This window comes from Oncorhynchus masou, chromosome 18, assembly GCF_036934945.1.
Source record: "Oncorhynchus masou masou isolate Uvic2021 chromosome 18, UVic_Omas_1.1, whole genome shotgun sequence".
NCBI classification, from domain to species: Eukaryota; Metazoa; Chordata; class Actinopteri; order Salmoniformes; family Salmonidae; genus Oncorhynchus; species Oncorhynchus masou.
This window is the reverse complement of record NC_088229.1, coordinates 58,922,819-59,027,457: the sequence shown is the minus strand read 5'-3', so window position 1 is coordinate 59,027,457 and position 104,639 is coordinate 58,922,819. Positions and strand designations below refer to the sequence as shown.

The window sequence follows — 104,639 nt, the reverse complement described above, 5'->3', positions numbered from 1 at the left end:
CATTACACAATGTTTTCTTTTGTCAAATTTCTTTACAAAACAAGATTGACACCTATCTAGTGTTTATAATTCACTGCAGTATATGTTACAGGAATAAATCAGACATGATGCAATATGCTTCAATATGTTTTATGTCGTTCATTGGCATTGAGTGAAAATACATTCATTTGTTTATACACCGTCTGCCGATACAGATACAGTAGCAATGCTAGTAAATCCTGGGTTCTGCATTTGGCCACAGGTTCTCCTCCACATCACATCTTATGTCATCTTGGGCAATACACCTAGGAAATAATCTTTTGGCGCACCTGATCCATCCCTGGCAATCTTCAAGATATGTCCAGGCATCCAGCATTCATTGCGTCTAGGAGGGACATTTGATCATGTGGATGGTGGTCATAAACCTTCCACCACCATGAGGAAAATGATTCCTCTATGGGGTTGAGGAATAGAGAGTAAGGTGGGAGGAAAAGAGCCACCATCCTGGGATGGGCTGCACACCACTCTGTGACTGCACAGGAGTGGTGAAATGCCACATTGTCCCATACAATTGCAAACGTTGGCCGATTTCACCTCGCTGCAACCCTTTCCTCACCTGGCATAACCCTTCCATAGAGGTCACCCAGGAATGAAAGGAGACGCTCGGTGTTGTATGGCCCAATTAGCGGTTTGTGTAACAGCAATCCATCAGAGGATATTGCTGCACACATTGTGATGTTGGCACCCCTCTGGCCCGGGACGTCCACTGTGGCTCATTTCCCAGTCACATTCCTTCCTCGTTGAAACCAGACTCATCCACAAAGATGAATATGTGGGGTGTTCGCCTGGCTTCAATCTCCATGACTCTCTAAAATAAATCCACAAGGCAACATAAGAGTTAGGCTATTACGGTAGTTTGCATTATACGTAAAAATATGCCATTGTGTGCTTCTGCCCTGTTTGGTTTTGTTCAAAACGAGTTCTGTATTTTATAGTCATCTTACCTAGACATATTGATTCCTGAGTTGCTTGACTCGTTCAGAGTTCCTCTCAAAGGGGACAGTGTACACCTGCTTCATCCTGACTTGATGTTATTTCAGGACTCTGGAAATAGTTGTTTACATTGTGAATATTTCCAAATGTAATGTTGTCTGCCATCACTATGTCCCAAACCTCTGTGAGTTTTATGGCATTGTTTCTGATGACCATATCAACGATTGCAGTTTCCTGCACAGCAGTGAAAATCCTACCTCTCCCGCCTGTGGGAGGTAACCGTTGGGTCCTAAGCAGAAATACAAAAACAATCACACACAAGTGGGTTTGAAGGCTTTGCTCAATTTACTTCTGTAATGTGCAGTTCAGTCAGATGCTCTTGCAGAATGCACATCTTACCTGTTGTTTTGCCGGAAATGTCTCACAATAGATGCCAGTGTTGAGCAGTGCAGATTTGGCTGCACTCTCAGACCAGCCTCTCTCATTGATAGACCATGATTTATTACATGATCAATTATAGTAGCCTGCTGAAGGAGTCAAATACCTAATGGGAGCCAGATGTTGTGACAGAATGCATGAACGTGTGCACACACACGCACGCACGCACACACACACACACACGCACGCACGCACACACGCACGCACACACGCATGCACGCACATACACGCACGCACGCACACACGCACGCACGCAGGTACGCACACACGCACACACGCACACACGCACGCACACACACACACACACACACACACACACACACACACACACACACACACACACACACACACACACACACACACACACACACACACACACACACACACACACACACACACACACACACACACACACACACACACACACACACAGTAGACTAAAATATGCAAGCATGACCGCACACACAGTGTACACCAGGGATCATCAACTAGATTCAGCCGCAGGCCGATTTGTTCTTGAGCGGATGGTCGGGGTACCGGAACACAATTACAAATAATTTGTAGACTGCAAATTGACCGCAAGAAGCCAAAACAAATACAGTATGATGATTGACTGAAACAATCATTTAAAACCTTGCTTATATTTGCATATGATCACTTTTCTCTCTTGTGCGGGAATACTTGGGAACATATTTCTTAAATTCAAATATCTTGGAGATGATTTCCTGGTGTTGTGCTGTCTTTTATGTCCTACAATGGAATAAATGAATAAATAAATAAATAAATGTATTACATTTTTTTGCCGTGAAAACTTGGGGGGGGGGGGGGGGCAAATAAAGCCTGGTCCGTGGGCTGCCAGTTGGGGAAGCGTGGTGTACAACTTGCAGTGGATACTGTCTAAAAGTCCCCCTGATCCCAGTGGTACCACCCCCACATGTATAAATCACCAGAGTCAAAGGCCCACTCGTATTGACCATCTGCTGACAGTCCTCTTTCTGTAAGCGTTTTCAAGACTTTCAACACACTTCCGCTCCCAATGTTCCCACACAGTCCAGCCCATTTAAGATGACCCTTGGAGTGTGTGTGTGTGGAAGCGCATACACCGTCTTAGAGGCAGGTGCATGCAACTCTCCATGACATCACATCCCCACAGCCCTGTGCTTTGAAAGAGGTTGTGACTAGCTTCAGAGGAGATCGAGAGAACCTATTGGATTTCAATCAAGGAATATGAATGGGCACTTTCAGCAGATTAATCCAAATATATCTGATCATTACATGAGAGATAAACTGAGTGGGTGTAGTTGATGATAAAGGAAATATTAGCTAGTCTATTCATGACTCACTAGAGGGTACTCAACCCTGGGGGTATAAACTATAAACAGTGGACCTCTCTGACCCCTACAGCATTCCATGCTAATCAACATTGTAACTGTAATTGTAATTGACTAAACCTTTTACTGCAGTGGGCTACTTCAGGGTCACACGAGTGTTTCTTGGTAGTCTTAAACAAATCTACATTGAAACAAAGCCAAAGTATACACCTCACACACATGGTTATGGGCTTAAAAAAAAGAGAAGACACTGGTGTGCTTTGGGTTGATGTCCTGTTGGAAGGTATACCTTCGCCCCCGTCTGAGGTCCTGAGAGCTCTGGAGCAGGTTTTCATCAAGGATCTCTCTGTACTTTGCTCCGTTCATATTTCCCTTAATCCTGACTAGTCTCCCAATCCCTGCCGCTGAAACAGCCCCACAGCATGATGCTGCCACCACCATGCTTCACCATAGGCATGGTGCCAGGTTTCCTCCAGACATGACGCTTGGCATTCAGGTCAAAGTGTTCAATCTTGGTCCATCAGACCTGAGAATCTTGTTTCACATGGTCAGAGTCTTTAACGTGTCTTCTGGCAAACTCCAAGCAGGCTGCCATGTGCCTTTTACTGATGCGTGGCGTCCATCTGACCACATCAAGGCCTGATTGGTGGAGTGCTGCAGAGATGGTTGTCCTTCTGGAAGGTTTTCCCATCTCCACAGAGTAACTCTGGAGCTCTGTCAGAGTGACCATCAGGTTCTTGGTCACCTCCCTGACCAAGGCCCTTCACCCCGATTGCTAAGTTTGGCCAGGCGGCCAGCTCTAGGAAGAGTCTTGTTGGTTCCAATCTTCTTCGATTTAGGAATGGAAGGGAAAAGGGAGATACCTCTGAATCAGAGAGGTGCGGGGGGCTGTCATAATCGACATCCACGTCTTCGAGAATGATGGAGGCCGCTGTGTTCTTGGGGACCTTTAATGCTGCAGAAATGTTTTGGTACCCTTCCCCAGATCTGTGCCTCGACACAATCCTGCCTCGGGGCTCTACGGACAATTGCTTCAACGTCATGGTTTGGATTTTGCTCTGACATGCACTGTCAACTGTGAGACCTTTTATAGACAGGTGTGTGTCTTTCCAATCATGTCCAATCAATTGAATTTACCACAGGTGGACTACAATCAAGTTGTAGAAACATCTCAAAGATGATCAATGGAAACAGGAGGTACCTGAGTTAAATTTCAAGTCTCATCGCAAAGGGTCTGAATAATTATGTAAATAAGGTATTTCTGTTGGTAATTTGTAATAAATTTGCACCAAAAAAATAAAACCTGTTTTTGTTTGTCATTATGGGGTATTGTGTGCAGATTGATGAGGGAAAAACATATTTAATACATTTTAGAATAAGGCTGTAATGTAACAAAATGTGGAAAAAGTCAAGAAGTCTGAATACTTTCGGAATGCACTGTATGCCAATTTGCTGTGAGAAGTGCCAACCCAGCATGCTGGACAATGTCACTGTCTCCCAGTGAAGCATTTCTTCTTGAAAGACCAATAATGTCTGGGCTGTCTGTCTGTGCCCAGGCTGTGCCCATGCTGCCAGACTGCATCTTTTCCCTTTGGTTGTCCAACTTGTCCCTTCAGTAAGAATAGTCCCTGTTGTTCCCCCTTTGGCGGAATGAGCCTCTCTCCATCTTTTCTGTCTATCTAATCCCCTTTCTTTCTTTCTTCCTTTCTTTCTTTCTTTCTTTCTTTCTTCCTTTCTTTCTTTCTTTCTTTCTTCCTTTCTTTCTTTCTTTCTTTCTTTCTTTCTTTCTTTCTTTCTTCCTTTCTTTCTTTCTTTCTTCCTTTCTTTCTTTCTTTCTTTCTTTCTTCCTTTCTTTCTTCCATTCTTTCTTTCTTCCTTTCTTTCTTTCTTTCTTTCTTTCTTCTTTTCTCTCTTTCTTTCTTTCTTTCTTCCTCTTTCTTTCTTTCTTTCTTTCTTTCTTTCTTTCTTTCTTTCTTTCTTTCTTTCTTTCTTTCTTTCTTCCTTTCTTTCTTTCTTTCTTTCTTTTTTTCTTTTTCTGTCTCTCTTCATGACTCAAACACATACACACTTACTTGTGTGCACACCTAAGCTTGCACAAACACACACACGCACACATATAGAGGCATCAAACCCTCCAACATCCTGGCAACTCCGGCCCAGTCCGCAAGAATGCATAATCTATTCTAACTGGAGCCCTACTGATCCCAGAATGGCTGGAAACAGCTGTTGAGGAAGTGATCAAAAGAAAGAGAGAGAGAGAGAAAGGGAGTCTCCACTTCTTTACATACTCGTTGTTCCCTCAGCCCCTCCAACTCCTCTTATTCACAATTGCCTCTTTCTGAGTGGGAGTTTGGTTTGTAAGGGAGGGCCGTGGAAGGCAATAAGATGACTCAGCACTGGCTGTCTCTAGAGTGGTGCATTGATTTCTGAGTGATCGCTGGGCTTCTCCAAACTTAATGGCATTCCAAAATTCTCTAACAGCAGTTAAGGAAGATCTTCAGAGGTTATAAAGATACAACCTCTGACTACAAATCCCCAGACCAACCCAGCACTCCACGGTTTGAACTTTGAACCCCTACTGGTTTTTATAGGCTTTGACCTCTCACCCTTAACGGTCATCCACCACTCCTATTGGTTACTGGAGAATTGTGAGCATGTAGCCTCGGTTACTATGTGGTGTGTTCTCTCCTTGAGGGTCTGTGCACAGTCGAGATGCCCTCCCAGTGAAGGGCTAGGAAGCCGCACCCTGGCTGATCAGTCTCTGTTTGTTTTGGCTGGGGTTAAGACACTGAGGGGGACTAGATGAAACAGTACCCTCTGCTTATCTCCATGACATCAGCACCCGGTTTATCTCCTCACAACACATCTCTGGATGGGAGTTAGGCCTCACGCTTTCCCACGACAAGACGCCTGTTTACACTAGAGCCCTGCACAGGCATGACATTTAATTTGGACTGTGTTTAATTCAGTGTTCAGCGAGGCCCACACACTTGACTGCGCCTCAATGACAGAGGTAGACAGGAAATAATGACAGGGAACCATGACAACGTGTTCAATCTGGAGGTGTCTTTGTGTAGGTTTGTGTCAGTCTTAGTTAGTTAGTCACCCAACCATATTTAAAAAGCTCTTTGACTGAGTTCTGTGCAAGGGAGGAAAATTACAGCACGGTTTTTGTGAAAGGTTTTCCTTGACACGCACCTTGTTATTTTGTACGTTTTTGCAAGTTAACACTGACTGTGTGGAGACTAGAGGTGTCATTTCTCTGGGAATGTCTCAGCACAGAGGGGTTGAGGGAATTACCATTCCTCCCCTTTTCCACCTCAACCGCCTACACAAAACTCAGCCAAACTGACTCCACGATAGACCACGGCAGGTCAGTGTTTCTCAACGTTTGGTTTGTGGACCGTCCGGCCCCAGTCCTTCAGATGGGTCAGCTGACAGAATTGAGTCAATTTCAAAAGATAGTTACGTTTTAATCTAAGTGGTCCTCTCCGTGAGGAATCAGCATAGCTTGGGCCCTAGCACAAAAAAAGGTTGAGGAACACTGCAGTATATGACCATCCAAATTAGGGAACACATCTAGTGAGGTTTATAAGCAGCACTCATCGGTGTCAGCCAACAATACCGCTGAGCTTTGCTGTGATAAAGCTGCATAAATACACTATAGCCTGAGCCCTCCTCTCCTTTCTTGCCCAGTCACATACTGTGTTAAGCATTCCCAATGGGGTGATTGACATTCTGGAAGCCTCCCCGGAGTCCACACTGAGTAGGACCAATAGACATACCATAGATACAGTATGTATGTGTATCTCTAGGCAACACCTTTTTTTATTTATATGTTATACTTAATAAATACACAGACAGGAAGTACAGTATGAGGGATGACTTGTGGGTTGACTGAGATCTCATCCTATATTTACAGTAGGGCTTACATCCTTAATATAATTCCATTGTGCTTGTGAAATTTGAGATAGCTAATGCTCCTGCTGACTGTAAGAAGTACTGTGTCACCCGGTTGAATAGATATGCAATATTACTCTTAAGCACCTTTAAAGAAACATGTTCTCAGTCACTGAAAGGATTTCAAACTATAATACAGACAACAAATTGGAACTAAATTTGATTTATTTGCCTGTAATTCCATAAATATTACATGTGGTCTTTGCATAAATAGAATGACCATTGTCTACAGTATAAACTGTAAATAAACCGTAAATTGAACCATAAATAGACCACTGTCTACGCTGCCTAAACTGAAGTATCTAAACCGCTACCTACCACATACTGCAGTATATTGTTATCGGGCCAGATAGCCGGTGAGAGACAGTGCCACCCAGTCGGGCCTCCATGTGTTTGTCTTGCTCAGTGTCCCCAAGGCCCCCCAGCACTAATGAATGGATATTTAATGATCTGAGAGAGCCATTCAATTGAGTGGAAAATGTGCAGTTCTGTGGAGCGCGGCTCCCCCTGTCACAGGAAAACAAAGGCCTCACTCTGCATTCACACACACCCAGGAGAGAGAGTGTACTCAGACAGTGGGGAAAAGAGGCTGAACATACACATAGTCACACACATACAGTGAGTGGAGTAGAGAGGATCCAGTTGCTATGATTGCAACACTTCACATTCCAGATCCTGTTAGCCTAATCCTACTCAACCTTCTGGAATAAGGAGGGCATTCATAAAACAATGCGGCCATATTGGATTTAGGACTGAATAGGGATTTATAACACATGATTTTCAGAAGTGCTTATTTTTTAAGGTGAGACACGGTAATATCGATATAATAAGCAGATCATACTTTACAAGAAACATACTTTGCATGCTGATCAATAATGATATTTAGCACTATCTTACAAGTTACAACAGAACTTAATGAGTGACTTCCTATTTTTGATTTAGGATCAGATATCTTGTGCTACAGTCAAATCTACCCACACTAACTCAAATACTTCCCTTTTCTTTATTTGCTTTGAAATATCAGTTTTAAATAATACAATACCCAAATCATGCAGAGAATAATATTTTTGGGATTCACTTAAGTTTATGAATATTAGGAAAATACAGCAGATCCAATCTGAAACATCTGCCCACCCCATCTTGCAATTAACATGGACCCAAACCAAAGGTTCAACCAACCAGTTAAGGCTAGAAGGTATCCAGCTTTTGCCAAATTAGCGTCAAAGGTAGATTTTTTGGGGCATTTTAGCTAACCCTATCCCTAACCCTTTTCCTAACCTTAACCTAATTATCCTAACCTGCTACATTAATTATCCTAACCTGCTGCGTAAGTTCTCCTAACCTGCTACATAATGTAAAATATGATGTTAAATTGACAAAAGTTGGATCCCTTCTAGCAAATGACCCAGCCAACTAAGTCAGTTATTGAAAGACAACACGAGAGAAGATGTGTTCAATAAAAACCCACCCTTTTATGCCTGTGTTTTTATTTATGGGTCACAAACTCCCTCTATGGGCCCCCTGTGGTCACTGAGGAGCCTTACGACACACTCTATCAAAGCAAGACAGGAAACAAGTGTGATTGGAAGTGCTCTGTGTGTTTATGAGAGGACCAAGGAGCTTGACCATGTAACCATGTTTAACTGTGCAGGGGGCCAGGGTCAGCAGCAACAGACATCTCACAGACGTCTAACGGTGAACAGACAGGAGGGGGGGTTTAAAGGAAGTAGATCCTGTGAATCCAGGGGGTGCTCCAGCACTGTTCTAGCTGGCTGGATTCACTTCCACCCCCCCTCTATTTGTGTCATTATTCACTGGCCCATCTGCTAGATTACATTAAGCCTCATCGCAGTGACTATACATCACCTTTACTGCACTATAACTCTATCCAATAGCCAGGTGGATTAGAAGAATGGACACGGTAAATAGGATAAAATGGGGGTGGATACGAAAATAATTACCTGGCGAAACATTGGTAATATCTCAATGTGACAACTTGAGTTATGGGGACGATTGTGGAGAACCACATAGTAGACCTCCTTTCACAATATCATTAGCTTGGAGAGGAAAATGCCATGTGTGAGCTACTATAAACAACAGACCTATCTGTATTTCCTCTACAGTCTTGTCCTTCCTGTGGGTTACCATAAAGGGTTTCCACGAATCAAAATGGTCTGTCTCGTAAAACATTCATGAAAACAAACATTTGCTTTTTGGTCTTAATTTAAAGTTAGGGTTAGGAATAAGGTTAGCAATGTGGTTACGAAGGTTAGGGTTAGGTTTAAAATCACATTTTAAGACAATACATTGTAGAAATATAAGGGGGTTTATGACTTTGTGGCTGAGGTAACTAGTGACAACCACCATAAAGGTAACGCAGAACTTGCCCTGTCCAAAGAGGTCTAAGCCCCTAAAGGAGAATGTTTAGGTTTACTCTTACAAAGAGCTCTCCTTTGGTAAACATAACAGGCAAGTGTCAGTGTGTAGAGACAGCAAAGTCGTTAAGTGTGAAGTTACGAGTAACACGTCCCAAGGGATGAATAAAACCAATGAGTGCCATTTAAGAAACCTTGACCAAACCATTACTACAGGTTCTAATGTCTTGAGTGGACTTTTTGTTGGCTGGTTCTATTTTCTTAAGTGGAGTATTTTTCTTTTTTTTTTAGCTAGTAGTTATCTGCCCAATGCATATCTATGGGAACAAGCCACCTCAGAACTGTTATTGTGTCTCAGGGCACTGTGAATGGGGGATCGCCTCTCTAACACCTAAACAGAGTGGTGTTGTGACTGGCCTTTGGCTGAAGGTCAAGCAGATGTCAAGCTGGAGAGAGAGTGAGATAGCCTGTTACCCTGTCCACTCTCTCTCTCTCTCTCTCTCTCTCTCCCTCTCTCTCTCTCCCTCCCTCTATCTCTTTCTCTCTCTCTCTAAAAGTAAATACACAGCACAGTTAGGGCTCTATTCAATCTATATTGCTGAAGCGTTACAGATTCCACGATAGAAATGTAAAGATCATTTCTGATTGAGACGACATATGCAGCGGTTACCATGAACGCTGTCTCCGTGGGGAAGATTGCCTTTAAAGGGGCAATCAGCAGTTGCTACATGTATTTTGGGACTTATAAATGAATGGTATATAGCCAATGATTCTTGAAGAACATAACTTATAAATGCTTTGTGCGCTTAGTTCAAATGTCACACACCACCATAAACCCAAAATACAAGCTTGTTTTACTTCCGATGTTTGTAAACAAAGTAAACATAAACAAACACGATATAGCCTCAAAACATGGTTAAAACTATCATGTTGATATCATGGATGGTCAGTCCTTGCACCCATAGCTCTGTTTTATGAATTTGAGAGTGTTTACAATTCTCCAGCACCATCCCTCAGCTTTTTGTCGAAAACAGGGGCAAATGGACTTCAGCAATCCAGATTAAGATGAGCCCTTAACGTGCACATTGCTAAATTTAGCTTGAAGAATTACTCTTCGTGGTAATGTATGTGTATTTGACCATTTCTTCAACATTTCCTACATTCTTGTAATTATTTCCAGCATTTCTCCAGCTCTGAAATTGAACCCTACGCACTATGTTATCACACTTCTGGGAAATCGGCCAGTTCAAACTCAGCCTCCCTAGAGACTGTATTTTCATCTTTATCACTCCTCCAAAGGAACTAATACATTCACTGGACCCGCTGCCTTTCAGCAATGTTGTTTCGACGGTTAAAGGAATGTTCGCTGGGACACCCTCCCCGATTTGCTGATTCGAATTCAGTGCTGTTGCAAAGCGTCTGCAGCACACATTTGAGATGTTTCCCTCCCAGGAATATGTACTGTAACACTCCACAACATTACTACACTCTACAACATGATTTGCAACGTCATCAGAAATATCTTAGTATTGGAAGAAGGTCTTTAAATAGGACTACCAATGATGAATTACAGTTCCCCCTGCTGCCAATAGCCTACTCTATGTTGTTAAATTGACAGAGGATGGAGACTGAATGAATCAGTGCTGAGTGAATTCTTTGAAAATTATAAATTCCAGTCGGAAGTCTGCTTCCTCTTGCATATTGAGCAGTTGTACTACATTAAATTTGTCAATGACTTAATGGCATGCTGCCCTTTGGCTCCAATTCCATGACATTGGTAAACCAGGAAGTTTCAAATACTGTCAGATTATACATTTGTCTTTCATGGATTATGGCTATATAGATTCCATATGGGTTGGAGTAACAGATGTTTTGTTTCCAAAGCCCAGTACTGTAGATGTGCCCTCCCGCCACATGTCTCTCGGTCTATCACTGAAAGCTCCAAAGCAGGTGCCCTTGGATAGTGGGAGACTATGCACTACCCCACCCTCCACCTCAGGGCAAACATTCCTATAGCTAGTCATTCAGCTCATGTAAAACTTGAGGAATATCCTGTTGTATGGGTCCCAAACCTTTGCCGCACTTCAGTCCCACCACAGACAGACATACGAATGCTCATGCATGTATGCGCAGACACATGCGTGCACACACACACACACACACACACACACACACACACACACACACACACACACACACACACACACACACACACACACACACACACACACACACACACACACACACACACACACACACACACACACGCACGCACACAAACACACGCACGCACGCACTCACACACACACACCATATTCTGCAGATTTAACAAGAGATTAGAGAGGGAGAAGAAAACCTCAGGAACCATGAGAACCTATAAAATGTGATTTCATCATTCAACCAATGGGACTAGTATCATATAACAATAGCTTACTATTGAATGTATATAACACATGTGATATGTAGATGGCTATTCAAACATATCAAACCCAACAAATGATCACCAGTTTTTATCATGAACCAACATTGATTACACACAAAATCTTTTCATGTCACATGATTTGAAACCTCTCACTCAAAGTGCTAAACTACACACCAAGTATCCAAAACCATAAGCTATTTCTCAGCCTTTGACTCAGTTGTCAATAGCATAAAACACTTTTTTCAAAACACTACACACAATTATCTACATAAAACACAAAAATCTAACAGGAAGTGACTTGCTTTCCTTTTCCAAACACAACAAATCAAAATGCTACACTTATTCACCAGGTCACACACACACTCCTCACATGTGCAAACACTAATAGATTAACTGATCACTAACCAATCACTGCTTTACTGTAGTATAGGCCTATAAATAGGTCAAAGGTCAGATTACCTGTTTTGAACAATGGATGCCAACAATGGACAGAGAGCATGAGGAGTAGGAGGGAGAGGACGAGGGCAAAGAAGAGAAGGAAGGACAGCCATCTCTGATGAGATTAGGGCATCACTTGTTGATCATGTGATCAACCACGGTTTGACCATGAGAGATGCTGGACTGAGAGTCCAGCCCAATTTGAGTCGATTTACAGTGGCGTCCATAATTCGAACCTTCAGAAATGAGAACAGGTATGCAACTATCTAATGACTATTTTAGCATTACAGTAATGTACTGTAAAATACATTTTACTGCATAGTATTGCATAAACATTTGTAACTCTAAGCCATCCATTTACTGCACTGCATTGTGAATGTGTTTGGTTATCATGCTGTACTACATTGAATGAATGAGATTGGTTATCATGCTGTACTACATTGAATGAATGAGATTGGTTATCATGCTGTACTACATTGTTTTGTACATTGTTCACAGTTCCTATGCTGAACACATACTGTGTTTGAATTCTGTACAGAGTGGAAAGGCAAAGACATCATGGAGGACGAGGACGCTTGTGTACAGATATACAAGAGACTGCAATTATAAATATGGTTTTGGCCAACAATGCAAATAGGATTTGAGAGATAAGAGAGCATATCTTGAATAATGACATCATATTTAACAACATCAATGATGTAAGCCTGTCGACCATACAACGCATCCTCCAACGGCACCGGGTGACGATGAAACAACTTTACAAGGTGCCATTTCAGAGAAACTCTGACAGAGTCAAGAATATGCGGCATGACTTTGTAGAGGTATGTATGCAACATTACTTCCAGTACTTCAGACATACCATATTTACTCATCTGTATATCCTTTTGTCTGTTACAGAGAGTATTGGAGCTGGATGCCCATGTAATTCACCATTAATTTATTTATGTGGATGAGGTTGCCTTCAACCTCACCAAAACGAGGCGCAGAAGAAGAAATGTAATAGGACAGAGGGCAATTACCAATGTCCCTGGACATCGTGGGGGTAATATAACTATGTGTGCTGCCATCACTCAAAACGGGGTCCTCCATCACAATGCCACACTGGGTCCGTACAACACCGGCCATATGCTCACTTTTCTGGATGCGATTTACACAATGCTTGTCCCTGATCCAGATCAGGAGCCTGCTAGATTTGTGGTTTTATGGGACAATGTTAGTTTTCACCGGGCTGTTCTGATCCAAAACTGGTTTGCCACCCATCCACAATTTGTAGTTTTGTACCTACCCCCATATTCACCTTTTCTAAATCCCATAGAGGAATTCTTCTCAGCCTGGCGCTGGAAAGTGTATGATCGCCAACCCTATGCACGCATGCCGCTTCTTCAGGCAATGGAGGACGCATGTGGGGACATAGAGGTTGCCTCTGTCCAAGGTTGGATACGCCATGCTATGAGATACTTCCCTCCATGTGGGGACATAGAGGTTGCCTCTGTCCAAGGTTGGATACGCCATGCTAGGAGATACTTCCCTCGATGTTTGGCAAGAGAAAACGTATCTTGTGATGTGGACGAAGTATTGTGGCCAGACCCAGGCCAGAGAAGAGATGAAGCGTAGCTTAGCACTGGAGATATTAGCACAGCACTGGTGATATTTTTAAGGACTACTATCCCCTTCATGCCAAGGAATTGGTATATAAGGCTGCATAATGTCTTTCCCACTGTTGTGAATGTGAACATTTGTTAGGGAGGAATTGAACACACTCCAAACAGCAGTGTGTTTGGACAGTATGTAATGCCTATCTGTCAGCAATGGGCAAACGGAGTGAGGATTCTTGCATCTTGTTCAGGCGACTGCTCAGTGCAATAGGGTACAAGGCATTGCTTGGTCTGACCAATCTGGTTGGTCTGACCAATCTGAATCTATGCTTCAAGATTGTTTTGATCTTGTGGACTGGGAAATGTTCTGGATCGCCTCTGAGAATAGTATTGACATATACACTGACTCAGTGACTTGGTTCATCAGGAAGTGGAGAGAGGATGTTGTCCCCACTGTGACAGTTACAAATTATCCAACCCATAAACTGTGGATAGATGGCAGCAATTGGGCAAAACTGGAAGAGCGAATAACCACATTTAACCATGGCAATGTGACTGGGAACATAGACGCTGTACAAACGCCGACGCAGGCCCCCTCCGCTCACATGGACTGTGTGCTCTCGTTCTCCGTGGCCGATGTACAGTTGAAGTTGTAAGTTTACATATACTTAGGTTGGAGTCATTAAAACTTGATTTTCAACCACTCCACAAATTTCTTGTTAACAAACTATAGTTTTGGCATGTCGGTGAGGACATCTACTTTGTGCATGACACAAGTCATTTTTCCAAGAATTGTTTACAGACAGATTATTTCATTATATATCATAATTCCGGTCAGAAGTTTACATACACTAAGTTGACTGTGCCTTTAAACAGCTTGGAAAATTCCAGAGAATTCTGTCATGGCTTTAGAAGCTTCTGATAGGATAATTGACATAACTTGAGTCAATTGGAGGTGTACCTGTGGATGTATTTTAAGGCCTACCTTCAGACTCAGTGCTTCTTTGATTGACATCATGTGAAAATCAAATACATCAACCAAGACTTCAGAAAACAAATTGTAGACCTCCACAAGTCTGGTTCATCCTTGGGAGCAATTTCCAAATGCCTGAAGGTACCACGTTCATCTGTACAAACAATAGTAGGCAAGTATATGAATGTACTTTGGTGCGAAAAGTGCAAATCAATCCCAGAACAGCAGCAAAGGACATTGTGAAGATGCTGGAGGAAACTGATACAAATGTATCGATATTCACAGTAAAACAAGTCCTATATCGACATAACCCAAAAGGCCGCTCAGTAAGGAAGAAGCCACTGCTCCAAAACCGACATAAAAAAGCCAGACTACGGTTTGCAACTGCACATGGGGACAAAGATTGTACTTTTTGGGGAAATGACCTCTGATCTGATGAAACAAGAATAGAACTGTTTGGCCATAATGACCATCGTTATGTTTGGAGGAAAAAGGGGGAGGCTTGCAAGCCGAAGAACACCACCCCAAATGTGAAGCACAGGGGTGGCAGCATCATGTTGACTCAGTTACACCAGCTCTGTCAGGAGGAATGGGCCAAAATTCACCCAACTTATTGTGGGAAGCTTGTGGAAGGCTACCCAAAACGTTTGACCCAAGTTAAACAATTTAAAGGCAATGCTACCAAATACTTTTTTTGGTATTGAGTGTATGTAAACTTCTGACCCACTGGGAATGTGGAAAAATAAACAAAAGCTTAAATAAATAATCCTCTGTACTATTATTCTGACATTTCACATTCTTAAAATGAAGTAGTGATCCTAACTGACCTAAGACAGGGAATTTTAACTCGGAATAAATATCAGGAATTGTGAAAAACTGAGTTTAAATATATTTGGCTAAAGTGTATGTAAACTTCCGACTTCAACTGTAAGTCATTTTACACTTGTTAACCATTGCAAGGCTGCCAACCCAGATGACATCCCAAGCCGAGTCCTCAGAGCATGTGCAGTCTGCCTTACATGCTCTGCTTCAATATTTCCACCATTGTTCCTGTACCCAAGAAAGCGAAGGTAACTGAACAATCACCCCGTAGCACACTTCTGTCATCATGAAGTGCTCTGAGATAGTAGTTAAGGACCATATCACCTCCACTTTACCCGACAACTTAGACCTACTAGAATATGCATGCAACGGACAACACAAATGCCATTGCACTGCACACTGCCCTATCCCACCTGGACAAGAAAAATACTTATGTAAGAATGCTGTTCATCAACTACAGCTCAGACTTCAACACCATAATACCTCCCAAGCTCATCACTAAACTCAGGGCACTGGGCCTGAACCCTTCCCTGTACAACTGGGTCCTGGACTTCCTAACGGGCCAACCTCAAGTGGTGAAGGTAGGCAACAACACCTCCACCACGCTGATCATCAATACTAGGGCCCCACATGGGTGCGTGCTGAGCCCTGTACTACCTGTTCACACATGACTGCATTGCCACACACGTCTCCAACTCAGTCATCATGTTGGCTGACGATACAACAGGGGTAGGCCTGATTACCAACAATTAGGAGACAGCCTACAGGGAGGAGGTGAGAGCCGTGGCGGAGAGGTGCCAGGAAAAAGAATCCTCCCCTTCAAAGTAAACAAAAAGGGGATGATCGTGGACTAAAGGAGACTACAGAGAGAGCACCCTCCCATCCACATCTACAGGGCCACAGTGCAGTGGGTCAAAAGCTTCAAGTTCCTCGGCATGCACATCACTGATGACCTTAAATTGTCCTTTCACACAGTGTGGTGAAGAAGGCGCAATATCGCCTCTTCAACCTCAACCCATTAAACAGTCACCACTAGCCGGCCTCCGCCCAGTACCCTGCCCTGAACCTTAGTCACTGCTACTAGCCGGCTACCACCCGGTACTCTACCCTGCACCTGTCTAGACTTGACAGTTCATACAGCTTCAGTATTCTGATCATAGAGTTCTGATCATGGAATTCTGAATGCGTCATGCGTCTGCGCCTACATTTAAATGTGTCTACCGTGTCCACAGTGTGTCCGGATTCCATTTTCCTGCTCTATATTGAAATGCCAGTATGCATTCTAAAAAGGGTTGAATACGCTAAATATGATAATAACACAACAACTGATGCAAGTAGCTAACCACTGTCGCTAACTAGCCAGCTAACCTCTATCACTTGGCACAAGCATTTCGCTACACTTGCAATAACATCAGCTAAATACAGTGGGGCAAAAAAGTATTTAGTCAGCCACCAATTGTGCACGTTCTCCCACTTATCAAGATTAGAGAGGCCTGTAATTTTCATCATAGGTACACTTCAACTATGACAGACAAAATGAGAAGAAAATAAATCCAGAAAATCACATTGTAGTATTTTTAATGAATTTATTTGCAAATTATGGTGGAAAATAAGTATTTGGTCAATAACAAAAGTTTATCTCAATACTTTGTTATATACCCTTTGTTGGCAATGACAGAGGTCAAACATTTTCTGTAAGTCTTCACGAGGTTTTCACACACTGTTGCTGGTATTTTGGCCCATTCCTCCATGCAGATCTCCTCTAGAGCAGTGATGTTTTGGGGTGTTGCTGGGCAACACAGACTTTCAACTCCCTCCAAAGATTTTCTATGGGGTTGAGATCTGGAGACTGGCTAGGCCACTCCAGGACCTTGAAATTCTTCTTACGAAGCCACTCCTTTGTTGCCCGGGCGGTGTGTTTGGAATCATTGTCATGCTGAAAGACCCAGCCACGTTTCATCTTCAATGCCCTTGCTGATGGAAGGAGATTTTCACTCAAAATCTCACAATACATGGCCCCATCCATTCTTTCCTTTACACGTATCAGTTGTCCTGGTCCCTTTGCAGAAAAACAGCCCCAAAGCATGATGTTTCCACCCCCATGCTTCACAGTAGGTATGGTGTTCTTTGGCTGCAACTCAGCATTCTTTGTCCTCCAAACACGACGAGTTGAGTTTTTACCGAAAAGTTCTATTTTGGTTTCATCTGACCATATGACATTCTCCCAATCTTCTTCTGGATCATCCAAATGCTCTCTAGCAAACTTCAGACTGGCCTGGACATGTACTGGCTTAAGCAGGGGGACACGTCTGGTACAGCATGATTTGAGTCCCTGGCGGCGTAGTGTGTTACTGATGGTAGGCTTTGTTACTTTTGTCCCAGCTCTCTGCAGGTTATTCACTAGGTCTGGGATTTTTGCTCACTGTTCATGTGATCATTTTGATCCCACGGGGTGAGATCTTGCGTGGAGCCCCAGATCGAGGGAGATTATCAGTGGTCTTGTATGTCTTCCATTTCCTAATAATTGCTCCCACAGTTGATTTCTTCAAACCAAGCTTACCTATTGCAGATTCAGTCTTCCCAGCCTGGTGCAGGTCTACAATTTTGTTTCTGGTGTCCTTTGACAGCTCTTTGGTCTTGGCCATAGTGGAGTTTGGAGTGTGACTGTTTGATGTTGTGGACAGGTGTCTTTTATACTGATAACAAGTTCAAACAGGTGCCATTAATATACAGGTAACAAGTGGAGGACAGAGGAGCCTCTTGAAGAAGAAGTTACAGGTCTGTGAGCGCCAGAAATCTTGCTTGTTTGTAGGTGACCAAATACTTATTTTCTACCATAATTTGCAAATAAATTCATTAAAAATCCTACAATGTGATTTTCTGGATTTTTTTTCTTCTCATTTTGTCTGTCATAGTTGAAGTGTACCTATGATGAAAATTACAGGCCTCTCTCATCTTTTTAAGTAGGAGAACTTGCACAATTGGTGGCTGACTAAATACTTTTTTGCCCCACTGTATGTGTACGCGACCAATGAAAATGTAATTTGATTTAGCTAGCCAGCAAGCTAGCATGCAATACTAAAGGGATTGCAAACATGTTAGCATAACTGTAGCCAAACCAACTTGTTTTACTTTAAATATTAGCTAGCTGGCAAGCAGTTCTGAGACTTGTAAGTGTCAAGTGTAGACACAACCTTAGAGACTGCTTTGCCTTAAGTACACAGTCATTGAACACTGGTCACAGGATTTTTTTTTCTATGTATACAGTATACTGTATTCTAGTCATGGCTCATCCTATATAACTACTGCTGTACACACATTTTCTATTCATATAATGTCTATACACACCATTTTATATATACAGTATATATATACAGTACCGGTCTAAAGTTTGGACACACCTCCTCATTCACGTTGCCAAGAGCGTGCAAAGCTGTCACCAAGGCAAAGGGTAGCTACTTTCAAGAATGTCAAATATAAAAAATGTTTAGATTTGTTTAACACTTTTTAGGTTAATACATGATTCCATATGTGATATTTCATAGTTTTGATGTCTTAACAATTATTCTACAATGTGGAAAATTGTAAAACTTTAATTAGTAGGTGTGCCCAAACTTTTGACTGGTACTGTATATATACATTTTTTAAATGTTTAAATGTTTAATTTTGGGATTATGTGCACATTGTTTTGTATTGCTAGGTATTATTATTGAACTGTTGGAGCTAGGAACACAGTCATTTCGCTGCACCTGCGATACCATCTGCAAATCTGTATACGCGATCAATAAACTTTGATTTCTTTGGATTTTAAGAGTAATAAGCTCTCCAGATGCGCTGTACTGTACATTACCACCTTTCAATTTCTCTAAATTTTTTCTAAGGAAATTGTTTTGCTGTTCTAAAAATAAAATTAATTTGGACCAATTGTGTCAGATTTCTGCTGAAAAAATTGTTGTTTAAAAAAAGCATCTCCTTGGTGTAGAATGAGTTGTTATTTAAAACTTAATATTATGAACTCTAGTCAAGTACTTAAGTACTTGATGCCAAATCTCATGGACTAATTACATAAACTGAATAGCATGCAAACACAGCTAGACCTAGCCGTAAATCTTAGTTATAATGCAAATAATAAATGTTTTTTGATATGACTTCCTATGGCGATTCGTGCCTGTTTGTGTGCATATTGAGGCCTGGTGCAGGGCCAGTGTCTGGACAAATCTCAGAATATAAGATACTGTATTTCATATCAGCACAGTGAGAGACTTGGGTGGAGTTTAAATAGACGGCAGTGTCTTCCTCCCTATGCAGCCGCTGCAAGCAACATACTGGCCACATAGCAACTGAGAGCTCCATGGCAACGGCTGGCTCTCTCGCTGAGGTGCTGAGAGAACTTGGCTGGCGAACATGCTGTGTTTCCTATTCCACTAATGACCATCGACCACTGCGTTCGTGCTTCAAGTCGGTCTGAATTCATACTTACAGTATAACGTACGATGTAACCAAAGGCTTTATTATTTTTCTCCATCTCATTACTGTTATTGTCTGAGGTAGCCATTTTGTAGGCTTCTGTCTATTGTAAACTTTTTTCTAGGTGGATGTTTTCTTTTCTTTTTTTCTCTTCATTAATGAGGTGTCCTCTCACTTCCGAGGCCATTTGGTTGATCTGTTTGCTTCCATTTACATGGTCTCCAGTCTATTTACAATTGACCCAGGCATGACGTAACTGAAGGGAAGGGCAGGAGCCAAGGGAGGGAGGAGGAGTATATGGAACAGGCCTTCCCTCTTTCCTTAGTGCACTTCTCTGCACTAGACCCAGCCCAACCACTACCAGATAATGCAGGTCACCCCTGATACAAGTCATTATTCAACGTCCATCCATGTCTGAAGACGTCAGGAGAGGATGTAAACACCGGCCACTAGGGGCAACAGTGACCGCTGTTAGCGTCAAGTAGGCTTTAGTTTTGCTGGGGCATTGTGGATGGGGATGGCAGACGGGCATAAGCATCTGGTTCCAAAGGTAGCATGTTTGCATCCAGTGATAGAAAGTTGTTTTTGATATTTATCTTTTAATTCTATCCCAAACCTTAATCCTTACCTTAACCATTCTGAGTTAATGCCTAACCTTAAGAATTCAGAGTTAATGCCTAAACTTAACCTTACAGAGAAGTAACCAAACACTTCAAAATTTGACATTTGGAACAACGTCCAACTTTGACCTTTGAGAAACGTGGATGAACTTCTAATTCTGTTGTGAGACTGTGAGATCTTGTTGCACAGATACACTTGCTATATTCATTCCAGCTATCACATGTTCACAATCAGGAAGTCCTGATACCATACCCTCCCCCCACCCGTGTCCACCCCCCTGTCCACCCTCTACTCCCTTTGAAAGTGTCTCCTAGAGAAGACTTTATGTCGTCATTTGGGACTGAGTAAACCACAAAGCAAATTCCAAACGAAAGCGGGAAAACATATAGAAGTATTACAACCAAGAGGTAAAATAGAGAAATAATGAGATGGAGGAGTAATTATTGTTTTTCCCGAAATATGGGAATGGAGGGGAAACTGGGAGATCATGTGCTGTTTGTGATATGGGGCAGGGGGTCTCTAGGTGTCATGGCAGTTGCAGTAAGCCCTTTGTACTGAAGTTCAGAGAAAGTGGTGTTGGCTTCCATTTGGGTCTGGGGAGCACACATTTAAATCAAATCAAATACATTTTTATTTGTCACACACAGTTCACAGCAGGTATAACAGGTGCAGTGAAATGCTTATGTGCTAGCTCCCTCAACAATGCAGTACATTAGTCAATAACAGTAATAACAATAAAAAAAGTCAAGTCAAAAATAACAAGTAATAAAAGTAATAAGAGGGGTAGTATGCATAGTGAAAATGTACTGTATTATACTGTATTTACAGTTATGCCATGGAATAAATAGTATATAAAATGAACTGCAGTGTTGACTGTGTGTGTGCGTATGTGTGTGTGAGTTCTGAGTGCGTGTGGGTGCGTGTGTGTGTGTGTTTGTTTATGGGGACGTGTTTAACTATACTTGTGGAGTAAACAAACAAAATTTCAAACAACTGGGGACATTTTGTTAGGTTAAATGCTATTTCTAGGGGGGTTAGGATTAAGGTTAGAATTAGTGTTAGAATTAAGTTTAGGGTAAAGGTTAGGAGCTAGGGTTAGGTTTAGGGTTAAGGTTAAGGTTAGGTTTTCAGGTTAGGGTTAAAGTTAAGGTTAGGGTTAGGGTACGGGTTAAGGAAAATAGGATTTTGAATGGGACTGAATTGTGTGTCCCCACAAGGTTAGTTATACAAAACTGTGTGTTTGTGTGTGTGTGTGTTTGTGATATTCACGGCATGGCAACTCCAGGAGAAGCGCCGTGAACAACATCAGGACCTTTTCCTGGCCTTCGACACTGAGCAGGGAACTACTATGGGGCATTCTTCTTAAATTTGGCTGTCCAGACATATTTGCCAACATCCTTTGCCAGTTCCATGATGGGATGATGCCTCGGGTGGCCATAGGAGGGCAGGAGTCAGTGCCCTTTGAAATATGTGTTGGAGTGAGGCAGGGGTGTGTGCTGGCACCTGTACTCTTTAACATGTCTTACCCAGCTTCTCCACAAGGAGCTTGAGGCCAGCAGTGGAGTTGCGGTGGACTTGGAAACCTATTCAACATCAGGAGGCTCCAAGCAAGCCCCAAGGTTTCGACAGAGCAGGTTCTTATTAAGCTGAAGTATGCTGATGACTGTGCTCTCGTGGCCCACACTCAGGAAGATCTTCAGTCTATCCTTGTAATGGCTATGAACATCTATAGCAGGATGGGACTGTCTATCAACACCACCAAGACAGAGGAGGTCTGCCAATGGAGATCCATCCCTCCAACCACCATGCCTGTCTTCACCATTGAACACAAATCACTGAAAATAGTCTCGTCATTCAAATACCTGGGCAGCATTGACTTTGAAATCCAAAACAGGATCAAGAAAGCCTCAGCTGTCTTTGGGAAACTCAGATGCAAGGTCTTCCAAAACAGGGATTGCCACCTTTACAGTCACCATAAATCAATGTCACGCCATGATGTGTCTTTGTGATTGTCTCCACCCACCTCCAGGTGTCACCCGTTTTCCCCATTAGTCCCTAGGTATTTATTCTGGTGTTCCCTGTTTGTCTGTTGCCAGTTTGTCTTGTCAAGTCAACCAGCGTGGTTTTCCATGCTCCTGCTTTTTCTTATCTCTCTTTTGCTAGTCCTCCCGGTTTTGACCCTTGCCTGCCTTGACTCTGAACCCATCTGCCTGACCATACTGCCTGCTCTGACCTCAAGCCTGCCTGCCACTCTGTACCTCCTGGACTCTGACCTTGTTCATGATCTTTTGCCTGTCCACAACCATTCTCTTGCCTGCCCCTTGGACTATAATTTATATCAGAGACTCAAATCATCTGCCTTGCGTGTTTGCATCTGGGTCAGGCCCTGTGCCCTTATAATCAAGCCGTCTGTATCAGCACACTTCTTTACAGCTGTGAAGCCTGGGTCACTTACAGGCCTGACCCTGCAGGCCTGACACTGCAGTCGCCACAACAAGCAGCTTGAGGGATTCCACATAATATGCCTGCAGCGCATCCTGGGAATCACCTGGCATGACTGTTTGCCCCATACATAAATACTTGCTAAGACCAACTCTAAGACTATGCAGGCCATGGTGACCCAACACCAACTGCACTAGCTCGGACATGTCATTAGAATGTCTCAGGAGCACTTTACGTGGAAGATCCTGTTTGGCCAGCTACACCTTGGCCGTCGGTCTGCAAGGGGGCAGATGAAGCAATTCATGGACCAGCTGAAAACATTGCTGAAGAAGTGCAGCATCAAACCCAAAGACCTGGAGGAACGCAGCTTCCGACTGTTCCACCTTCTGGCAGTTCTGCCAGAGCGGTGTACAGAGGTCAGAGGAGGAGCACAAAGACACAGCCCCGCCAACACAGACAGCATACTGCAATAAAGTTTGTGGACCTTGGATTGGTCTCTACAGCAACCAAAGAATTCACCATTAACTCTGAAGTGGAAGTCATCATCGGATACAATGGACTAGCATAAGCAAGTAAGTGTGTGTGTTTGTGTGTAAGTTTGTATGTGAGGGTTGGATGTGTGTGTAGTCAATGCAAATAAGGTGCAATAGTCTCTAAGGTGCAGGTCTGCGCAGGGAGACAGCTAGGGTTAGCTATTCAGTAGCCTGATGGCCTGTTGGTAGTAGCTGTCTCAGAGCTTGTTGGTCTCAGACAAAATGCTCCAATATCGCTTGCCTGATGGTAACAGAGTGAACAGTCCATGGCTCTGGTGGCTGAACTTCCTTGAGGATCTTTCGGGCCTTCCTCAGACACCGCCTGGAGTAGATGTCCTGGAGGGATAGGAAGCTCGCACCCAGTGATCTATTGGGCTGTCCACAACACCCTCTGTAGAGCCTTCCAGTTGATACAGCCTTCCGGTTGATACCAGCCTTCCGGTAATACAGCGGGTCAAGATGCTCTCGATTACTCAGCTGTAGAACTTCTTGAGGATCCAAGGGCCCATGCCAAATTTCTTCAGTCGCCTGAGGTTGCTTGTCAGGTCATGTCATCTGTTATGTGCACGACAAGGAATTTGAAGCTTTTGACTCTCTCCACTGCAGCACCATCGATGACAATAGGGGTGTTCTTCCGCCCTCTTTCCTGTAGTCCACAATCAGCAACTTGGTTTTGCTGACGTTGAGGGAGAGGCTGTTTTCCTGGCACCACTCTGCCAGGGCTTTAACCTCCTCCCGGTAGGCTGTCTCATTGCCGTCGCAAACTTAAGGATGGTGCTGGAGTCGTTCATGGAAACACAGTCATGGGTTTATAGTAGAGATCTTCACTGGTCCGAAAAGTTGGACCTGGAACTCGAACGGACAGGAAAACAATCATACCTGGACCCAAACTGCCAACTCAACCTAGACCCGACCAGTACACTAACGGGTCTGGATCTAGACCAGACCCGATTGGACCCAAGTGACAAAAAATGATGTTTAGCCACAATGTTGCTCTTTTGGTTATCAAATATGTCTTTATATATTGGCTAGGCCTTCCATAATGCAACAAATTCACCTTATTAGCAGCAGGTAGTCTAGTGGTCAAGAACATTGAGCCAGTAACCGAAAGGTCACTGGTTTGAATCCCCTAGCCAATTAGGTTTAAAATCTGTCGATGTACCCTTGAGCAAGGCACTTAACCCTATTTGCTCCTGTAAGTTGCTCTGGATAAGAGCATCTGCTAAATGACTAAAATGTTTAAATATGCTATAGCTTATGCTGAGCCGTGGTCGGGTTAATTTGGGTCCACTTGGTCTATCAGCTGTAGTTACATAGACCCAAGGCCTGATGACAATCAAACAGGACCTGACGCAACAGCGCCTCTTCAACTTCATGAGGCTGAAGAATTTCGCCTTGGCCCCTAAGACTCTCACGAACTTCTACAGATGCACCATTGAAAGCATCCTGCCGGTCTGTATCAACACCTGGTACGGCAATTGCATTGTCCGCGACTCAGGACTCTCCAGAGGGTGGTGCGGTCAACCCATCGCATCATCGGGGACACACTGCCTTCTCTCCAGGAAATCTACAGCACCCAGTGTCACAGGAAGCCCAAGAAGATCACCAAGGACCTCAGCCACCTGAGCCACAGCCTGTCCACCCCGCTACCATCTAGAAGGAGAAGACAGTGCAGGTGCATCAAAGCTGGGACCGAGAAACTGATAAACATCAAAAGTAACAGTCAGTATCTGGTGTGGCCACCAGCTGCATTAAGTACTGCAGTGCATCTCCTCCTCATGGACTGCACCCGATTTGCCAGTTCTTGCTGTGATATGTTACCCCACTCTTCCACCTAGGCACCTGCAAGTTCCCAGACATTTCTGTGAGGAATGGCCCTAGCCCTCACCCTCTGATCCAACAGGTCCCAGACGTGCACAATGGGATTGAGATCCGGGCTGTTTGCTGGTCATGGCAGAACACTGACATTCCTGTCTTGCAGGAAATCACGCACAGAACGAGCAGTATAGCTGGTGGCATTGTCATGCTGGAGGGTCAGGTCAGGATGAGCCTGCAGGAAGGGTACAACATGAAGGAGGAGGATGTCTTCCCTGTAATGCACAGCGTTGAGATTTCCTGCAATGACAACAAGCTCAGTCTGATGATGCTGTGACACACCACCCAGACCATGACGGACCCTCCACATCCAAATCGATCCCGCTTCAGTGTACAGGCCTCTGTGTAATACTCATTCCTTCGACGATAAACGTAAATCCGACAATCACCCCGGTGAGACAAAACCGCGACTCTTCAGTGAAGAGCACTTTTTGCCAGTCCTGTCTGGTCCAGCGACAGTGTGTTTGTGCCCATAGTCAACGATGTTGCCGGTGATGTCTGTTTGTACAGTGGCTTGCGAAATATTCAGCCCCTTTGGCATTTTTCCTATTTGTTTTGCCTTACAACCTGGAATTAAAATAGATTTTTGGGGTGTTTGTATAATTTCATTTACACAACATGCTTACCACTTTGAAGATGCAAAATATTTTTTTTGTGAAACAAACAAGAAATAAGACAAAAAAATGAACTTGAGCTTGCATAACTATTCACCCCCCCCCCTAAGTCAATACTTTGTAAAACCACCTTTTGCAGCAATTACAGCTGCAAGTCCCCTGGGGTATGTCTCTTAAAGCTTGGCACGTCTAGCCACTGGGATTTTTGCCCAATCTTCAAGGCAAAACTGCTCCAGCTCCATCAAGTTGGATGGGTTTCGCTGGTGTACAGCAATCTTTAAGTCATACCACAGATTCTAAATTGGATTGAGGTCTGGGTTTTGACTAGACCATTCGAAGACATTTAAATGTTTCCCCTTAAACCACTTGAGTGTTTCTTTAGCAGTATGCTTAGGGTCATTGTCCTGCTGGGAGGTGAACCTCTGTCTCAGTCTCAATTCTCTGGAAGAGTGAAACAGGTTTCCCTCAAGAATGTCCCTGTATTTAGCACCATCCATCATTCCTTCAATTCTGACCAGTATCCCAGTCTCTGACGATGAAAAACATCCCCACAGCATGATGCTGCCACCACCATGCTTCACTGTGTGGATGTTGTTCTCGGGGTGATGAGAGGTGTTGGTTTTGCGCCAGACATAGCATTTTCCTTGATGGCTAAAAAGCTCAATTTTAGTCTCATCTGACCAGAATACCTTCTTCCATGTGCTTGGGGAGTCTCGCACATGCCTTTTGGCAAACACCAAACGTGTTTGGTTATTTTGTTCTATAAGCAATGGCTTTTTTTCTGGCCAAACTTCTGTGAAGCCCAGGTCTGTGGAGTGTACAGCTTAAAGTGGTCCTATGGACAGATACTCCTTCAGGGTTATCTTTGGTCTCTTTGTTGCCTCTCTGATTAATGCCCTCCTTGCCTGGTCTGTGAGTTTTGGTGGGCGGTCCTCTCTTGGCAGGTTTGTTGTGGTGCCATATTCTTTCCATTTTTTAAATAATAGATTTAATGGTGCTCTGTGAGATATTCAAAGTTTGCGGCATGATGGATGCATGTACTCATGTGGTTTTCTCCATACCCTAGTTGTAACGGTTTTCTTTTGGTGAAGGAGAGGTGGACCAAAACGCAGCGTGGTGATTATTCATGGGACTTTAATAAAGACACTATACATGAATAAACTAGCAAAACAAGAAATGTAAAAAAAAACAGCACTATCTGGTGCAAACACAGAGACAGGAACAATCACCCACAAACACACAGTGAAACCCAGGCTACCTAAGTATGATTCTCAATCAGAGACAACTAATGACACCTGCCTCTGATTGAGAACCATACTAGGCCGAAACATAGAAATACCCAAATGATAGAAAAACAAACATAGACTGCCCACCCCAACTCACGCCCTGACCATACTAAATAATGACAAAACAAAGGAAATAAAGGTCAGAACGTGACAGTACCCCCCCCCCCCCCAAAGGTGTGGACTCCGGCCGCAAAACCTTAACCTATAGGGGAGGGTCTGCGTGGGCGTCTGTCCGCGGTGGCGGCTCTGGCGCAGGACGTGGACCCCACTTCACCAACGTCTTAGTCCGCCTTCTTGTCCGCTTCTGTGGCCTCCTAACCACGGTGACCCTACTAAATGACCCCACTGGACTGAGGGGCAGCTCGGGACAGAGGGGCAGCTCAGGACAGAGGGGCAGCTCGGGACAGAGGGGCGGCAGCTTGGGACAGAGGGGCGGCAGCTCTGGACAGAGGGGCGGAAGCTCTGGACAGAGGGGCGGAAGCTCTGGGCTGAGGGGCTCTGGCGCCTCTGGGCTGAGGGGCTCTGGGGCCTCTGGGCTGAGGGGCTCTGGCGCCTCTGGGCTGACGGGCGGCACTGGCGGCCCCTGGCTGACTGGCAGCACTGGCGGTCCCTGGCTGACTGGCGGCACTGGCGGCTCCTGGCTGACTGGTGGCTCCTTGCAGACTGGCGGCACTGGCGGCTCCTTGCAGACTGGCGGCACTGGCGGCGCTGGGCAGACGGGTGGCTCAGGCGGCGCTGGGCAGACGGGTGGCTCAGAAGGCGCTGGGCAGACTGGCGACTCTGATGGCGCTGGGCAGACGGGAAGCTCCGGCAACGCTGGAGAGGAAGGCTCTGGCAGCGCTGGACTGAGTAGCTCTGGCGCCTCTGGAATGAGGGGCTCTGGCGCCTCTGGAATGAGGGGCTCTAGCACCTCTGGACTGAGGGGCGGGAGCTCTGGCAGCGCCGAACAGGCGGGAGACTCCAGCAGTGCTGGAGAGGCGGGAGACTCCGGCAGCGCTGGAGAGGAAGGCTCCGGCAGCACTGGACAGGCGGGAGCATGTGTACGGATGAGACGGAGAGACAGCCTGGCTCGGGGGGCTGCCACCGGAGGGCTGGTGCGTGGAAGTGGTACCGGATAAACCGGACCGTGCAGGTGCACTGGAGCTCTTGAGCACCGAGCCTGCCCAACCTTACCCGGTTGAATGCTCCCGGTCGCCCTGCCAGTGTGGCGAGGTGGAATAGCCCGCACTGGGCTATGCAGGCGAACCGGGGACACCGTGCGCAAGGCTGGTGCCATGTAAGCCGGCCCAAGGAGACGCACTGGGGACCAGATGCGTAGAGCCGGCTTCATGGCAATTGGCTCGATGCTCACTCTAGCCCGGCCGATACACGGAGCTGGTATGTACCACACCGGGCTATGCACCCGCACTGGGGACACCGTGCGCTCCACCGCATAACACGGTGCCTGCCCGGTCTCTCTCGCCCCCCGGTAAGCACAGGAAGTTGGCGCAGGTCTCCTACCTGGCTTCGCCACACTTCCTGTGTGCCTCCCCCAATAATTTTTGGGGCTGACTCTCGGGCTTCCATCCACGCCGCCGTGCTGCCTCCTCATACCAGCGCCTCTCCGCCTTTCTCCGCCTCCAGCTCTTCTTTGGGGTGGCGATATTCTCCAGGCTGTGCCCAGGGTCCTTTACCATCTAACTCATCCTCCCATGTCCATTCCTCCTCGCGCTGCTCCTGCTGCCGCTTCTCCTGCTGCACCTTGGGACGGCGACACTCCCCTGGTTTTGCCCAGGGTCCTCTCCCGTCGAGGATTTCTTCCCAAGTCCAGAAGTTTTTATAGCGCTGCTCCTGCTGCTGCCCGTTACCACTCCGATTGGTCCTGTTGTGGTGGGTGATTCTGTAACGGTTTTCTTTTGGTGAAGGAGAGGTGGACCAAAACGCAGCGTGGTGGTTATTCATGGTACTTTAATAAAGACACTGTACATGAATAAACTAACAAAACAAGAAATGTAAAAAAAAAACAGCCCTATCTGGTGCAAACACAGAGACAGGAACAATCACCCACAAACACACAGTGAAACCCAGGCTACCTAAGTATGATTCTCAATCAGAGACAACTAATGACACCTGCCTCTGATTGAGAACCATACTAGGCCGAAACATAGAAATACCCAAATGATAGAAAAACAAACATAGACTGCCCACCCCAACTCACGCCCTGACCATACTAAATAATGACAAAACAAAGGAAATAAAGGTCAGAACGTGACACTAGTCCTCCCTCAGCGTGAAACAGAAGGAACCAGGATTCATCAGACCAGGCAATGCTTTTCCAATTCTCTGGTGTCCAGTGTTGTTGATCCTTAGCCCAGGACAACGACAGTTTCTTGCTTTTTGCTGAAAGAAGTGGAACTCCGTAAGGTTGTCGGCTGCCATACCCCATTTGTGTCAAGGTATGACTTGACACAAATGTTGTGCATTCAAAAGTTGTGCATTCTATTATGCAACTTTGGGCACCAATGCTGTACTGGACTGTCGGTTGACTAACTGTAGCCCGTAAGTTGCTCTGCAAAATTCGTGTCAGCCTCTTTTGTTCTCTTTGATCAATGACTCATTTTTGACCACTGGCTCTCCAGATGCATTGAACTGTACATTACCACCTTTCCCTTCCACTATGTTTTTCCTCAAGTAATTGTTTTGCTCTTCTAAAAATAGATTTTGTTTGGGCCATTCATGTCAAATTTCTGCTGAAGAAAATGTACCTGAAAAAAGGGTCTCCTCAGTATAGAAATAGTTGTTATTTAATACTTAATATTACGAACTCTAGCCAAGTGCTTAAGTGCCTGATGCCAAATCTCATTAACTAATTGCACAGACTGAATAGCATGCAAACACATCTAGGCCTATGCGTAAATCTTTTTAATAATGCAAGTAATCAATGCTTTTTGTTACATGATATGGATTCCTATGGCGATTCACGCATGTTTGTGTGCATATTGAGGCCTGGTGCAGGGGTGGTGTCTGGACACATCTCAGAATATGAGATACTGTATTTCATATCAGCACAGTGAGAGACTTGGCTGGAGTTTAAATAGACGGCAGTGTCTTCCTCCCCATGCAGCTGCTGCACAAAACATACTGGCCACATAGCAACTGAGAGCTCCATGGCAACGGCTACTCTCTCGCAGAGGTGCTGAGAGAGCATGCTGTGTTTCCTATTCCACTAATGACCATCAACCACTGTGTTCATACTTACAGTATAACGTACAATGTAGCCAAAGGCTTTATTATTGTTCTCAAGCTCATTACTGTTATTGTCTGAGGTAGCCATTTACTGCAATAAAGTAAGCTAAAGTCTATCATAACTGTGTGTTTCAGGAGGTTGTTTTGTTGGTTTTTCTCTTTATGAGGTTTCCTCTCATTTCCGTGGCCATTTGGTTGATCTGTTTGCTTCCATTTACATGGTCTCCAATCTATTTACAATTGACCCAGGCATGACGTAACTGAAGGGAAGGGCAGGAGCCAAGGAAGTGAGGAGGAGTATATATAGAACAGGCCTTCCTTCTATCCTAAGTGCACTTCTCTGCATTAGACGCAGCCCAACCACTAACAGATACACTTTTTTACGGGGTAGATCAGCTTTAATATTGCAGAAAGATTGTAGCTTCCATCAACATAATTGTCCGCATCATTTCCAATCCAAATATATATATTTTTGTAAATAGATACAGTACCAGTTAAATGTTTGGACAGGGTTTTTCTTTATTTGTACTATTTTCTACATTATAGAATAGCTAAGACATCAAAACTATGAAATAACACATATGGGATCATGTAGTAACCAAAAAAGTATTAAATCAAAATATATTTAATATTTGAGAATCTTCAAAGTAGTCACCCTTTGCCCTGATGACAGCGTTGCACACTCTTGGCATTCTCTCAACCAGCTTCATGAGGTAGTCCCATGAAATGCATTTCAATTAACAGGTGTGCCTTTTTAAAAGTTAACTTGTAGAATTTCTGTCCTTCTTAATGTGTTTGAGCCAATCAGTTGTGTTGTGACAAGGTAGTAGTGGTATACAATAGATAGCCCTAATTGGTAAAAGATCAAGTCCATATTATGGCAAAAAGCAAAGAGAAACGACAGTTCATCATTACTTTAAGACATGAATGTCAGTCAATATGGAACATTTCAAGAACTTGTAGCAGAAGCAAAAACCATCAAGTGCTATGATGAAATTAGCCTGTCATGGGGACCGCCACAGTAAAGGAAGACCCAGAGTTACCTCTGCTGCAGAGGATAAGTTCATTAGAGTAACCCGCCTCAGAAATTGCAGACCAAATAAATATTTCAGAGTTCAAGTAACAGACACATCTCAACTTCAACTGTTCAGAGGAGACTGCATGAATCAGACCTTTATGGTCGAATTGCTGCAAAGAAACCACAACCAAAGGACACCAATAATAAGAGAAAAGTTTCTCCTTCCAAGAAACACTAACAATGTACATTAGACCTGAGAAAATCTGTCCTTTGGTCTGATGAGTCCAAATTTGAGATTTTTGGTTCCAACCGCCGTGTCTTTGTGAGACGCAGAGTAGGTGAACGGATGATCACTGCATGTGTGGTTCCCATCGTGACACATGGAAGAGGAGGTGTGATGGTGTAGGGGTGCTTTTCTGGTGACAGTCAGTGATTTATGACACAAGGCGAGACCCAGATGCAGACACAGGAGGCAGATGGTTGGAGTTTAAGATGTTTAATAATCCAAAAGGAGTAGGCAATAGACTGGTAGTGGACAGGCAAAAGGTCAAAACCAGTTCAGAGTCCAGGAGGTACAGAGTGGCAGGCAGGCTCAAGGTCAAGGCAGGCAGAATACACAGGCAGGCGGGTACAGAGTCCAGCAACAGGAAAGGGTCGAAACCAGGAGGACTAGAAAAAGGAGAATAGTAAAAGCAGGAGAACAGGAAAAAATGGAAACATACAAGACGAACTGGCACAGAGAGACAGGAAACACAGGGATAAATACACTGGGGAAAACAAGCGAGGCAGGATATAACCCCACCCACTTTGCCAAAGCACAACCCCCACACCACTAGAGGGATATCAACAGACCACCAACTTACTACCCTGAGACAAGGCTGATGATAGCCCACGAAGATCTCCTCCACTGCATGAGCCTGAGGGGGTGCAAAACCAGACATGAAGATCACCTCTGTGACTCACCCCACTCAAGTGACGCACCCTCCTAGGAACGGCATGAAAGAGCACTACTAAGCCAGGTTATCTTAGTGCCCAAGAACACTAAGGTAACCTGCCTAAATGACTACCAATCCGTAGCACTCAGGTCTGTAGCCATGAAGTGCTTTGAAAGTCTGGTCATGGCTCTCATCAACACCATTATCCCAGAAACCCTAGACCCACTCCAATTTGCATACCAGCCTAACAGATCCACAGATGATGCAATCTCTATTGCACTCCACACTGTCCTTTCCCACCTGGACAAAAGGAACACCTATGTGAGAATGCTATTCATTGACTACAGCTCGGCGTTCAACACCATAGTGCCCTCAAAGCTCATCAACAAGCTAAGGACCCTGGGACTAAACAGCCACATCTGCAACTGGATCCCGGGCCCCAGGTGGTAAGGGTAGGTAACAACACATCCGCCACGCTGATCCTCAACACAGTGGCCCCTCAGGGGTGCGTGCTCAGTCCCCTCCTGTACTCCCTGTTCACTCATGACTGCACTGCCGGGCACGACTCCAACACCATCATTAAGTTTGCCGAAGACAAAACAGTGCCTGATCACCGACAACGACACGAGACAGCCTATAGGGAGGAGGTCAGAGACCTGGCCATGTGGTGCCAGGACAACAACCTCTCGCTCAACATGATCAAGACAAAGGAGATGAATGTGGACTACAGGAAAAAGTGAGCCGAGAACGTCTCCATTCTCATCGACGGGGCTGTATTGGAGCAGGTTGAGAGCTTCAAGTTCCTTGGTGTCCACGTCACCAACAAACTAACATGGTCCAAGCACACCAAGACAGTTGTGAAGAGGGCATGACAAAACCTATTCCCCCTCAGGAGACTGAAAAGATTTGGCATGGGTCGACAGATCCTCAAAAGGTTCTACAGCTGCACCATCACTACCTGGTATGGCAACTGCCTGGCCTCCGGACCGCAAGGCACTACAGTGGGTAGTGTGTACGGCCCAGTACATCACTGTGGCCAAGCTTCCTGCCATCTAGGACCTCTATACCAGGCGGTCAGAGGAAGGCCAAGCCACAGTCATAGACTGTCTAATCTAGAAGTGACAAAAGCACAAATGATCTTTTCTGCATTATTTTTTGACCACATGTTTCTGATTTTTGCAATGTTACGAAGATGAAAAAAAAACTGTCCTGAAAATATTATTGATATATTCGTCAAAAGAGTGATCAGGGTCCAGAGTGACACCTTTCCTTTTATTTGAGACGACTGCACAACCATCAAAATTAATTGTCAGATCCAACAGCAGATCTCTTTGTTTCTTGGGACCTAGAACTAGCATTTCTATTTTGTTCGAGTTTAAAAGTTAAACATTTGCCGTCATCCACTTCCTTATGTCTGAAACACAGGCTTCCAGGTAGGCAATTTTGGGGTTTCTCCATGAAATGTACAGCTGTGTCGTCGGCATAGCAGTGAAAGTTGACATTGTGTTGACATTGACATTGTGTTTCCGAATGACATCACCAAGAGGTGGAATATATAGAATATATAGTCCTAAAACGGAACTTTGAGGAACGCCAAAACTTACAATTGATTTGTCAGAGGACAAACCATCCACAGAGACGAACTGATATCTTTCCGACAGATAAGATCTAAAGCAGGCAAGAACTTGTAGACCAATTAGTGTGTCTAATCTCTCCAAAAGAATGTGGTGATAATTTAGGTAATTTACCACCTTCACAAGTGCAGTCTCAGTACTATGATGGGGTCTAAAACCAGACTGATGCATTTTGTATACATTATTTGTCTTCAGGAAGGCAGTGAGTTGCTGGGCAACAGCTTTTTCATTTTTTTCCGAGAGGAATTGTAAGGACCGAAGCTGGAGATGAGAAGAAAGTACAGGGAGTGAATATTTAATGAAATACGGACATGGAACAGGACAGGACAGTGTCTGGACATGAACACATAACAACATTAATGCTGACTCAGGGAACAAACGGGGGAGCAGACAGTTATAGACGGGGCAATCAACCAAGGGTAAAGAGTCCAGGTGAGTCCACTGAGTGCTTCTGCGCGTAATGTTGGTGACAGGTTTGCGTAATGAAGGGCAGCCTGGCGCCCTTGAGCACCATAGAGGGAGAGTAGGAGCAGGCGTGACAGGAATGGGAAATTCGATATAGGCCAATAGTTGTTTTAAATTTTCTGGGTCAAGGTTTGGCTTTTTCAAGAGAGGCTTTATTACTGCCACTTTTAGTGAGTTTGGTACACATCCGGTGGATAGGGAGTCATTTATTATGTTCAACATAGGAGGGCCAAGCACAGGGAGTAACTCTTTCAGTAGTTTAGTTTGAATAGGGTCCAGTATTCAGTTTGACAGTTTAGAGGCCATGACTATTTTCTTGAGCGTGTCAAGAGATACAGGATTAAAAAACGTGATTGTCTCCATTGATCCTAAGTCCTGGTAGTTCTGAGCAGACTCAGGACAACTGAGCTTTGGAGAAATATGCAGATTCAAAGTGGAGTCCATAATTTGCTTTCTAATGATCATAATCTTTTCATCAAAGAAGTTCATGAATTTATCACTGCTGAAGTGAAAGCTATCCTCTCTTGTTGAAGGCTGCTTTTTAGTTAGCTTTGCGACAGTATCAAAAATAAATGTTCTTATTCTCCTCAATTAGGTTGGAAAAATAGGATGATCGAGCAGCAGTGAGGGCTCTTCGATATTGCACAGTACTGTCTTTCCAAGCTAGTCGGAAGACTTCCAGTTTGGTGGCACACCATTTCCGTTCCAATATTCTGGAAGCTTGTTTCAAGGCTTAGGGGTATTTTCTGTGTACCAGGAAGAACATTTCTTGTGACAAATGTTTTTTGTTTTTAGGAGTGCGACTACATCTAGGGTATCACACAAGGTTAAATGAAGATCTTCAGTTAGGTGGTTAACCGGTTTTTGTACTCCGATGTCCATGGGTAGGTGGAGGGAGTCTGGAAGGGCATCTAGGAATCTTTGGGTTGTTTGAGAATTTATAGCACAGCTTTTGATGATCCTTGGTTGGGGTCTGAGCAGATTGTTTGTTGTGATTGCAAACGTAATATAATGGTGGTCCGATATGATTATGAGGAAAAACATTTAGATCCACAATATATTTAATCCACGGGACAAAACTAGATCCAGGGTATGACTGTGGCAATGAGTAGGTCCGGAGACATGTTAGACAAAACCAGCTGAGTTGACGGTGGCTCCGAAAGCCTTTTGGAGTGGGACTGTGGACTTTTCCATGTGAATATTAAAGTCACCAAAAATGTGAATATTATCTGCTATGACTACACAGTCAGGGAACTCAATGAGGAACGCTGTGTACTGCCCAGGAGTCCTGTAAACAGTAGCTATAAAAAGTGATTGATTAGGCTGCATAGATTTCATGACTAAAAGCTCAAAATACAAAAACACAGTCATTTTTAAATGTATTTTTATTTAAATGTGCTGTAATAAATGTTAGCAACACCTCCGCCTTTGCGGGATTTGTGAAGAATATGGTCACTAGTGTAACCAGGAGGAGAGGCCTCATTTAACACAGTAAATTCATCAGGCTTGAGCCATGTTTCAGTCAAGCCAATCACATCAAGATTATGATCAGTGATTAGTTCATTGACTATGACTGCCTTGGAAGTGAGGGATCTAACATTAAGTAACCCTATTTTGAGATGTGAGATATCACAATCTCTTTCAATAAGGACAGGAATGGAAGAGGTCATTATTCCAGTGAGATTGCTAAGGCGAACACCGCCATGTTTTGTTTTGCTCAACTTAGATCGAGGCACAGACATGGTCTTAATGGGGACAGCTGAGCTGACTAAACTGACTGTACTAGTTGCAGACCCCACTAAGCTGGCAGGCTGGCTAACAGCCTGCTTTCTGGCCTGCACCCAATCTCATTGTGGAGCTTGAGGAATTAGAGCCCTGTCTATGTTCATAGATGAGATGAGAGCACCCCTCCAGCATGGATGGAGTCCGTCACTCCTCAGCAGGCCAGGCTTGGTCCTGTTTGTGGGTGAGTCCCAAAAAGAGGGCCAATTATCATCAAATGCTATCTTTTGGGAGGGGCAGAAAACAGTTTTCAACCAGGGATTGAGTTGTGAGTCTGCTGTAGAGCTCATCACTAATTGGTAGAGGGCCATAGACTCGCTTCAGACACATCTTTCTAGCTGATTTACACGCTGTAGATATGTTGCGCTTTGTGAGCTCTGACGGTTTCATCCCTACTTCGTTGGTGCCGACGTGGATAACAATATCCCGACACTCTCTACACTCGCCAATTTTAGCCTTAGCCATCAACATCTTCAGATTAGCCTTTGCGGCGGTAGCCCTGCCCCCTGGTAAACAGTGTATGATCGCTGGATGATTCTTTATCAGTCTAATGTTGCGTGGGTAATTGAGTCGCCAATGACTAGGGTTTTCAATTTGTCAGAGCTAATGGTGGAAAGCTTTGGTGGCTCAGAAGCCTTGAGATAATTGTCTTGCTGCGGTGACTGTGGTGGGGATTTATACTACTATCTGTACTTACTGGTGGCACAGACGCTGTTTCATCCTTTCCTACACTTAAATTGCTCTTGCCTAACGATTGCATCTGGAGCTGTGCTTCCAACACGGCTATCCTCACCATAAGGCGATAGTTCTCCTGTATTTGATGAATACAGTGACTGCAATTAGATGGCATAGTGTTACTGTTACTACTTAGCTTCGGCTGGTGGAGGTCCTGTAGAGCCATGTCCAGATAAAGCATCTGGGCTGAAAAAGTTGAATGAAAAAAGTTGAGTGAGAAAAAAACTAAGACATTGGTAAATGTTTTAAAAGTAAAACCCGAAGAGTTTGGCAGATAGCCAGGTAGTAATAAACAGCACAATAGCACTGAGACAAGTCCGGAAGTTGAGGGCAGGGCAAAAAGGTGAATCTGGCTCCGAGAGGATGACGTCTGTTTCCAGATCTGTCGGGGAAGCAGAGTTGACTAAAGCACTACAGTCTCAATGAGTGGGCTGGACAGATACGCTTACTATATTAATTCCTGCTATCGCATGTTCACAATCAGGAAGTCCTGATACCATCCCACCCACCCATCCACCCTCCACTCCCTTTGAAAGTACTGTATGTCTCCCAGAGAAGACTTTGTGCAGACATTTGGGACTGGAACTAAGACAACCACAAACTAAATTTGAAACAAAAGTGGAAAACATATAGATTTAACCTATTCAATTAGAACGATATTACAACAAAGAGGTAAACAGAGAAATAATGTGATGGAAGACGAGTTCTTGTTTTTCCGGAATATGGGTATGGAGGGAAAACAGAAAAACTGGGAGATAAATGTGTTAGTTGTGGTCTGGGGTAGAGGGTATCTAGGGGTAGTGGCAGTTGAGTTAGGCCCTTTGTCCGGAAGTTCACAGAAACTGGTGTTGGCTTTCATTTGGGTCTGGGGAGCACACATGTAAATCAAATCAAATAAAAATGTATTTGTCACAGTTTACAGCAGGTATAAAAGGTGCAGCCAAATGCTTATGCGCTTGCTCCCTCAACAATGCAGTACATTAGTCAATAACAATAATAACAATAAAAAGAGTCAAGTAAAAAGTAACAAGTAATAGAAGTAATAAGAAAGGTAGTATGCATAGTGATAATGGACTGTATTATACTGTATTTACAAATATAAAGTGGGTAGTGACTTGGTTACGCAGTGGAAGTAATACTATATACAAGAACAGCAGCGTTGTGTGTGTGTGTGTGTGTGTGTGTGTGTGTGTGTGTGTGTGTGTGTGTGTGTGTGTGTGTGTGTGTGTGTGTGTGTGTGTGTGTGTGTGTGTGTGTGTGTGTGTGTGTGTGTGTGTGTGTGTGTGTGTATGAGAGAGTTATAACTGCATGTGGGTGCTTGGGTGTATTTATGGGTGGTTTGTGTATGTTTGTGTATGTTTGTGTGTAAGGGTTGGATGTCTGGGTAGTCAGTGCAAATACAGTGCAGATAGTCTCTTAGGTACAATAATCTCTAAGGTGCAGGTCTGTGCAGAGAGTTAGCCAGGGTTAGCTGTTCAGCAGTCTTAGTACCCTAACTGGTCTGTGACTAGACCAGACCCGATTGGACCTGAGTGACAAAAAAAGTAAATATTCTATAAGCTATGCAGAGCCGTGGTCAGGTTTATCAGCTGGGTTTATCAGCTGTAGTTACATAGGCCCGATGACAATCAAACAGGACCCGACCCGGACCCGAGGGACAAGTTAGCATTTCAGACCTGAACCCGATAGGGCCTGGATCAGATCTCGGGTATATTGAGTTGACCTGTGAAGGTATCTAGTGTACAGGAGGGGTCTGAGCACACACCTCTGGGGAGACCCCGTGTTGAGGTCAGCATGGTGGAGGAGTGGGTCCAGGGGGTCAGGTGAGGTGGAGCTGCTGTGGTCCTTGACCAGCCTCTTGAAGCACTACAGGGCAATAGTCATTTAAGCCAGTTACCTTAGTTTGTTTGGGTACAGGGACAATGTTGAATACTCGCAAAGCCGGCTGCTTTGCAAGTATTCACGTTGGCCACAGAGATCGAGAGCTCACAGTCCTCTAGAGCAGAGGAGGCCCTCGTAGGAGGATCGGTGTTGATTACCTCGAAGCGAGCATAGAAAGTGTTTCGCTCGTCTGGGAGAGAGGCATCAGTTTTTGCTGCACAGCTGGTTTTCCCTTTGTAGTCCGTTATGGTTTGTAGTCCTTGCCACGTGTCTCGAAATGGAGCCGTTGAAATGCGATTCCACTTTGTACCCGTACTGTATTTTTGTGTCTTTTATTGATTTCTGGAGGTCGTAGCTGATCTTTTTGTATTCCTCCATATCCCCAGAAATCTCACCGGATTTAAATGCATTGGTCCACATGCTCAGTTTTAATGTGGATGTTGCTATTTACACGCGGTTGGGATCTTACTGAAAAGATCTTACTGTGGGTACTTCCTGCTTTAATTTCTGCATGGAAGCTGGTAGAAGCAGGATGGAGGCGTGGTCTGATTTATCAAGGGGGGGGCTTCGTATCTGTCTCGGAATGGAGAATATTTTTCCCGCGAGTGAGGCAGGAGATGTGTTGGTGGAATTTCGGGAGCATTTTTCTCATATATCCCCATATGTCCCTAGCCATATCAGATGCAGCATCAGGATATGTGGTCTCCAGTTTGTATAATGTCCTGAGCAACTCCTTGAGTGGCAGCGTGGTGTTGGACTGGGGGGATGTACACAGCTGAGATTCCAAAGTGATGTAAATTCTCTCTGGAAATAATGGGGTCGGCATTCATCGTGATGTATTCATGTAGCTTGTCTATTCTCGTTTAGTTATCTTAAATTCCTTTTAAGAGATCAACTCAGGTCTCACACGGACGTCTGTCTTGAAGCGAGTCAGAGAGGTCAAGAGTTGTAGTCTTTGTTTACATTATTGCATGGATCTGTTCAACATCACTGCTGTACAAGATGCATTCGTGATAATGCAGCATCAGGTTGTTGACACTTTATACACAGGCGTGTTATGCACTCACCTTTGGGTTAAATGCTATTTACTGGACCTTGTGAGATAACTTGAGAACAAGTAGAGAGATCACTATGAATAAAGCTATCTATGTCTATTTTTACTCAAATACATTTTAGACAGATGTTAAAGAAAAGAATGCATGTGACAATGTTTTAACCATGTTAACCATGTTATATATATCCAGGCTGTATCTCAACCGGCTGTGATTGGGAGTCCCGTAGGGCTGCTCACAATTGGCCCAGGGTCGTGCGGGTTTGGCCGGTGTAGGTCGTCATTGTAAATAATTATTTGTTCTTAACTGACTTGCCTAGTTAAATAAAGGTTAAATAAATAAAATAAAATAAATATGCCACTGTCAACCAAATGGCATGTCCATTTATGGACCTACAGTACAAGTTATATGAGAGATCCATAATATCAGCACCTCTGAACAGAAGTATAAACGCAACATGTAAAGTGTTTGTCCCATGTTTCATGAGCTGAAATAAAAGATCCCAGAAATGTGCCATATGCTCAAAAGGCTTATTTCTCTCAAATTTTGTGTCCACATTCCTTTACATCCCTGTGAGCATTTCTCCTTTGCCAAGATAATCCATCCAGTTTTGTCACACAATGCCACAGATGTCTCAAGTTTTGAGAGAGCGTGCAATTGGCATGCTGACTGCAGGAATGTCCACCAGAGCTGTTGACAGAGAATTAAATATTCATTTCTCTAGCAAAAGCTGCTTCCAACGTTGTTTTAGAGAGCAGTATGTCCAACCGTCCATTTGTTATTCTTATCTCTTACTTTTTTAGGGATTTTCTTAAAACTGCATTGTTGATTAAGGGCTTGTAAGTAAGCATTTCAGTGTTGTATTCGGTGCATGTGACAAATAATTTTTGATTGATTTGATTTGACAGCCGCAGATCATGTGTATGGCGTTGTGTGGGCTAGCGGTTTGCTGAAGTCAACGTTTTGAACAGAGTGCCCCATGGTGGCAGTGGGGTTATGGTATGAGCAGGCATAAGCTACAGACAATGAACGCAATTGCATTTTATCGATGGCACTTTGAATGCACAGAGATACCGTGACGCGATCCGGAGGCCCATAGTCGTGTCATTCATCTGCCGCATCACCTCATGTTTCAGCACGATAATGCATGGCCCCATGTCGCAAGGATCTGTACACAATTCCTGGAAGCTGAAAATGTCCCAGTTCTTCCATGGCCTGCATACTCATCAGACATGTCACCCATTGAGCATGTGTGGGATGCTCTGGATCGACTTGTACGACAGCGTATTCCAGTTCCCGCCAATATCCTGAATTTTGCACAGCCATTGAAGAGGAGTGAGACAACAATCCACAGGCCACAATTAACAGCCCGATCAACTCTTTGAGAAGGAAATGTGTCGCGCTGCATGAGGCAAATGGTTGTCACACCAGATACTGACTGGTTTTCTGACCATTTTTTTAAGGTATCTGTGACCAACAAATGCCTATCTGTATTCCCAGCCATGTGAAATCCATAGATTAGGGCCTAATGAATTTATTTAAATTGACTGATTTCCTTATATGAACGGGTGACAACAATTTATTAGTTCACATTGGAATGTAAACTGAAGTGTTATCTCCAAAGTCATTATTTATTTGAGGAGGAAAGAGGGGTTTCACCAAGAGCTACAAAACTGCCAGAAAGCAGAAATAGAATTCAGCAGTTAAGTGGGTCAGTGATACAGGATCTGAACCAGGAGTCATCCTACAAAACGGCAGATATCTTGAGGGATCACATATTGCCTTGCAGTCACAATGTCACAATCGTCAGGGAGAGTTGATGGAGTATGGTCTCAGGTCAGGGTGGTCTCCCGGACTCCCTCCAGTACTCTTTGGCTCCAAGAAGAGAGTCAAAAGAAGAAGAATTGGGGGGGCTGGGGGAAACAAGTTGCAGGCTGGGGAGTGAATGTGGAGGGTGGCTCTTATCAGGGCCTTTATGTGAGGTCAGGCGATGCCAATCAGTTGGCCTGGAAGAGGAGAGTCAGGAGCGAGGCCCGGCTCTTATGAGGCTGGCTCCCACAAACATTCATTAGAGACCAGTTGAGAGCTCTCTCAGTTCAGAATGACCTCCAGTTAGATAAGGCTACTCCAGCACAACAATGAGCAATGAGTCATGGGAAATAGACTGGCCAAACTCTTCTGGGATTATGCTGCACGTGTTTGTTTATCACATGGAATAAATCTAATTCAACCCGTGTAGAGAAATAAAAAGGGCGCTGTTTGTGTGTGGCATCTAATTACCAAACATTAGAGAAATATCAATAGCATATTTACTGATATGTCCAGAGCTCGGTATGTTTGAAAGTTTGGCAAATGCATATGGTAAAGTCAAGTATTGTGTGTGTGTGCGCGCTCGCGTGGGCGTGTGTGCGATAGAAAGAGAGTCCCTGTTGTGAATTTACACAACTAATTGCATAAAGTGCATTGTCATTATCAAACTGCTGTGCACTGGCAGTACCAACATATTCTATCAAGCCAATAATTAATTCCACTGACCACTCACTGTATGTTTCCAACCTACCGGAAAGACCTGGTGAAAGTGCTTAGGCGACAGGTTTGAATTCTGTCCGTGTAGGCTACTTGTTCAAATGGGTGTGGAGGAGCGGACAAGCGGGAGGGGTGGGAGGAGAGGCAGACATCGACACCTAGGCAGTGGCAGTTATATCCACAAGACGAGAGGGGATAGACGTTTCTCAATGGAGTGCGTATTTTGAACCACAGCCTGTACAGGGACCTCAGAGTGGAAAAAAATATTTTTCAATCCGGTGTTGATCGTGCAGCTGCGGGAAGGGAAAATTGCGCGCAGGGAATAAACATGGCCCCAAATCTATATCTCCACGGGGCCTTGGCTGTGTTTTGTGTGACTCTAACCTGCAATGGATTTAATATAGACTCACGGTTTCCAGTTATCAAAGAAGGGAAAACCAAGGGCAGTTTCTTTGGATTTGCTGTTGCCTTACACAAACAGACGGAAGGGTCCACGAAATACCTGTGAGTATCCGCGGTGTACCTCCTATGCAACTGTTCTATCCTCTTCAGGCGCCATAAATTGTGGCGTTCCACTGATAATTCGATTTGGATAGGTACACTTTGTTAAGAAACGACATAAAAGGAAAACGAGCTACTTAGAAGTTCCATCTGTTCTTGCTCTTTAAAACACCTTTCTTCCTTTCATGTGCACCTCTTTAATGTCGGAAAGGTTCCAAGTTATTTGAAACTTCAATAGTTTTTGATGTAGCCTGTTTAGATTAGCCCACTTTATGAAGTTCACTAGAACACCTGTCCAAAATAAGCGGGTATTGGCCCCGTTTATTTTGTTTTATATTCTGCTGGCCGCAATCTCATAATTCAGTGCAATTTCAACATGTCAGACACCTGTCCGAACTCGGGAACCAGCGATCCTATACTTTCATTCAAGAGCTTCTTATTTGGTCAATCGTACAAAATGCTTAATTGATATAAACATACATAGCATATAATCTAAAATAACAGGGTTAAAAGAAACATAGGCTATAACATATACTTCAGTGACCATAGCCTACTGTAGGCTGTCCTTGCTTGCGTGTACGCAATTCATGAAATATGGTCCGCCAATATCGCTACACCTTTTTGTACGGATAAAGTATAGCCAACACCTGTATCCAGAAAATATTTAGGCAACCCCCCGAGAAGAAGCATACATTTATAGTGCAGGCCGACATTACGATCACTCACATTATTTTCCACGTTTCCTCAACTTTCTTTAATTTCAGTTAAATTGTTCTCTCTAGTTAGTAAGTGTGAGAGAATCAATGGGTTCGGTGCCTGTGGTTAAAAACAGAACATGCTGCTCAACGAATAAGGCTTTGTCCCATTATAAAAATATGAATGGTCTTAAATTGATGATGATGTCCCTCGTTGGCTGTCATGACAATCCATACCAGTCATTCTACACAATGGTTATTACAACGCTGTAAAATGTTAATAATAATAAACAGGGCACTGATTCGTGTACCCTGATCTCAACAAGAGATTATAAACGATAAACAACTGCAGAGCTGTTGAATAAGATCAGTACTTAAATGCGTGTTACTTATTGAGTGGGCTGTGTTTTATAGCTGCAGGCAGATACTTCACGCTCATAGGGGGCACAGGGGCACGTGCCCCCTCGGATTTGTCATGTTAAAAATAATAATACTTGGGTTGTTTCTCTGTAATTCTACTAGCCACCTAGCAATTCTATGAAGTTGGCTTTAGCTAGCCCAGATAGGTTCCCAATCTCCCAACCTCATAACTAGCTACCAAGAAGCCATTTCAGGCTATCAATCAAGTTACAGTAGCTAGCTTGTCTAACTATCTTAGCTTGTAGGTCTGCTGCCAAGGTTGGCAGACTTGAAAAGCAAGAAATAACTAAATGTACTGAAAAAGACTCACATTCCTTTCAATTTTTGACCCAGTTTCATAAAAAAATAAATAACCACCAGTCAGGAGGATACAGACAGCTCAAGAGGTATGCTTAGATATGCAGAAACAAATACATATATATATATATATATTTGTTAACCAAGAAATTCAGCACAGTGATTATGGCTGTTTCAGATGTTTAAAAAATGCTTCATTCTCCAATTTACGGACAAGGTATTAGCTACTCTTCCTGCCCTCAGGCCCCTACTCCACCACTATCGCATATCTTCAGTACAAAATCCATGTGCACGTGTGTGTATGGTGAGTATGTTATCGTGTGTGTGTGTGCATGTGTTTGTTCATATGTTTGTGGTGCATTTTTATCTGTTTTTTTATATCTAATTTTACTGCTTGCATCAGTTACTTGATGTGGAATAGAGTTCCATGTAGTCATGGCTCTATGGAGTACTGTGCGCCTTCCATAGTCTGTTCTGGACTTGAGGACTGTGAAGAGACCTCTTGCAGCATGTCTTGTGGGGTATGCATTGGTGTCCGAGCTGTGTGCCAGTAGTTCAAACAGACAGCTCAGTGCATTCAACGCGTCAATACCTCTCATAAAGTAGTGATGAAAATCTCTCCTCCACTTTGAGCCAGGAGAGATTGACATGGATATTATTAATATTAGGTCTCTGTGAACATGTAAGGGCCAGTCGGGCTGTCCTGTTCGGAGCCAATTGCAATTTTGCTAAGTCCTTTTTTGTGGCACCTGACCACACGACCGAACAGTAGTCCAGGTGCGACAAAACTAGGGCCTGTAAGACCTGCCCTGTTGATAGTGCTGTTAAGAAGGTCGAGCAGCGCTTTATTATGGATACACTTCTCCCCATCTTAGCTACTGTTGTATCAATATGTTTTGACCATGACAGTTTACAATCCACGGTTACTCCAAGTAGTTTAGTCACATCAACTTGCTCAATTTGCATATTATTTCAAATCAAATTGTATTGGTTACATACACGTGTTTAGCAGATGTTATTGCAGGTGTAGCGAAATTATTGTTTTTCTAGCTCCGACAGTGCAGTAATATCTAACAACGAATATCTAGCAATTTCACAACATATAGCAAATACGCACAAATCTAAGTAAAGGAATGGAATTAAGAATATATAAATATATGGACGAGCAATGTCAGAGCGGCATAGACTAAAGATACAGTAGAATAGCATAGAATACAGTATATACATATGAAATCAGTAATGCAAGATATGTAAACATTATTAAAGTGACTAGTGTTCCATTTATTAAAGTGGCCAGTGACTTCAACTCTATGTATATAGGCAGCAGCCTCTAATGTGCTAGTGATGGCTATTTAACAGTCTAAGGGCCTTGAGATAGAAGCTGTTTTTCAGTCTCTCGGTTCCAGCTTTGATGCACCTGTACTGACCTCACCTCTGGATGATAGCGGGGTGAACAGGCAGTGGCTCGGGTGGTTGTTGTCCTTGGTAATCTTTTTGGCCTTCCTGTGACATCGGGTGCTGTAGGTGTCCAGGAGGGCACGTTGTTTGCCCCCGGTGATGCGTTGAGCAGACCACACTACCCTCTGGAGAGCCCTGCAGTTGGGGGTGGTGCAGTTCCAGTACCAGGCGGTGATACAGCCCGACAGGATGTTCTCAATTGTGCATCTGTAAAAGATTGTGAAGGTTTTAGGTGCCAAGCCAAATTTCATCAGCCACATGAGGTTGAAGAGGCGCTGTTGCTGTCTGTGTGGGTGGACCTTTTCAGTTTGTCAGTGATGTATTATCCGAGGAACTTGAAGCTTTCCACCTTCTCCACTGCAGTCCCATCGATGTGAATGGGGGGTGCTCCCTCTGCTGTTTCCTGAAGTCCACAATCATCTCTTTTGTTTTGTTGACGTTGAGTGAGAGGTTATTTTCCTAGCACCACACTCCCAGAGCCCTCACCTCCTCCCTGTAGGCTGTCTCATCATTGTTGGTAATCAAGCCTACTACTGTTGTGTCTTCTGCAAACTTGATGATTGCATTGGAGGCGTGCTTGGTTTCTCCTCCACTTTGAGCCAGTCATGGGTGAACAGGGAGTACAGGAGAGGGCTGAGCATGTACCCTTGTGGGGCCCCAGTGTTGAGGATCAATGAAGTGGAGATTGTTACCTACCTTCACCAAACGTGGAGCTGCCCGTTATGAAGTCCAGGATCCAGTTGCACAGGGCGGGATACAGACCCAGGTCCTCGAGCTTAATGATGAGCTTGGAGGGTACTATCGTGTTGAATGCTGAGCTATAGGCAATGAACAGCATTCTTACATAGGTATTCCTCTTGTCCAGATGGGATAGGGCAGTGTGCAGTGTGATGGCGATTGCATCGTCTGTGGATCTATTGGGGTGGTAAGAAAATTGTAGTGGGTCTAGGGTGACAGGTAAGGTAGAGGTGATATGATCCTTGACTAGTCTCTCAAAGCACTTCATGATGACAGAAGTGAATGCTACAGGGCAATAGTCATTCAGTTCAGTTATCTTTGCTTTCTTAGGTACAGGAACAATGGTGGCCATTTTGAAGCATGTGGGGACAGCAGACTGGGATAGGGAGAGATTGAATATATCTGTAAACACACCAGCCAGCTGGTCGGCGCATGCTCTGAGGACGCAGCTAGGGATACCTTCTGGGCCGGCAGCCTTGCGAGGGTTAACACGCTTAAATGTCTTACTCACGTTGGCCACGGAGAAGGAGAGCCCACAGTTCTTGGTATCGGGCCTCGTCGGTCGTTGGCACTGTGTTATCCTCAAAGCTGATGGAGAAGGTGTTTAGCTTGTCCGGAAGCAAGACGTTAGTGTCTGCGACATGGCTGGTTTTCCCTTTGCAGTCAATTTATTACAAGGTTTAGTTGAGGTTTAGGGTTTAGTAAATGATTTGTCCAAATAAAATGGTTTTAGTTTTAGAAATATTTAGAACTAACTTATTCCTTGCCACTCACTCTGAAACTAACTGCAGCTCTTTGTTAACTTCTTTGATATAGTGGGCACTCTTTTAATTTTTGGAGAAAAAAAAACGTTCCCATTTTAAACAAGATATTTTGTCACGAAAAGATGCTCGACTATGCATATAATTGACAGCTTTGGAAAGAAAACACTCTGACGTTTCCAAAACTGCAAAGATATTATCTGTGAGTGCCACAAAACTGATGCTACAGGCGAAACCAAGATGAAATTTCAAACAGGAAATGGCCCAGATTTTGAAGGCCCTGTGTTCCAATGTCTCCTTAAATGGCTGTGAATGCGCCACTTTCTGTCGTTTCCCCAAGGTGTCTGCAGCATTGTGACATATTTGTAGGCATATCATTGGAAGATTGACCATAAGAGACTACATTTACCAGGTGCCCGCTTGGTGTCCTCCGTCAAAATTATTGCGTAATCTCCAGCTGCGCGCATTTTTCCATTTTCTTCAGAGGAGAAACCCATCTGCCACGAATGATTATTCATCGAATAGATATGTGAAAAACACCTTGAGGATTGATTCTAAACAACGTTTGCCATGTTTCTGTCGATATTATGGAGTTAATTTGGAAAAAAGTTTGGCATTGTAATGACTGAATTTTCGGGGTTTTTTCTTAGCCAAACGTGATGAACAAAACGGAGCGATTTCTCCTACACAAATAATCTTTTTGGAAAAACTGAACATTTGCTATCTAACTGAGTCTCCTCATTGAAAACATCCGAAGTTCTTCAAAGGTAAATTATTTTATTTGAATGCTTTTCTTGTTTTTGTGAAAATGTTGCCTGCTGAATGCTAGGCTTAATGCTATGCTAGCTATCAATACTCTTACACAAATGCTTGTGTAGCTATGGTTGAAAAGCATATTTTGAAAATCTGAGATGACAGTGTTGTTAACAAAAGGCTAAGCTTGTGAGTGAATATATTTCTTTCACTTCATTTGCGATTTTCATGAATAGTTAACGTTGCGTTATGCTAATGAGCTTGAGGCTATGATTACGCTCCCGGATACGGGATTGCTCGACGCAAGAAGTTAAGTGTTGCAGTCATTTCAGTCGCTATAGTAGCTGACATGTATAGTGCTGAGTCATCTGCGTACATAGACACACTGGCTTTCCTCATGTCATTAGTAAAGATTGAAAAATGTAAGGGGCCTAGACAGCTGCCCTGGGGAATTCCTGATTTTACCTGGATTATGTTGGAGAGGCTTCCGTTAAAGAACAGACTCTGTGTTCTGTTAGACAGGTAACTCTTTATCCACAATATAGCAGGGGGGTGTAACATCATAACACAAATACGTTTTTCCAGCAAACACACAGTTTTCCAAAGGTTTACTAAGGGTTGATAACAGGCTGATTGGTCGGCTATTTGAGCCAGTAAAGGGGGCTTTACTATTCTTAGGTAGGGGTATGACTTTTGCTTCCCTCCGAGCCTGGGGGCACATACTTCCTAATAGGCTTAAATTGAACATTTGGCAAATAGGAATGGCAATATCGTCTGCTATTATCCTCAGTAATTTTCTATCTAAGTTGTCAGACCCCGGTGGCTTGTCATTGTTGATAGACAACAACGTTTTTTTCACCTCTTCCACACTCACTTTACAGAATTCAAAATTACAATGCTTGTCTTTCATAATTTGGTCATATATACTTGGATGCGTAGTGTTAGCGTTTGTTGTTGGCATGTTATGCCTAAGTTTGCACTTCAGCCACGCTCAAGGTACTAAACGATATCATAACCGCCATCGATAAAAGACAGTACTGTGCAGCCGTCTTCATCGACCTGGCCAAGGCTTTTGACTCTGTCAATCACCATATTCTTATCGGCAGACTCAGTAGCCTCGGTTTTTCGAATGACTGCCTTGCCTCGTTCACCAACTACTTTGCAGACAGAGTTCAGTGTGTCAAATCGGAGGGCATGTTGTCCGGTCCCCTGGCAGTCTCTATGGGGGTGCCACAGGGTTCAATTCTCGGGCCGACTCTTTTCTCTGTATATATCAATGATGTTGCTCTTGCTGCGGGCGATTCCCTGATCCACCTCTACGCAGATGACACCATTCTGTATACTTCTGGCCCTTCCTTGGACACTGTGCTATCTAACCCCCAAACGAGCTTCAATGCCATACAACACTCCCATCACGCCTCCAACTGCTCTTAAACGCTAGTAAAACCAAATTCATGCTTTTCAAGTGTTCGCTGCCTGCACCCGTACGCCCGACTAGCATCACCACCCTGGATGGTTCCAACCTAGAATATGTGGACATCTATAAGTACCTAGGTGTCTGGCTAGACTGTAAACTCTCCTTCCAGACTCATATCAAACATCTTCAATCCAAAATCAAATCTAGAATCAGCTTTCTATTTCGCAACAAAGCCTCCTTCACTCACGCCGCCAAACTTACTCTAGTAAAACTGACTATCCTACCGATCCTCGACTTCGGCGATGTCATCTAAAAAATGGCTTCCAATAATCTACTCAACAAACTGGATGCAGTTTATCGCAGTGCCATCCGCTTTGTTACTAAAGCACCTTATACCACCCACCACTGCGACCTGTATGCTCTAGTCGGCTGGCCCTCGCCACATATTCGTCACAATACCCACTGGCTCCAGGTCATCTACAAGTCCATGCTAGGTAAAGCTCCGCCTTATCTCAGTTCACTGGTCACGATGGCAACACCCACCAGTAGCACGCTCTCCAGCAGGTGTATCTCACTGATCATCCCTAAAGCCAACACCTCATTTGGCCGCCTTTCCTTCCAGTTCTCTGCTGCCTGTGACTGGAACGAATTGCAAAAATCGTTGAAGTTGGAGACTTTTATCTCCCTCACCAACTTCAAACATCTGCTATCTGAGCAGCTAACCGATCGCTGCAGCTGTACATAGTCCATCTGTAAATAGCACACCCAATTTACCTACCTCATCCCATACTGTTTTTATTTATTTACTTTTCTGCTCTTTTGCACACCAGTATCTCTACCTGCACATGACCATCTGATCATTTATCACTCCAGTGTTAATCTGCTAAATTGTAATTATTCACCTACCTCCTCATGCCTTTTGCACACAATGTATATAGACTCTTTTTTCTTTTTTTCTACTGTGTTATTGACTTGTTTGTTGTTTACTCCATGTGTAACTCTGTGTTGCTGTCTGTTCACACTGCTATGCTTTGCCTTGGCCAGGTCGCAGTTGTAAATGAGAACTTGTTCTCAACTAGCCTACCTGGTTAAATAAAGGTGAAAAAATAAAAAAAATAAAATCTTGCCAATTAAAAAATCATTCAATTAGTTGGCAAAATCAGTTGGTTTTGTGATGAATGAACCATCTGATTCAATGAATGACGGAGCTGAGTTTGCCTTTTTCCTCAAAATGTTATTTAAGGTGCTCCAACGCTTTTCACTATCATTTTTTTATGTAATTTATCTTTGTTTTATAGTGTAGTTTCTTCTTCTTTTTATTCAGTTTATTGACATAATTTCTCAATTTGCAGTACGTTTGCCAATCGGTTGTGCAGCCAGACTTATATGTCATCCCCTTTGCCTCATCCCTCTCAACCATACAATTATTAAATTCCTCACCAATCCGCAGGGATTGAACAGTTTTTACAGTCATTTCCTGAATGGGTGCATGCTTATTAGTAACTGGAATAAGCAATTTCATAAATGTGTCAAGTACACCATCTGTTTGCTCCTCATTACACACCATTACTTTGTGCCCCTTCAGATTTGTTTGTGGTGCATGAAGCCCCGGCTACAGGTGAAACAGGTGTGGCCAGGTGATCTGTGTTACAGCCTGCAGCATGTCTGTGTGGTGAGTGCACTGAAGGTCCTAAAAGGCATCCATGCCGAAGAAAATGTATCCTCAAGGGTTTCACTTATTATGGCACACGGAAAAGCAACTATTGATTTTCAGTTGGAAAACCATACCATTTTTCTCACACACAAACAAGTTTTCCTTTGCTTATGTTCTCTTAACCTCTTGAAACTCTGGGGGCGCAATTTCATTTTTGGATGAAAAACGTTCCCGTTTTAAACAAGATATTCTGTCACCAAAAGATGCTCGACTATGCATATAATTGATAGCTTTGGAAAGAAAACACTGAATTTTCCAGAACTGCGAAGATATTGTCTGTGGGTGCCCTAGAACGGGAGCTACAGGCAAAACCAAGATGAAACGGCAACCAGGAAACCAGCAGGATTTTTGAGGCTCCGTTTTCCATTGTCTCCTTATATGGCTGTGAATGCGAGAGGAATGAGCCTGCCCTTTCTGTCGTTTCCCCAAGGTGTCTGCAGCATTGTGACGTATTTGTAGGCATATCAATGGAAGATTGACCATAAGAGACTACATTTTCCAGGTGTCCGCCCGGTGTCCTCCGTCAAAATTGGTGCGTCTTTTTCAGCTGCTGGTATTTTTCCATGCGATTCTGAGGGGAAAGCAGGCTTCCACGAACTGCATATCAATGAAGAGATATGTGAAAAACACCTTGAGGATTATTTCCAAACAACATTTGCCATGTTTTGGTCGATATTATGGAGTTAATTCGTAAAAAGTTTGACGTTTTGGTGACTGAATTTTCGGTTCGTTTCGGTAGCCAAATGTGATGTACAAAACGGAGCGATTTCTCCTACACAAAGATTCTTTCAGGAAAAACTGAACATTTGCTATGTAACTGAGAGTCTCCTCATTGAAAACATCCGAAGCTCTTCAAAGGTAAATTATTTTATTTATTTGGTTATCTGGTTTTTGTGAAAATGTTGCGTGATAAATGCTACTCAAAATGCTAAGCTAGCTAATACAAATTAGTGATTTGATATGGTTCAAAAGCATATTTTGAAAATCTGAGATGACAGTGTTGTTAAGAAAAGGCTAAGCTTGAGAGCAGGCGCATTATTTTCATTTTATTTGCGATTTTCAGAAATCGTTAACGTTGCGTTATGCTAATGAGCCTGAGGCTTTATTCACGATCCCGGATCCGGGATGGGGAGTATCAAGAGGTTTTAAGTATGCTTTATATGCATTGGAGTTTCTCGGTCTTGAACATGTACATTGCCTTCAGAAAGTATTCACGCCCCGCTACTTTTTTGACATTTTGTTGTACTACAGCCGGACTTAAAAATGTAGATTTTTTTGTTGTCACTGGCCTACACACAATTACCCATAATGTCAAAGTGTTCTAGAAATGTCTTGCCTACAAATCTTTACAAATTCATTGAAAATGAAAAGCTGAAATGTCTTGAGTCAATAAGTATTCAACCTCTTTGCTAAGGGAAGCCTAAAAAAGTTCAGGATTTGCTTAACAAGTCACATAATAAGTTGCATGGACTCACTCTGTGTGCAATAATAGTGTTTAACATGATTTCTGAATGACTACCTCATCTCTGTATGTCAGACATACACTTATATGTGAGGTCCTTCAGTCAAGCAGTGCATTGCAAACACAGATTCAACCACAAAGACCAGGGAGGTTTTCCAATGCCTTGCAAAGAATGACACCTATTGGTAGATGTGTACAAATAAAACAAGAAGACATTGAATATCCCTTTGATCATGGTGAAGTTGTTAATAACACTTTGGATGGAATATCAATACACCCAGTCACTACAAAGATACAGGTGTCCTTCCTAACTCAGTTGCCGTAGGGGAAGGAAACCACTCAGGGATTTCACCATGAGGCCAATGATGACTTTAACAGTTAAATGGCTGAGATAGGAGAAAATGGAGGATGAATCAACAACATTGTAGTTAAAAGAAGGAAGCCTGTACAGAATGAAAATGTTCCAAAACATGCATCCTGTTTGCAAACAAGGAACTAACGTAATACTGCAAAAAATGTGGCAAAGCAATTAGTGTTATGTGTTTGGAGAAAATCCAATACAACACATTACTGAGTATCACTCTCCATATTTTCAAGCATCGTGGTGGCTGCATCATGTTATGGGTATGCTTGTAATTGTTAAGGACTGGGGAGTTTTTCTGGAGAAAAAATAAATGTAATGGAGCTAAGGGAAACCTTGTTCAGTCTGCTTTCCATCACACACGGTGAGATGAATTCACCTTTCAGTAGGAAACCTAAAACACAAGTCCAAATCAACATTGGAGTACAATGTTGACAATTTTGACTTAATTCTACTTGAAAATCCCTGGCAAGACCTGAAAATGGTTGTCTAGCATTGATCCACAACCAATTTGACAAAGCTTGAATAATTTTGAAAAGAATAATGGAGAAATGTTGCACAATCCAGGTGTGGAAAGCTCTTAGAGACTTACCCACAAAGACTCACAGCTGTAATCACTGCCGAAGCTGATTCTATAAAGTACTGACTCAGGGGTGGGAGTATACTTATGTAAATTAGATTTGAATTAATTTTCAACACATTTCCTAACATTTCTAAAAACCTGTTTTCACTTGGTCATTATTGGGTAATGTGTAGATGGGTGAGAGAATTTGTATTTATTTAATCAATTTTAAATTCCGACTGTAACACAACAAAATGTGGAATAAGAAAGTGCTTGAATACTTTCTGAAGGCACGCGGTGCCTTGCAGTCATTATAGAATGCAAACAGGGGTTCGACACACATTACTTTCCACATATGTCCAGGCCATTTCACTCAACTGAGACCTTGGTTTGTGTTTTGCAATACAGTGTTCATTGGCCTTGGCCAGTAACCAATGCATGTATGTTGTTATTACCGAAGTGCTTGTATGGAGTAATTTACACAAGAAAAAGTAAGAAATAATTAGCAATTGAAATAGCATCAGCCTTCAGACGGTTCCCTTTTCATTCATTTCATTAGGATGTTTTTGCCTGTTTGAATTGGTGGTTGCTTGCTTCTGTAGGCAAGTTTAACTTGCTCTTTCCTAACAGCTACCTATTGGAGGCTCTAATAGATCTCCCCCCGAACAGCAAACACTGTTGTCCTTATGTGTGCTCTTTGAAGAATCCTAGACTACCTCAGTTGTATTTAGGACTTCCTCTTGCCAATTAAACTGGCCATATCATTCTGCAGCATCCACGAGAGGTTTAGTTCTTTTGATCTCTTGAGTTTTGTTTTGTGCTCGTCGTAATTGCTAGTAATTTCTTGCGTGCACTAAGCAGGAAAGAGAATTGTAAACCAAGCCCTGCACTTCCTGTGAGCTAACAGTGGAAGCGCAGAATAGGGAATTGATGACTCCTGCCTTCGTCCGATTAAGCCTCCGCCTATCTGTTTCATGTGCTCTAAGTGGTGGATTGATATGTTAAAGTGAGAGTTCGTTCTTGGTCAGTCTGTGCAATTGGGATGGTTGCGTCCTGCTGACACCAGAGCGATGCACCGTCTTTGCTCTGTCCTCTGAGGGATGGTGTCATCGTCCAGAAGCTGCAACATAAGAAGGGGACCATATGGCCATGGTAATGAGGCTGGAGGCCTGTGGGACTTGGTGACAAGGACCCTGTTTGGAGCTGTAACAGATTTATCAGTATAGAGGAGCAGAAGGAGTGGAAGACACTTCAGCCAGAATGTCAACAATGGTTTCACCTTAGTGAATTATTATATACACTCTTAGCTTAACTCCTTACCTTCAAAAGTGCCCATCCCACTGAAGTCATGATAGATTTATAACAATGTATAAATAAACTAGAATATGTTGTGTCAGTATGTTAGATGAAATATCAGTCTTAATTTTATGCCATTCATGCAAATAATGTGAACCCGCATGCTTTTGTAACATAGTATACCATATTTACTGTAGGATAAGTTAATTTGGCATGTTTTTGGGACAATTCTGAAGAGACACAAGAATGTTTAAGTTAGGGGGATTTCAATGTTCTGTCTGTTCCATCTCTGTGTTGTCAGGGCTTCACAGTATGGGTCTGTCTAGTGTCACCACACTAAGGGCTGAGCACAAAGTTGTTTATTACACACATTTCCCCATTACTAGAGAGAGAGAGAGAGAGTGAGAGAGAGAAGGAGAGTGAATATGTGAAAATGTGTGAGGGCTTAATAAACCAACCAATCACAACATGTATAACATTTAAAGTGGGCATTTGTGTATGTATGTCAGGTCAAGGATTAAAGGGTTTCGAGACAGTTTGTCTCATGCAATGGAAAAGAGCTGAGCTGGTTTAAAGCAGTGCTCACCAAAATTTTCTGAGCTGGGATCACCTTCTTTGTCAGGTTAGGGTTAGGGTTAGGGTTAGGGTTAGGGTTAGGGTTAGGGTTAGGGTTAGGTTTAAAATCACATTCATTTTTAATGAGATACGTTGTAGAAATAGGCGGGTTTATGACTTTGTGGCTGTGGTAACTAGTAGCGATTCAGCGTAGAGCATCAGAGGGTCCTCCCCTCAGCGTTGGACCATCCCTCACCTCATCTCCCTTCGCTAATACTGACCAAAAAGGGGAAACCGTCTTCGGGCTGATGGCAAAACTCAAGTCACACCGCACTATTTCTGGCTCATGTAGAAATTCATGTTGTTACTCCTATGACCAGAGAAAGTTAAATATTCCTCACTATTAGAAATACACACACCCGCTAATAATAACAACCCAAGCCTATCAATACACTTTTCTACTCATTCATTGAAACTGCAGTGCTGGTTGCAGCGTGAGTGGAGAAGCGCATTTCATAACAGTGTTGAATACAAAGTGTTGACAGTGCTGAATAAAAACTTAAACATAAACTCACTCATAAAACAACAGCTCTTTGCTGTATACGTTGACAGTTTCTCTCTAGTCATGGTTTTAGACGTTTTGAAACCACAGTATCAACTTACTTTGCTACGTGCTAGAAGGAAGCTGCGGAGTGCAGACACGGTGATCTGAGCAATCCGATTGGCTAACGGTAGGCCTATACTGTAGGTGCACTTGATTTGTTCTCCAGGCACGCCAAGTAGGCGGAATTTGTTTCTTCAGACACATGAAACGGTTCAAAATGGGCACACTTCGCCTACCTGGCGTGCTGGGCAGCTGAAACAAGTGCACCTACAACTAACAGTGCGAGACAAAAAAAAGAAGGAAGGCAAGGGTTTATCGCTGTTGTTTTTATATACATTTTTCGAGAACGACTAGGAAATGCTTTGGAGTTGCCAGTCGATCGCTTTCGACCATTTGGTGACCACTGGTTTAAAGTGAATACCATCATCCAGTTTGACTGATTCCAGGACAGTACTTAAACTCAAGTGAAGTAATGAGATTTGAGAGTTTCTCTGGCCATTGTGGAGAAGCTTGATGGCAATAGAGAAAACCCAGACCCCCCCCCCAAGACAAGATCTGGTGCCTGGATAGCGTTGCACGTTCCTCACACAGTACCTGTACCTGTCTGAAGCCAAATATGGCACTCTTCCCTGCACCCTCACCCCTCCCTTCCCATCACATTCACATCCACCACCCACTTCAAGGAGGGAGGAGGTAGCAATGCTGTCAGCTGGTCTCTGATTGGCTCCTTTCAGGCCTCTGACCCATGGTATGCCTGGAATGTTTCACCCTTCCCTGTACACTCGACTTGCCAGGTTGCAGGTTGGGACATGGATGAAATGAGTTTGGGGGGAATTTCACAATTCAGCAACTCTTGGATGCGTCTTCTAACTTCTGTCTTGTTCAACCTTCAACAGTAGACAGACAATCTCGTCTGTCACTTCTCAATCTAGATGAAGTTTATGAACCACAGCACTCCTAAATAGTCCAATCAATGGTCATAATTCCTCAAGTCTCCAAGGCTTTTAATCAGAGGGGAGAGGTGCAGTTTAGCCATCTCATCTCTGTCTGAGGGCCGTGGCCCCTGGCCATGAAAACTCTGCCTTTAATTTGATGGGGCCTTCCCCTATTTCTCTCCTCTCTTCACTGAGGTGTAAAGTACTGTAGATTGCTGTCAGACCTTTTATAGACACACTGCAGGTTTGCTAACAGATTTCCATGTTAGAAAAAGCATTGAGCTTCGGTTCAGTTCATTTCACTTACAGTACCTTCAGAAAGATTTCAGTCCCCTTGACCTTATCCACATTGTTGTGTCACAGCGTGAATTTAAAATGGATTATATTGAGATTTTTTAGTCACTGGCCTACACACAATACCCCATAATGTCTGAGCAGAATTGTGTTTTTAATTGTTTTTACAAATTAATAAAAAATGAAAAGCTGAAATATCTTGAGTCAATAAGTATTCAACCCCTTTGTTATGGCAAGCCTACATACGTTCAGGAGTAACAATTTGCCTAACAAGTCACATAATAATAGTGTTTAACATTATTTTTTCATGACTACCTCATCTCTGTACCCCACATATATCGTGTCTTCAGAAAATATTCATTCCCCTTGACTTATTCCACATTTTGTTGTGTTAAAGCCTGAATTCTAAATGTATTACATATATGTTTTTTCTCACCCATCTACACACAATACCCCATAATGACTAAAGTGAAAACATGTTTTTAGAAATGTTTGTAAATGTATTGGTTGTCCAGCAATGATCAACAACTAGAGCTTGAAGAATTTTGAAAATAATAATGGGCAAATGTTAAACAATCCAGGTGTGGAAAGCTCTTAGAAACCAGAAACGTACCCAGAAAGACTCACAGTTGTAAACGCTGCCACTGGTGCTTCTACAAAGTAATGTCTCAGGGGTGTGAATACTTATGGAAATTTGCTATTTCGCATTTAGATTCAAAATAGATTTAAATTCGCATTTAGATTTATAAAGACAGGTTTTCCTTTTTTTCATGATAGTCTATTGTGTGTAGATGGGCGAGAGAGAAAAATCTATTCAATCCATTTTGAATTCATACAGAATGTGGAGTAAGTCAAAGGGTATGAATACTTTCTGAAGGCACTGTGTGTCACCTCCCTCTCTCACTGTGCTTAGGCACTATGTAAAACAATATGAGGATGAATTGTTGTACACTATACACAACTGCCTGGCCTACTATTTTCCTTCCAATTAATTCTCTGCTGCCTGAGAACTATAAAATATGGACTAACAAAGTAATTAGGGCAGAAAAATGTCCTTCTACATGGTAGACAAATGAAGAAGACGGGTTTGTTGGACTTGGCTGGGCTCCAACATTTCTTCTCAGCGTTCTGGTTGTTGGCTTTGTCTTCGGAAGTAGGCATTTCAAAGCACCAACGTCATGCCACAGTGACAAGACTGGCTGATAAGTGACGTGCTGCATGTGTCCATTAGGCCCACATACATGTATGACATGATATTCTATTCAGATAATTTTGCTGTCAAATCTTTGTGACGGAACTCATCTCAAGTTTTTTTTTTTTTGTGAGAATTGCATCAAATATATTTATGAGTCACTGTAACTTACTCTTTATCCATGAAGTAACCTCTTGAAATAAGACTTTAATTGGAAGTCTCGGCAGCAGTGAGGTGTAAATGATGATTCTTTGATGCAGTTTAGGGGAAGTGGGATTTATTCATGTCAATAGTTGTCGTCGTCAGTGCATTAGCCTTCTATAACTTTGTTTCTCTCTGTTGTCTAACGGTGTAGTGCATTAGGACATTGGCTATTTCCAAGTCATCTTTAAAAAAAGCACAGTAATGCTGAAAATGTATGGGATGTAAGCTACTTGATCTTGTAGCATTGAATCGACAGAAGGATTTATCATTTTTCATTGGTTTAGAGTTTAGATTATGAGCAGTAATTATTAGCCTACACTCTTAGAAAAAAAGGTGCTCTCTCGAACCTAAAAGGGCTGTCCCCATAAGGAGAACCCTTTGAAGAACCCTTCTTGGTTCCAGGTAGAACCAATGATTTATGTGTACACAAAATGACTGATAGGGAGCGTTGTGTTGAAGCCACTGTGCCTCCATCTTGGCACTCCCTACTATTGCAAAAATATTTTGTAACCTATAGAAATGTATTTATTAATATCTACATTTGATTTAGCCACATTTATTATATTACAGACACCTTAATACTTTTAAATTATATTATGTTAGCTAAACATAAATACATTAATACAAATGTATACAGTACCAGTCAAAAGTTTGGACACACCTACTCATTTAAGGGTTTTTCTTTAGTTTTACTATTTTCTACATTGTAGAATAACATCAAAACTATGAAATAACACATATGGAATCATGTAGTAACAAAAAAAATGTTAAACAAATCAAAATATATTTCATATTTTAGATTCTTCAAAGGAGTCACCCTTTGCCTTGATGGCAGCTTTGCCTTCATCCCAAACCATCAATTGGGTCGAGGTCGGGTGATTGTGGAGGCCAGGTCATTTGATGCAGCACTCCATCACTCTCCTTCTTGGTCAAATAGCCCTTACACAGCCTGGAGGTGTGTTTTGGGTCAAAGTCCTGTTGAAAAACAAATGATAGTCCCACTAAGCGCAAACCAGATGTGATGGCATATCGCTGCAGAATGCTTTGGTAGCCATTAAGTGTGCCTTAAATAAATCACTGACAGTGTCACCAGCAAAGCAACCCCACACCATCACACCTCCTCCTCCATACTTCAAGGTGGGAACCACACATGCGGAGGTCATCCATTCATCTGCTCCGCGTCTCACAAAGACACGGCAGTTGGAACCAAAAATCTCAAATTTGGACTCATCAGACCAAAGGACAGATTTCCATGTGTTAATAATGTTCATTGTTCGTCTTGGCCCAAGCAAGCCTCTTCTTGTTATTGGTGTCCTTTACTAGTGGTTTCTTTGCAGTAATTCGACCATGAAGGCCTGATTCAAGAAGTCTCCTCTGAACAGTTGATGTTGAGTTGTGTCTGTTACTTGAACTCTGTGAGATTTTTATTTGGGCTGCAATCTGAGGTGCAGTTAACTCTAATGAACTTATCCTCATGAAGCATTTATTTGGGCTGCAATTTCCAAGGCTGGTAACTCTAATGAACTTATCTTCTGCAGCCGATGTAACTCTGGGTCTTCCTTTCCTGTGGCGGTCCTCATGAGAGCCAGTTTCATCATAGCGCTTGATGGTTTTTGCGACTGCATTTTAAGAAACTTTCAAAGTTCTTGAAATGTTCCAGATTGACTGCCCTTCATGTCTTAAAGTAAAGATGGACTGCCATTTGCTTTGCTTATTTGAGCTGTTCTTGCCATAATATGGACTTGGTCTTTTATAAAATAGGGCTATCTTCTGTATACTACCCCTACTTTGTCACTAACAACTGATTGGCTCAAACACATTAAGAAGGGAAGAAATTTCACAAATTAACTTTTAACATTGAAATGCATTCCAGGTGACTACCTCATGAAGCTGGTTGAGAGAATGCCAAGATTGTGAAAAGCTGTCATCAAGGCAAAGGGTGGCTACTTTGAATTATCTCAAATATAAATTATATTTTGATTTGTTTAACTCTTTATTAGTTCTTACTACATGATTCTATATGTGTTATTTCATAGTTTTGATGTCTTCACTATTATTCTATTCTATGTAGATAATATTAAAACTAAAGAAACAACCTCTCCCTGACTGAGTCTGTAATACCTACATGTTTCAAGCAGACCACCATAGTCCCCATGGCTAAGGAAGCGAAGGTAACCTGCCTAAATGATTACCGCCCCGTAGCACTCACGTCGGTAGCCATGAAGTGCTTATCACTGCACCTGTACATAGCACATCTGTAAATAGCCATCCAACTACCTCATCCCCATACTGTAATTGATTTAGTTTATTTTGCTCCTTTGCACCCCAGTATCTGTACTTGCACACTCATCTTCTGCACATATATCACTCCAGTGTCATTGCTAAATTGTAATTATTTTGCCACTATGGCCTATTTATTGCCTTACCTCCCTTATCCTACCTCATTTGCACACACTGTATTTAGACTTTTTCTATTTTATTATTGACTGTATGTTTGTTTATTCCATGTGTAACTCTGTGTTGTTGTTTGTGTTGCACCGCTTTGCTTTATCTTGGCCAGGTCACAGTTGTAAATGAGAACTTGTTAATTAATGGTGAAATAAAAATAAATGTAAAAAAAGGCTGGTAATGGCTCACATCAACACCATCATCCCTTACGTCCTAGACCCACTCCAATTCGCATACTGCCCCAACAGATCCACAGATGACGCAATCTCAATCGCACTCCACACCGCCCTTTCCCACCTGGACAAAAGGAACACCTATGTGAGAATGCTGTTCATTGACTACAGCTCAGTGTTCAACACCATAGAGCCCACAAAGCTCATCACTAAGCTAAGGACTTTGGGACTAAACACCTCCCTCTGCAACTGGATCCTGGATTTCCTGATGGGCCACCCCCAGTTGGTAAGAGTAGGTAACAACACGTCTGCCACGCTGATCCTTAACACTGGGGCCCCTCAGGGGTGTGTACTGAGTCCACACCTGTACTCCCTGTTCACCCACGACCGCGTGGTTAAACACGACTCCAACACCATCATTAAGTTTGCCGACGACACAACAGTGGCCTGATCACCGATCACCTGATCACCGACAACGACAAGACGGCCTATAGGGAGGAGGTCAGAGAATTGTCAATGTAGTGCCAAGACAACAACCTCTCCCTCAATGTGAGCAAGACAAAGGAGCTGATCGTGGACAAATGGAAAAGTCAGGCCGAACGTACCCCCATTAACATTGACGGGCCTGTAGTGGAGCGGGTCGAGAGTTTCAAGTTCCTTGGTGTCAACATCACCAATGAACTATCATGGTCCAAACATACCAAGACAGTCATGAAGAGGGCATGACAAAACCTTTTCCCCCTAAGGATACTGAAAATATTTGGCATGTGTCCCCAGGTCTTCAAAAGGTTCTACCAGGATCTATATAATAGGCGGTGTCAGAGGAAAGCCCGTAGAATTGTCAGAGACTTTTCTCTGCTACCGCACGGCAAGCAGTACTGCAGTGCCAAGTCTAGGACCAAAAGGCTCCTCATCAGCTTCTACCCACAAGCCAATTAATCAAATCGCCACCGGACTATTTACATTGACTCCCCTCCCTTTTGTATACTGCTGCTACTCGCTATTTATTATCTATGCATAGTCACTTCACAAATGACCTCAACTAACCTGTACCCCCGCACACTGACTCGGTACCGGTGCCCCCTGTATATAGCCTCGTTATTGTTATTCTTATTGTGTTACTTTTTATTCTTATTTTTTTACATGAGTCTATTTGGTAAATATTTTCTTAACTCTTCTTGAACTGCACTGTTGGTTAAGGGCTTGTAAGTAAGCATTTCATGGTAAAGTCTATACTTGTTGTATGTGACAAATAACGGTTGATTTGATTTGATTTGAAATCCCTGCAATGAGTAGATGTGTCTAAACTTTTGACTGGTACTGTATATTTTTAAGAACATTCCTTAAAGTATAATTTTTTGAGATAACTAATTTTACTGTCCCCACTACACCCCCTTAAAATACTTAATACTTAGAACCTTTTGGTTCTAGGTAGAACCCTTTTGAGTTCTATGTAGAACACGTGACACAGAGGGTTCTACACGGGACCCAAAAGAGTTCTACTTGGATCTAAAAAGGGTTCTGCCTGGAACTAAAAAGGGTTCTCCTATGGGGACAGCTGAAGAACCCTTTTGGAACCCTTTATTCGAAGTGTACACCTGTCTGAAAAGGATGTGTCGTGTGTCTGAAGTATCATGAGTCAGGGGTTATCTACCAATGGATGTGCTTCTTGTACAGCTGTAGTATCTTCATTTGAGCCAGTTTGCTACTACAGTAGGAAAATAATCCTGCAGCAACAGGAAATATGAATTATTATGTGGATTATAATTAATGGACATTTTTGTAGGGGTTGCTACATTTTTATTAAAATAAAAACTTTCTTAAACCTCAAATACACTACAAGATCTGTACACTGTGATTAGTTTAGACAGTATCTCATAATGGAACAATAATGATCTCTGTTTATGCTGGGTCAAATTTGCTGTAGGCCTATTGACTTTCACTTCCTTGCTATTTCATTGGGTTTCTGAATGTATTATGACTATCCATTGCAATGAACAATAATGAACAATAATGAACAACAATCATAATGCCATTCACGATCCTTATCAAGTTGCTTAGAGATAGCATGGCATCCGTCAGTGTGCGGAGCATTAGAATGAATGACTTTCTAATAACATGTTATAACGAATGAACCCCAGCTGGTCATTACCCCCCCCCCCCATTTCACTAGGGACTACCTGCAGAGACGACTCTGCTTCTACCCTACAAACACGGGAACACATCCTTTGTCCCCTCTCTGGTTGTATAAACAGGTTTTAAAAAAGCATAGAGTTACCACTTGCCATGGTGCCGTAGGCCCCTAATGGGGTATATGTGGTCGCCAAGGGAGCAACATGCTGTCTTTCAGTCTGCATGTCATTCTTCATCTCAGGAAGGGTAATGTGATATGGATGGAGAGATCCGTTTACACTTGGCATGTCTCTCTGCACCTCTCTCTCTCTCTCTACATGGTACAGTTGGGAGATACTGTAGTTTGGCTATGTATGAGACGACCAGTCTGGTGGTTGCCCTTTTAATGAACACAAACAAGCTGTCAATGTGTCTCGTGTTGAACAGTGCACAGTATCAGTAGGTTACGTGCCATCTTGACTTCAATGCTTTTCTGCAGTGATTCTTGCTAGTTGAGAACAGAACTTGAGACACTTTCAAATGTAACTATTGTGATAGGTTAGTAGGCTACATTACATGTTTCCCCTGACAAAATCTTTGCGGTCTTCAAGTATCATACAAAGTTCACACCAAAACGATCCATTCTATCCGCACAGTCAAAGCACAACGACCATTTCCAATCGCCAAACACGCTAACATGGCGTCAGCCAGGTGCAAACAGCCTTTAAATAACCCCCTGAGCCGTCCCACCTCTATCCCTCCATCATGGCTAAACTCTGTGGTCAAGACAGGTTTGATCAACTCAGGGTTAACTTGCTGGAAATTCCACTATGTGAAACTTCATGGCTTTGTGGGGGCAGTGAGGGAGGTGGAAGTGGCTACTCCTGGTTTTCTCAACTTGGGCCACTGATTTTGCGGCCTTGTAAAGATTTGAGACCTTGAGGCCGATGATCTCCCAGGTCAACCCAGAAACACATGTCCAGACTCAAGACTTGCAGCTGTGGGGGTTCTAGTCAGGGGACCAAGGTACAGTGCATGGTTGGGGTATGAGTCAAACAACGTTTTTTTGGAGGTTCCCTTGGGGGAAAATAAAGTTTTTCTAAGTCAATAGATCAGTGTTATGCGTTTATAGTGGTAGGGTAGGGATTAGGGAACCCCCCCGATGGTCACCCTGTGACATCACTCAGTCTGGTGAACACTTACGTGTGAGGCATAGTGGAGTGAGGTGTTCCAGTGCTTTAAGGTCAAACCATTGATGTCAATGGAATTCAGTCGCTGCTTAAACCACATTCAGTGCTTGTTGTGAGGCCATTGTCACATTTGACTCTTACAGTAAAGCGTATGTTGTGTATTATGATAGAGTGAACAACCACACTCTATTTATTTCACAGGCTCCAAATGAGAGTTTGCTCCCCCGTCACTGTTTGACCAATGACACGCTCAGCGGGCCGGTATAAACCGGATGCATGCGGTTTTCACAGGAAATGGAAAGAGACTGTGACGCGGCATCTGCTTTTGGACTTTAAGAAGGTGACACCAATGATGGTGGATAAATTAATATACAGTACCAGTCAAAAGTTTGGATACACCTACTCATTCAAGTGTTTTTCTTTATTTTTTTTACTATTTTCTACATTGCAGAATAATAGTGAAGACATAAACACTATGAAATAACACATATGGAATCATGTAGTAACCAAAAATGTGTTAAAACAAATCAAAATATATTTTATATTTGAGATTCTTCAAAGTAGTCACCCTTTGCCTTGATGAAAGCTTTGCACACGCTTGGCATTCTCTCAGCCAGCTTCATGAGGAATGCTTCTCCAACAATCCCAAACCATCTCAATTGGTTTGAGGTCGGGGGATTGTGGAGGCCAGGTCATCTGATGCGGCCCCATATCACTCTCCTTATTGATCAAATGGCCCTTACACAGCCTGAAAAAAGTGAAAAGAAAAGTGAAAAAATATTCAGTTCCGGTCTACTTAACAGGGTCGGTCTCCCATAGACATCAATGCAATAGCAGCTGGGTCTGGTCTACTGACTTTCAGTGAACCAGAAAAAAACAGTGTGTGTGTGCATTCTTACATCCCTGTGTGTGTGTTCGTGAGTGTGTGTGTGTTTGTGTGTGTTTGTGTGTGTGTGTGTTGTGTGTGTGTGTGTGTGTGTGTGTGTGTGTGTGTGTGTGTGTGTGTGTGTGTGTGTGTGTGCGTGCGTGTGTGTGTGTGTGCGTGCGTGCGTGCGTGCGTGTGTGTGTGTGTGTGTGTGTGTGTGTGTGTGTGTGAGTGTGTAGGCCTATGCACGTGCAGGTCTGTGACTGTGTGAAAGAGAAACCAGAGGGGGTTATTCAATGTTCCAGCCATGCGAGGCCTAACATGAACTGTTCCTCAAACATGTCTTTGTTCCGTGCCAGGGGGATAGTGTGTCATTTCCTCCTGTGATGTACAGCACCGTATTAAAACGCACGTATTCTTCATGTGTATTTCCTGTCCGATTAGATGGACCCCTCAAGGCATTGTTGACATTGATCCCAATGATACATTAATTAATTTCCTGTATCCCCGGCTTTCACTGGACGCATTGGATGCATCCTAAATGGCACCCTATTGCCTATATAGTGCACTATATAGGGAATAGGGTGCCATTTGGGACGTGTCCATTGCCTTGTATGCATATCCAAGTGTCTCCTGGAATGTTGTCTAAAATGTCTGACACCATTGTGAAGAGAGATGTTTGACAAGAGGAGTGATGTGAAAAGTGCCTCTGGAAAGAGAAGACTCGAGAAGAAGTGAATGCTTGGCCGAGTCTTCCCACAGCAACCTAGCATCAGTGGCAGTCAGCTAGCCTGGAGATATCTAGCTTAAATTTGATTTAGACCCCTATTCAATGAGTTTGTCGAGTTCAAAAAGATCTTTGGCTGGGTTTTGGTTGCAAGAAAACTAGCATCCACCAGAAAACTAGCATTCACCTTCAAAATATGATGTTATTTTGACTATATCCTGTTATAGTTACAGAGTTGTACACTATCTATACACTGTTATCTCTTGTAGTTATTGAATGAGAAACTATTTCAGCCACATGCTGCCACAACAACGACTATTTTATAGTAGGTGGTTCACCAGTAAACACCATTCAACATCCAGGGATCATTCACAAAGTGAATGGAAGTCACTACTGAGTGCATTGATGATGTCATCACTTTCATATCTGGTGGAAGTAGCATGATTTCAGTGTTTCTTATCTGCATAGGGTCATTCAATTAAATAACGTGAGTGCTTTTGTGTATTTTCCATGTATTAATTATGTTGATGACCTTTGGTTCACTACAATCTGGAAGGAACAAGTCAACTAAGTCAGCATTGATACCTAGTGGATCAGAGGAGGTGAATAATGTTGTAGGCGTGTTTGTCTGCCGACTAACCACAGTTCCAAAGGCAGCAGGTGTTTCAACTAGCCTGTTTCAACTAAACTGTTTGCCTTGTCACGACTCATCTAAAAGCTATGTGTGTGCGCACAAAGAATGTGCTAACAGCTAGGTGTGCACACCGTGAATATTCCGCGAGCAATGTGTACCCTCATGGGTTTGTGTGCTTTCAAAGGAAAGACAGATATTTGCTGAAAACACATCAATTACAGAGAATGTTGTGTTCAAACAGCCCCCCCAGACACAGAAATGAGTTTTCCTTCCTTCCTTCCTTCCTTCCTTCCTTCCTTCCTTCCTTCCTTCCTTCCTTCCTTCCTTCCTTCCTTCCTTCCTTCCTTCCTTCCTTCCTTCCTTCCTTCCTTCCTTCCTTCCTTCCTTCCATCCGTCCTTCCTCTCTCTCTCTCTCTCTCTCTCTCTCTCTCTCTCTCTCTCTCTCTCTCTCTCACACACACACACACACACACACACACACACACACACACACACACACACACACACACACACACACACACACACACACACACACACAACGTTTCATATCAAGTGAGGACAGGATGTACCTTTCCAGTTAGTGTAGAGTCGGACTGTGTATTCCTGTAGCTAGCATTTCAACATTACCGCTCTTTCAAAGCAGTCATTACACCATTACAAAGAGACAAATAGATTTTAAACCTCGTTCCCCTTGTTCTAATGCAAAATCGAATCTGATAATTGAGTCGAGCTGAATTCAGTATTAGTACCCCATTTATTAGTTTAGCGGGACAAAAGGCAACATTTTCCAGGAATCGATCTGGTCGTACTGCTCGTCTATAATGTAATTGGTTTATACTTCAAGGCCCACACACTAGTACTGTCACCTTGCTCTTTGTTTACATTATCTATCTAGTTGTTGTGTTGTTTGCTGTGTCTTGCTGTGTCATTGAAAAAATTGCACACTGCTTAACAGCTCAGCTACAGACCAATGTTGCATCCATAGTTACAACTTATAGCTGCCACTAAAATACTAATATATGGACACATTTAATCCAAATAATTCGCAACTCAAACACCATAGCCTTTCACAATGGATTTACAATTCTTCAATGCGCTGTGTGCAAACACCCACAGAATATCCTTACACACACATACAGTGGCAAGAAAAAGTGTTTGAACCCTTTGGAAATACCAGGATTTCTGCATAAATTGGTCATAAAATTTGATCTGATCTTCATCTAGGTCACAACAATAGACAAACACAGTCTGCTTAAACTAATGACACACAAATAATTATACGTTTCCATGTCTTTATTTAACACACCGTGTAAACATTCACAGTGCAGGGTGGAAAAACTATGTGAACCCTTGGATTTAATAACTGGTTGACCCTCCTTTGGCAGCAATAACCTCAGCCAAATATTTTCTGTATTTGCGGATCAGACCTGCACAAAAGGTCAGGAGAAATTTTGGATCATTCCTCTTTACAAAACTGTTTCAGTTCAGCAACATTCTTGGGATGTCTGGTGTGAACTGCTCTCTTGAGGTCATGCCACAGCATCTCAATCGGGTTGAGGTCAGGACTCTGACTGGGCCACTCCAGAAGGTGTATTTTCTTCTGTTGAAGCCATTCTGTTGTTGATTTACTTCTTGTGTTTTGGGTCGTTGTCCTGTTGCATCACCCAACTTCAGTTGAGCTTCAATTGGCAGACAGATAGCCTAACATTCTCCTGCAAAATGTCTTGATAAACTTGGGAATTCATTTTTCCATCAATGATAGCAAGCTGTCCAGGTCCTGAGGCAGCAAAGCAGCCCCAACCATGATGCTCCCTCCACCATACTTTACAGTTGGGATGAGGTTTTGATGTTGGTGTGCTGTGCCTTTTTTTCTCCACACAGTGTTGTGTGTCCCTGCCAAACAATTAATCTGTCCACAGAATATTTTGCCAGTAGCGCTGTGGAACATCCAGGTGCACTTTTGCAAACCTCAGACCTGCAGCAATGTTTTTATGGACAGCAGTGGCTTCTTTTGTGGTGTCCTTCCATGAACACCATTCTTGTTTCATGTTTTACGTATCGTAGACTCATCAACAGACATGCCAGCATGTTCCAGAGATTTCTGTAAGTCTTTAGCTGACACTCTAGGATTCTTCTTACCCTCATTGAGCATTCTGCACTGTGCTCTTGCAGTCATCTTTGCAGGACAGACACTCCAAAGGAGAGTAGCAACAGTGCTGAACTTTCTTCATTTATAGACAACTTGTCTTACCGTGGATTGATGAGCATCAAGGCTTTTAGAGATACTTTTGTAACCCTTTCCAGCTCTATGCAAGTCAACAATTCTTAATCTTAGGTCTTCTGAGATCTCTTTTGTTCGAGGCATGGTTCACATTGGGCAATGCTTCTTGTGAATAGCAAACTCAAATTTTGTGAGTGTTTTTTATGGTGAAAGGCAGCTCCAACCAACGTCTCCAATCTCGTCTCATTGATTGGACTCCAGGTTAGCTGATTTCTGACTCCAATTAGCTTTTGGGGAAGCCATTAGCCAAGGGGTTCACATACTTTTTCCAACCTACACTGTGAATGTTTAAATTATGTATTCAATATACAATATACAAAATACAATCATTTGTGTGTTATTAGTTTAAGCACACTATGTTTGTCTATTGTTGTGACTTAGATGAAGATCAGATCAAATTTGATGACCAATATATGCAGAAATCCAGGTAATTCCAAAGGGTTCACATAAGGTTCTAATGAAATGTCCATATCGACAATCGAAATGACTGAAAAATGCCGTTCAAAATGTTTTAAAAAAGTGTCTAATCTAAACAAAATTCTTGCTTGATAGTTCAAATGCATTCAAAGGGATGTTGTCTGTTCTCATGATTCAACTGTAGCCGAACCTGCAAATTGCAAAGGAAAATGCATTTAGGCCAACCTTTGCTTGTAAATGAAGTCCATTTGTCTGGTGAACCTCTTGTGACAGCATTGTAGAAGTCACAGCAGAGCCCTCATTTTTTTTTCTGCAGGCACACAGCAGGGAGACACATCCCCAAGTTCTCCTTCGGGTTCCATTTTCACACGGACACAAAAAGTCCTTCCCATTCCTATTATGTCCACAAAGCAAAATTAAATGTCCAAGATGTGTAAAAGTCTTTTTTCAGGAGACACCTGAAACCCCACCTCTTCAAGGAATACCTAGGATAGGATAAGTAATCCTTCTCACCCCCCCCCTTAAATGATTTAGATGCACTATTGTAAAGTGGCTGTTCCACTGGATGTCAGAAGGTGAATTCACCAATTTGTAAGTCGCTCTGGATAAGAGCGTCTGCTAAATGACTTAAATGTAATGTAAATGTATTAATTGGTAATGACGTTTCAGACAAGTGGACAGTCCAGTACTCACTGTTCGCCTGCCTGACAGCTAGCAGTGAGGGAGATGGTGGTTGCTTGTCATGTCAGGTATTGTGTGTAGAGCTCCTGTATGCTGCCTCTGTCTGTCTGGTCTTAACTGTCATTATAGTTGACGTTCCACTCTTCGAACGCTCCAAACGGCGCGTTACATTATTCCAACTTGGAAAATAGTTTGAGGTGCAATAGTGTCCGTTTGTCAGATTGTTTTTGCTAGCTAGCTTTGTTAAGTTCAAGGGAAGCGAGGGCCACATTATGTTGACACGCCCAAATGTGCACAGCTTACCCAAGGAAATACCCACGCAACATTGTTTAGACAATATGCATGCGCAAAATATGAAATAGCCTCAATGAATGCTACTTTAAGCAGGCGAAGCAGCGACGCTTATGCTGACCCTGTCCGTTAACAGTGACTGGACTCAGGAACAGCCATGGCGTCAACGATTTGAATGTATTTGAATGGCTGGAAAGGAAGGCATGAATGCCCTGGCGCCTTCTGGTGCAGTTTTAGCACATTTGGGGATTTTCTTTGCATAAAAACCACCAGAATCATTGAGAAAAAACATTAGATATCCAAAAATAGTGACTTAAAAAAATATATAATTGTATTTCTCATTTGGCTTTTCATAACTGCTTTCTTTATTAGTTTATCTCAGGGTAAGTACTTCCTACTCTGCCTACTACCCTGAGTGCACATCACTGGTTGTCAATGAACACTGGGTTATCATGTAAACCTCAACGCTATGCGGGCCCTGTAAGCCTGATCTCAGACCTGCTATTGGTCCCCATGACGAACAGGTTCCCTGGGCTTATCTAGACAGGTGATCAATCACCTGCATATACTGTACATGCATGCTCGCACACACGTGCATGCACAAACACTCACGCATGCACACACACACACACACACACGCACACGCACACACACACACACACAGGCACAGGCACAGGCATTAGCACACACACGCATGCAATCATGCGTACACACACACCCACTCACACTTCCAGGCTCTTCGGGCAGGGTGCCAGTCCAGCTGGGCCGATGGCTATCGTCTATTTCCACCAGCCCTGTGTCATACCTTATCACGCCACTGTTTAGACTGGAGAGAGATGGATGCACCCTGACAGGAACTATGCTCCTTTGTAGGCCTGTCTCATTGACACTGTGTGGAGTCTGGACTTGTCTTTTAAGTATTTTGCAGCATTCAGACAAACAGGAGGGTTGATCCAGCAATTCAAACTATTGTTTTTGGTTGTAGTAGGATCTTCTTCCACAGAACGATGTCTTCTCCCGGGTATTCAAAGACCATAAGAGACGTTTGATTTGAAGCTGAGGAGGGAGAGAATCGGCAGTGAAGGAGATTATATGGCCCCATTCCAACATGTTGTAGAGGTGCGACTGGAAGTGTGTTGGCTTAGGTGTCTGGAAGACAGAGGATTGTTTACCAAAACAAGACACCCTCCGCCTTGCTTGTAGTGTCACTTTCTCCTTTGTCTGGCTATGCAGTTCTCTTTCCCCTCTATTCTCCTCTACCTCTCCCTTCTCATTTTCCCCCATCCCTTCCTCTCCTCTCCCCCCGCCCTCTCTCTCTCCTCTCTCTTTCTCTCTGTCTCTCCCCTCTCTTCTCTACCCCTCTCTCCTTTCTCTCCTCTGTTCTAAGATGACACCTTGTCTTATGCAAGTCTGGCATAGAATGGTAATTTGTGACTCAGCAACTCTTCGTGGAAAAGGTTATCGCATTATTGCAACCATTTTGATAAGAATATGATTAATTCAGACACTCCTCTTTCCAACTTCTTTTTTCTCTAAAGGGTTCAATCTGCATCGTGGAGGTTCGGCTTTGCAGCGCGATCGACATGTAAAGGCAGCGTTCCCGCTTTAAGCAGAGACTGTATCACAGTAAACGCTGCACACGTCGGCTCAATCTGAAATGACCTTTCGCGGAATCTGTAGCGCTTCAGCAACACAGAGTGAATAGAGCCCTACATTTCAAGAATGCAGAGGCGACGCACCTTGTGATCTACAGCAAATGTTTGGTTAAGGAAGGCCAGAGGGGCACATTTCAACATGTCCTTTGAGTTGGAATGCAGCTCCAACCACCTTGTTCCTGATCCAGAGAGAGAGTTGAGACTGTATATTAAAAGGTGATGAGCAGAGTGGGAAATATGGGTGGCCATATTGTTTCATTTTGAATAAGCGAGAGAATATCATTGAGTGAAGGTCAAGAATAGACAACATTGCCATTGTTTTTGAGCTCAACTGCTTACAGGATACAGTGGGTGTTTTATATTGAGAGACTTTGAGGGTTGTGTGTAATCTATCATCGATAAGGATAGCTACAATAATGTCACAACATGCTCATAAGGAGACTATTTTTGTACTTTATTTTTTACAAACAATGTTTTCTGGTTGTCACATTTCTTTAATGTAGCCGATTCCTGTCACGGCTGTTAAAGGAAGAGGACCAAGGTGCAACGTCGTGAGCGTACATTTCTCTTTTTATTTGGAAAAAAGACACCGAACAAAATAATAAACACTACAACAACAGGCTATGTGCCCTAAACAAAGTCAACTTCCCACCAAGACAGGTGGAACAAAGGGCTACCTAAGTATGGTTCTCAATCAGAGACAACGATAGACAGCTGTCCCTGATTGAGAACCCTACCCGGCCACACCCGAAATACAAATAATAGAGTATAGAATACCCACCCCAACTCACACCCTGACCCTGACTTCTCTCCCCCCAAAGGTGCGGACTCCAGCCGCAAAACCTATAGGACAGGGTCTGGGTGGGCATCTATCCATGGTGGCGGCTCAGGTGCGGGACGCAGACCCCACTCCACCACTGGCTCACCCCACTTTGGTGGCACCTCTGGTGCGGGTACCCTCGCTGCGGGCCCCGGACTGGGCACCCTCGCTGCGGGTCCCGGACTGGGCACCCTCGTTGCGGGCCCCGGACTGGGTACCGTCTCTGGAGGCTCCGGACTGGAGACCGTCTCTGGAGGCTCCGGACTGGAGCCCGTCTCTGGAGGCTCCGGACTGGAGACCGTCTCTGGAGGCTCCGAACTGGAGACCGTCGCTGGAGGCTCCGAACTGGAGACCGTCGCTGGAGGCTCCGAACTGGAGACCGTCGTTGGAGGCTCCGAACTGGAGACCATCGCTGGAGGCCCCGGACTAGAGGCCGTCGTTGGAGGCTCCGGACTAGAGGCTGTCGTTGGAGGCTTCGTGCCATGACTCCTCACTGGAGGCTTCGTGCCATGGATCATCACTGGAGGCTTCGTGCCATGGATCAACACTGGAGGCTTCTTGCCATGGATCATCACTGGAGTGGAGAGACACACAGGAGGCCTGGCTCTGGGAGCAGGCACAGGACTCACCAGGCTGGGGAGACATACAGGAGGCTTAGTTATTGTCAGGCACCGGATACACTGGGCCGTGGAGGCGCACTGGCGGTCTCGAGCACAGAGCTGGCACAACCCGTTCTGGCTGGATGCCCGCTTCCACCCGGCAAATGCGGGACGCTGGCACAGAGCACACCGGCCTGTGAATGCTCAACCGAGACACCGTGCGCATCACCACATAGCACGGTGCCTGACCAGTCACATGCTCGCCACGGTAAGCACGGGGAGTTGGCTCAGGTCTCCAACCATTTTTTTGCCCTCCCCCCAAAAATTGGGGGGGGAACTGCCTCTCGGGCTTCCTTGCTAGCCGAGTCCCTTCGTAACGCTGCCGCTCTGCTCTTGCTGCCTCCAGTTCCTCCCGTGGAAGGCGATACTCCCCAGCCTGCCTCCAGGGTCCCTTATCGTTCAGGATCTCCTCCCAAGTCCATGAATCCTGGACACGCTGCTCCTCCTTACCATGCTGCTTGGTCCATTGTTGGTGGGAAGTTCTGTCACGGCTGTTAAAGGAAGAGGACCAAGGTGCAACGTGGTGAGCGTACATTTCTCTTTTTATTTGGAAAAAAGACGCCGAACAAAACAATAAACACTACAAAAACAAACCGTGAAACTAAAGGCTATGTGCCCTAAACAAAGTCAACTTCCTACCAAGACAGGTGGAACAAAGGGCTACCTAAGTATGGTTCTCAATCAGAGACAACGATAGACAGCTGTCCCTGATTGAGAACCCTACCCGGCCAAAACGTAGAAATACAAATAATAGAGTATAGAATACCCACCCCAACTCACACCCTGACCAAAAGCAAAATAGAGACATAAACAGGATCTCTAAGGTCAGGGCATGACAATTCCTTAAAGATGGAAAGGGCAACCAGGCCATTGATCGCCCAGTGGTTATGGAACAGAGGAGACGAGAGGAGCATCCATCATCGTATTAAAAAAGGATCGTAATACAAACTCTGCTGTTTTATCGCATGTGCAATGATGTCCGAGGCGGGGGGGGGGGTTCGTTGTTTGAGGTAAGTTTGTTGTTGTAATATCGCTAACAAAGGACGTGGCTGTTTCCCCGCTATGGATTCCAGCTTTAATCTGCAAAGCAACTTTAATTAAATGAAACCGATTAGTAACTCTATTTACATGTTCTCTATGTTGTCTAAAGAGGACTTTCAAAAACATGACTACATCAGTGGAGGCTGCTGAAGGGAGGACGGCTCATAATAATGGCTGGAACTGAGCGATTGGAATGAAACCACATAGAAACCATGTGTTTGATACCATTTCACCTATCCACTCCAGCAGTTACCACGAGCCTGTCCTCCCCAAGTAAGGTGCCACCAACCTCTTGTAGTCTACATGTGAGAATTGTTATGGGTGAGAAGTCTGTCTAGCAGCAGGGCTGAATTGCCATAATAAACAAAAGGTGACCCCGTGCTGCAGTACTGGAGATGAGGGCTAGTGAGGACATTCCGTTTTGTGGGGGCGGGTCTGTGAATGAGGTCAAACTGATCCACTTTTGTTGGGTAGTGTGCTATTCCAGCAGTTCACTGGCCCTAGCTTCCCATTGCCCAGATTAGCGGTTAGTAAACTCTGTGCCCCAATTCATCACAGCTTTGGACAACAATAATGAATCCAGTGTTTTGTGTATTGTTTTGTTTACTTTCTCACAATGAGCAAAGGTCTATAACTCTATTGTCTCCCGGGTATTGTTGAGGTCGGCGAATCCATGTAAATGGTGTTGAGTTTTCTCACAGGTATAGCAAGTCCCATATTTGACATTTATAGATTTAGACTTTATCCATAAGTCCTTGTATTCACCCTTGGTGTGACTTTTCAATTGAATATCTCCTTGGGTGGCCTTGTCTCAAGATTTAGCAGCCAGACATATATTCAAACAAACTACTGCACATTCCAGTGTGTGGACACACACACAAAGGCCCACACAGGTGTCTGACTCTTCACGCACGCACACACACACACACACACACACACACACACACACACACACACACACACACACACACACGCACACACACACACGCACACACACACACACACACACACACACACAACCCTGTTGCTGCATAATGGGCCTCTCCTCTCCTTCCTTTAAACCTTGTGCTGGGTCCTACTGCAGCATATCTGTCTGGTCCCGGTCCTGCGACTGTCTGTGGAATCTCAGATACAGCCTGGCTACAGAGTGACCACCAGAGCCAAAGTCTCTCTGCCTCCCTAAGGAGCCTACAGTGTCGTGCACAGTGTGCAGACCTGGGTCACATTGGCCCTGGTTGTCATCACCCAGGCAAGGTAATTCATTAATGGCTGATAATGCACATCGAGAGAAAGGAGGGATAATTGGCTCCCGTCGCTGTTTCAGATGAGGCAGTGATTGCTGTTGTAGCTGAAGTATGTCAGAGCCATGTTCTTGGGAGAGGGGATGCCAGTAATTTCTGTAACGGTTGGGCACAGGATACCCTTGCACCAGTAATCTGTCTTTATATCTATTTCGGGTCCATGTTTATTGTATAGTCTTATGTGGGCTGAATTACCTTGGTCCATTTAGTAGTGGGAAACTTCGGTACATTGTCACTGTGTGACATGAGACAGGAGGTTTCTCCTCCTCAGGTCACATGACCAGGAAAACCCCCTTGGCGTATGACATAGTATAGTTCTGTTATGTGTAGACTGCTGTTAGTGTTCACCTTTCTAATGGGGTCCTATATGGCTCAGTTGGTAAAGCATGGTGCTTGTAATGCCTGGGTTCAATTCCCAGGGCCACCCACAGGTAAAATGTGTGCACACATGACTGTAAAGTTGCATTGGATAAAAGCATCTGGGAAATGGCATATGTTTATTTTTGATATGCAGTAAGGGTGCCTGATGTGGGCGTTTGGGAAGGTCGGCTGGCCATCCTGTGTCGTGTTAAGTGAATAAACACTGAGGCCTTTGTAGGACTGGTGGTGCCAGGCACACGGTCCACAATCTCCACTTTATACACACAAACCACCCCTTAATGTTTTCACCAGTATGACTCACAAGGTGAACTGTATGTTATCTGAGTCATTTTTATCACGTCTGGACATCTTTGAAATATTCACCTGGACTATCTCATCCTCCCTTCAAATGCCTATACCTCAAATTAAATCCTGCCACTCCCCTCAGAAGCTTAAGACATTTACTTTGAAACTCTCTTTGTATTTCTCAACATAGAGCACTCTCCTTGAATGTAGGCTGTGTTTCTTCTTGGGCGGCTCCTATCTCTCCACTCAGTGCAATGGATTTACTTTTACTTCTCAGTGAGGTATGAACCCTGATATTTACATGGGTGTGAGACTTGATATTTACATGGGTGTGAGACTTGATATTTACATGGGTGTGAGACTTGATATTTACATGGGTGTGAGACTTGATATTTACATGGGTGTGAGACTTGATATTTACATGAGTGTGAGACTTGAGTTTTAAGTCAAGGCACCAAAAACACTCAACCCACTTCCTGTTGACGTCAGCGAGTTGTGCCAATAACACGACCCAATGTTACAGTCACACGGTAAACACTTTGTGAAGGTTGATTTTGGAAAATGAACCATTTCAAGTCAAATTGAGCAACGGAGTAGTATATTTTGACCATTGAGCTGGGACTGTTCACAACAGACCATAGTCCCACTCAGTGCTCTATTTCTTCATTGACAACATTGATTCATTGTTAGCATCTTAGCTAATCGCTAACCATATTTCATACAAATGTATCTCATGCTTACACACTTACTTAATTTATACAAATTAGGTTTGATAAATCATGTGCTGACTTTGAATGCTGCGGCTAGCCACAGGGTCAGTTTCCTTGTAGATAACGCTGGCTGCTTCACAGCTTTTTTACCCTGGTGCTAATGTTGTGGCTGTCCGGGTGAGTGAAGAAAAAGACAGGGTTGGATCCCTAAGCCACTGTCTGTTGCGTCCAGACTTGTACCATGGTTCATGCTTTGGCTCCCCCACACTCTGATCTTCTCCCTCTGAGAAATTTTAAAGGTCATGTGGTTGCTCTCTCCCAGCCCAGAGGCTTTGTGGGTGGTTGTGGGGAAGACATGGTCGGGGTGGGCTAGAGAAGGCTGACCAAATCATTAAGTGAAGTCAAACATCTCTAGCTACGTGTCCCAAGTTGTTGTACAAGATGAACAATAACAGTTTTGCTGTATCAAATAGTTTCTGAATCAAATAGTTCCCAACTTCCTAGAGTGATTGTTCCTAATTGTGAATATCCATGAATTATAGTTCCTGTCATGAATGCCTATGTTGATATACAGTAGGTTATATTATAAACCTGACAGACTTTATGGCTCTGTTCTGTCTGTCTGTCTGTCTGTCTGTCTGTCTGTCTGTCTGTCTGTCTGTCTGTCTGTCTGTCTGTCTGTACTCAGTCTCCTGTCAGGAGCACCCAAGGAGAAAGCCCTGGCTCTGAGGAACGTCAATGAGACAGGCGCCATCTACTCCTGTCCTGTCACCACAGAGCTTAACGACTGTGAAAGGATGGACTTGGTCAGCTCCAGTAAGTACTGGCACTCTCACTGTCATTGAAGTGTCCTCTCTATATAAAAGGGTTCTCCTGGTTGAATGGGTGACATGGGGCTTGGTTGGGAGGTTCTTTAGGTGGCTAGATAAGGATGTGTTTGTTAGAACCACTGAATTATGCTTTGTATGTTATTTGTTACTGTGGAGACTGGGTTCACTCACCTGAGTGGGGATTCACCCTTGAGTGGAATTTTCTATGTGGAATTTTCAAAATTGCAAAAACAGTCCATACAAACTTGCCAAAGCATTTACTGTCAGTTTCTGACACTGCTCTTTATCTAAAATAATACATTTTAAAAAACACTGTAGGATAGCCTGTATTTGATATCAAGGTCTAGCTATCTCATACTTATTCCAGACCAAGCAGAATACCTCCTGCCCCCAAAGGTAGACTATCAAATTAGACAAATTCCCCCGCTTCCCAAACCCTTACCTCTGCCCTGATATGCTAAGCCCAACCAGCAAGTATTAGCCTCTGTCATCTCTGAAAGACATGCTCCAAGTAGGAACATATTGAATTAGTCTTAATTAAAGGTTACGGTAGACTGACTCACCGAGGAGGCAATTATAGCCTCAGAGGCTGAAAGTAAGAATGATAATGCACTTTTTGATGTTAGTCAGTCTCTGTACATTTTTGGGGTTTACACTTGTTCAGGCTTGATCCACATTGGATGAGACTGCTGCTGTTTTTGTTGCTAGGTGTCTTACTTTCATGATGAACATCCTGTTGTTATATTTTGGGGTTTGTTCAGTTGGAACCTTAAGTTTCAAATAACAGTCAGACATTGTCGTATGTATATGTCTGCTCTGTTGCTACTTTTCATTTAAGTGTAAAAAAAAAGTGAATATGGAAGCTTTATAATCTTTTAATGACATTGAATACGTGATTCATTCTTTGTCATTGAGTCAACCAGTAACTTATTATGGATCACTTCTGATGTGACTATACGGTCATGATAATTAACAGTCGCAGAAGACAACAGTTCACAGCGTTATGTTTCTATTTAAAATAAAGCATTCCCTCTAAAGCAATGAGTGCGATGTGTGTCTCCCACAGCGGACTCGTCTGAGATGGTGGAGGGGATGTGGCTGGGAGTGACTGTGGCCAGCCAGAGAGACCTGCCAGGTGGTCGAGTGCTGGTGAGAGTGGGACAACACCCTCTGGTTCTCTTTCCTCACTGAAAGTGGACCGTCTCCTATCTTGAGATACTAGATGCTTATAACAAAACATTTCGCACAGATCTGTCTTTGACGGTGACATCAGTTCATGATTTATGCCAAAGTTTGAGTTATGGAAAATCAAAGATAGCTCCTGATAAGGCTAGCCATGTGAGGGTAAGATAAGGTCAATTTAAGACCATAGATAAAGCATAGGCTTAGACACTAGATACGATACAATATACGATACGATATACTTTATTGTCCATTGTGAAACCTACATACAAATACACAAACACAATACACTATATACATGCAGTATGAAAAACACTGGTAAGTTAGTACATACTGTAGGTCACATATTCAGAGTCTCTGGCCTGCTGTTTGACCATGTATTTGGTTTGCATGTGTTCTGTGTCCCAGTGTTCAGCTGCACTGACAGTTCAGGATTCACTACAGTGATATGACCACAATGCAACAGTATGGGAAGAAAAGGTTGTTGTTTGGTCAATAAAGACATAATATTAAATACAAAAAACGATGTTCTAATTGACATATAAAGACAGGAAATTCAAATGAGCAGCCCTACACTACATTTGACATAGGCACTAAGGTTTTACAGCAAACTCATCTTATTACACCTGCTACTGTAAAAAATGTCAAATTTACTCAATTATACCACTACTAGAACAAAAAGGAACTCCTGCGTTGAATGTCTAATTCGTGTCCAGGCTTGTGGGCACCGCTACGTGAAGGTGGTGCGGGGGGGCGCGGAGGAGCAGCTGCGGATGGTGGGGAAGTGCTATGTCAGGGGCAATGACCTAACCTTCGACCCCAACGACGAGTGGCAGGCCTACAGCTACGAGGTGTGCAACCCCAACTTCGACATGGAGCTGGAGGGCTTGTGCAACATGGGCATCTCGGGGGGCATGACCGACACGGACGTCTACATCGGCTCTGTGGGCAGCTACGTGTGGCAAGGTGGGCACCAAAAGCAGTTACAGCCCGGTCTCATAGACTAGACTTAACATAGTAAACAAGGCTTCTTCTGGACGCGTTTCTGGAAGGTCATGGCTTAAAAGTTCATGTGAAACTGTATTGTTTTCTTTTGTCTTTGTTACCTAGGCAACGTTCATGTAACGTGGAGAGACCCTGATCCAGGAAACGCGTGGGACTCAAGTGACAAAGACTTTGGGCAACTGAACAGACGATACAGCTACATGGGTATATCAGTGACCTGGCTAGTAGAGCCAATTCTGGATTAGCAGGGTAGACTAGGAAGCTTACTGTAAGGGAGTGTCTCTTGCGCTTCCATTTCAAAACACTCTCAAACATAACCACTCCCCCATTCAGAAAGATAAACATCTTTTTGAATGTATGAATTGAAAGAGAACTATAAAAAGGAACTACCGATGCTATCTAGATGGTGGCGCTCCGTTTAGCATAGTGGCAACTGTATCACAGGAAGTTACCTTTGGCCTTTGTGCAGAAGGGCGATGATTAGCCCTACCTGCCATAAATGGTACTGTAACATTGTTTTAATGTTGTTTTAACACCACAGGTTACTCTGTCAATGAGGACAAGAAGCTGCTGAGTCAAGACTACTTCACGGTAGTGACGGGGTCTCCCAGAGATGAATCCAAGGGCTCAGTGATGCTGGCTAAGAAGGGCAACACAGCGTTGGTGACCGAGTTCATCATCCCAGGAGAACAAGTGGGCTCGTACTTTGGGAACAGCCTAGCTGTCACCGACCTCAACAATGACAAGTATGTCATCACTGTCCATAGGAAATCCCCAGCTTTAGTGCGTCTCTCAGTGTACCATATGCCAAAAGCTTGATTATCTAGAACAAAACAATAGCAAACTCAGAGGCAAAAGATTAGCATATGCTAATCTTTTGAGAATAGTATTGAGAACAGTTATTGTTTTGATACGGGATTGATTGAGTTTGAATTGTATCACTCAATAAAATGCAAATGTACCGATAGCCCGTCATCTGTAGTGTTTACCTACTATTTGGAGTACACACTCTACCTGACCAGTGATGCAGAGAATACTGTACTGTAGTGGTTGAATTGGAGAGGTTGTCCTGGTCGTTTCACCACCTCTGATACGGTATCTGACATGACATTATGGCTGAGGGATGTGTGCTCTCAATTTCTCATAATACATGAATAAAACCTTGAGCATTTGGGTTCATGGTCTGTCAGCATGTCCGAGAAAAAGATGATACTGAATAACACATTGTCAAGAAAATATTTGGGCTGTACAAAAGACAAGCCAAAAGATATAAAGCATGTCAAAGCATCTCTAAAAGCCAATTGGAATGAAGAATAAGGTGGGTAAAATGGTTGGTAAACCATATAATGATTATGATCCATGTGCTATATGCTACAATGATACAGAATGTGTTGTGTGTTCATATTTTTGTGTTTTCATTTGCACCATCCTAGCTGGAATGACCTGATCGTAGGTGCCCCATTCTACTTTGACCGTCAGAAGGAGGAGGGAGGAGCGGTGTACGTCTTCATGAATGAGAACGGCTCTTTCCAGAAGACACCTAGCATGGTACTGAAGGGTCCTACGGCATCTGGTTTTGGATTCGCCGTGGCAGCCATTGGCGACGTCAACCAAGATGGATTCCAAGGTAGGCCTACCATAACGGGTAATCTTTTGGGCATTATTCCTTAAAAAGGGAATAATTCCTTCCTCCTTTACTTGAAGTAATCACAGATTTCACATGATTGGACAGGTGAACACAAGGGCTCCACCACGTGGCTTTCACCTGTCCGGTCAATTCTAATCAGTGATTTCTACAAAGAAGGGAGGAGGAAAGATGCACTTTTAAAGAATTTGAACGGTGCGGAACTGTACCGCAATGAGGACGTAGAAGAGGAAGAGGATCATGTTTAACTTCCTATCAGAATCCATTGTGTGATTCTGATCCAAGCTCAGACTCTTATTGTTGGATGTGCGTTGTTAAGTGTTACAGTCTCACCGATATGATAGAGGGAAATAGCATTGGTGTAATCAGACAGGTTACAAATGGGTTTTCTGGGATCCTTGCGATGTCCCTAACCATAACCCATACCTAACCTAAACCATAACCCATACCTAACCTAAACCATAACCCATACCTAACCCTAACCATAACCCATACCTAACCCAAACCATAACCCATACCTAACCTTAACCTTAAACCTTACCTAAACCATTTTATAGGTAACCCTCAATGGGGTTAGAGTTGGACATCAGAGTTGGACATCCAAAGGAGTCCGGATAGAAAGGAATGTCACAAATGGCTCTCCAGGCCATTAAAAACATTTCTACTGTCATCCTGCTGTCACCTAGTGGCGAAATACAGCCAGCACAAGGGCTTACACTGGAACTAGAGGCAGAGATCTGTAAATAATGATGAGATGATCATGTCTCCGCCCTAACAATGGGAGTCATTTTCCAAAAGGCGGAAAGGCAGGCAACAAGCTTAGGTCCAAAATAATCCCATAGAAACACATTTTGGCGGGAGTAAAACCTCTCGCTTTGCCTCTTCCTCTTTGCTCTCGCTCTGCTCTCTGCCTATCAGAGATGGTATTCTGCACACTACTTACTTCATGTATTACATGCATCAAATAGGCAGATTATTAATTGTTGAAGCAAACTGAATTGGTCATTTTCAAAATGTATGGTCATGTATTTCCAATGCCTATATTTCCTCTATAGACTTTGCAGTAGGAGCCCCATTCCATGAGACTGGGAATGTCTACATCTGGATGGGAAGCAAGAAGGGAATCTCTGAGGAGCCTAGTCAGGTACACACTGGCATACTTAGCATCAGGCAGAAGAGGGAACACATCATCATGGGGCCTCGTGAGCTGGGCAATAAAAAAAACTACCTGTATATAATTGTATATATAATAAATCATGTGCCTCTTCAAACTAGAGATATCTGTTCATTTGCATGGTCCGCGTCTCAATGTCGGCCTTCTGAAGGTGGCAGAGCTACAGCGGTGTTTGCCAGACCAGGAAACATCCTTAAAAATCGGTCTTCTCACAAAAACATTGGTGGAGTCCGAATGGTTTGGGCTAGACGCGGTTTGGGTTACCCCTCTATGGAAATATGAGATTCTCACGAACATGGTGGTGTTGTCCGTTTTGCTCTATGACCCCAACAAGTGTCACGGAACTTGAATGGAAGTGAAGGGACAAAAAATGAATAGAAGTGAATAGGGCATTTCCAATTTAAAAAGTATACGGGTAAAATGTATTTATTTATTTTCCTGATTCATTTATTTTCCTGATTTATTTTGTCCGTCCTATATATCTCAGATATAGGACAGACATTTCAAAACATACTTCCTTTTGATTACACTTGTTTGATTACATCTTTTTTTCCATGGGTGAATCTGTTATTCACTGCGTTTCTATGGGCTAATAGCAGCAAGGTCAAATAATGTTTTTATATATTTTTTGGAATACCTGCAGGGGTCCTAAAATTCAAAATCAAATAGCTAAATGATCCTTGGTATGACCATCTTGAAACAATTCCATATAGCTTAGTAGAAACCTAGCCTCGGGCCCTTAGACTCTCTAGGAGGATACGATATGCATTTCTTTAGTAAAAACACAGGCGCTGCTGATAATACTGCCCTCATCGTAGAGGCGGAGGACATGTATGTGTAGGCCATGTATCTGATGCGCTCCAGCCAAAATGAGTATGGCATGTCATACTCTTTTTGGCCAGACAGCATCAGATACATGGGCTACATATAGTAAGACAGAGGGGTGCTGTTTCGCTCGCTCCGATGCTTTCTCCAATGAGATAGTTTCAACCATTTGCGAATTGAAGGAAAGTTGGCGGGTGCCCAGTGCACTGTTCGGATGCTGGAATTATTTTGAATGAACGTGCGAAGGTAACCTTCTTTTTGAAGTGATTTGTTTGACAATCAGATGAAAACAGGTACATTAGACTGGTTTGATTCCTTTTATACATGAATAGTTCATAGTTCATTAATATTCCCCCAGTAATGCACAATACACTATCTGCTATGAAGCCAAAACGGGGAGAACAGAGTTGAATACAGGGAAATGGGGGAAAGATACTGTATCACGATCTATGTAGTTTTGTAACGTGTTCGTGTTGCCCCCTATAGGTTATTGAGGGGAAGTCAGTGGGTAGTGGTGGGTTCCAGACCTTTGGCTATTCCATCAGTGGAGGTATGGACATGGATGAGAACAGTTACCCTGACCTCCTGGTTGGGTCTCTGGATGACCGCATCGCTCTGCTCAGGTAAGTTGTGGACAATAAATACAGTATGTATTGACTTGAATTGAATCAGCTAAAACTGCCATAACAAACTTGGATATAATTCATCCAGGATCTTGTTTGTGTCTCACTTTATTTCATCTGTCTCTCCTGCACGTCTTCTCTTGATAATAATATCTTTATTGTTGTCTCTGTCTTCTTATTCTTTGAGTAATCTTTTGACATTGTTCATTTCCAGGGCTCGTCCAGTTATCCATCTCTCTAAGAACTTCACCGTGCTGCCAGAGATTGTGGACCCTAACCTTTGTCCCCGTGGAAACAAATCCTGGTGAGAAAGGTTCCTCTCAGATCACGCTGTATGAAGTAAATTCATGTCCACTGTTATTTGACTAATGTCTCTTCTATGTCTTCTACAGTGTGACAGTGACAGTGTGTTTCTCCTACACACTCAGCAATGGAAACAAAGATTTCAAGAAAAACATCAGTGAGTTTCATTCCCTTTCTAATACGGATGAATGCACTCGCCTTTATATGTATTTGGACAGCACAGGAGGCTGGTGAGGAAATCATGGAAATCATGTGTTTGATGTATTTGATACCATTCCACCTATTCTGCTCCAGCCATTACCACGAGCCCGTCCTCCCCAATTAAGTTGCCACCGACCTCCTGCGTTGGATAGTCAAATCAAATCAAATTTATTTATATAGCCCTTCGTACATCAGCTGATATATCAAAGTGCTGTACAGAATCCCAGCCTAAAACCCCAAACAGCAAGCAATGCAGGTGTAGAAGCACGGTGGCTAGGAAAAACTTCCTAGAAAGGCCAAAACCTAGGAAGAAACCTAGAGAGGAATAAGGCTATGTGGGGTGGCCAGTCCTCTTCTGGCTGTGCCAGGTGGAGATTATAACAGAACATGGCCAAGATGTTCAAATGTTCATAAATGACCAGCATGGTTGAATAATAATAAGGCAGCACAGTTGAAACTGGAGCAGCAGCACGGCCAGGTGGACTGGGGACAGCAAGAAGTCATCATGTCAGGTAGTCCTGGGGCATGGTCCTAGGGCTCAGGTCCTCCGAGAGAGAGAAAGAAAGAGAGAATTAGAGAGAGCACATGTGGGGTGGCCAGTCCTCTTCTGGCTGTGCCGGGTGGAGATTATAACAGAACATGGCCAAGATGTTCATAGTGAAGCTAACTTTTTAAATTTGGCTCTATACCCCAGCATTTTGGATTTGAGATCAAACGTTTCATATGAGGTGACAGTACAGAATGTAACTTTTTATTTGAGGGTATTTTCATACTTATCTGTTTTACCGTTTAAAGATGAAAGCCCTGCCTCCCGGGTGGCGCAGTGGTCCAAGGCACTGCATCGCAGTGCTCACTGAGCCACCAGAGAGTCTGAGTTTGAACCTAGGCTCTGTTGCAGCCGGGAGGTCCATGTGACAGTGCACATTTGGCCCAGTGTTCTCCGGGTTGGGGAGGGTTTGCTTGGCAGGGATATCCTCGTGCACATTGTGCACTAGCGACTCCTGTGTCGGGTGCAGTGCACGCTGACCATGTTGCCAGGTGTACAGTGTTTCTTCTGACACATTGGTGCGGCTGGCTCCTGGGTTGGATGTGCATTGTGTCAAGAAGCAGTGCAGCTTGGTTGGGTTGAGTTTCAGAGGACGCATGGCTCTTGACCTTCGCCTCTCCTGAGTCCGTACGGGAGTTGCAGCGATGAGACAAGACTGTAACTACTGCACATGTTTTATTTTTTATTAAATCACTTTATGTTTCTAGTCTCCCCATGTGAATAAGTCAAGAGTACTTGGACAAATTCACTTACAGTGTAATAAAGTAGCATTTGGTCCCATGACGTCATCACGCTTGTGACTCTACAAACTCTTTGGATGCATTTGTTTTTTTTTTAGTTGGGTTTTGGTTGGGTTTTGGGTTATAATTTGCCCAATAGTAACTGAATGGTGAATGATGACTGGAGTAACTTTCTTTCTAAGTGGTGAGATAAGATGTTTCTGAACTCTTAAAATTGAAACTGCGGCCTCCCGAGTGGTGCAGTGGTCTAAGGCACTGCATCGCAGTTGCTAGCTGTGCCACCAGAGATCCCGGTTTGAGTCCAGGCTCTGTTGCAGCCGGCCGCGACTGGGAGACCAATGGGGCGGTACACAATTCGTCCGGGTTAGGGGAGGGTTTGGCCGACAGGGATGTCCTTGTCCAATTATGCTCTAGTGACTCCTGTGGCAGACCGGGTGCAGTGATGAGACAAAGCCTGTAACTAAAAAAGAAAAAGGGTTAAAAATGTGAAACTGGTAATGCCATGATATAAAAAAAAGTTCTTAATAAATAATGATTAGTCAGAGGCTTCAATAAAACATTACCAACAAAGGGGAGGTTAGCATTTTGGGGTACAATCTAACTTTCTCACATATCATTATTCACGATTCATTTAGGGTTATCCATAATCATGGTGGCATTCACATGAATGTAGAAATGTTCAGAACCTTCCACCAGTGTGGAGCTGTGGTCCTGTGGTAACACTCCTAGCTCCATGCAGATATGTGACTCCCAGCTAGAGGCCAGATTTCAATTTCAATCAATCAGATTTCAATCCCAGTGTGCTGCCTTCCAACTTCATCTCCCACTGTTTCTACTCTGTCTGTCAATAAAGCGTTAATAAAAAGCTTCTGTTCTTACTTAAAATGGCACAAGACAGTATTCACCATTGTGTTCCTACTGTGTGAAAACCAACTGCAAATGTATCCAACAGGTTTGTGCAGTCACATGCAAGCAATGTGGGACCCAATAATAAGCTTTTGAATACATTATAAGTGAATTTAACCTAGCGGTTAAGAACGTTGGTTCACTAACTGAAAGGTTGCTTGTTTGAATCCCCGAGCCGGGTAGGTGAAAAGTCTGTCGATGTGCCCTTGAGCAAGGCACTTAACCCTAGTTGCTCTGGATAAGAGTGTCTGCTAAAATACAAAAATGTACTTAGGACTTCTTTAAATGGGGAGGACTTGAAACATGAAGTGCTTTCTTTTCTAAACTGTAAAACAGATACACTTTATGTATGAAAATACCCTCAACTAAAAGCTGACATGCTATAATGTCCCCTAATTTGAAACTGGAGTATAGAGCCGAACAAAAAGAAAAACAGCTTCACTGTCTAAATACATACAGTATGGAGGGGGATGCACTGTATGTACTGTATGTATGGCTGTACATCTATCTACTTTTGTTTTTCCTCCCTTTGCAGTGGTAAAGTACACAGTGGAAGCCGACATGCATCGCCGGAGCCCTCGAGTTCTCTTCCTTGTCAATAAGCTTGCCACCTACACAGGCCTCCTTACCATGCCATCTCCTAAGACCGAGTGTCAGGTGCTGGAGCTCAGACTAGAGGTAAATACTGCACACACACACGCGCACACACACACGCACACACATGCACGCGCACGCACGCACACACGCACGCACAAAACACACACACACACTGTGCATTTGCAAAGTATTCAGACCCCTTGACTTTTTACACGCTGTTTTGCTACAGTCTTGTTCTAAAATGTATTACATATTTTTCCCCCCATCAGTCTACACACAATACCCCATAATGACAAAGCGAAAAACTGTTTTTTAGAATTTTAGCAAATTTACTTTTTACGTAATTATTCAGACCCTTTGCTATGAGACTCGAAATTGAACTCAGGTGCATCCTGTTTCCTTTGATCATCCTTGAGATGTTTCTACAACTTGATTGGAGTCCACCTGGGGTAAATTCAATTGAATTGACATGATTTGGAAAGGCACACACCTGTCTACATAAGGTCCAACAGTTAACCGTATCATGTCAGAGCAAAAACCAAGCCCTGAGGTCGAAGGAATTGTCTGTAGAGCTACGAGACAGGATCGTGTCGAGGCACAGATCTGGGGAAGGGTACCAAAATGGAATACTCTCCAAGTGCACTGTATATGACTGCTCACACAGGCACAGGCACACACACACACACACATATGACCACACACACACTCATCTGTATCATCGTCTCCAGGATCCTGTGAGGGACAAACTGGAGCCGGTGGTTTTCTCCCTTAACGTGTCCCTGGATGAGCAGAAACCCAAAGTTAGAAAGGCCCTGCAGAACCTGGACTCCTACCCTGTACTGAGCCACAAACAGAAAGTGACTGAGAGGAAAGAGGTATGTTACTGGCTTAGGAATAATTCCATTGAGTATGTAGGGAGTGATGAGTACGTTATGGAACTCTTTCTCCTCCTTTGCAGATCAACTTCCAGAAGGAGTGTGGCTCAGACAACAGGTGCACCAGTAACCTGCAGCTAACAGCTGCGTTTGCGAACGAGTTACTGAAGCCTTACCCCAGGTATGTGGAAAACACAGAGGAAGATGTGTAAAACACGGGGTGTCAGTCTGAATACGTTGAAAATTAAGTTGACTCTAATAACTGTAAGTTGGAATTGAATTAATCGAGACTTGATCAAGCCCCAATCATGTAGAATAGTTGGTGACAATTTCTTTGCATAGCCCACTCTACAGACTATCTACTAACCCTAACCTTAACCATTATCCTAACTCTAACCTAAACCCTACCCGTATTCTAAAACTTTCCCAAAAACCCTAACCTAACTTCAGGAAGCAGTTGCTTATCAACAGATAGTCAGTTGCTCATCAACAGATAGTTTGTTGATAGTATGACAATCTGTAGAGCATCTACAGATGGACTATCCAAATATAGTGTGACCCCGGTAGACCTCCCAAAAAAACGGCGTGGACCACAGTGCTTCAGATTCAACACGATCTCTCTCTGGTGCAGTATTTTGTATAAGGCCCCTAATAATTTAAGGGACCGAGTAGCGCAGGTGTCACTGCAGACCCGGGTTCGATCCCGGGCTGTATCACAACGGCCGTGATCGGGAGCCCCCATAGGGCGGCAACAATTGGCCCAGTATCGGCCCGGGGTAGGCCGTCATTGTAAATAAGAATTTGTTCTTAACTGACTTGCCTTGTAAAATAAAGGCTAAATAAATCATACATGAACTGTGATAGTTGCTCTCTGTTTGTACGCAGTCAGGGGAAACGCCAATTGCTGCAGTACAGCAGTAATGTGAAAAAGGTGGTGCTACTTGTGGAGATAACGAACGTGCCAGGCCCTGGGAAGGTAGCTGAGGACGCCCACCAGGCCATGCTCAACATCTCCACCCCCTCCACGCTCCGTTACTCTGGCGTGCGCTCCCATGTAAGTCCACCAGAGGGTGACAGAGGGTTAGGGGGAATTCTGGCTGTTGACTTGAATTGCTCCTTTAACTGCAGTACGTCCTGTACATGCAGATAGTAGAACCATACCTATATTATGTGCAGGATACTGGTGTAGAATGCCGTGCTGGAGAGACTGTTATGTGTGAGCTGGGGAATCCACTGAGGAGCAATGAGAAGGTAAGGCCACGGTGTTGTTATTCCACGTATCATGTATACCGTGCATTCATTTGAACCTATTGGCATATTGATTGGCAGTAGTTCAAATATTATGACCATCCTGGGGTTTTGCAGGTCTCCCTGCAGCTCATCTTTGAAACAACAGGGATCAACCTCCAAACCAGGGAGATTGAGTCTCAGTTGCTGTTGTCCACGTAAGTAACAGGAGGCATTTGTCGTCGCTCTATATCGTGAACTCATTATCAGATCGGCAACAGTCAGTCTTTATGTCCAAGGTTGAAATATGAATAGGGTTAAGTGGGTAAGCTAGCTGAATAAACACTTGTGTCGGTGTTGTTTCCCCAGGTTGAGTGAGCAGAATGACCTGTACCCGGTGTCTGTGGTTCTGTTGATAGAGACCTCCATCCAGACCTCCTTCTCCATGTAAGTGGAACTTTAAACACATGTTTCATGTTGTCCTGATGCCATGCTGTGTGGCTGGATTCATTCAAAATGGATAAGGAGGTATAACACTGTAGCCAACTAACTTCTGTTGAACCCCTCCCTTATCCTTCTTCTTCTCTCTTCTTCTTCCCCTTCTCTCCCTCTCTAAACAGAGAGAATCCCCTGGTCCAGACCTACTTCAGCGGGGAGGTGATGGGAGAATCAGCTATGAACACGACCAGTGACGTGGGCAGTCTTGTGGAATACACCTTCAAGGTGAGACACCAACACTTAGCTAACGTCAGCCATGTTGTGGGCTAGTGAGTCATGTTTCCCTTACATTCTGACCTGTACTTGTAGGCGTAACAGTTTTGTGAGGTAACATGTGGATGGAAAGACTTTGCCAATTCTTTATGTAGAACAGACATGCTTTGCTGTCACAGAATGAGGAATCCTGTCAGCTTTGTATACATTGTATTTCTATATCGATATCTGTCCTGTTGCCCTGTGTCTGTCCTGTGGTGACTTTGATACCACCCTGTTACCACCAGGTGTCAGTGGAGGGAGAGCCTCTGGGGGCGCTGGGGACCCTGGCCGTAGAGTTTGAGTGGCCCTTCGAGGTGACCAGTGGGAAGTGGCTTCTCTACCTGACTGAGATCGTCACCAAGGGTACAACTGAGACCCACTGTGTCCCTCCAGGGGACATCGTCAATCTTCTCAAACTCACAGTGAGTTACCAGAGTCTTGAGGCTCTATACAGGCCACCGAATTATATTGTATCTCTATGGCCAACTGGGACCAGTGTGTTATAAAAATATGATTAACGTAGGACTCCTCAATCTCTGTTTACACCCACAGTTAATCAGAAATATTTGCAATAGAGAGTACTGTTTGGAACAAAACACCCAATTAAACCAGACTTGAATCTGACTCACAAGTCTAAAAGAGGCTAAATATTTGTTATGGCCTTGTAATGGCGTTCGTCTGTTGAAGGAGAAGCGGACCAAAATGCAGCGTGGTGGTTACTCATGTTCTTTAATGATAACGAACGAGACATGACATAACTTAAACATACAAAACAACAAACGGACCGTGAAAAACCTATACAGTCTATCTGGTGACAACAAACACAGAGACAGGAACAATCACCCACGAAATACTCAAAGAATATGGCTGCCTAAATATGGTTCCCAATCAGAGACAACGATAATCACCTGACTCTGATTGAGAACCGCCTCAGGCAGCCATAGACTATGCTAGACACCCCACAAAACCCCAAGACAAAAACACACCACAATATCCCATGTCACACCCTGGCCTGACCAAATAAATGAAGACAAACATAATATACTTCGACCAGGGCGTGACAGAACCCCCCCTAAGGTGCGGACTCCCGGACGCACATCAAAACAATAGGGAGGGTCCGGGTGGATGTCTGTCCATGGTGGCGGCTCCGGCGCGGGACGTGGACCCCACTCTATCAATGTCTTAGTTCCTCCCCCTCGCGTCCTAGGATAGTGCACCCTCGCCGCCGACCATGGCCTAGTAGTCCTCACCCAGAACCCCACTGGACTGAGGGGCAGCTTGGGACTGAAGCAGCTCGGGACTGAGGGGAAGCTCAGCACTGAGGGGAAGCTCAGCACTGAGGGGAAGCTCAGCACTGAGGGGAAGCCCAGCACTGAGAGGAAGCCGAGCACTGAGAGGAAGCCCAGCACTGAGAGGAAGCCCAGCACTGAGAGGAAGCCCAGCACTGAGAGGAAGCTCAGCACTGAGAGGAAGCTCAGGCAGGTAGTTGGATCCAGCAGATCCTGGCTGGCTGGCGGTTCTGGCAGATCCTGGCAGATCTGGAAGAGTCTGGTTGACTGGCGGATCTGGAAGAGTCTGGTTGACTGGCAGATCTGGAAGAGTCTGGTTGACTGGAAGAGTCTGGCTGACTGGCAGATCTGGAAGAGTCTGGCTGACTGGCAGATCTGGAAGGGTCTGGCTGACTGGCAGATCTGGAAGAGTCTGGCTGACTGGCAGATCTGGAAGAGTCTGGCTGACTGGCAGATCTGGAAGAGTGGCTGGCTGGCAGATCTGGAAGAGTGGCTGGCTGGCAGATCTGGAAGAGTCTGGCTGGCTGGCAGATCTGGAAGAGTGGCTGGCTGGCAGATCTGGAAGAGTCTGGCTGACTGGCAGATCTGGAAGCGTCTGGCAGATCTGGAAGAGTCTGGCAGATCTGGAAGAGTCTAGCAGATCTGGAAGAGTCTGGCTGGCTGGCGGATCTGGAAGAGTCTGGCTGACTGGCAGATCTGGAAGAGTCTGGCTGACTGGCAGATCTGGAAGAGTCTGGCTGACTGGCAGATCTGGAAGAGTCTGGCAGATCTGGAAGAGTCTGGCGGATCTGGAAGAGTCTGGCTGACTGGCGGATCTGGAAGAGTCTGGCTGACTGGCGGATATGGAAGAGTCTGGCTGACTGGCGGATATGGAAGAGTCTGGCTGACTGGCGGATATGGAAGAGTCTGGCTGGCTGGCGGATCTGGAAGAGTCTGGTTGACTGGCAGATCTGGAAGAGTCTGGCTGACTGGCAGATCTGGAAGAGTCTGGCTGACTGGCAGATCTGGAAGAGTCTGGCAGATCTGGAAGAGTCTGGCTGACTGGCGGATCTGGAAGAGTCTGGCTGACTGGCGGATCTGGAAGAGTCTGGCTGACTGGCAGATCCGGAAGAGTCTGGCTGACTGGCAGATCCTGGCAGACTGACGGATCTGGCTGCTCCTTGCTGACTGGCGACTTCTTGCAGACTGGCAGCTCTGGCGGCTTCTTGCAGACTGGCAGCTCTGGCGGCTCCTTGCAGACTGGCAGCTCCTTGCAGACTGGCAGCTCCTTACAGACTGGCAGCTCTGGCTGCTCCATGCAGACTGGCAGCTCTGGCTGCTCCATGCAGACTGGCAGCTCTGGCTGCTCCATGCAGACTGGCAGCTCTGGCTGCTCCTTGCAGACTGGCAGCTCCTTGCAGACTGGCAGCTCCTTGCAGACTGGCAGCTGTGGCTGCTCCATGCAGACTGGCAGCTCTGGCTGCTCCATGCAGACTGGCAGCTCTGGCTGCTCCATGCAGGCTGACAGCTCTGGCTGCTCCATGCAGGCTGGCAGCTCTGGCTGCGCTGAACAGGCAGGAGAATCCAGCAGCGCTGTAGAGGAGGAAGACTCTGGCAGCGCTGAACAGGCAGGAGACTCCGGCAGCGCAGGAGAGGAGGAAGGCTCTGGCTGCGCTGAACAGGCGGGAGATTCCAGCAGCGCAGGAGAGGAGGAAGGCTCCTGCAGCGCTGGAGAGGCGAAGTGCACTGTAGGCCTGATGTGTGGTGCTGGCACTGGTGGTACAGGGCCGAGGACACGCACAGGAAGCCTAGTGCGGGGAGCTGCCACCAGAGGGCTGGTGTGTGGAGGTGGCACAGGATGGGCTAGACCGTGAAGGCGTACTGGAGATCTTGAGAGAAGTGCTGGCACAGGACGTGCAAGGCTAGGGAGGTGCACAGGAGGCCTGGTGCGTGAGGCTGGCACCAACTTCACCACTAACACGCACCTCAGGACGAGTATGGAGCGCTGACCCAGGTGCCATCAAATCCCCGACACGCTCCGTCGGGCGAATACCGTACCTAAAGCACCAACTCAGCAACTCCCCCATAACTCTCTCCTCCAATTTCCCCATTAACTCCTTCACGGTCTCTGCTTCGCTCACCTCTAACACCGGCTCTGGTTCTGGTCTCCTCCTTGGCTCCTCACGATAAACAGGGAAAGTTGGCTCAGGTCTGACTCCTGACTCTGCCACACTCTCCCTGAGCCCCCCCCACCCCCCAATACATTTTTGGGGCGGAGTCTCGGGCTTCCTTCCCGCCGCCGTGCTTGTCTCTCCAACTGCATTCTCCTATACCCCTCTTCGCATTGCTCCAGCGAATCCCAGGCAGGCTCCGGCACTCTCCCTGGGTCGACCGCCCACCTGTCTATTTCCACCCAAGTAGTGTAGTCCCGATATTGTTGCTCCTGCTGCCGCTGTTGCTTCTCCTCATACCAGCGCCTCTCAGCTCTCACCGCCTCCAGTTCTTCTTTGGGGCGGCGATATTCTCCAGGCTGATCCCAGGGTCCTTCTCCAAACAATTCGTCCTTCCATGTCCATTCCTCCCTTTGTTGCTCCTGCCTGTTACCACGCCGCTTGGTCCTGTTGTGGTGGGTGATTCTGTAACGGCGTTCGTCTGTCGAAGGAGAAGCGGACCAAAATGCAGCGTGGTGGTTACTCATGTTCTTTAATGATAACGAACGAGACATGACATAACTTAAACATACAAAACAACAAATGGAACGTGAAAACCTATACAGCCTATCTGGTGACAACAAACAGAGAGACAGGAACAATCACCCACGAAATACTCAAAGAATATGGCTGCCTAAATATGGTTCCCAATCAGAGACAACGATAATCACCTGACTCTGATTGAGAACCGCCTCAGGCAGCCATAGACTATGCTAGACACCCCACAAAACCCCAAGACAAAAACACACCACAATAACCCATGTCACACCCTGGCCTGACCAAATAAATGAAGACAAACATAATATACTTCGACCAGGGCGTGACAGGCCTAGATTCAATCAGTTCAACCGTTAACCAGTGATAGCCGACACCCGCATAGCTGATATTTTGGCGGGACGGAGGTGTAACTATGTTGGAGCTGTCAAATCGGAGAGCAGCTGCTCCCCAGCTAACAACAAAGGTTTTTACATCTTTAGAGAACGTTCCCATAATAGTCTCATTAGGTCATGAACTAACGTTTTCATGAGAACCTTTCCATGATGTGCAAGGAATGTCTCCAAGAGACCATTGCCTTAATGTCACATGGAAGTTACCCAGAACGTGGTTACCATGTTCACAGAACATAAGTTATTCATGTAATAGACAAGTTTAATTGTGTGTCCAGTTTTCGGTGGGTTAGGAGAATATTCAATCAGCATCCCACCAAACATACACAGACCATGGTTGCCATGTTCCCAGAATACAAGATATTAATGTTCTAGACACGTTTCATGGGAGCGTTGCAAGAACATTCGTGTTTCCCCCCAAAATGTCTTTACACATCACATCTTGTTACTGTTGTTGAGCCAATCCGATCACAATTGCCTAGGGAGGAGGGGCTATGGTTTCTTCTGGTCAGGGCCTAACTATACTGGCCCAATAAGCACATTCCCTATAGATATTGTCACGCTGTATAATGATGGGAGACAGGCGCAGGAATACGTAATAGTTTTCAACCCAAAATAAAGTATGTCATGAAAATGGGGACAAAGCCCAACAACAAACGTTTGTGTGTGTGTGTGTATATATAACACAGGGATGTAACAAAAACAAACATGTATGTATAATAACACAGGGTTGTAACAAAAACAAATATGTATTTATACAACACAGGAATGTAACAAAAACAAACATGTATGTATAATAACACAGGGTTGTAACAAAAACAAACATGTATTTATATAACACAGGGATGTAACAAAAACAAACATGTATTTATATAACACAGGGATGTAACCAAAACAAACATGTATTTATATAACACAGGGATGTAACCAAAACAAACATGTATTTATATAACACAGGGATGTAACCGAAACACAAGAGCGAGGTGTAAACCTCTAAATAATACAGGGGACGAGACCCATAAAAACAAGTGCACAATAACAAATACAACAGAGCCTTAGACCACTGCACCAACAGAGCCTTAGACCACTGCCTTAGACCACTGCACCACTTGGGAGGTCACAGAGTTTGCATTTGACTTAAATGTTGTTCTCTTTCACCTTGATTAATTCAAAATAATGGGAGCATTTCAACAAGGAAATGGCTAAGCGGGGTAAGAACACAGCTGCCATCTTTCTTTGATTTTCAGCTTTACGGTAGCCTATTGGAAACGTGTTAGCCTACAGCATGAATTCTGTTAGTATGAGACAAAGCTTTAAAAATATATATAGCACGCCGGTAGAGATATGTTTCTGAAAGTAATATATGGCTTACTTGAAAAAGTAACTGTAATAACAATACAGTATTTGAAGACATGAACTCGTTATATCACTCCTACAAATAAAAGTAATACAACTGTAAGTAATATGTTACCCCAAACATTGGTCTCAAGTGATTCTGTTGCAATTTGACCATTTTTTTCCACATTAAAACTTGGAGATGGAACTCTGGGTTGTGTATTGTTTTTGGTACAACTGGCATCATCATTGCTTGAATTGCAAATGTGAGAAAGTACAGACATGCTACAGCAACCAATTAGGGGTGTTGCAGATCGAAATCCAGTGACGAGAGGCTGAGGGGAGTCTTTATCAGAGACGTATGTTGTTCTACACAGTATATATGTTGTGTGGATTTAACAAATACGGTCTAGAGTTCTACCAGTTCCCATCTTTCAATGAGAAACTCATTTCAATTAGATCAGATAGCTGTGTTGTAACGGTTGCCAAATGAATACGTGAACATCTATTGCTCAGGAAGTTAGAGTTGTCTGACACCACTAGCGGGGTCTAGAATCCAGGCCACCACCAATGACGAACAACCAAGTCACTGTCCCAATAAGGGATATCTCTAGAGCATGTGCTTATTTGGCCAGGATAGTTAGGGCCTGTCCAGAAGAAACCCAAAGCCCTCCTCCGTAAGCAAAGGTGCGAATGCACTTTGACGTAAATCTCAGCTCTGTTAAAAGTACACTGAAGAAAAAGGGTTATTGATCCCAGGCGTTAAAACAGGTTAATATTCCCCCTAACTAACAGAACTGGACACTCAAACATCAAGAGAACATTACGGGTAACGTAACAAACATGTTCTCACTCCCTAAAATTGTTAGCTGGGTCTTGATCATTGTCACGAAGCCACACCCGTCCCACTTGCGTTAAAAGTTCAGAACAAGAAAGTGTAGGCTATATAGAAATAATGAGGTTAAAGGTGTCATAAACAAAATGATGAGCATTTCTATCATCCTAATGGAGGTGTAGATTACATCTCACATTCCGGTGTTCCTACTTCGAAACAAGGCTGTGTTGGGTTCGACTCCGAAGCAGCCAATGTCTGCTTTCGGTATAATGCCAGGAGACGCTTTTGGATTCGACCTCCGACACCACCAAAACAATCGCTAAGCAGATGTCGGGTAAAGCAGATCTGATTGAATCGAGCCCATCTGCACCGCGGACATTCAGCTTTACACCATGATTGACATTTAAAGGCAATGTTCCCGCTTTAGCGGAGACTGCATTCACGGTAAACGCTGTGTATGTCTGCTCAATCGGAAATGACCTATACATTTCTGTCTTGGAATCTGTAACGTTTCAGCAATACAGATTGAATAGAGCCCTATGTCTGCACAAAGATAGACTGAAAAGGTCAATGATATTTTGAGAAGTTAGCAAGTTTGTCTTTATTTCCATTCCAGTAATTACTGTTGTAACGTGATGTAATGTGTCTCTTTGTTTGTCGCCTCCCCTTCTTTGTATATTCCTCTTCTACCTTTTCTCTCTTTCTCCTCCTCTCCTCCTCTCCTGTCTGTCTCTCTCTGCCCAGTTGTCCAAGAACAGGAGCAAACGTCCCAAGCGAGCGGTGGAGGGCGAACACCCTCGCATCATCGAGCCACAGGCTGTCCTTACTGTGCTGACTCCTCGTAAAGAGACCTACCTCCTGGTGATGACAGGCCATTAGACAATTGAATTATGTTCATGATCTACCAATTCTGATGCTGGGATCATAAAAGCTCATCCAGACACTTACTGTAATTTAAGGGCTCTAGAAGCACCATTGATGAGCCTAGTGTCTAATGTCCGGTCCTAATTCTGGGCATGTTTTTGTTGTGAAGGATTGTTCAAAGTGGACAGCCCGCTGTGTGACGTTCACCTGTCCCTTGATCAACATGTCTACCTCTGCCAAGATCATTGTGAGGTCACGGGTGTGGAACAGCACTATGCTAGAGGTGAGAGGTCAGATGATACAGCAAGACTCTTTGACCAAAAGGGTCAAATTGCCAAATCCGAATAGGGTCATGACCATACCTTTTTGGGTTGTGTGTGTGTTTGGCAGGACTATAAAAATGCTTTGAGGATTAAGGTTAGAGGTCAGGCCACACTGAAACTTGTGACGGACAACCCCACCATCAAGATGGAAAATGAGACCAGAGAGGTTAGTGTCATAACGATAATGATGATGATGTAGACAAATGGTATTCTTAGTATGGTATGGATGATATGTATATTAATTGTGATATTCCTCTCTTTCATTATTTCTCTCTTTCTTTCTCTCTCTATCTTTCTTTCTTTTCCATCCTCCAGTTCATAGTGGACATTGACCCAGTCCTTGGGGTGGAAACACCTTACGAGGTTCCCCTGTGGATCATCATCGTTGCCGTGGTAGCAGGAATCCTGCTGTTAGGAGTCATCAGCATCATACTATGGAAGGTGAAACCCTAATGACTTTCTGATTAATAACTATAACTATACTTTTTGTGGGTATCATGTTTGAATGTAAACCTGTTATGACATGTCTTTTGTGCAGTGCTTGCTTGCAATAGTATCCCATTTACTCCAATGCACCAGTAAAATAAATTATTCTATGTTGCCTACATTTGTGATTGCCTTTTTATATTGACTGTGTTTGTATCAGGTATGTTATACTGTACCTATCAGTAATACTCCATTAAACTCAACTGCGCTAGTTTTAGCATGCTACTGCTAGTGACTAGCCTACAGTATGTATAAGTGCTTCCCCATTAAACCCAATAGCACTAGCTCGCTACCGCTAGTTTCTGTAGTCGTTAGCTTCTCCATGTAGCTCCAGTCTAACTGTACCGCGTGGTCCCCCAGTGTGGCTTCTTCAGGAGGGCCAGCAGGAGGGAGATGTACGAGGCCAAAGGCCAGAAGGCTGAGATGAAGAGCCAGCCCTCAGAGACGGAGAGGCTGACTGAGGACTACTGAGACAGGAGAGGCCCCCAATGAGGGGCCATGCTACACTCCACTAGGGCGCCTGGGTAATGCAGTCCTCCGGCCTCCGCCGCGGGCAGCGTCTAGCACACTAGATGTAACGCCTTGTAGATTGTGGGATGAATTTGGTTGTTGGATAGTAATGTGTCGAATGGGAATTTGGATTTATTCCATACTAACTCTTCTTCATTGTCAATTCTAACTAGCGTTTGTGTCTCCCTTCTTTTTCAGGCTGATAGTGTGCTGTATCTAATATTTTCTACTTGTCTTTTCTACCGTATTTACGAAGTATCTATTCTGCAGCATCTCTCACTCTCCTGATGAATGACTACTCTTTCCTTTTCAATCACTTTTTTTTACTCTATGGGAAAATACATTTCTAACAGAAATTGTCTAACTTTGTCTAATTCCTGAGTTTAGCCTCCAGATATTCCAATTCTTACATTAAAAAAAAAATCAACAGTTCAACACTATTTGAATATGGCTTTCCATAATGCTGTGTTGTCTACCTGTCTGTCTTCTCAACAGCTTGGCTTCTTCAAGCGGGCCATCTACTACCGGATTATGCCAAAGTACCATGGAGTGAAAATCCGTAAGGAGGAACGCTACCAGTTTAACATGGGCTTCCAGCCAGAGGATCCAGACAAGAAGTACTGGATCACCAACTGGACAGAGATGCAACGTTACTACTACTGAAACCCTGACCTATGCCCCTGAACTCTGAACTCTTGACCTCTGCCAAAGTTCAGGAGCATTGTGTGGAAGGACACAAGGGTTTTTGGGATGTCACACAACTTGGAGGGCACAGCACACAGACCAATTGTGAATACTGATCACTGACCACATTGATTCTGGAACCTTTCTCCTCTGTAGATTTCATCAAAATATTTTTTTGTTCTTTTTTTGTGCAATATGCCAAATATTCTGTTTCAGAAATTGCAATGTTTAAAGTATTTTGATGAAAGCAGTGTTGTACATTGAAAGAGTGTTTAAAAATCCCAGTTTGGTTGTAAATTTGATTTATTTTCCTACCACTGCATATTTAAAAAAAAAAAAAACCTTTGCATGTATATTTTTCTTCCATATGATCTATCTGCAAGTTCCTGAGCAAAGTAGTTTTTTTGTCGTCACTGTTTATTTTTTTAAATCAGGTGAACGAGTCTGTAGAGAGTCTGTCAAAATTCTTAGTGAATGTACTGATCCTTTCATATCTCTTTGTTTTAGAATGTCACTGATTGTCAGTGGTTTAGCGATGACGTCACTACAACAGTAGTTTGGGAGATTATTTTGAACTGTGCAGAGCTTTATTAATCATCAGGATGACTTTGTTATGACAGAACAATGACAGTGCCTTCAAAGAGATCGATTCAGTGATGACACTTTACAGGGCCTTCAGGAAGTATTCAATACCCCTTGACTTATTCCACATGTTGCTGTGTTACAATGCTTGAAATCAAAATGGATTACATAAATAAAATGTCTCACGCATCTACTCACAAAACCCCATTATGACAAAGGGAAAACATCTTTTTAGAAATGTTTACTAATATATTGAAAATTAAATACAGAAATATCTCATTTACATAAGTATTCCCACCCCTGGGTCAATACATGTTAGAATCACCTTTGGCAGTGATTACAGCTGTAAGTTTTTCTGGGTAAGTCTCTAAGAGCTTTGCACACCTGGATTTTACAATATTTGCACATAATTATTTTTTTTATTCTTCAAGCTCTGTCAAGTTGGTTGTTGATCACTGGTGGACAGCCATTTTCTAGACTTGCCATAGATTTTCAAGCCGATTTAAGTCAAAACTGTAACTAGGCCACTCAGGAACATTCAATGTCGTCTTGGTAAGCAACTCCAGTGTATTGTGTCTTAGGTCATGTGCTTAGCTCTATTTCGTTTCTTTTTATCCTAAAAAAAACTCCCTCGTCCTTGCCGATGACAAGCATACCCATAACATGATGCAGCAACCACCATGCTTGAAAAAATATGTGGTACTCATTGTGTTTTCGTTTACCCGAAACATAACGTTTCATATTCAGGACATACATTTAATTTCTTTGCCAATTTTTCTGCAGTTTTACTTTAGTGCCTTATTGCAAGCACAATGCATGTTTTGGAATATTTTTTTTATTCTGTACAGCCTTCTTTTCACTCTGTCATTTAGGTTAGTATTGCGGAGTAACCACAATGTTGTTGATCCATCCTCAGTTTTCTATCACAGCCATTTAACTCTGTTTTAAAGACACGTAATTAATAACATCCCCATGCTCAAAGGGATATTCAATGTCTGGGTAGGCAGAAAAGATGAATCTTTGTTTGAAATTCACTGATTCATTCAAAAATGTTCACGTTAAACACGGAGTGAGTCCATGCAACTTATTATGTGACTTGTTAATCAAATGTTTACTCCTCAACTTATTTAGAGTGCCATAACAAAGGGGTTGAAATACTTGTTGACTCAAGAAATGTCAGCTTTTCATGTCTTAAAACATAATTCCACTTTTACACGATGTGGTATTGTGTGTAGGACAGTGACACAAAATCTAAATATATTCCATTTTAAATTCAAGCTGTAACACAACAAAATGTGGAAAAAGTCAAGGGGTGTGAATACTTTCTGAAGGCACTGTATGTCTGTGGATTGCATGCAGTATTCTCCAGTACAAGATCAATCAGTATAATGTTGGTGCATTGCAAACAGGAAACTTGTATCTGCACAGCTTTAGACAGAGCATATTTTCAGGGTTTAAAGTTAGAGTTTAAAGTCACTGTTGTTTCCAGTAGATCTTGGATGGACAGAAAGCACATTACAGAAGGGAAACAAGAAAAACAAGTTGTATGAAAGCAGATTAGCGTTTTTCATCATGAATCTTGTTCTGGAGGCTGCTCTGCAGAGTGGACACTAGCTAATGACTGCCGGCGCCGACAGAGATGGTCGCCTCGGTTACACGCATTTCGCTACACTTGCATTAACATCTGCTAACCATGTGTATGTGACAAATAACATTTGATTTGATTTGATTTTAGCTGGCACAGCCACAAAGTCATCAAATCGGAATTTAAACAAAAAGCTCATTTTTGTTTTCATTATTTTTTACAATATAGCAAATGTCGACTTTGTAGCTGCCTCCAGGACAAGACATTTACCTGCGGTATGAAATGGCAGTACATACTGTATGTGACCCTACTGGCCCTATCCATCCTCTGCATATCTGCTTCTCACAATGGCCCCTAAGCACTCCAGCAAGACATAGAATAGCCTAGTGGTTGCTTGTTTTTATGCTCCATCTTTGAAACAAGCCAATATTTGGTGGTGGGATGGGATGGTTGTAGTGCACTTGAACTGTGAGTGGCCGAGGAGAGATGAACACTTCTCTAAATTAGGATTTATTTCACTGAACTGTGTGATTTTACGACAGTAGAGCGCCGATGCGGTTGTTCTTGATGTAATCATATAGAGGGAGTCGTAACACTGAACTTAATGTATAGGTCCTTGGCCTGATTACTGTACATGACTGCAATGTCAGCGGGCTACAGACACTACACTTAGGGCCATATTCAATCCGTATTGTGGAAATTCAGCGTTACAGCGTGATTTGAATTTAAAGGCAATTCTTCCGCGTTAGCGGAGACTGCATTCACGGTAAACGTTGTACCACACAGTGTACTGTAGATTGTGAGCGTGAACAACGGGATTTGATATATTCATATTCTCGTTGTAAGTTACCCTGTGACTGCTCAAATGGAATGACTGACTGTTTGAATGACTGCATTTCTCCTGAATCATTTACATTGTAACATTTTACTTGGCGTAGCGTCTTCCATCGTTCATGACTGTGCTTCATATTGTGAAGTTATGTGGAATGTTTGGTGTGCGGCAGAGCATTTCTTGTTGTGATCAACCGGCATAACTAATGCCCACAGAGCATTTCTTGTTGTGGTCAACCTGCATAACTCCTGCCCACAGAACATTTCTTGTTGTGGTCAACCTGCATAACTACTGCCCACAGAACATTTCTCAGTATACAGAGAGTAGACAGCTACTGGAGTGGTTACACAACTGTCTGTCAGCACACCAAATGGCACCCTATTCCCCACGTAGTGCATTACTTTTGACAGTGGTGGAAAGTACTTAATTAAAAATACTTTAAAGTACTACTTAAGTACTTTTGGGGGGGTATCTGTACTTTACTGTTTATATATTTTTTTACTACTTTTACTTTTACTTCACTACATTCCTAATGAAAATAATGTACTTTTTTCCCATAACATTTTCCCTGACATCCAAAAGTACTCGTTACATTTTGAATGCTTAGCAGAACAGGAATATGGTCCAATTCACTCACTTATCAAGAGAACATCCCTGGTGATCCCTACTGCCTCTGATCTGGCGGACTCACTAAACAAAAATGCTTCATTTGTAAATGATGTTTGAGTGTCCCGCTGGCTATCAGTAAATAAAAAAGAAAAAAAGAAAACTGTGCTGTCTGGTTTGCTTAATAGAAGGATTTAAAAAAAAAAATGTATACTTTTTATATTTATATTTTAGCAATTACATTTACTTTTGATACTTAAGTATGTTTAAAACCAAATACGTTTAGACTTTTACTCAAGTAGTATTTTACTGGGTGACTTTTACTCAAGTATGACATTTGGGTACTTTTTCCATCACTGACTTTTGAGCAGACCTTATGGGCAGTGGTGTAAAGTACTTAAATAAAAATAATTTATACTTTTTATATTTATTACATTTATATTTTAGCAATTACATTTACTTTTGATACATTAAGCCACTTTATGTTTAAAAAACCAAATTACTTATCCTATTAGGTACTTGAAGAGGTGGGGTTTTTTACTCAAGTAGTATTTTACTTTTGATACTTAAGTATGTTTAAAACCAAATACTTTTGACTTTTACTCAAAGTATTTTATGACATTTGGGTACTTTTTCCATCACTGACTTTTGAGCAGACCTTATGGGCAGTGGTGTAAAGTACTTAAGTAAAAATACTTTAAAGTACTACTTAAGTATATTTTTGGGGTATCCTTACTTTACTTTACTACTTATATTATTTTGACGACTTTTACTTCTCTACATTCCTAAAGAAAATATTGTACTTTTTACTCTATATATACATACATATACATATATACATTTTCCCTGACACCCAAAAGTACTTGTTACATTTTGAATGCTTAGCAGCACA

At 43.6% G+C, this 104,639-nt stretch overlaps 1 protein-coding gene across 1 annotated transcript; it reads left to right on the top strand.

Annotated features, from left to right (window-relative positions):
• The first annotated feature begins 42,537 nt into the window (after positions 1–42,537).
• On the top strand, positions 42,538–100,043 carry itga3b (integrin, alpha 3b). Its single transcript, XM_064923953.1, has 26 exons — positions 42,538–42,921; positions 77,996–78,123; positions 79,204–79,286; positions 80,036–80,285; positions 80,430–80,528; positions 80,866–81,070; positions 81,758–81,951; positions 83,025–83,113; positions 84,455–84,591; positions 84,806–84,895; positions 84,984–85,051; positions 87,824–87,966; positions 88,614–88,760; positions 88,844–88,941; positions 89,646–89,814; positions 89,937–90,011; positions 90,126–90,205; positions 90,357–90,434; positions 90,608–90,710; positions 90,986–91,162; positions 98,020–98,136; positions 98,309–98,422; positions 98,530–98,628; positions 98,778–98,903; positions 99,309–99,472; positions 99,954–100,043. Exons 1-25 carry the CDS (start codon positions 42,746–42,748, stop codon positions 99,417–99,419), a joined length of 3,156 nt encoding a protein of 1,051 aa, XP_064780025.1. The 5' UTR covers positions 42,538–42,745; the 3' UTR covers positions 99,420–99,472; positions 99,954–100,043.
• Positions 100,044–104,639: the final 4,596 nt, after the last annotated feature.

What these genes read in the sequence shown, in the direction of transcription:
- itga3b (XM_064923953.1), top strand. Translation starts at nt 42,746, where the DNA reads ATGGCCCCAAATCTATATCTCCACGGGGCCTTGGCTGTGTTTTGTGTG. An exon ending in ACCGACCTCAACAATGACAA is followed by an intron (nt 81,071 to 81,757) that starts GTATGTCATCAC and finishes GCACCATCCTAG; the next exon opens with CTGGAATGACCTGATCGTAG. An exon ending in CCCCGTGGAAACAAATCCTG is followed by an intron (nt 84,896 to 84,983) that starts GTGAGAAAGGTT and finishes TGTCTTCTACAG; the next exon opens with TGTGACAGTGACAGTGTGTT.